This window comes from Prunus persica, chromosome G2, assembly GCF_000346465.2.
Source record: "Prunus persica cultivar Lovell chromosome G2, Prunus_persica_NCBIv2, whole genome shotgun sequence".
Lineage (NCBI taxonomy): Eukaryota > Viridiplantae > Streptophyta > Magnoliopsida > Rosales > Rosaceae > Prunus > Prunus persica.
The window spans coordinates 6,241,662-6,385,840 of record NC_034010.1 but is presented as its reverse complement, the minus strand read 5'-3'; the positions used below and the strand labels follow the sequence as shown (position 1 = coordinate 6,385,840).

Sequence of the window (144,179 nt, the reverse complement as noted above, 5' to 3'; positions counted from 1 at the left end):
CCAGAGGATCAAGAGAAAACTGCCTTCCGCACTCCAAAAGGAATATATTGCTACACTGTGATGCCTTTTGGGTTGAAAAATGCAGGGGCGACTTACCAAAGAGCCATGACGGTAATTTTCAATGACATGCTTCACAATACCATTGAATGCTACGTTGATGATTTGGTTGTCAAAACCAGAAAAAGAGAACATCATTTGAGGGACTTAAAACGAGTTTTTGATAGACTCCGAAAGCACCAGTTGAAAATGAACCCCTTAAAATGTGCATTTGGGGTAAGTTCTGGTAGATTCCTTGGCTTTATCGTCCGACATCGTGGAATTGAAATTGATCCCTCAAAAATCAAGGCAATCCGTGAGATGCCTCCCCCTCGAAATTTAAGGGAGCTGCGGGGGCTGCAAGGAAGACTAGCTTACATACGATGATTCATCTCAAATCTCTCTGGAAGGTGTCAACCATTCTCAAGGCTAATGAAGAAGGATGTTCCGTTTATATGGGATCAAGCATGCCAAAATGCTTTGGAAAGCATTAAACAATACCTGTTAAATCCGCCAGTTCTAATGGCGCCAATCAAAGGGAAGCCTTTAATCCTATACATTGCGGCATTAGAACGCTCATTAGGTGCATTGCTCGCCCAACACAACGAGGATGGAAAGGAAAATGCGTTATATTACTTGAGTAGAACTCTCGTAGGGGCAGAACAAAATTACACCCCGATCGAAAAGGTCTGCCTCGCTTTGGTGTTCGCTGTACAGAAACTACGACACTACATCCTCTCTCATAGAGTCATTTTGATTTCCAAGGCAGATCCACTCCGATATTTAATGTCCAAGCCTGTGCTCTCTGGGCGAATAGCCAAGTGGTCTCTCCTTCTCTCCGAGTTCGAGATAAAGTTTGTGCCACAAAAGGCAATCAAAGGGCAGGCTCTTGCTGATTTCTTGGCTGCTCATCCTACTCCTGACAACATGGAGTTATCTAATGATTTGCCCGACGAAGAGGTGTTCACGACAGAAGCACTTATATGGCAGTTATATTTTGATGGGGCAGCAAGAGGAAAAGGAGCTGGGGCAGGAGTAGTATTCATCACGCCGTCTGGGGGCTTAATCCCATACTCATTCTCTTTACTAGCTTTATGTTCAAATAATGTGGCAGAATACGAGGCACTCATCATTGGCCTTGAAATTGCTCTCGAGATGCATATTGATTATTTGCAAGCATACGGTGATTCACAGTTAGTCGTTAGACAGTTGAATGGCCAATACGCTGTCAGGAATACTACTCTCGTCCCATACCATGAAAGGGCAAAGTATCTCATGTCGCAGTTCCAAGACATCCATGTTAGTCACATCCCGAGGTCGGAAAATGATAAAGCTGATGCACTAGCTAATTTGGCTGCATCGTTAACACTACCTGATGAAAGGGATATCCAAATCACTGTTGGGGAACGTCACTTACTACTCCCAGCTATAGAGAGAATTGAGGAAGTTGTTGATTCAAACGTCATTACGGCTTCCGAATGTGAGGGGGAACCAGATGATCTTGATTGGCGCCATCCCATAATCGAGTATCTCCGACAAGGCAAGTTGCCAAATGACTCAAGGAAAAAGGCTGAAGTCCGACGCAGAGCCACTCAATTTCTGTACCTAAATGACACCTTGTACAAAAGATCATTTGATGGTATGTTGTTAAGGTGTCTGTCGAAACAAGACTCAACTAAGGCCTTTCATGATACTCATGCTGGCACTTGCGGTGCTCATCAAGCTGGTCCAAAACTCTCAAACCAACTGAAGAGATTGGGTTATTACTGGCCAACAATGGTCCAAGACTCAATAAAATTTGCAACCACATGCAAAGATTGCCAGTTACATGGAGACTTTATTCACCAGCCACCCCAACAATTACATCCGACTACTTTGTCTTGGCCATTTGAAGCTTGGGGATTAGATGTTATTGGCATGATAAAGCCTAAGTCATCACGTCAACATCAGTACATCTTGGCCGCGACCGATTACTTCTCTAAATGGGCTGAAGCGATTCCTTTAAAGGAGGTACGAGCAGACGATGTCACAAACTTCATAAGAAATCATATCATCTACCGTTATGGGGTTCCATCGAAGATAATATCCGACAATGCATTATATTTCAAGTGCAAGTCCATGACCAAGTTGTGCGAGAAGTATAGATTTCAACACTCGTTTTCCGCGAGTTACAATCCGTCGTCAAACGGTCAAGCTGAAGCTTTCAATAAGGTACTGTGCAACATCCTAAAGAAGGCGGTCTCAGGAAATAAAAGAGACTGGCATGAGCGCCTCCCTGAAGCATTATGGGCTTATAGGACGACCATACGCAATTCAACAGGATGTACACCCTACAATTTGGTGTTTGGCTCCGAGGCTGTTCTACCGTTAGAAGTCCAATTGCCATCGTTAAGGATGTACACCTGACGAAAACGCATATGTGAGACTGGCAGAGCTGGAAGCCCTCGATGAGAAAAGACTGGCAGCTCAACAAAAGCTCGAAATATATCAAGCTCAGGTTGCAGGGGCATTCAATAGAAAAGTTAAGTTCAGATCTTTCTCAATTGGAGATTTAGTTTTAACTGTCCGAAGACCATTTGTCATTACCAGGAAAATGCACGGTAAGTTTGAACCCAAGTGGGAGGGGCCCTACGTCATTACTAAGGTTTTCTCCAGGGGTGCCTATGAGTTGTCAAACGCCGAAGGCAAGTGCGTATACCCTTGTGTGAATGGGAAATTCGTCAAGAAGTTTTATGCCTGATGGAGAAAAAAAAAAAAAAGGCTCGTTGGACTGAAAACCCAAAAGGGCGGTCCAAGCAAAAGTTAGAGCTAAAAAAAAAAAAAAAAAAAAAAACCTTCGTGGGCTGAAAACCCGAGAGGGCAGTCCAAGGAAAGGAACTACGGCGGCTTGATCCCTCAAAAGGGGTACGTAGGCAGTCTAGTCTTGCCACTAGATGCGGCCACAAAATCCATTTGTCCCTTTCTTCCCCTGAGAATCAAGGGGTGAACTACGTATGGCTTGATCCCTTTATAGGGTACGTAGGCAACTTAGCTTTTTTTTTAAAAGTAAAAAAAGCTGAGTGCAGTCGTAAACCACCAAAAAAACCCTATCATCCAGTCAAGTTTTGTATGCGGCAAATTTGCTAAATGATGTAAGTGCTCAAAAAATTAGCATGAGTATGTATACAAAAAATAAAAAAATAAAAAAATAAAAAAATAAAAAAATAAAAAAATTTTCATTCAATACTAGTTAAGGTGGACGAATGAGTTTACAATAACTAAGAGGTAAGGAAAAAAGAAGAAGAAAAGAAAATGGAAAAAGGAGTCTACTCCACTCTACTGCAAAGGGAAATCAATGAGCTAACTAACTGGCGAATTTCTTTCTCTTGCGTGAAGCCTAAGTTCCGTGCCTCTATGAGTTTTGGGAGCATTGCTTCATTGGCATCAATTCTAGCTTGTCGAAGCCCAATTTCCTTTTCGAATTGTTGGTCTAAAGATTGCTGCAAATCGTTTGCACGTTCTTTAAGGGCACTTGTCTTCGATTCAAACTGTTGTCGCATTTCATGAGCTCGTCTTGCTGCCTCTTCAGCTTCCTTCTCTGCCTTTTCAACATCAACCACTGTGGCATTCACATCAGCAAGCTCACTATTAAGTTCTATTAGATGCACGCTCATGGTTTTTATGGCAGCGAAGCACTGCTCATATTGGGTGATCAAAGCATTGATGCGGTCAACATCTAGATGGGCATGTTCTCCCACAAAGGCAACGTTCTTGGAAAATGAAGTGACCAACTCGAAAATGTGTTGGATAGTCGTTTCAAATTCCTGAAACTCATCCTGGCCTGATTCAAGGGTATTAATCATAGGTCGCAAGAGACCAAGTGCCCCCAAAATATGATCACGGTGAGCTAGTAGGTCTATAGGTGATTTGGAAGAAGAAATTCTATCAAAGATGTCTTGCATTTCCTCAGCAATGAACCTTCGCCTACGTGGAGCCACACTTGGACCAAGAATGCGGTGAATGAAATTCTTCACATAAGGTGAGGAGGGCAAGTATTCTACCAATGGCAAGGGGCAGTCATCTTCAACAATATCGTCTGTCTCATTTGGATCATTACTCACATCAGGAGCAACGACTGTAGCATTCAGTTCATTGCTCACTTCTTGAGCATCATCTGCTTCACTTGGGAAGTTCGTGGTACTACCTTGTTCGGATGGCCCGTCATTCATGGGGAAAACCAAGTCTCTGATAAGAGTAGCAGCATCGGCATGGGAGGAACTGACTCCCTCATCAACTGGATGGTCAAGATTCTGGCTTCGAATTCGTTTTGGACTCTTGTTGTTGTCACTACGCGAAGAATGACGTTTGTTGGAGACCTCTTTTTGACAACTTGTGGGGCCTTGATTCTCCGGCCTAACAATAAAAATATTATCGTGCCTTTCGAGGTGTTTTCTAGAAGGCAAGAAAATTCTAGCTACAGATAATCCCATATATGGTGCTGATGACCCCATCCACCATTTGCAATACCACCAAGTGCAAACTCCAACACGAGTATAGCGTGGGATATAAAATCCAGCTGTGGTATCTCTTCTAAGTAAAGTGATTTGTGCTATGGCCAAATCCTCCATGCCACACTTGCACCTGTCACGAACGCTAAAGGAAAGCTTGTTCGAAGGGACACCTTGGTCAAAACCAAATTGACGCGCGAATCTATTCGGGTAGTATGGTTCCAACCAAAGATTGTTGTTCACCCTCACCGGCAAAAGCGCATAACGTGTGCAAACTAGAAATTCAAATTTTCTGTCTGATAGAGCCTTCTTGTCAACAAAGGAACGGCCTTCATCTTCAGTAAACGTGGTTGGGCGATAGATTAATTCTTTGTCACTACGGAATATAATTCTGGCATGATTAAGCCTAAAACCTTTTGGCTTAACACCCGCGTACCTCACCAAAAAAGGGTAGTCTTTGACAAATTCCTTGTCAGTTTGTGGTAGGTACAATCCTGGAATATGTTCGCCTAACCAACCGATAACATAATGAATTGGGAAGGAAGCACTTGACAAGCTGGGACCTTCTGGGTGAGTGGCAATTTCTCCAAGACCATGGTAAATATACCCCAAAACAGGTGGTGCAAGTGAAACTCTGACCCCTTGTGCCATCAAACATGCCATATGAAAAGTTTCAGGTCTGACGTTGCGATCCACGGAAGGTAACACAAATCTACTCAACCAAAGTGCCAAGAATGCAGCCAACCCCCCTTCCTTTGAAATACGTAAAGTGATTTCGGGAGCCCTTAAAAGTTGATCTTGAGGTTTCCTCTTGCCATTCCCAAAGGCCTTATAAATAATCTTCGCCCGATAAAAGTGCCCAATCCATTGGGCCCAGCTGACGGTAGACTGATTATGATAAATACATAATTGGGAGTGGATCTTCAAAAGTTCAGTGATAGTCGGAGGATATGCTCCATTTTGTTGCAAGTCTTTATTTTGGGGAATAAATTCCTCATACTGGACATCTCCCAAGATTGGCAACCCACAAATGACTTTCATGTCATAGAGAGAAATCCCCATCTCACCATTGCCATGATGAAAGGTGTTGCACAAGGGCCCCCATAATTCACAAAATGCTCTCCATATATTTGGGCAACACTCGTAAGGATATCGGGAAATTGCTACGGCACAATATATTTTTGCCTTATGCAATATGTCTCCAAAGTCACTCATAACGCATTTTGTCCACTCCGCAACGCCAATTTCAAAAGTGGCTCGGCCATAGAACTGATACTGGGGCCCCCACTCCAACTTACTCTTGATCATTCTATGCAAAGCGGGGTAAAAATCATCACGTGTGGGAAGATCTTTGATTTGGAATTTCATGTCTCCATCCACTTCATTATTCACATCCTCCAAACAATGGGCGGTAAACACAGCACGATGCGTTTGGCATACTGAAATCACCTTATCTTCTGCGTGGGGTTTGAATTCAAGATACCCCGAATTTACGGAGGCGGTGGTATACCAGGTTGCACGGCCTTCAGGGGGTACATTAAGCTTCACAGATCTCAAAGGCAGTGATCTCGCATATTGGGGGCCAGAGACAAATTCCCTACCATGCGAATCAAAGACTCGCTCAAACCCGAATCGACCTTGCGCGTCCATTTCCTGAATTTTTCAACCAAAAAAAAAATTAATTAATACAAGAAAAGTCAGGGGATGCGCAGTTCAAAGGAAAAGCTATCAAGCGTTGCACATAAAAAGTCATTTCATGCACAACGCTTGAGAAGGCATCTGTTGAACGGAAAATTTTCACAAAAAATAATTAGCCAAGAGTTTGACTTGGTTTAGGATTGAATTTGTTTTGTCCCTGCAATCTTATCAAGAAAAACAGTTAAAAATAAAATAGATGTATTTCAGTGGTTTTGAAACAACAAGAGATAAGTATCTCAGTTGAGAAGTGGTCATCAGCTGGAATTAAAACTCATCATAAGATAGCCTCTATAAGAGGCATGACACGAGGGGAGGACAAAAAAAAAAAAAGAAAAAACGCAGGGAGGAGAACAGCAGGAGAAAAAAAAAAGAAGGAAGAAAGGGAGGAGAACAGCAGGAGGACAGAAAAAGAGCAGAAAGGAGAACAGTCATAGCAAGAAGAAAAATTAGCAAGCAGCCTTGAGAAAGGAAAGAGCCATTTCAAGGTAAAAAGATTAGTTCCATTGGTCTGCTTTGATTGAAAAAAAGGAGTAAGGAAGAAGAAATAATGGAGTAAAAAAATGGTGGCTGACTTTGTTCTTGTGTTTTGTATGCAAAGAGACAAAACAAGGGACATAAAAAAAGGTGATGGAATAAAAAAAAAAGGGGGGCTGTATCGCACAGCCCCTCCTCCCCCTCTTGAATGTTTCTTTGACTGGAAATTGAGTAAAAGAAATGGATATGAGCAGTGGTAAAAGTACAGCAATAGCAAACAAAAAAAAAGAGGAGCTGGCAAAGCAAGTACCACAAGTTCTTTCTTGGGTTTCTGAAGCAAAATGACAGATGGTTTCCTCCACCAAACTCCAAAGCCTTCAAGCTGGCAGCACAGCCTCTACATACAAAAGAGAAGACAAGAGGTCAGAAACATGGAAACAGACAAAAGAAAAAAGACATTTGTCAAGGGGTGGGTTACCACGTGAAACGCAAGATGATTTCTCTTTCCCTTTGTCTTGGGTTATTGACCTTGGGAAGGTTACAGCACACAAAGGACAATAAGAGAAATTGTCTCTTTTGGTTCCAAGTCAGCCTGGAAGCATCCAATTAATTGGAGGCTCTTCAATTGCTACAGCTATTGCTGCCCATGCCAAAAAAATCCTAGTTAGTTCAATCAATAAATAAAATAAAAGAGAAGAACTAAGGAATGGCATGTGGGTTACCACGTGAAATCCTCTTCTGTTTGATGGTGCAACAGGTGGCTTGAGCAAAGCTATGGGCTGGTCTGGAGAAGCAAACGAAGAATAATGTTAAGACTTTCGTTTTGTGGCTGTTTGCTGGTGCACACATGTTTTCCTTTTTATAAGGAAGACAACCCAATCCTATGTGGACAAGAAGTTTACTTCACTGGATGATCCACCAGCTCCAAATCAATAAGGAGTTTAATCCATACTTCACTTGGAGAAGAATTTCTATCCCTTGGGTGTCTTGATCAAATTAAAAGACATTTACTTTTGGCACCAAGCCGAAAAGAACCAGCTGGATAAGGCACACAAATATCATTTTTTTTGTGATAACAATGATCCACCATCAAGAAAAAGGCTAGTTCCCTTTGCAGACTTGTGGAAGTCAAGAAATGCTGCTCGTCATATGGGGTGGAGGAAAGGCTCAAGACAACCAACTTGTTCAAACCACTGATGTTGCCATACAGACACGTGAACTAAAAAAAAAAAAGTTATTGAAGACAGCCACGTTTTGGCAACTTGGTGTTGTTGCACATAGCAACAACAAACAAACAAAATGAAGAAAAAAGGATAGCCACGTCTTGTTGGCAGCTTGGTGTTGTGCAGCAAACCAAAAACAAAGAAAAAAAAAACAAGTCAAAACCAAAGAAAGACGAAAGAGGGATTGGCTTGGTGCTGCACATGGCAACAACAAATAAACGAAGAGGAAGACTCGCACCGAAATAAGGGAAGAAAAGTCAAATGGCGTCAGCCACTTTGTTTGAGATTTCCTTTGAGTCTCCAATTCCTGAAGTCCGCAAATGATGGATTATGGGCTTAAATTCCAAAAATGCCCATTAATTCTCAAATCGTCAAGTGAAGACTCAACGTCAAGTGAAGACTCAAGTAGTACAAAACCACACCAGATGTCAAGGGGTACAAAACCACTTCAAAAGCCACACTAAGAAATGTGGGAATCAACCATTGTGGCAAAGAAGCGATTCAGAAAAGAGTGCCAAGTGACTCAACCATGCTGTGACGGTGACTCCAGTCCAAATAAATTATTTGTCACACGCGGAGCATTAAGCTCAACTCCCAAAAGATTTTAAAGGAGCATCAATATGGATTAATGGGTTTTGTTGATCAAAAAAGCCCATTAATCTCAAATCCTCCAAATCATGCATGGATACAAATGCAAATGTCAATTGTAGAGAATTAGTGGGTTCATCAAAATTGCTCATTATTTTCCTTGGACATTGACAAAAAGAAAAATGGTATAAAACCATCCAATTTTCTCCATGGGTCATCTACCCATGCAAATTCCAAATGAGATTAAATTCAAATATCTCAAACACAAATTCTTAATTAGTGGGCTACACTTACCCGTTAATTTCCAATTTTTTCCATAGGTCATCTACCTATGAAAATCTCCAAATTGTCCCAAAGACACAAATTCTCAATTAGTGGGCCACAGTTACCCATTAACTTCCTAAATTTGGAACTACGTCGGTTTGATCCCGTCAAGGGTACGTAGGCAGTCTAACATCCCAATAGACGCAACCGCAATCAAGTATAAATCTCTGGCTTATCTTAACCAGATTTCGCCAAAAAAAAACACTTTCCCAAGTGCAATTGTCAATTTTTTAGGGAAAATTAATGGGATAATCAAAATTACTCATTATTTTTCTTGGACATTGACAACCAGAAAAATGGTACAAAACCATTCAATTTTTCATGGGTCATCTACCCATACAAATTTCATTGAGATTAAATTCAAATCTCTCAAATTCAAGTTCTCAATTAGTGGGCTACACTTACCCATTAATTTCTAATATTTCCCATGGGTCATCTACCCATGCAAAATTTCATTGAGATTAATTCTAAATCTCTCAAATACAAATTCTTAATTAGTGGGCCACACTTATCCATTAATTTCCAAATTTTCCCATAGGTCATCTACCTATGGAAATCCCCAAACGCAATTGTCAATGTTTAGGAAAAATTAATGGGATAATTAAAATTACTCATTATTTTTCTTGGACATGGACAACAACGAAAGTGGTACAAAACCATCCAATTTTCCATGGGTCATCTACCCATGAAAACTCTAATGAGATTAAATCCAAGTCTCTTAAACAGAAATTCTCAATTAGTGGGCCACACTTGCCCGTTGATTTCCAAATTCCGAACTACGTTGGTTTGATCCCTTTGAAAGGGTACGTAGGCAATCTAGAGATTCAATCTAGATGCAACCATCCCAAATGCAATCCCATATCGAATCCCTGGTTTATTCAGCTAAATTCACTCAAACACTTCTCAGTACAATTCAAATCAAATTTCCCTCGCAATGAGTCATTTATTCATTGCGATTCTTTGAACTACGAGTGGCTTGATTCCCGCAAGGGATACGTAGGCATCCTGAGGTTGGACTTGGGAGCAGTTGCAAAATCAAACACAAACGTTCTGTTTCTTTATGATGGAATCAAAGGGTGTTCCCTTGAAGCAAGGGATTGTAATTAAGAGACTTGCGTCTCGAATGGGTCGAACCTAAAATAATAAAACCCCGTTATTTAATTAGTGGTGGTGAAATTATATTAGGAGGATCACATTTTCCTTCAACAGATTGTATGGAATTAGGATTTGTGATGGTATGCCGTTTTGTGCAGTGCTTACTCCAGGCTATATATGGTTAGCAATTTCTAAGAGTGACGACCAAGAAGAGGAAACTGGATTTAAGATTCGTTTTGAAGACTACTATTTTCCTTTTTTTGCCACTGCAATTAAAAAATTATTCCAAGAAAAATGTCTCATGCACACCCTATTCAATTTAAATAGATCAAACTTATTTACCAAAAAAAAACAAAAACAAAAAACAAAAAACAAAAAACAAAAAAAAAGATCAAACTTTAACACCCTACAGGAGAAATTAATCTAAAGGACAAGCTATACTGAAAATTTCTCTAAATATTTTTGTCCAGAAAAACAAGATAAACCATTCCATAAAACTGTAATGTTATTAACACAGGAAACTGATATTTTTAATCTAAACAAAGCATAAAAGAAACTCAATCCAAATTCCTCAATCCAAATTCCTCATTGTAATTTGTTACAACAAAAGCGTGTAGTGCTACCATAATGCATTAGAATACTGTTTGATGACAAAGTGAAATTCCTCAAAAGAAAAAATGTAATTGTTTACCAGAGTTGGCCTTGCCATAAGTGATTGTTTAGCAGAAACTGGATATTTGCCGGGATTGAATGATGCAGCCTGACAAAAGAACTCAGATGGGCTGTTCTAGAATTGTCAAGACATGTCATTATCTCTCCTTCCAATCAAAATACTCCATTTCTTGCATTTGCCAACAAGAACTTTGAGAACAGGCTGCAATAAGAAATAGCATCCATTTCACCATCAATCATCCCTGTGGCGACCTCGACCAATTTCCTTACTGGAGCTTTGCTTCTCAACTTCATCACTGACTGAATTGCCAGCTCCGAACATGTTGCCAGTTTTTTACCCCAAAAAAACATGTTCTCAGGTGCAACTTGCAACAACCGGGGCATCAGAGGCTTCAAGATCAGCTCTGATTTCGTCACCACCTATCTCACTTGCAGGTGTTGCAATCTTCAAAATGTTTACAAATCTCTATGTAACTCATGAATTTCCATTGCACTTGATATATCTAGAAAGGTTCATTGACTCAGCAGACACTTGAAGGCTGATTTTCTGTCGGAAATGATGATGACTTGAGCGATGCCACGTGTGAACATATTTGGTCTGTTCCTACAAGTCCAAATTAGAAACAACAAATTAATCGTAATAGGAGTCTAAATGAACCTTAGAAAAAGGCATTTACCACGAATTATACAGCTAACCTAAAATACCTGTTTTCCTCGAACTTGAAGCGCGGCACTCTTTGTTTTAAATAATTGCAGAACACACAGCTTAAGACAAGAAAGCATACCATTTATCATTATCAAATTAGCTCACAGAAAATGGTTGTTGTGTATCACTTGACGCCTCTCTCTCCACTTGCCCAAGATCGACAAACTATAAAAGATGTAAGAATGAGCAATTTAAGGAGATGCAAGCTTTCCCAGTTATTACTGATATTTAAAAATAAAAATAAAAGTTTAAGATAAGTAAAACCTGCTTTCATTAGAGGAAACAAAAACATTACAAAACAGGGGACGAGTTATCTACTGGATAAGCTAGACTACTCAAACTAAACATCAAACATTACAGGAACGAAATATAAAATACAGCAGCACTCCACTAGTAACATAAACGAATTCTAAAAACGGAGTGTGGTTGAAGACTGACTACGACATCAATATATAAAAGCATTCATCTCCTAATAAAAAACCAAGGCTTAACAAAGAAAATGAGAGGGATGACAAACAGAGCTGAAGCAAGCTTAATTCACTAAGAAGATTTTGTAATTCCTCAATGTTCTCTCTCGTCCACATAAGACCACCTGTTGATACTAAGATAATATACATGCAGTACCTATGAAAGTACAGCGTTGGGCTATGTCCAACATGTATTTGGGTTTTTGGAAGAGAAAGAGAATATGTGTTTTGGTTTTTGTATTCAATTAGAAGAAGAGAAGCAGTTTTTTAAAGTAAGAGAAGGCACATACCTCACCTGACTTTGATTTGAGAGTTGAGGGTTGAGCGTGAAATATGGAATAGCTCATATTATATGATCACTTCTTCCCCTATCTCGATGCAAGGAATGTGAGATATCTTTGCCCAATCTTGTCCCGTTTTATTCTTATACCTTTCCTCCAGGGTAGGACAACAGCGGATACTCAGATGAGAAAGAGATGGCGGCAAACCCTCTTCTGGCAGGCATTGAAGACTTGGACAGCTGTAAATTTTTAGAGTTTGAAGAGAAGTGAGGTGTCCAAGACCCTTTCCGTCCAAAGATTTCAGAGTTGATAGATCAGAGATGCAGAGAGTGTGAAGAGTGGTAGGGAGCAGCAACGTCTCCAAGACATGGTCACTTCCATCGATCTGAAGGTAGACAAGTGCTTGCAAACCCACTGAGTCAAGTGCCCTCAGTCTCTTACAATTCCTAATGATAAAAGATCGGAGGTTGGGAGGCAAACCCCCATCTTCTGCAAATGACTCCAGATTCGGAAGATTCCATATATTCAAAGATCGAAGGGCAGTGAGGGTGTGAAGGCGTTCGGGCAATGACTTCAAATTCTCGCAGTCAATGACTACAAAGTGACTCAGGTTGGGAAAGGGCAATTCTCCCTCGTGAAAACACACCATTTTTGGACAGTTAATGACTTGCAAGGAATTGAGATGGCTGAGATTCTCAACAGCTCCTTCTTCTTCAATCAAGGAAAAAGATTCCAGATTCTCACAACCAAGAATTTGAAGCGTCGTCAATTTGGGAAAAATGCCCAACGGTAAGGACCTCATTGAATCACAGCTACTTTGTATGCCCAAATAGTCAAGCGATGTTAATTTGGCCAACATCTCATGAGGTAGGAATTCTAATCTCCTACAATTGAGTATAGTAAGTGATGTCAATGTAGTGGGTAGGCCATCTTTAGGGAATGACGACAGCGTTGGACAATTCAAAAGAGTCAAACGTTGAAGACGATTGCAGTTGGGCAAGCACTGTACGTCAACATTTTCAATCTTAAGTCGGGACAGGAGCTTTGTCTCTAATAATGATAACAGAGTTTGGCATCCACCCCTTATATCCAATTCTTCCAGAGATTTATAGTTAAGACTATTGGTAGTTGCGGTAGCGGCCCTTCCATCATGTAAAACCTTACACCCATACACCGTAAGCTTCTTCAAGCAAGGCAACTCACAAGGCAAACTTCCTCTTAGCTTCGGACACTCGTTTAGAATCAGCTCCTGGAGATGAGGAAAGTCTGGACCATATTCACTACCACTTGCACTTCCACTTGGTACCCATTCCTCCCACTCCGGCATCTCTATAAACTCTAGCTTCTCCAGAGATCGAAATGGCTGAGTCAGATAAGCTCCATCTCTGCCATAGAATTCAACGCCAATCGTCCTCAAAGACTTCATTCTTTTTATACAGAGCTCTTTGAGTGCCGACAGCCGTCCAACTGGTGGGAGCGACCAACAATAACTACAGTCACTGAGATGCATGACTTGTATGTTAGAAAAAGACGAGTCTCCTAACCAATTCGGAAAATTGGTTCCACCATAGAATCCAATGGTTAATTTCTCCAAATTCACGCAAGGCTGGAGCTTGTCAAGTACATCTTTCTCCTTTTGGGAATCATCAGCATCCTGCGCACCCCATGAAAACTCTAACTCCTTGAGATCTGTCTTGAGCTTCATATTGGCGTGCAGTGCATCCCTCGCATCAACTACATTTTGTAGCTTCAAAATTGATAGTTTTCCTTGAAGTTGCGGGAACTCGCTCAGTTCTCTTATGCCTGACCCAGTAGATTTGCCCACAACAAATGCAGTCAATGTTCTCAAATTTTTCAGTCTACCCATTTGCACCGGCATCTCTACTATTTCAGTTCCACTGACATCAAGATGATGCAAATTAGTCAACTCCTTCATGCCTGCAGGCAATTTATTAAGAGAACTACAACCGCCCAATGTCAATTTCTGTAAATTAATCAATTTTCTAATGTCTGCAGGCAATTCATGGAGTGAGGAACAATTTGACAATAGTAATGTCTGCAAGTTGAAGAGATTGCAAAGTACCCCAGGTAACCTTTTAATTGCGGTATGGGAAAGATCCAAGTAGTGCAAGTGAATGAGGTTTGCAATAGAATCAGGTAACACAGTAACATTTTGATAACGTGACAATGATAACACCCGTAAACATCTTAGTGATGGCAACAAATCTTGTAGAACTTTTTTACTTACAAAAAATCTTTCATAAAATCTATATGGATTTAAAGAGGTAGGTAGGAAGGTCCGCAAACATTTAGCCTCATATAATGGTTCAAATCTTGGAGCAGCATCAAATGCTCCCCTAGCATATGACAAATGACGAGCTCTTTTAACTTCATGGGATACCCCATATTCGAGCCTAAGGCAAAACCCCTGAGACATGAACATAGCCAAGTCATTAATGAGATCATGCATAATGAAGCTGAATTTACTTGACTTTTGAAACAACGATCGTGATAACAGCTCATCAAAGTATATTCTAGCCAATGCTTCCATCCTATTTCCATTCTCAGCTTGTGGAATTATACCTTCTGCAATCCATAATTGAACTATATCTTCCTTTTCAAACTCATAATCCTTTGGAAAAATTGAACAATAAGCAAAGCATCGTTTCAACTGAGTAGGAAGATAATGGTAACTCAACCCTAGAGCCGGAAGAATGTTAGTTTTATCATAGGGGTGGTCCCAAAAACTATCATTTAGTATTCTATTCCAGTACTCGAAATTCATATTGCAACGTAACAAACTCCCAAGTGTTTGTGCAGCTAAAGGCAACCCTTTGCACTTGCGTGCAATTTGGTTTCCAATATCTTCCAAGTTTGAATGTGCACTACACTTTACATTTCCAAATGCATGTTTTGCAAGTAATAACCAGCAGTCCTCCTGCGACAATGGTTCTAAGTATTGAATATGAACATTTTGCATGACAGATGCTGCATTTTTGCTCCGTGTTGTTACAATGACTTTACTTCCCATTGTTCCTAAAGTAATAAAAAGAGCTCTAAGGTAGTTCAAATCCTCATTATTCTCATTCCATAGGTCATCCAACACAAATAAAAATTTCCTTCCCTTCAATTGCTCTCTTAGATCTTCTTGAAGCAAATTCAGATTTGCCGTGTTACAAGGCTTTGAAGTGACTGCCTCAAGGAGAGTTTTAGTAATTTTAATATAATCATCGTAGTCTGAAACACAAGCCCAAGCTTTAAGTTTAAAATGCCCTTTCACCTTATCGTCATTGTAAAGCATTCGAGCAAGGGTTGTCTTGCCAACCCCACCCATTCCAACAATGGTGAGGAAAGACACAGGATCCTTGCCTGCTTCATCAGATAGCAAAACTTTTGATAACTTTTCTTTGACTTCATCTCTACCATATACATAAGGTTCAAGAACCAAGGAGGTTGTTTGAGTTCTTTGCGAAACCTTCCTCCCAGCAACTTCTCCCAGACCAAGAGCACTTTTCAGTTGTACAAAGTTTTCTAACCTTGCTAGTAACTCTTTTATCTTATCATTCATGCTCTGATAAAAATGACTACGAGAAGAAAAGAGCAAGTTCCGCACCTTATTGGTAAATTTGTGAGTTTGATCTTCACCTTCTTCCAGCTTGCATCTCAAAGCTTCAGTGTCAATCTCATCCAGTAAGTCCTCCGCATCAAAGACAGCATGTTTGAGCTCGTCAAGCCACTTTTTCACATCTCGGTTCACAAGTTGCTTCTCCTCTGCATCATTGAGCACCAAGTTCAAGGCCAACAGTGTCGTCCTCAGCTTCCTGAGGAGTGGCTCATCGAGTTTCTTGTGCCGAAATAAGTCAACGAACTCGGGTGAAGTAATTCTGTCGCACAACACCTGGACGGAAGCAGAGATAAGAGCCTCTCCAATCAAAGCCATGTCTTTTATCTTCTCTGCAGACTTCAAGGGATTTGGATGAAGTAAAATATTCCAAGATTTGCAAATAGCTAGGCTAGCACAACTTGAAAATACAGGTTTGTAAACAAGTATGGAAGCTTTTTGAGACTGTAAATAACATGAACTTGTAATCTTGGCCTTGGAAAACCCTCTCTTTTCAAGGACTGTTCCTTATTTGATTGTGGCTGAAAACTTTTCTATGGCCTCACATGGGGATGGGGTCGGCAAAGTTGGACGCCAAAGCTTTTGGGAAATTGTCGGTGGACTTCTTCAAATTACTCGCATGGGGTGGGTGGGACCCACACTGGCAGAAATGGTACAAGACAACTTTTCTTATTTTCTGGTCGGACAAAGATTATGGACTATCACCAGCAAACTTTTCTCATCAAACCAACAAATAATGGTCTAATTAATTACTTTCCTCCACTGAAGTTTGTCTTCCACTCAAGCCTTAATCGATTCTTCCACTCAACTATCACAATGCAAATTCCAATTTTGAATACTTACAGATGTCATAGTTTGATTGGGTTGGGATTCTTATCTAAGATTCTGACATGGTATCCCTAGTTAGTACATGGGAAGAAGGGCAGGTGAAGAAACTTGCTAAGCATCCCTGGTCTCTAAGATAAACTTAGCAATAGCACAACAAAGCATGGGATTCTTATCTAAGATTCTGACATGGTATCCCTAGTTAGTACATGGGAAGAAGGGCAGGTGAAGAAACTTGCTAAGCATCCCTGGTCTCTAAGATAAACTTAGCAATAGCACAACAAAGCATCAAATGAAAGGGAAAACAGAAACAAAAAAAGAGAGAGAAACATATCAAATTGAGCCAATTTTATTGTTAGAATATCAGAATATTCTTTAACAAAATAAATCGTATCTTGAAACCTACACTACTGACCCTCAACGAAATGCAATTTTTGGTGAACAACGTTATATTGTCAGTGGTTTTATGTTTAACTCTGTTGATCAAATATTTAGCATCAACTTACATGCTATGTACTTCGTTCTTTTACTTTACAAATATAACTAACTTCTTGTCACACGTTAATGCATGTGCCAACTGGATATTTTTTGCAAGTAGCTAGGCTAGCACAACTTGAAAATACAGGTTTGTAAACAAATATGAAGCTTGTCGTTGTCGAGACTGTAAATAACATCCTTGTAATCTTTAGCCTTGGAAAACTCTCTCTTTCAAGGACTGTTGTTTGGGGTAACTTTTGAAAACTTTTATTTTTCAAAGTTGGATGGTAATAGCTTTTGAGAAATTGTCGGTGGGCTTCTTCAAGTTATGACCCACACTGGAAAAAAATGGTACAAGATGTTGGAAACTTTTTTAGCTGATATCAAGTATGATCAGCAAATTCCAATTTTGAATAATACACAATTTCAAAAGGAGGACACGCTTATGAAACTATGCAGTTAATTCAAAGAGAAATAGAACAAAACACAAAAAGAGATACATATGTCATTATTTGATTGGTTTTGGTTGGGATACTTATCTGAGATGCTGATCTGGCATCCCTTGTCTTTATTTTGGATTGAAGGCCTCCCTTGTTGTCACTACATGGGAAGAAGGGAAGGTGGATAAGTGGCTAGCTGTGGAATTTATTTATTTCTTTTCATTTTTCTTTTCAACAAGAAATAAGAAAACTTAACACCCAGCATAAAATGAAAAGGAAATATATCAAATTTAGCTGTAGGATTTTCTTTTTTCATTCCAATTTTATATCATCACGCAATTTCAAATGGAGGACTTTACTCATGGATGTAAGCAGTGAACAGTATATTATATCATCTTTTTAATTTTTCAATTGGGTTGGATCAATAAAATAAGGATACAAGATAAACTTAGCAATTGTCCGTATTCTTTTTGTGTGTGACTTCATGCTTTTTGGTTGAATGTGACTTTATGCTGGGAGTCATCTCATTTGTGCAAATATTCTAAACTGGAATAACCAAAGAAATAAAGACGTTGCCTCATAAAGGCATAGATTTTAGAGACCTGTACCAAATTAGTAATAGAGCATTCTAAAACAAAGTCTTGAACAAAAATATATGCAAAGGATTGGATCATATATAATGTTATGGTTCACTCCAATTTATTATAATGTTTTAATCCCGTAATTACATTTAAATAGTCATATATATGACAAAACATTCGTTCAGTGACTACAAAGGCCTAGTTTATTATACTTTATTGTTGTTAAAGTAGTATCATAAGGACCATTTTTATAAAGACGGGTTTGGCTCCCTGAGGATCTACAAAACACCAAAGCCTTTATGTTCTAGATAATATGCAATTCGCAAACATAGTGACAATGTTAGCATACTGAATGACAATGTTAGCATATTTTTTTAACAATATTGTAGCCTCACATGGGGATGGGGTCGTATATGCAAAGTTGGATGCAATAATATTGTGGACGTACAGCTTAATAGCTTTTGAGAAATTGTCGGTGAATATCTTCAAAAGTGGCCAAAGTGGTAAAAGATGCTATCAACTTTTTTCTTTTTCTTTTTGTGGAACAGATTATATCAAGAATGACCAGCATATTCCAATTTTGAATAACAACACAATTTTAAAAGGAGGACTTAATCTGAGATGGTGACCTTGCAATGGCATCCCTAGTTGCGAAGAAGGGAAGGTGGAGAAGTTGCTAGCTATAGGAATTCTTATTTTTTATCAATTTTTTTTCAACAAGAAACAAGGATAAAACTTAATAACGGCACCCAGCATAAAATGAAATATATCAAATTAAGCCAATTGTTTTTTTTTATTTATAATACATGCGATAGTCTAAACTTTAAGGGTAAAGAGAATGTCATAGAGTTCAAATATGAAACCAGTAGTTTATAAATAAGGACTTTTTTACTCGGTTAAACCCTGTTGGCCAAATATAGTCAATTTATTTGTTAGAACATCATAATGTAAAAATATAAAATGCTTTCACAAATAAAATGTTATTGTGAAAGCAAATACAAATGACTCTATTCTATACATAGCTTTGTTTTGAAATATCATGTTTCGTTTTGGAAACACTTCTGTAGCCTCACATGGGGATGTGGGGTCGTATGTGCAAAATAATATTGGTTTAGCTTCAAAACACTCACACAATAGCTTTTGAGAAATTGTCGGTGGACTTCTTCAAATTGTCTGGACCCACATTGGCAAAAATGGTAACAAGATGCTTTCAACTTTTTCTTCTTTTTAGGTCGGACCGACAAAAGATGATATCGACTATTATCACCAGCCTTTGTCCAAAGTGGTGTTTTTGCCTATGTGGTCTTCAATTCCAAGTAATTTGAGGATATTTTTTAATTTCTATCAAATTCTTCAAATTATCATTATTTTTTTTGAGGCATTTCAGTCCACAAATAAGTAAAAAATTCATTTATTTTAAAAATTTGTCAAAGACCAAAAGTGACGTTTTGTGCAATTCCAAAAGGAGGACTTTAGTGCTCATAGATCTAAGTAGTGAACATTATATATTTTCATCTTTTTTATTTTACAGTTAGGTCGGATGAATAACGCAAAGATAAACTTAGTAATTGTCCACTTTCTTTGTGTGTGTTTGTATAGTTTTACCCTCGTTGCCCATATTTTTCACATCAAACCAACAAATGGTATAGTCATACTTGGAGTAATCTCATTTGTGCAAATATGCGTGAACTCAAAGATAAACTTAGCAATTGTCCGTGCTCTTTGTGTGTTTTGGGGAACTTTATGGTTTCATCCTCGCTAACCAAACTTTTCTCATCAAACCAACAAATGGTATAGTTACTATGTCAGATATTCATGCTTGAATCACACAAATTGCAAATTGCAGTTTGCTTCGATCTCTTTAAAGAGAGCGAGATATTCAGCTAATGAGCAGCTGAATGTCTTGTAAGATTCCACCTTCGATTAATTACTAGGGAGATGTCCGAGCCAAGGCACCACCTTTCAACCACCGAGGAAACAAAACCAGCATTCCTAATTTGTTGAGATAAAGCCGTTAAACGTGGCATGCTTTCCTTATCTGTACTTTCCTCCACTGAAGTTTGTCTTCCACTCAAGCCTTAATCAATTCTTCCACTCGAGCCTGTCCTCCACTCAAGTATTAATTAATTTGTTACTTTATGTAATCAGCTGTATATAATTGGGTTCACATCTTCTCTTGGCATCTGTCCATTCACTTAACATCAATAACTCTAAGAGAAAAAGAAAAATATGAAAAAAGAAAACAGAGAATTAAAGGAGAACCCAGGACCAAGCAGCCAGCCGAGGTCTCCACCCACCCACACCACCCCGTCGGCAGCAAAGCCTTCGTCCTCTCCTCGCCGCCACCGCCTCTCATCGCAACCATTGAAACTGAGTTTACCATAACTCCCCAATCAATGCTTCTTCTTTTTTAAGAACAAAAAACGAGAAATTTGTGTTATTTGAAATTGTGTTTTTCCTTTTCTGTAAAACTCTTATTCAAAATTTTTAAATATAAATAATACATAAAATAAAGATTTAAAAGTAAAGTAAAAATAAAGTAACGAAGAAATAAGTAAAAAAAAGAAAGCAAAAGCACGTCAAAGACGCTGACTTAAAGCATTTATAGCCTCCCTACATGCAGGTAATAAAGGTCTACAAGGCTCCAAGATACTATCCTCAATACGCAAGCTCAAGGTCCGCTATGAGCATGTTAATAATCGGATAGAAATCTCCAAGTCACAGAACCGTTGCCCAAAAATAATAATCTGGAAAGTAGAAAATATATGAAAGTATGAAAATACAGAAATGAGATGGTGGTTTGTTTCAGATGTGAAGGAGGAGTGACCCTTTATAAACATCCAATACTTGAAATCTCCATACACATTAAACTATAAAAATTAAAACAATAAATAGAAAATAAAAACTGAAAATTAAACGGTTATAACTTCCATAATAAATATAAATATATATATATATATATAAAGTATACTTTAGACGTAGGAAAAAAAAAAAATAACTTCCATCATTCTATTCCATTCACTACTACAAAAAGTGAAAAAGACGACCAGAAAACAACGACGGTCTCAGTGAAAACCGTCGTGGTTTTTAAAAAGACGACGGTTCTAAAAACACCGTCGTGTAATACCACCTTAGACAACTAAAAAATGGAGATTCAAATGGCTGTTCAAAAACAACGACGTACTTAATTAAACAACCGACGTCTATTTGAAACAGATTTCCGCAGTGTAAAATCAAAGCCAACAAAGAACGACAGAAGTTATGAATCAACCGACGTAGAAAGTAAAGACGACGATTTCAATAAAAGCCGCCGTTTTTACTCATAAAATAACACGACGAGGTTTTCGTATAAGACGCTGTATAATTACAAACAAATCCACGACTTTAAAATACAAAATATCGCCGTATTAAATTAATGTACAACGACGAAAAATATAAATATATCGACGTCATTCTGGTATAGTTCTACGACGTTATCTTTAAATCGTACTATAAAATTTAACGTCGTATTTATTCATTTTATACGTCTTACCTTTAATTTAAACCGTCGTCTTAATAAGAATTTTTGTTAACAATTTTTTTCTTTGATTTTCTTATCCTACGTCGGTAGATCTACTTAATGACAAGAATTGAAATAACCACGACGGTTTATATAGAAAATCGCCGACATAATCAGATTTTTCTGAGATCCCAAGGGTTACGAAATCTTACCAAATGGAACTTTGTTCCACATCATAATCTTAACAGATGACACAGATTTGCAATCAGAGAGACAATTTTTTGGAAGTTGATGATGTGTGTGCGTTTGTGTATCTACAAATATTATACCTAACGTCGTTGCAAATTTGCAATCAGAGAGACAATTTTCAACGACGGTTATATTATACCTAAGGACGTTTAAAACACAAATCAACGTCGCTCAACAAATATATTACGTTGTCTTAGTCTTACTTAAGACGACGAAAAACGACGACAGTAATACAAAAACAGTCGTTGTTTTTATATTCTTATTTTATTTAAATCTGTCATCCAAAAAAGAAATTTTACATATTCCAGAACATTAATTTCCTTCATTTTAAATTTCCTCCGGAAAAAAAACTCTATTTATAACGCACTGTAATTGAAAAATAAACTGAAAGGTCACGGGAAAAAAAATGCTATTCATAATTTAAAAATTCAAATCCACGTCGGTTATATTAAACCTAACGACGTTAAATGAAAAGATTCCACGTCGCAAAACAAATATTGCGTCGTGTTAGTTTGGGGTTTCTTTAATAGTTTGGTCCTTTATCTTTCTGCAGGACTTGTATAGTTCAAAGCATTGACTTGTATAGTTCAAAGTATAGTTCAAAGCACTGATTCGATTGCTCATGCTTTAGAGGCCATCTGAAGCCATTTCTATTCTTTATCGCATTCTTGAAACCCATCTTCTTCTTCTGAAGCTCTACGGATAAAGGAAGAGGCTATCACAAATCTGACGGATCTTCTTAGCCAAGAAAATCAAGCAGAGGATCAGGCACATCTGATCTTCAGATTTCCCTGAGAAGCGAACTTTCCTTCGACAGCGAGTGGAGGCCAGGCTTGCATCTCTTTTGATGGAAAGCAAGGAGTATTCAGAAGCACTAAGTGTCCTATCAGGCTTGATCAAGGAAGTGAGAAGGCTAGTTGACAAGCTTCTTCTTGTGGACATAGATTTGATGCGAGTAAGCTCAATTTCTCTTTGAGAAAGACATCCAAATTACTGTCTTTGAGATGTGAGAGATAGTGTCTCTGAGAGAGGAAGAACTTGGAACCCTAAATGTAAACCGAAAATGAATGAAAGCAACAAATTTATAGAATAAATTTTTAAAACCAACGGCGGTCCTTACAAAAAAACCGCCGTTTAAATTGTAAAATCAACGTCGGTATTACCGACGTATATTACATAAATCCACGTCGGTACATTAATAAAACCGACGTGTTAAATGATCTACCATGACGCGAGTTATTACTTATGTACTTTAATTTTGAGTTTACTACGACGGTACCTATAACACTACTGTCGTAATTATTTACCACGTCCGAAGTTAAACGTACTGTCGTATTTTGTAATTTATACGTCGTAGTTATATGTAACCGCCGTATTATTTTTTTGAAATGGTTTTATATATAAGCAACTTTTCGTCTACCTGACTTACACATGCACTTTTTCCAAACCCGATTAAAAATTTCAATCTCCCAGAGAAAACTTTTAGACTTTTTTCCTTGTCAGAGCACTTTCAGAGTATCTCATCGTCTTCCTCTCGTCTTCTTCGTCGTCTCTGAATTTAAACATCGATCGTCTTCCTCTTGCTTTCATTGCACACAAAAGGTAAGCTTTCATTTTCACTATTTTGGTTGCTGTTTTGCATGCTCATACGTTTTTTGTTTGAAAAATCTTTTTACCTTTTTTCTGGCCAAAATCATTTTACTTCTTTCCAAGTTCGATAAAATATACAGACAAAGAGGGAAAGTTTCCAACTTTGAAGACAACTACCTTAACTAAATAAGACGACGGTAGCTTCTTATTTACGTGGTTAAATATGTAGACCACGACGGTTCGTCAGTCGTTCTAGCGTCGTCTGAAAATTGACAAAGTTGTTTTTAAAATTTTAGTCTTTTTTTTATTTGCTTGTTTAATTGCAGGTTTGATTTTTCTGAACAATGGTTTTTGTTTTTCCCTAATTTGATAAAATATAAAGAAAAAGAAATTAGGGTTGGTATCTAATATAGACGACAGTATCTTATTGTTTTACGTCGTGTGAATGTTAATACCACGACGTCATATTAAAATACCGTCGTCTATATAAGATTCCAAAACTTTCTTTCTTGGCCTTGTATTTTATCAAATTAGAAAACAAAAACCATGGTTCAGAAAAATCAAATCTGCAATCAAACATTCACAGAGAAAGAAAGAAGGGTTTTGGATCCTTATATAGACGACGGTATATTACTACTGACGTCGTGTGAACATCAATACCACGACGTTATATAAATATTCCGTCGTTTATAGTTAATTATCTCGTCGTTTGTAGTCAATTATTTCGTCGTTGTTTAATTACCTTCGTTTTAAAAATTTATTACGTCTGATATTATTTCATTGCGTCGTTTAAAATCATATCATACGTCGTATTTTATTAATAACCGTCGTTTGTGTTCTTAATCTTTTCTTGAAATATTTTCACTTGCAGTTTTGTCTGTAAAAATGGTTTCTCAACAAGACTAAAGTAAGGATTCTGGCTCCAAGAAAAATGGAGGTGAGGAGCAAGTACCTCCTCAAGAGAAGTCTTCGAAGATAATGAAGTCTTCGAAGAAGATGAAGTTTGCTTCATCATCTGCTGATACAGAACCAACCAGCGGGACAACAATATCTGATGATTCAAAGGCTGGTCGAGGTATGAGCACAATGCCTCGTGTTGTGAAGAGAAAACTGCAGAAACTGAGGCCAATTGTTGAGTACAATAAAAGGGGGAAAGGAATTGGCCAAGCTCATAGTGAGATGCAGTCCTATATTGGTGTGTTGGCACGCTCCAGAGTTCCACTTGTGGACTTGAAATGGGCTCAAATCCCCAAGGATATAAAGGAGCAGATTTGGGAAGCAGTTGACATTGCTTTTGTAGTAGGTCAAGGGGGCAAGAACTCTGTCTTAGCTTCTGCTGCCAAGAAATGGAAGGATTTCAAGTCTACACTAACGAGGCATTATATCCTTCCATACACCAATGACAGGGAGAGATTAAGCCAACCCCCTGAAACATATAAATTCATAGAGAAAGCACAATGGGATGCCTTTGTAGCTTCAAGGCTATCCAAAGATTTTGAGTCTGTGCATTCTCAACATGCACAGATTAGGGAGAAACTCGAGTACAATCATCGATTGTCTCGAAAAGGATATGCCGGTTTGGAGGATCAATTAGAGGAAACCATGCCTGGGGTAGAAATTGATCGATCTACCTTATGGAAGAGAGCTAGACATGACAAACATGGTAACATCCCTGATCCAAAGGTGGCAGAGAAAGCAAAATTAATTGTAAGCCTACTCACTCTGTTTTAAATTTTTATTAAACTGTGAATAATTCTTATTACGTCTTATGTTATATTTTGCGTCGTGTGAATGATATTACCACGTCGACATTTTTTAAAACACGTCGTTAAAGGTCTAAATAGGAATCAGAACTCTGTTTTCTGTAATTATAGCATAAGATGTCGGTGGTTCAATTTCGCGTCGTCTGTATTAAATTACTACGTCGAAATGTTTTAAACAACGTCGTTAAAGGTGTGAATATTGAATCATCCCTCTGTTACATAAGACGTTGGTGGTTTATTAATTTCGTCGTTTTAAAGAACTAACCACGTCGGTATAACTACCGTCGTGATAAATTATAATAACGTCGATTTATATGTTATTGAGTCGTGTGAAATTATATAATACGTCGTTTGTATATAAATAACCGTCGTGTGTTTTTGTTCTTACTTTTTTATATATCTTTGTTTTAGGATGATTTGCAAAAACAAGTCTCGGAAGGCAAAGTCACCGTCTCTGGCAGCAATGATGTGCTGACCATGGCTTTGGGCCCCGAGCATCCAGGCAGAGTCAGAGGAGTAGGTGCTGGGATCTCACCAAAGCAATATTTCAATTTACCCAAACCACAGAGAGTGAGCTTTGACGACCGTTTGAAGGACAGTTTAAGAGTTCTCCTTCAAGAAGAGACTAAAAAGATGGAGGCTAAGGCAAGGGAAGAGGCTTTAAGAATGGAGGCTAGAACGAAACAATTGGTAGAGGCTGAGAGGGAGCATTTCCTGAGTCAGCTTTCCCAATTAATTCCCAATTTTGATCCAAGCATGCTTAAACCCAGAATTAGCCAAAGTCCCAAAAATCCAATGTCTGACAAAGCAAGCTGCTCTGGAGGTGATGTGAGATCCCAGCATTTTGAGGATGATACTGCCAAAAATGGGAAACATCAGGAAGAAAAGGTAACATATCTGAACTTTGAATTCTCTGTTTTTTTAAAAACCATTAGACGTCGTTATTTTTAATAAAACCGTCGTTTGAAATACATACCACGACGATTTTAAAAATAAACCGTCGTTTGTATTTCAATACCACGTCGTATTTAGTTTACTTGTTTTACACGCCATTAAACGTCGTTATTTTTAAAACTTTGTGGTTTTTAGATGACGGAGTTAATCATTCCCGACGTCATATATGAAGAGAATAAGGAAGAAAAACAAGATGAAAAGGAGAAAGAAGATGACGACCAGGTATGTTCACATAACTTTACCTTTTTTATTTGTTTTCAAAATTCCAGACGTCGATATTTTTCTTTAAACCGTCGTTTGTTTACAACTTAGACGGCGGAATTGTTTTCTAAGACGTAATAAATAATTCACCACGACGGTTTTTTCACCGTCGTTTAAATTGTTTTCAAACGACATTTTATTCCTTAAACCGTCGTTTTTATTGAATTACCACGTCATTTTTTTATTTCTTTAAACAGGTTACTAAAGTTGTTGATTATTCAAATATGGAGGCGCCATCTTCTTTACAAACCCTTTGTCGTTATGTGGAAACGACACTCGTAACTCAAGATAAGACCCTGCACTTTACAATTGATAAGGAGGTGTTTGGTCTAGAGCGCGATACCTTCCTCCTGCCTGAAGATATTACACAATTTGCAGGCATGGAGGAAATAGGAGCTACAGTCATTGCTGTATATATGAGGTTTGTCATTCTAAAATAATACGTCGTTGGTTTATTTATTGCGTCGTCTTAACTAACTAACCACGTCGTTAGTATGTACCGTCGTGATAAATTTATTATAACGTCGTTGTCTATTTCAGTACGTCGTGTGAAACCTTATAATACGTCGTTTTGTTATACATAACCGTCGTGTGTTTTTTTTGCGCTGACTTGTTTATATTATTTTATATATTTAGGTACTTACACGATGTTTTAAAACAAGCAAATATGTGCACAATGGTTGGCTTTATCGACCCTGCTACAGTTAGTGCCAGCTCTGGCACAATAGCTGACAGATCACGGCTTGTAGCATCACGACTTCAGAAGACTGACGGTGAACAGATTTTCCTCATGCCTTACAATCCAGGGTTAGTCTCCTTAACAGGATTTTGTTTTTATGATTTTCAATAAATGACAGCGTATAAACTAACCACGTCGGTGTTTTATTTTATTGAGTCGTTTGAAACGACTAACCACGTCGGTAGTTATTTATCGTCGTTATAAATATATAATGTCGTCGATTGCTACTTTATTTCGTCGTGTGAAATATTATAATACGTCGTTTTTGTAAATAACCGTCGTTTTTATATTAATTTTGTGCAGCCGTCATTGGATCTTGCTGATTGTAAGAGCAAAGAGGGAAACAGTCTATTTTCTGGATCCTCTGCCAGGAAATCGTGTGGTCGATGAAGAGGCCAAAGACATCGTGAACAGTGCCATAAAAATTTATAATTCCCACATAGCCAGATCAGGCCGTAAGGCAGTCATTTGGAAAACCCTGTCAGGCACACCAAAGCAACCCAGCAATGTCGAATGCGGGTATTACGTGATGCGCTTCATGAAGGACATCATCATGGATCCTTCCTTGGGGTTTGAGAAGAAGGTAAGAAGAAATAACCTTCAAACATTTTACGTCGTTTTTTGTATTATCAACGACGGTCATGTAAAATTACCGTCGTTGAATAGATATACTACGTCGGTTATGGTCGTCTGTGATTGAATTTCCTTTTATTTATAAACCCTAATAGTCATTGTTTTTATGCAGTATGCGAAGGGAAAACAGGAAGAGCCATACCCCCAAGAAGCAATTGATGAAGTCCGGAATGAATGGGCAGAGTTTGTTTGCATTCAACTGGAATAGGGGAATTATTGAACACTTGATATTTATGTATAATGTACAAATTTTGTCTATAATATATAATGTAAAAATTTGTTGAGGTTTTCTTAAAGTAAAAACAAAAACAAACATACAAAATGCGTAACCGACGTGTAATAATTTTCCAACGACGTAATAAAGTCAAAAGCCGTCGTTTTTTGTGGTTTCGTTTTAAACAAATCCGGCGTAAAAGGATATTTAGACGACGTTCTTTGAACAATGGAGTCGTTTATGGTTTACAACGTCTTCAATTTCTTAAGGGTTCAGGGTAGTACTTTGTAACGACAGTGGTTAAGTCGAGGAATATATATTTTACGTCGGATAGTTAAATATCCGCCATCGTTTCTCATTTAAACGACGTCATTTTAACAACTTAGTCGTCTATTACAATTTACAACGTCTACAATTTATCAACACCGACGTGGTTTGTTGTTGTGATAAGAATATTTTATTATTTTTATATCAAAATATTCAAAATAAATTTAAAATAAATCAGAAAAATGCAAAGTCAACTCCTATGAAGTCATTGATATATTTTCTTCCCCCTAAACCTTGAAAAAATTCATTTTGAATTACAAAAATTTAAAATGAACATCCAAAACAAAATTGTTTTGATGAGTCATAAAATCACTTCTAGTTTTATGGTTTAGGGTTTAGAGTCTAGGGTTTAGAGATTAGGGTTGTTATTTATTGGGGTTTATTTTTAAAGTATAATTTTTGGGTAGTCTAGGGTATATATTAGGCTGTAAAACCATAAACCCTTTTATAAAGTTAATTTTTAAAATTATATAATTTAGTTTTAAGGGTTTAGGGTATTAATTGTTAACGACGGTGGTTGAGTCGTGGAATACATATGTTACGTCGTGCAGTAAATTATCCGACATAGTTTCTACTTTAAACGACGTCATTTTAATATGTAAGTCGTCTATTATAATTTACAACGTTTTCAATTTCTTAACCCCGACGTGGTTTTTCAGTCGTCTTTATATCAAAATATTGAAAATAAATTTAAAATTAATCCGAAAAATGAAGCGTCAAAATAAACGGCGTTACGTTCAGTGTTTCCGTCGTGGAATATTACATTTATGTCGGTTCTTGTAGAACTTTCGCCATGGTTTTTCTTTCGAAGTTTTAAAGAGCGCGCGCTCTAAAAATTTTCACGCGTCCTAAATTTTTTTATATTTGGCTCTTATTCTTATTCTTCTAACCCTGAACCCTAAAATTTTCAGATTTCGCGCAACATAACATTTCGCTCTCTCACTTCTGCTCTAATTAAAAGTTGCTCTCTCACTTCTGCTCCGTCGAATCTGTGAGCTCGTCCAACCTGTAAGTACAAACCCTATCTTCCCCTTGTAAATTCATTGAATGATATTAGGTTGTTTTGTTAAAGGGTTTTAGGTATATGCTTTGCGATCTGTTAATAATGTGCTTATAAGTATGGGTTCATGGATTTTCTGTTTAATGGGTTCATGGATTACATTATCTGTTATGTTGAATTGGGAATGGATTTAATTTTGTCGGATCTTTTAATCACCCTATGTTATGTTGAATTGGGAATGGATTTATTGTTTTCATGCTTGGTTTCATGTATATGTTGTTTTCTTGCTTGGTTTCATATATATGTTGTGTTCTTAATGGGTTTTGGGTTCTTGAAAATAAACTGAGACACGACGCCTTTTTAGGCATACGCCGACGATTACACGACGGTTTATGAAAAAACCGTCGTTGTATTACTTATACACGACGGTTTTTTCATAAACCGTCGTTTGTATTACTTATATTAGACGACGTCTGTTGAAAATCCGTCGTCTATATATGCCAAATACGTCTGTTTTTGTTTAAAACCCGTCGTCTTTGTTGTGTATTACTTGCTATTAGATCTTTGTATAATCTGCTATAGTGATGGTCATTGCCTGTATTTTCACTTTATTATAGATAATAGGTTATAGTGTCGGAGATGGATAAGTCAATGATGCACTCGGATAGAAGATCGAAGGCATATGAGTTTGGGGTGGAAGCATTTTTGAACTTTGCTGTAGAAAATCTTCTAACTACAACACATATCCGTTGTCCATGTGTTAAATGTGTTAATTTGAAGTTGTTTGGGGTTGGAATTATAAGGGATCACTTATACTTTAATGGAATTGACCAAAGCTATAAGAATTGGACATTTCACGGAGAACCTTGGGAAGCAACTACTAATGCTAGTAGAAATGTTGAAGAAGATGATGGCCATAGTAGGTACAGTTTTGTGTCTGAAGAAATTGATATGGATGATAATGATTTTGGTTCCGATCCGTATGAGTTTGCCAATGTGATTGGGGATGGAGATCAACCAGTGTACCCTGGTTGTAGAAAGTACACGAAGTTATCGGCATTAGTGAAGTTGTATAATTTGAAGGCAAAACATGGGATGAGTGATGTCTGTTTTACAGAATTATTGATACTTCAAGGCGATTTGCTTCCATAAGGAAATACAATACCAACCTCTATGTATGAGGCTAAAAAGACTTTGTGTGCATTGGGGCTGAGTTATGAGAAAATGCACGCATGCCCCAATGATTGCATCTTGTATAGGAAGGAGTATGAGGATTCAACTAATTGTCCTACTTGTGGTATCTCAAGGTGGAAGGAAGGCAAAGATTCAATCTTGAAAGAGGGTGTGCCAGCGAAGGTGGTGTGGTATTTTCCTCCAATTCCAAGGTTTAAAAGGATGTTTCAATCACATGAGACAGCTAAGAGTTTGACTTGGCATGCTCCTAGAAAATCAATTGACGGTCAGATGTCTCATCCGGCGGATTCCCCGTCTTGGAAACTTCTTGATGATAAATGGCCTGAGTTTGGTAATGAGCCGAGAAACTTGAGATTGGCTCTTTCATCTGATGGATTCAATCCCCACAGTTCTCTAAGTAGCAGATATAGTTGTTGGCCGGTTATCTTAGTTACATATAATCTCCCTCCATGGCTGTGCATGAAACGAAAGTTCATGATGTTAACCTTATTGATTTTCGGTCCTAAACAACCCGGAAATGATATAGACGTCTACTTGGAGCCTTTGATTGATGATTTAAAATCTTTGTGGGATGGGATTAGAGGAGTGTATGATGCACATAATGGAGAATACTTTACACTCAGAGCTGCATTAATGTGGACAATTAATGATTTCCCCGCCTATGGAAACTTATCTGGTTGTGTTGTTAAAGGATATAAAGCTTGTCCAATATGCGGCGATGATACACCTAGTCACAGGTTGAAAAATGGCCACAAAATTTGTTACATTGGGCATAGAAAATGGTTACCAATCAATCATCCATATAGGAGGCAACGTGCAGCTTTTAATGGGAAACCTGAATATGGCATACCTCCCGAGCCATTAACCGGAGAAGAAGTGCTGCATATGGTTGAAAATGGTGACAGAGTTTGTTGGAAGAAGAAATCAATATTCTTTGATCTCGAGTATTGGAAATACCTTCCTGTAAGGCATGCCCTAGATGTTATGCACATTGAGAAGAATGTTTGTGATAGTATCATTGGTACATTGCTGGAGATCCCTGGAAAAAATAAAGATGGGATTGCTGCTCGATTAGATTTATTGAACATGGGGGTCAAAACTGATTTGCAACCCGAGTATGGAGAAAGACGTACTCGTTTGCCTCCTGGGCCTTGGAATTTGTCAAGAGTAGAGAAGAGAGAGGTTTGCAATTCTTTCTATGGTATGAAGGTCCCTGAAGGTTATTCTTCAAATATTAAAAATCTTGTATCTTTACAAGATTCAAGACTTCTTGGCCTTAAATCACATGATTGTCATACCTTAATGCAACAATTGCTCCCTGTGGCAATTCGTTCTGTTTTGGAGAAGCCTGCAAGGTATGCAATAACTCGTTTGTGCTTCTTCTTCAATGCTATATGTGCAAAGACTGTTGATGTTTCCAAGCTAGATAAGTTGGAAGAAGATGTAGTAGTTACTCTGTGTTTGCTTGAGAAGTACTTTCCCCCTTCATTCTTTGATATCATGGTTCATCTAGTAGTACATCTTGTCAGAGAAGTTCGTCTATGTGGGCCAGTATATTTTCGGTGGATGTATCCGTTTGAAAGATATATGAAAGTGCTGAAGGGGTATGTTCAGAATCGTACTCGTCCCGAAGGTTGCATTGCTGAGCGGTATATAGCTGAAGAAGCGGTAGAGTGTTGTACTCAGCATTTATCTGATGTTAGTACAGTTGGAGTGCCTTCAAGCCAAAAGATGGGGCTTTCAAAGCCATTATCAGGTTGCACAGTGAGCGTAGTTGATCAGGACCTGTTGAATCAAGCACATCTATATGTCTTGGAGAATACGGAGGAAGTCCTACCTTATATCGAGTACGTATGAGCTTTATTCTTTAAGTTTCCATTTTAAATTATTTCTTATGTTTATCTTCTATATTTAGGATCGTAATGCTTGAATTTTTCGTGTCATGTGGGCAACATATGATCCACATCAAGACTGCTTATCCAAAATTTAGAAAGAGAACAAAGTGGCTGCAGGATAAGCACAATAGCACTTTCATTCAATGGCTACGCTTCAAGGTATATGTTGTTGAATAACATATTTCTCTTTTAATTTTCTTCTTATTTATATGTTAGATTGAATTAAGATATGATTAATTTGCAGGTTCAAAGTGAACTTGAGGAAGACAATCATGGCGTATCAGAAAATTTAAGGTGGCTAGCAGCTGGTCCAAACATGTCAGTGCCATTATATAGGAGCTATCTTATTAAAGGTATTAAATTCAATATCAAGGCACAAGATGATGTGCGGACAACTCAAAATAGTGGAGTTTATTTACTTGCACATACCATGCAAGTTGCTAGTGCCAAGGATAAAAACCCAATTCTCTCAAATATGGGTTTCTATGGTGTCATTCAAGAAATTTGGGACCTTGACTACCAAAAGTTTACAATCCCAGTCTTTAGGTGTGATTGGATAGATAGTTCTGGTCTTGTAGTCGACGAACTTGGATTTACCCTTGTAGATTTGAGTAAAATTGGACATAGGAATGACCAATTTGTTTTGGCTTCTCAAGTCAAACAAATATTTTTTGTTGACGACCCGATGCATCGTGGTTGGTCGGTAGTGTTATCAATGCCTAATAGAGAATATAATGATGTTATTGGTGATGAAGTCTTAGGTGATGTGATAATTGAGTGTGAGCCATTTACTAGAGGGATGCCAAATGTTGACACATTTGATGAACTGGTGGGTGAGTTAGGCGGTCAAAATATTCGAGATGGGTGTGAAGATATATGGATTGAATGATGCTTATGTAATTGGCAGTGTATGACATTAATTTTGTAATATATTGTAATGTGATTTCTTCACTTTCTACGTTCAAATAAAACACGACGTTATTGTGAATCAGTTATTCAGCATATTTACCGACGTCTTAAAGCAACGTAACAATGAAGAACCACGACGCTATTGTGAAGCAATTATTCAGGATATCACGTCGGTGAAGGATTAAGAACCGCCATGTAATTCAAAATAACACGACTCCAATCCCATAATACCGACGTCTAAAAACGAGATATATAATCTGAACGTTAAAAAATACGACGTCATCATACATTTTCCACGTCGCAAGTTCTTTTATAAACGAAGAGGAACGAAATGAATTCCGACGGAAATTCATTATAACCGCCGTCTAATAACAATTAAACGACGTTATTTGTAATACGGCTCTCATCATAATCTACGCCGTCTATATGTTCTGTAATACGGCTCTCATTTATTTGGAACCGACGTTGTTTAGAAGTTCAACGTCGTCTATATTATTAAGTGCGTCGTGAGTAATGAATACATATAAATACAACGTCGACTATATAAATGTGTACGTCGTAAATAATGACACTGACAACTATTTCCACGTCATCTTTTTTAGAAAAATCGAAGTGGAAAATTTATTTCACGACGGTTTTTTGTAAATAAGAGACGTAGTAGATTTCAATAACGTCGTCTTCTCATGTATTTAAAGACGTCATATTTTTTCTTGTCGTGTAAATTATATTTAACGGCGTAGTATTTTAGTTGTCGTCGTTGTATGTATATCTTGCGGCCTTGTTCTTTTAATATGTGTCAGATTTTTCCTTTTTAACGACGGTGATTTTTTTGAGTTGGTTGTCTATTCTCATCCTCGACTATTTTCTAGAACTTTAGCAGACTAAACACGTCTGTTTTTATTTTTCCGACGTTGTTTTGTTTAACAACGTCTAATATTTATCGTCGTTGTTTGTTTCTGAAAATAGGACGTATAAATTTTGTAATACGACTCTCATATATTTGTAACCGACGTTGTTTAGTTTTTCAACGTCTAATCTATAAACACATACGTCGTAAATAATGACACTGACAACTATTTCCACGTCATCTTTTATCGAAAAATCGAAGTGGAAAATTAATTTTACGACGGTTGTTTTTATATATGCGACGTAGTATGTATCAATAACGTCGTCTTCTAATGTATTTAAAGACGTCATATTTTTTATTGTCGTGAAAATTATATTTAACGTCGTCGTATTTTTATTTTCGTCGTTGTATGTCTATCTTGCGGCCTTGTTCTCTTAATATGTGTCATATTTTTTCTTTTTAACGACGGTTTTTTTAGAGAGTTGGTCGTCTATTATCATCCTCGATTGCTTTTTTTAGATCTTTTTGCAGTACAAAGACGTCGTTTTGTATTTGTTGATGACGTTGTATATTTTAACAACGACGGTTATTTAGCGTCGTGGTTTATGAGGGAAAAGATGACGGTGGATTCCACGACCATTGAAAACCCCAATACACGACGGTGATTTACCGTCGTCTTTTTGCTTTTTTGTAGTAGTGATTATTGTTTGATGTAATTTTATGTTTGCATTCGTAAAAGTCATTATATATATATATTTTTAGTATAAGTGATAGTCTAAATTATTGGGGAAGAGAATTTCTTGTGTACGCATACAACAATAATGCAGTGAGGATTCGAATATAAGACCTTTAATATGCAAGTTAAGACTATTTTCTATTAAATTGGACCTCGATCACCAATTATATTTTTTTGTTTTATTGACAATTTGATTTCTAAGTCACATCAACTGTCTATATCTGATATACATGTGAGAAGCATTAAAACATTTTATAAGAAAATTTGTGTACACACCACAAACAATGCTGAAGCACTTAACATGGGAGACTATAATAAGAAACATAACATATTAAAGTGATGGCAATCCAATTTAAAAGAACAAATTGTTACATCACTCAAGTAAATGGTATATTTTTTATTATGTTAAATTAATCACCACAACTTGTTGATCACGTTAGTTGCCCCATTATATGAACAATTATATATTATGTAATGTCATTGACTCGCTCTATACCTCCTAAGTACGAGAAATTATAAAATGGTATTAGAGTATGATAATGTGGTATAATTTGTATATGTATTATAATATAGGAGGATATAATTGTTGATATTTCTTATTTTTGGAAATAATATCAATAAATATTCACTTATATTATAACATGTGGACAAATTATATCATGTGCTTATTCTACCGTACTGCACTATAATAATTCACTAAGTTCAACCTTTCAACGATATTGATGACATATTTTGAGAAGAACTAAGTGGGCCGAAATATTAAAACAAAATTTAAAAATCAAAATGTGTTGTAAAAGTTTGAAGGTGGAGCCCACAGAGGAAGTTTCCTTGCATCTTCCAGGAACTTTCCTTCCCTGTATTTTACCAAAACCTTAGCCTATAAATAGATACCTCCCCCTACTTGTAAAATATACACTGAAGACATTCATCAGAACATATGAATGAGAAAATCAGTCTCTCCTCTCTATTCCAATTCTCTACTTTTTCTCTCCACATTTACAACACGATATCAGCACGAGTCTTTAACCGGCTGAAATCTCTGATTTCTTGATCCCAGAAATTGATCAAGACACCCAGTTCGAAACCAAGCCCAGATTGCCCACCCAAAACCAACCCAGTTTTGTACAGAGCCACACGGATTGCTTGCCAGTAAAATTTCACACAAAACCTCCGATCTAGAGAACCAATTCTCTGCTCCGAGCCCAACAACTTCCATTCGGTGTTGTCCAACCAACCTCAGCATCTCCATTTTTCTCAAAAATTGCCATTTTCTCAACCAAAGTCTCTCTCTTGGATTTCCTTTCTGGGTTCTCTGTTTTCTATATGCAAAAGCATACCAGAACCGAACCCGAAGAAAATTACTCTCCCAGATAACCCAGCAAACAAACACAGAGAGCACAGGTTGAGCTGAGCTGAGCAAACAAACCTACCTCTATTGCCTTGCTTGAGCTGAGGAAGAAAACTCTGTACCAACCACAGACGATCCCTACCTCCCAACCACACCAGTGGAGTAACAAACTCTCTGGTTCGCTCCCTCCCTAGACTGTCAGCTGCTTTCTTCATCTCCAACTACATAATCAACCAGCCTCGTGTCCAAGTCCATTTCTTCATGGAAAAGGCTTTTGCAATGGCCGCCAGCCATGACAAGGCAACTTGGTCGTTGCTGTCTTTGGAGGCTTGCCAGAAAATCGAATACAAAAAAAAAAAAAGAAAAAAAAAAGGCAAGAGAGAGGCAGAAGATGAGAAGTAGTGAAAGAAGAAAAGACAATGAAAGGGTGGAGGAAATTGAGAAAGCAACAGGCAAAAGTAGCCAACTTGATTTTTGCATTGTGGGCGGCATTATTGGTGCTGGCCAACTTGATTTTTGCATTGTGGGCGGCATTATTGGTGCTGGCCAACTTGCTTCAGTGGAAAGCAAAGCAAAGGAAACAAAAGGCAAAGCGGCAGACCCCATAAAGGGAAGAAGCTTAAGATGCAGGTCTATAGTGCAGGTACATAATTATATTATTTTAATATTATATAATTATTAAAGGTGTGCAGGGATACAGCGAAGCCGATCGGCCAATATCATAGCGTTATCCCCACTACTGTGATATCATGTCATTGTCGAAAGACAATCACTTGTCTCTGCTTTTTACGTCATGGATGGGCATGTAAGTAAACTGCTAATTTGAAATTCAATTAAAATTTGAAATGTGTGTGTTTGCTTTATTTAAACTGAATGCCCACCATCCTGCAACAATGAAAGGAATCTTCAGCGTAGGCAGGTACAATTATACTTACAGCTATAGAAAATGCCTGTTTCTGTTTAAGTCCAAATAAAAATAATATATATATATATACATATATATATATACATTTATACAGGTGGATCATGGATGGATATCAATTATTGATGCTGTAAGTGTATGTAAGGCAATATTTATTTAAAGTATGGTGCGAGTTTATCGTCCATACCAGTAATTTATTTACCAGCAATTTATTCTATGGATTAAATGTGCTGTATGATGAGTTTTTACAGTATACAGATCAGGACCAGAAGTTCTTTGATCCTCATCATACAATTACATCAGGACTTGAAGATCCTTGATGATGATGTTAATATGAGAGCTGGCAGTCTCTCCGGTACTATATTTGTAAACATGTGATCGGACTTGAGGGTCCTTGATCCCTGACATGTAAATAAGGACATGGGGTTCCTTAATGATGTAACAGTACCGTATTTGTTCATAATGCCGTACACATGGATGATAACTGTACTGGCAAATGTACTGTATACATAAATAGTGCCGTATACATGAATAGTGATGTATGCATAAGTATTTACCATTTTGGGTAAACCATCACCATTCAAAAGGGAACCTGCAGTTCCTTAAACTCATGGATGAGCAATTAAATGAGATGCCAGAAGTTCCTCAAAATATGGACAATTATGTAAGGGCTTGAAGTCCAGAAATATGTACAGAAAATTGTAAAAATGTCCATACCATGAGAATATGTGATTTTGGCCCGAAGTTCAAAATCTAAGGGGATTGAATGTCCATACCATGAGAATATGTGATTTTGGCCAGAAGTTCAAAATCTAACAGTGTTGAGAACCTGAAGTTCCAACAATTAAATGGACAACCCTTGAGGTATTATTGCAAATTGTGGTATGCCACATATTTCTTTGGCATAAGAAGATGATGAATTTAAAGTTCGATTTTGTTATAATCGACACTTCAAGGAAGAAATATATTTTGTGAATTCCGGTTGTCAAGAATACACCGTGAAATGGATAATATCAGTATGAACCTCAAATGATGAATTGAGGCTCCCCACATATTTTGTTATATCTGGGCCGGAAACCCATGGATCCAAATATATGAGAGATCCTGAACTTGAAGTTGTGGGTATATAGTAGTTAATGCTCTTCACTACTATATTGCGATATTATCATGGCTTTTACTCAATTCATATTTCATGTCCATTTGAAAAGGGCAAATAAATTCTGAATTTGTGCCCAGGCCAAAAGTTTCGGGCTACCATGCGATAAAATATGAAATTTGGGAGAAACAATGTGGTTATTTGAACCTATAAGGCACAAGGTTCCAAACCGTCATTTTGAAAAGGCGTAAAAACCACAGGTGCAAGTTTAAGAAGGTGCGCAATTGTTGCAAAGGCCATATCTATAGGAGGAAATATGGCTACTGTTTTTCAAGACCCCAATATCTTCTCGAATCCCCATATTATCTTTTTCTTTCCTAGAAGTCCAAAACTTCACGTGGCCTCTAATAATGCCTGTCGGCACTTTCGGCGTTTTCAAGTATTATTTTCAAAGCCAATCTTGCTTTACGGATTTCACGGAGCTACTTTTTCAAAAGCATCCCGAGAATCTCGCAATTTTCCTATGGTTAATTTGAAATTCACCGGTTCTACCTATTCCTCTTATTTGTTTTTGACAGAGAAAGGAATTGTGATTTTTGCTCTTGCAGGATATAACAAGATCATCAAGCGATACTTGAGAAAAGTTTCTCCCACCTAAGGATGTAAGCAATACTTGTGTTATTTTATGCTTATATACCTATTTGATATTTTATATTGAAAGGTAACCAAATGGGGAGATAAGTCCGTCCCAAAAGAATGGCTTGTATGTATCCATGTATTATTAATGCAAATTTTACAGATTGCAAGTTGGATACATTGATAATACATTGCACAGATTAAAGTCCCATAAGAACAGAATATGGGTATAGCAGTGATCAATATGATGCACGCCTATTGCGTAGCAAATGATGTGGATTGAAGTCCCGAATGGACAATCCTTTGACATGTCAATATTGAGATTATGCACGCCGAATGCGTAGCAAATTACATGGGTTAAAGTCCCATCATATGGGTTAAAGTCCCATAAACTAATTGACATGTATGTATTAATCTGTGGCATGCCTGCAGCATGACAGATATATGGGTTCTAAATGTTCCAACTCCCTAAATGGAGATTATCCACGCCCTACTGCAAAATAACGCTCCATTGGAGGTTATAATCCACATTCTCACATAATAAAAGCCCCCTGAAGTGGCTTGGGTACCCAAAAGCAAAGAAATGCTTATAATTGATGCATGCGCATGCACATGAGAATGGTGGGATAATGAATTGATGAATGACAATTTTTGGTTTTGGAGTAGCTACTCAAATCATCAATGGGCTGTGTTGATTGGAACCACGTTCAATTATTAGATGTCGACAATATCATTGGCCAAAATGGAAAGAGGTAATTCCATTATAGATGAGAATGAACGTGAAAGAACAAACCCACAGTACGAACCCCAAAAGATGTTAATATTGAAACTTATACTTGGGTGTTCGGAATAAAAGGGAATATACCTACTTTGTATGACACAATGTTTCTGGCAGAAACAATGAATGTTGGGTCTTTTCCATATTTACAGATTCAATTGTGCCTCCCCCCTTACTGCACAATTACGGAGACCAACATGTTATCTTTAAGGGTTATTAAATGCACAGAGCATATCACTTGAAGTGATTCCCTAAAGATGTATAAATAGCTGGGTTAAAGCTATATAATGTGTCATAAAGTTTAATCCCCTTTTAAACAAAATCCGTTGAGAGGATTGACATTGCATAAAGCAAGTCCCTAAAGGACATGTGCTTGAAGCACAAAATTTGTACTCAATATTAATATGCATAAATTACCTCAGTGAGTACATTGTTTATAATGTGTTTGCAACACATTAAAGCTTCTGCAGAAGTCACGAAATATTTGTCTCGACTTAAAGATCGAGCATTATGCCAACGAGATTCTTGCTTATACTAAGAAAGTATTGAAGCATTTTTATGAGGATTATCCGTTGGACACCTTAAATGTTTTTCCGGAAGTATACTAGACCAGATAGAGGTCAGCTCCACACTGTACTCTTTTTCCTTCATCCAGGTTTTTATCCCATTGGGTTTTACCTGGTAAGGTTTTAACGAGGCAGTGTCGCTCAAGGGTTTAGAGTATACTATGAAAATTTCTATGGTCGCATACTGGAAAAGCTAGTCATGAAATTTTTTAGGGGGAGATATTTTTCAGGGGGAGCGTGGTTTTTCATAAAGACCTCCATACACTGTACTCTTTTTCCTTCATCCAGGTTTTTATCCCACTGGGTTTTTCCTGGTAAGGTTTTAACGAGGCAGTGTCGCTCAAGATTGACTCACAGCAGCAGTGTCAACTACGATATTCAGAAAGGTGATCAACAGTATGACTTAAAGATATTTTACCAAGCATCAGGGGGAGCATGCTATCAATAAAGATCTTCAAACACTGTACTCTTTTTCCTTCGTCCAGGTTTTCATCCCACTGGGTTTTTCCTGGCAAGGTTTTAACGAGGCAGTGTCGCACGCGCGTCAATATACACAGAATTTTATGTTACACATCATTATGTACTCTTTTTCCCTTTGACCAGTTTTTGTCCCACTGGGTTTTTACTGGCAAGGTTTTTAACGAGGCATATTCCATATCATTTGTGGTCTCCAAGGGGGAGTGTTGTAAAAGTTTGAAGGTGGAGCCCACAGAGGAAGTTTCCTTGCATCTTCCAGGAACTTTCCTTCCCTGTATTTTACCAAAACCTTAGCCTATAAATAGATACCTCCCCCTACTTGTAAAATATACACTGAAGACATTCATCTGAACATATGAATGAGAAAATCAGTCTCTCCTCTCTATTCCAATTCTCTACTTTTTCTCTCCACATTTACAACAAAATGTTAAAATTTAGAACCTTTCAAATAACAACAATTTGGACGTATATACCTATTGTTTCTGACTTATGTCTGTCTAGTTGATTAACCATAGTGAAGGTGAATTGGACAAATCCACTCCACCCAGATGGCAACGTTGAAGCATCCACAACATTCAAGTATAACCGCAAGAAGTTGTTTCCGTAATACGCCTTAGGATATATGCAGATCCGCCTGAACAAAAGGAGAGAAACAGAGTGGTAGTGTTGTTGGATTCACAAATGGCTTCAACGTTTTTCTTCCACCACATTTATTCTCTGTTCTTTCTGTTTCTGTATTGATTTTTCTTTTTCTTGTCTAATGGTGATGAGTTGTTGAAAATTTTGTTTTGACATGCCTTTCTTTTTCCAGTTGTTTTCAATCCTGGCTGTGTTACTTGTGGGTGTGTATATTTTTGTTTCATTATTTTCTAAGTTTAACCAAATGAGTCTAAGGACGAGTTTGTTCTTTGCATAATCATAAAGCAGGTTGAGTGGGTCTGGTATAGACGTCTTCAAAAGCAAAGTTCATTATTTTTAACTAGCCTCTGAGCACGCGCTTCCGTGTCTGTGAGAGAGATTTTTTTTTTAATTTAAATTTATTTTATAATTAAAAAAGATAATGGGTAGCTGTGTTCCATAAAAATAAGAGTAATTATCTGATATTTCTTTTAATTTTAATTTTTTTAATATGAAAAAGTGTGAATTTACCATATTATCTTCATTTAATTAATAATTTCAATTCTTAATATTTGCATTAATCATGAACATTTTCTGGTATTTTGAATATTTTATCGTTCTAAAAAGGAGGCACACAGAGGAGAGCCACAACAGTAGCCCAAGATTCCACCAGTAGAAGGTTCTTTCTAAAAATCATAAATTTGGTCCATTATTATGCAAGTAGATCCGTGTGGTTTGGACCTGTATTTCTTTTAGGCTTTTTATCACAAATGGTCCTTCAGGTTTACAAAATTATCACAAATCATCCTTTAGGTTTTTTTGTGTCACTAATAGTCCTTTAGTTTAACATCTATCCATCAAAATAGTCCTTCTGTTAGTTTCTGTCAAAACTGACGTTAAAGTCGCGTGCTCAGCCTGCCTTTTGAAATGATAATCGCATCATTCCACTCAACCTTCGACCAAACCCAACTGAAATAACCCTTTCCCTCCATTTCTTCATCGGGCCTTCCATTTTGGCGCTCTAAACCGCATATATAACCTTTTCCCTCCATTTCATCCTCGGGCCCTGCACAATTAAGGTTTTTTGGGTTTTTAATTGATAAAGCTGGTCTGCAAAAGGAATATCTGGGTTCGTAAGAGTCAAATACGCATTATTCTTCTTACAAAAGTGACTAGATGGATGAGTCCGAGGAGTTCTTTCGAAAGGGGGGGAAACAACCAAAGTATACAGGTTAGTTTTTTAATCTTTGTTAAAGTGTAAACTACAGCTTGTCTGCAAATGTGGTTGTTTTGTTTTGTTTTGTGAAACATGTGGTTGTATTTTGATTGTGCAATATTTTTTAACTTTTTATATTTGTCAATGATATCTTTATGTTTTTCAGTTTGGTTTTTCAGTTTGGCTTTATCTTTAGCAAATTATGTTTTTCAATTTGGCTTTACCATATTGATCCATGAGTTTGATCTTTCTCTGCAGTTCTCAATTGTTGGTCTTTCTCTTGAGCTTGGATTGTTTCAATTTCTTCAGAAGTTTAATTTTTAAGATTGGTTATATATTACAGGGGCGCCAAACTGGAAGGACCATGAGGAAATGGAGGGAAAGGGTTCTGACAGTTGAGTTTGGTTGAAGGTTGAGTGGAAAAGATGAGATTATCATTTCAAAAGCAGGCTGAGCACAGGAATTTAACGTCAGTTTTGACAGAAACTGACAGAAGGACCATTTTGATGGGTAAATGATAACCTGAAGGACTATTAGTGTCACAAAAAAACTTGAAGGACGATTTGTGATAATTTTGTAAACCTGAAGGACCATTTGTGATAAAAAGCCTTTCTTTTATAAGAGACAAAACATGGGAAACAAAAAAACAAACATTACAAGTTACAAAACACAAAGGAGACTTGGGAAGCACACTTTAATTATGAAATAGCACAAAAACAATGTTGTGCATTCGATGCCTTTATCTCAAAGGAGACTTGAGACATTCCAAGTAAATCTTTTCCGCTTCTCCTCCTTCTTTGTGACATTTGTTTTGTAGAAAAACCACCCGAAGAGCTGTATACAATGATAAACCCTCCTCTGGAAATTACACGTAAAGAAATGTTGCAAAATGAAAAGCACCCCAAGAGAAGGTACGCTGTCTTGCAAAATCACTGCTGTCATTTCATTGATTTGTGACGAGCACAACCACCAAATCAGAATTTACTCACGAAAATATCAAGTATGTCCAGCAAATTCCAATTTTGAATAATACACAATTTCAAAAGGAGGACATGTTCATGAAACTCAGCAGTTAATTCAAAGAGAAATAGAACCCCAAAAAAAGAATGGCCCGGCCCAAGGCGGGCGAGGCTAGGCGTGGGCTTGGATGTCTGAAGCTCGGTCCGACCTATAGGCCCAGCCCGATTAAGTCCAATAAAGCCCGATTAAGCCCAATAAAGCCCGGCCCTACCCGCCCACAAAAGTCCGGCTCGTTAGGCCCGCATACATATATAATTATGTATAAATAAGAGTTTAGGTTTAGGATTATATCACTTAAATCACATATATAATTTGTTTCATTTCATTTACTTTTCTTTATTCATTCCTAGTTTATAATTGGATGATTAACACATTAATTTGTGTCAATTATTAATTCAACAATTATATATATATATAAGATGAACAACATATCACATCACTAATTATAATCATATCACGAAACATAATCGTACCACCAAATATAATCATCCTTTTCTTGAACACATCACCAAATATTTGCATATTTATTCATACCATCCTTTAAAAAATTATTTTTTTGATACTTATTAATATTATTTTTTAAAATTATTTCTTAAAACATATTACGATCTAATTATGTAATAACCTCAAAAATAGTACTTGGTTTTATTATTTTTGTGGAAAATCTTACAAGCTGTGTGACTTTATTGGGTGTTTTATGAATTTGGTTTGAAGTGAAAATATTGGAATTAAGTGAGTTTAATCTCAAATTTGGACTAAAATGACCTTATGATTAAGTTTATGATTTTTTTTTAACGAAGTAGGGCCTGTTTAGGCCCGGGCCGGCCCGATGGGCTTTCTCAAGCCGGGCTCATGGGTCGGGCTTGGGCTTTGAATTTTCTTAAAAAACTCGGCCTGATATTTTCTCTCTCCTCTTTAAAGCCTGGCCCAGCCTGGCCCAAGCCCATTAAATTTGGGCCGGGCTAGCCTGGCCCGGCCCATTGACGAGCCCTAACACCCAGCATAAAATGAAAAGGAAATATATCAAATTTAGCTGTAGGATTTTCTTTTTTCATTCCAATTTTGTATAATGACGAAATTTCAAATGGAGGACTCTACTCATAGATTTTAAAGCAGTGAACAATATTTTTTATCATCTTTTTTTATTTTTCAATTGGGTCGGATAATAAGGGTACAAGGATAAACTTAGCAATTGTCCGTGTTCTTTTTGTGTGTGACTTCATGCTTTTTGGTCGAATGTGACTTTATGCTTGGAGTCATCTCATTTGTGCAAATATTCTAAACTGGAATAACCAAAGAAATAAAGACGTTGCCTCATAAAGGCCGGCATCGTCAATTTCACATTCTATACATTATTCTTGAACTCTGAACATGTACGTTATGAATGTACTAAGGCGGCTCTGAGATTTTAGGGACCTGTACCAAATTAGTAATAGAGCATTCTAAAACAAAGTCTTGAACAAAAATATATGAAAAGGATTGGATCATAAAATGAAAAGGAAAAGAGAAAAAGAAAATAAAAGAGGGAACATATCAATTTTAGCCAATTTTATTGTTAGAATATCATAATGTATAAGGATTTTTGCAGAAATGTAACTTGAACTTATACCTCAATTTCAATTTGTCACTTTAAAGAAAAATTTAAGAGAAATGTTACCTTAATTTTTCAAAATCCATGATTTGTCATCTGATCTTAACACCATCCAATTTTCCATCCATTTTTAAGGGCATTTTAATCTTTCTATTTTCAAGGGTATTTTAAAAATGGAAAAATTATTATTAAAAAATTGTATATCTTTTAAACAATTAAAATTGAAAAAAAAAAAATCTCTAATTCCCCCATCCCATGAGCTATCGGCAGATCGAGCGGCAAAGGGATGATTTTGCAGGCGCTCGAGCGGATCGCACGTGTTGTGCAATTTCCTAACGAGATCTAGACATATTTTCTCCAATTTTGGGGGTCTTTTATGTTTCCTATTCCTAGTTAACTTGTACTTAAAGTCCTATGAATTATAAATATAACTTTTAGGGTTAGGTTAACAAAGGGGAGAAGAGAAGATGTAACACATGACAGAATTCAAGGGTGAATTCTTGAGTGTTTACAAGGGCATCAAAGGGTTGGAGCAAGGGTGGGAGAAAAGAGATCTAGGGTTCTTATGAAAGCTAAGGGGGTTTAGTTGTAACCAAAGTTGTTCTTACATACTAGTGAATTTCTCGGGTGGATCACCAAAAGGACGTAGGCAGGAGGCCAAACCTTTATAAATCTTTGTGTACTTGTGTATTTGTTTTACTCTCTTCACGGTGTGTGTGTGTTTTATTCTCAAGGACTTTGTGTGAGTGTCATCGCACAGTCCATCAACGACAGTGTAACGACCCGATCCTAAATAAATTTTCAATTATTAATTTAATTAGATAAAAGACCATTCTTCCCCTAGAATATTTTATAGGGTTTAAAGTTGACTTTTGACTGGGATGGAATTTGGGAATTTCAACTATACAATTGCATAAAGCACGGCGAGATGAATCCATAGGCATGTAGTGAGCTTGAATCGGAGTTATAACAAAAAAGATACGATCAAAATACCCTCAGTTGCATAATCGTAATTTTGGCAAAAATGGTTTGATAAAAATCTCTCTCTCTCTCTCCTCTCTCGCGACGGCAATGCCAGTTGGCCACGTTTTAGCCGGCCGTTCTCTCATCCGGCCACCAAAGCTAAAATGAGAGAATGGCCACCAAAGCTGAAATGTTAAATTTATAAGGAAGACACTGCCGCAATTTCGGCAGAAAGCCTCGTACTCTTTTTCCTTAATTTTGGAAAGGAGGATTTAGTTCATAAGTGGGCCCGACATCGGTGTAATGTCGGGAATTCCACAAGATTCGTCTCGGGTTTCGAGGAATTCGAGGCAGGTCCTGTCAGATAGGGTCTTGCCCTCCACACACAAATTCCCACAACCCACCCAAACCAACAATTGGGAAGCCTACGTAACAGATGGTGACCAAGCAAACTTTAGATCCTTCAACATAAACACAGTGGAAAAGTAGGACAAAAAGAAAAAAGAAAAGTGGGGAAAGGGGAGGCAATCCTATGTGGTTTTGGGGGGCGGGTGGGGTTGGGTTGGGTTGGGCAACAAAGTAAGAGAGATGTCTCTTTTTTCATCTCTTTTTTTTCCTTGAAAATGAAAAGACTAAAATCCCCTTAAAATGGATGGAAAATTGGATGATCTTAAAGTCATATAACAAATCATGGATTTTTAAAAATTAAGGTGACATTTCTCTTAAATTTTTCTTCAAGGTAACAAATTGAAACTAAGGTATAAGTTCAAATGACATTTCTACAAAAATCCCTAATGTATAATATTCTTTAACAAAACAAATGGTATTCAACCATACTACTAGTCTTAAATGAAACATGATTTTGAGTGAATACAATACAAGAAAAACACCTTTTGCTGACAACTAAAATGCATCACGATAGCCCTTAATTGACGGCTTGGAAGGCATCATGGATGCCACTATCAGGAAAGGGATACCCCATTTCTTGACGTCAGTCAAAATGTAATATTTTATGATGGTTATTATTGAGACCCAAAAAATTCACAGTTGGGCCCGAATAAATTATCAGCCCAAAACGATGTTCTATTAAGAAGAGGCGTAAGGTGTAGTACACAAAAACCCACCCCATGCGAGTTGTAATTCACGTGCCATGCTAAATAAATAATTCGTCATGCTAGAGTTGAAATAAAGCATACCAGCTCTACAAGCCCATGCCGAAATCAAACATCGCAGCCTTTCCCAAGGATGATAAAATTAAAACATGCCAAGCACGAAATCGTCATTTCGCACCCAACCACACTACAAGCCTAAGTGGGCCCAAGCCACTCAAATGCCCGGGGCTTGCTTGAGTGGGTTGTGGTATGGATGGTAATAAATCAACATGAGGCCCATTGATGGGCCGAGAAATGGAAAGTCTCGGGTCGCTTGGGAGCCTCAGGACTCAAGCTCATTTCTTTGGTCCAAACATGTGGGTGAGTACAAGAAAGGAAAAAATAGCCCAATAGCCCAATCAAAATAGCCTAGTGACTCAACCAAAAAGCCCAATGTTTAATAAAAATAGCTCACTTACTTAATGAACCACCTTAGCCCATACAATTGCCACAATGAGCCACAAAAGCTCCAGCCAGTTAATAAAAAAATAAAAGCCATGAAGAAAAGGTCTGAAAATTCATTGAACAGAGCTGCTGGGAGGTTCCAGTACATGGGGGGAGGGGGGGAGCAAGTTTCAAAGCCAAAACATTCAAGGAACCAAGGGGTATTAGTGTGTAAGATGTCAGGAAGAGAAGCACCCTTCAAACCAGCATATATATCCCAACTCCTTTCCCCACCAGACTAGGCCATGAAAAAAAGAAAGGAAAGCAATAAAGGAGAATGACTGGGAATGGAAGTCTCCCATTGAGACAACTGCAAGAAAATGGGGGCCTTGAGCTTCAAAAAACTTTGATCTGGTGCAAATAGGCAGATGGGATTTCATCAAAAGGGGTAAACTCAAGGAAGGAAATGAGAAAGGAAGGGAAAAGCTTGGCCAAAATAGGTAGAAGCCATTAGGGTTTCTTGGGAAGTGATGGTTTCCAGGGGCTATAAAATGAGGTCTCTTCCACCCAACAAAACTCAACTCAGACCCATAGGGCAAGCTTCCTCTCTTACCTGCAAAAATCTAGCAAATTCGTGCACTATTCACATTTCTTCTCCATCTTCCTTTTTTGGCAGACAGAGCATCTGTCAAGTTGCCAGAAGAGCATTGTTCTATATTTCTCCTTTCTTAGCTAAATCTCCTACAAACTTCTCCTCTCTCACCTTAACACTTCCCTTTTTCCCCCAAGAGAGCCTAAATTTCGCCTCAGTGCTAAACTCATGTTGATTTTGCTTCCATGCCACATGTCACTCATGCCAAGCACAAGAGTTCATCTGTAAGCATTAAGAAATTACCTGTAAGTTGTTGTTGTTTTAGTTGGTGAGGGTAACCAAAATACTTCCTAAGGCTCTGCTGCCCTTTCAAAGTATTTTGGGGCATAATTTTCGAGCTCAGACAAAAAGGGACAATTTCATCAGTCTTGACCTTTACGGCAGCCCAGCCCATTTACAGCTGTCGAAAGAAAAAGCCCCTTACAGTTATGAAACGTCACAAAACCGTCAAGAAACTATCTGTTCTTGATGCTTTTTAAGCATCAACAAATCTTTTTTTTTATAATTTTTTTTTATAACTTAAGAACTATTTCTTGATGGTTTTTAGCAGTCAACAATAGTATGACTGACAAAAAAAATAAAGTTGCAAAGAAATAATTAAATTGCTAAATAATTATATAACGCTACAAAAATGTTATAACATGTCAATTACATATACACATATGGAAATGATCCAAATGATCTAATATCTAGTAAGTGTAGGTCTCAAACTATGTAGAGAACTTGTCACTTGGAAGCTTGACATTGCTTAGCACTTGATGAGCCTAAAATTGCCTTTGTGGTATGAGCCGCACTAATCACATGAATATGCTAAGATGTAAACATATGAACTAAAAGTAAGCAGAATTCAGATAATAGACAATGCCTTAAATAATCTCTAATTTTTAATACTATAATGATGAGATTATAAATCTGTTAAGTCCCCTCTCTAAAGTTATGGTTAAACTTAACAAAGATAATATCAACCAAAGAAGTTCTATGATCAAAAGTATTGAATGATTAGCCTAGTAAATGCACCAGCAAAACTTATGATTAAATCAAATCAACACCTAGTTCAAAAGTATAACATAAAATGCTTACTTTGATTGCATATGCTTTGTCCAAACTGAAATTGACAAACAAAATCTGTAAAATCAAAACCCACAATTGAAATTGAAACCTCAAACTTCAAATATAAATTAGAAAGAGGAGTGTTATTCAACAAGGGGAAGACACTGATTAAAGATGAATCAAAACTTATAACAATTAATTTCAAATAAGGGGTTTAATAGACAGACTTGCTGGAAGAAAATATACGAAATTTGTGTAAGGTGTGCTTATACAAGAAACTCAATCCAAATTCCTCCTTGTAATTTGTTACAACAAAAGCGTGTAGTGCCATCATAATGCATTAGAATACTGTTTGATTAAATTCCTCAAAAAGAAAAAATGTGTACAATTTGAAGGGATCACAAATTCCATTTACAGAGTTGGCCTTGCCATAAGTGATTGTTTAGCAGAAACTGGATTTTTTCTGGGATTAATGATGGGCTGTTCTAGAATTGTCAAGCCATGTCATTATCTCTCCTCCCAATCAAAATACTCCATCTCTTGCATTTGCCAACAAGAACTTTAAGAACAGGCTGCAATAAGAAATAGCATCCATTTCACCATCAATCATCCCTGTCACAACCTTGACCAATTTCCTTACCGGAGCTTTGCTTCTCTAGTTCATCAGGGATTGAATTGTCAGCTCCGAACATGTTGCCAGTTTTTTACCCCAAAGAAGAAAAAAAAACATGTTCTCAGGTGCAACTTGCAACAACAGGGGCATCAGAGGCTTCATCTCTGATTTCGTCACCGCCTATCTCACTTGCAGGTGTTGCAATCTTCAAAATGTTTACAAATCTCTATGTAACTCATGAATTTCCATTGCACTTGATATATCTAGAAAGTTTTATTGACTCAACAGACACTTGAAGGCTGATTTTCAGTCTGAAATGATGATGACTTGAGCGATGCCACGTGTGAACATATTTGGTCTGTTCCTACAAGTCCAAATTAGAAACAACAAATTAATCGTAATATGAGTCTAAATGACCCTTAGAAAAAGGCGTTTACCACTAATTATACAGCTAACCTAATCCTTGTTCAACTCCAAATAAGATTTAATTAAGCATCCAACAGAAATAAAGCAACCCTCTCCTTTCAAATCATCAAGACCCTCCTTTCAAACAATCAAAAAGATCCTTTTTGGTTAATTATTGTGGGTTTCATCCTCACCTTCCAGCTTGCATCGCAAAGCTTCAGTGTCAATCTCATCAAGTAAGTCCTCTGCATCAAAGACAGCATGCTTGAGCTGTTAAGCCACTCTCTCACAGCAGGGTTCACAATTTGCTTCTCCTCTGAATCATTGAGCACCGCAAACAAAATCAACAGTGTCGTCTTCAGGTTCATGAGGAGTGTTTCATCAAGTTTCTTCTGCTGAAATAAGTCTATGAACTCGGCTGAAGTAACTCTGTCACACAACAACTCGATAGAAGCAGAGATGAGAGCCTCTCCAATCAAAGCTGCTGCCATTTTTCCTGCTTTGGAAGGGGATTTGGATGAAGTGATATTCCAAGGTTTGCAGAACTTGGAAATACAGGTTTGTAAGCAAGTATGAAAGCTTTTTGATATTGTAAATAACATGAACTTGTAACTAAGCTTTGAAAACTCTCTTTCACTTTGAACGACTGTTCTTTGTGGGACAACTTTTGAAACCTTTCTGTGCACTCAAATCATGGAACTGTGGCCACTGATGTTAATATGCAAAGTTGGATGCAATAATATTGCGTACACTGGCCAAAATGGTACAATATGCTATCAACTTTTTTTTTTTTTCTTTTTGGTCGGACAAGGATGCTATCATATATCACCAGCAATTCCAATTTTGAATGTCAGCAGAATTTGAAAAGGACTTAATGCTCATGGAGCTATTATAATTGTGGCTGAAAAAATGGTGTAATAGTGGGGCTGAAGTGGAAGAACAAGGGATGAGCAAAGCAGGGGAGAGGAAGATGCTCTCAATTTTATTTTATTTTTCATCTTTATTTGATCATAGGTAGATGACTACATAAATTTCCAACCAGGAGCAAGCACCATATTAACTCATTAAGAGCATATACAATATAATATATATATATATAAATTTTTTTTTCTCTCATTTACATGTTCAAGTTTCTACATAAATCAAATTTCTCCAGAATAAAATACTAAAATACCTGATTTTCTCGAACTTGAAGTGCGGCATCCTTTGTTTCAAATAATTGCAGAACACACCGCTTAAGACAAGAAAGCATACCATTTCTCTTTATCAAATCAGCTCACAGAAAATGGTTGTTGTGTATCACTTGACGCCTCTCTCTCCACTTGCCCAAGATCAACAAACTATAAAAGATGTAAGAATGAGCAATTTAAGGAAATGCAAACTTTCCCAGTTATTACTGATATTTAAAAATAAAATTAAAAAGTTTGAAGAGCAAAGTTACTTGATGATGACTTTCTTACCTCTTTGCAGAGTCTTTGATCCTACAAAATAATTGCAACACAGTCATTTATTTGAAGCATTTCTAGCCTCCAGTAGAAAATGTTTAAAAATCCTTTGTAACTCATCAATTTCCACTACACTTGAGATATCTAGAAAGGTTCATTGACTCAGCAGACATTTGAAGGCTTATTCTCTGTCCCGAATGATGATGACTTGAGCAATGCCACGTATGAACATGTTTGGTCTGTTCCTACAAGTCCAAATTAGAATCAACAAATTAATTGTAATAGAAGTATACTTTATAATTTTGGTGATAATACATTCTAAATGAACCTTAGAATAATGCTGGTTTTAATCAATGTAGACAGTTGTGTATATAAAACCGCAAATTATACAGCTAACCTAACCCTTGTTCAAGTCCAGGACAGAATCCAAACAGAAATGAAGCAATGGACATGAAATGAAAATAAATAACCCAGACAAAACATTCATCAACAGAAATAAAGCAAAGGACAGGAGATGAAGCTACTAGGGAGTGAAGCAGCAGATGGACCAGACGATTAGTATACATTCCTCTATTGTTGAAAAAGAAACGGATGAATGATCACTTTTGAAAAATTGTATGAAATAAGAGGCCTCCTTTTTTATTTTGTGGCTAACTCCTTTTAACAGTACCAAAACAATAAGAGAAATAATTAATTACATAATACAGTCATACAGGTCCCAGCTGATATATGCAAACTACTATTGATTATCAGAAATTTTAAATTCTGTATTGTTGTCCTCCCCCCAATGAAAACAAATGTTAGAAAGTAAACCTCCCGATCACCTGAAAGATCTGATTGTGACTTTCCATTTGTCAAGTGATGTTTGTGATCAGAATTACAAGAGCATAACATGTCTACACAAGCTTCAAGCTGGTAACAGAATACAAAAGATGAGACAGCATGCCAATGGGGAAGGAAATGCGGATGCGAGTTTGTGCCATGCCACCTATGTCAAAAAGTAGGCTTCTGCAGTTCAAGATAAGTAAAACCTGCTTTCATTAGAGGAAACAAAAACATTACAAAACAGGGAACAAGTTATCTACTGGATAAGCTAGACTGCTCAAGCTAAACATCCAAACATTACAGGAACGAAATATAAAATACAGCAGCACTCAACTAGTAACATAAATGAATTCTAAAAACAGAGTGTGGTTGAAGACTGACTACGACATCAACATATAAAAGCATTCATCTCCTGTCTTATAAAAGCATTTTTTCTTATGTCTAATAAAAAATCAAGGCTTAACAAAGAAAATGTGAGGGATGACAAACAGAGCTGAAACAACATTAATTCACTAAGAAGATTTTGTAATTCCTCAAATGTTCTCTCTTGTCCACATAAGACCAAGTGTTGATACTAAGATTATATACATGCAGTACCTAGGAAAGTACAACTTAAGCTCACCTGTTGAACAGTTGAACCCTAAACCCTAATAATATACTGTGAGTTTTATCTTACAACTTAAGCTCACAGGTTATCCATAGACATTGAATACAATTTAAACTAGCTCAAATGAGACTCAAGTACATTTTTATTACAAAAATAGTACCTCAAAATGTTGTGCATTCAATGCCTGTATTTGGGAATGTGTCAGTTGAGATATTCCAGGTGAACCTTTCTATTAAATAGTAAACCCTCCTCTGGAAATGACCCATAAAGAAACCTTGCAAATGAATAGCTCTCCAAGAGAAGATATGTTGTCCTGCGAAAAGACTGCTCATTATTCAGCATTTGAGATTTAAATAGGATATAAGTTGTGATCAGCAGAACAAGTGCAATGAGAAATAAAGCAAATTTAAACAAAATTTACTGAGCAAAATAATAATAGAAATCAGATTGAGTGTTTGTGTTAAGTACATTGTATGTGAGCGAGAGGGAGAGAGAGCTCATATCTTATGATCACTTCTTCGCCTATCTTGACGCAAGGAATGTGAGATACCTTTTCTACATGGCAAAACAATGGTTGATGCACAGATAAGAAAGAGATGGCAGCAAACACTCTTCTGGCAGGAATTGGATATTGTCACACCCACAAATATGTAGCCTTTGCAGCGAAGAGAGGCGTTCAAGTTCCTCTCCTGGCAGGAATTATAGACTGACAGGCCATAATATATAGAGTGTGAAGAGTGGTATTGAGCAGCTGTTCCTTGAGAAACGTCTACAAGATATTGCCACCAAGTCCTTGCAAACCCCAGTAATCTCCCACCAAAGGGCTCAGTCTGTCACAATTTAAAATATGAAAATATTGCAGGTTGGGAGGCAAATGACACAAGATTTTGAAGATCATATATCCCAAAATGTCGAAGGCTGTGAGGGTGCCAATGTGTTTAGGCAATGACTTCATTCTGGCATCTACTGACTCTGACAAAAGTAGGCTTCTGCAGTTCAAAATAAGCAATGAATATCAATGAAATATTTTTTATTTATTTATAAGAAACGTGCTTTCATTACCAGAGAAATAAAAACAATACAAAACAGGGGACAAGTTATCATTGGATTAGCTAGACTACTCAACTACCACCACAGATAAGAGATTAAACATCCTAGCATTACATGAACGAAATCTAAAATACAGCAGCAGTCGAATCACAACATAAATGAAACTAAACAGAGTGGAATAACATAGAGTTGCTGTGAAATGCGGGGACAAGGGTTTAACCTAGAACAACCAAACTTAACAAACAAAAGGAGAGAGATGATAAACAAGCTAAATTCACTAACAATTTTGTAATTGCTGATCGATCTCTCTCCTCAACGTAAGACAACCTATTGATACGACGAATATCAGGCCACAACATTAATAACAAACCTGCAGTACCTGGGAAAGTCCAAAGATTAATTCATGGCATGAACCTATTAACAGACTATAATTTGTGACCAGCAACCATAATTTACTAAGCAACAAAATAACAAAAAGCGTGAAATAATTAGGAATTTGGAGATCAAATTTGGCAATGTTCAACATGTATTTGGGTTTTTGGAAGAGAAAGAGAATATGTGTTTTGGTTTTTGTATTCAATTAGAAGAAGAGAAGCAGTTTTTTAAAGTAAGAGAAGGCACATACCTCACCTGACTTTGATTTGAGAGTTGAGGGTTGAGAGTGAAATATGGAATAGCTCATATTATATGATCAGTTCGTATCCTATCTTGATGCAAGGAATGTGAGATATCTTTGCCCAATCTTGTCCCGTCTTATTCTTATACCTTTTCTCCAGGGCAGGACACCGCGAGATACTCAGATGAGAAAGAGATGACGGCAAATCCTCTTCTTTGTAACAGATTTTCTTTGACTTCATCTCTACCATAGACACAAGGTTCATGAACCAAGGAAGTTGTTCTTCTTTGTGAAACCTTCCTCCCAGCACCTTCTCTCAAACCAAGAGCACTTTTCTCTTGTACAAATTGTTCTAATCTTTCTAATAAATCTTTCATCTCAACATTCATGCGTTGATAAAAATCACGTACCTTCTTGGTTAAATTGTGGGTTTGACCTTCACCTTCTTCCAGCTTGCATCGCAAAGCTTCAGTGTCGATCTCATCCAGTAAGTCCTCCGCAGCCAAGACATTATGTCTGAGATTGTCAAGCCAGTCTCTCACTAAAGGTTCCTTAATTTGCTTCTCCTCTGCATCATTAAGCACTACGGACAAGGTCAACAGCGTCGTCTTCAGCTTGTTGAGGAGTTGTTCATCGAGCTTTTTCTGCCGAAATAAGTCGGTGAACTCAGGCGAAGCAATTTTGTCACAAAACGTCTGGATGGTAGCGGAGATGAGGGCTTCTCCGATCAAAGCCATATCTTGCTCTTCTCTGCAAGGGATTTGGATGAAGTAATATTCCAAGGTTTGCAAATAGCTAGCACAACTTGGAAACACAGGGTAAACGAAGTATGAAAGCTGTTGTTAGAGATAAAATATCCAGTTTCGTTTTCAAAATTTTTCTGTAGCCTCACATGGGGATGGATGCAATAATATTGTGGATGTACAGCTTAATAGCTTTTGAGAAATTGTCGGTGAACATCTTCAAAAGTGGCCAAAGTGGTACAGGATTATATTCCAATTCTGAATAACGACACAATTTTAAAAGGAGGACTTAATCTGAGATGGTGACCTTGCAATGGCATCCCTAGTTGCGAAGAAGGGAAGGTGGAGAAGTTGCTAGCTGTAGGAATTATTATTTTTTTTCAATTTTCTTTTCAACAAAAAATAAGGATAAAACTTAATAACGGCACCCAGTATAAAATGAAAAAGGAAAAAAAGGAAATATATCAAATTAAGCCAATTGTTTTTTTTTTTTTAAATACATGCGATAGTCTAAACTTTAAATTTGAAACCACTAGTCTATAAATAAGGACTTTTCTATTCGGCTAAATCCTGTTGGCCAAATTTAGTCAATTTATTTGTTAGAATATCAGAATGTATAAATATAAAATGCTTTCACAAATCAAATGTTATTGTGAAAGCAAATACAAATGACTCTATACATAGCTTCGTTTTGAAATATCATATTTCGTTTTGGAAACACTTTTGTAGCCTCACATCACATGGGGATGTGGAGTCGTATATGCAAAATAATATTGGTTTAGCTTCACACTCACACAATAGCTTTTGAGAAATTGCCGGTGGACTTCTTCAAATTGTTTGGGCCCACATTGGCAAAAATGGTACAAGATGCCATCAACTTTTTCTTCTTTTTAGGTCGGACCGACAAAAGATGATAGACTATTATCACCAGCAAATCGACAAAAGATGGTAGACTATTATCACCAGCAAATTCCAATTATGTATAAGGCAAAACGTCATTTTTGTCTTTGTAGTTTACCATTTTTATCATTAAAGTGAGGTTGCAATTTGGTGTTTTTGCCTATGTGGTCTTCAATTCCAAGTAATTTGAGGATATTTTTTTATTTCTATCAAATTCTTCAAACTATCATTATTTTTTTAGAGGCATTTCAGTTCACAAATAAGTAAAAAATTCATTTATTTTAAAAATTTACCAAAGACCAAAAGTGATGTTTTGTGCAATTTCAAAAGGAGGACTTTAGTGCTCATAGATCTAAGTAGTGAACATTATATATTTTTATCTTTTTTATTTTACAGTTAGGTCGGATCAATAACGCAAAGATAAACTTAGTATATTGTCCACGTTCTTTGTGTGTGTTTGTATGGTTTTATCCTCGTTGCCCGTACTTTTCATATCAAACCAACAAATGGTATAGTCATGCTTGGAGTAATCTCATTTGTACAAATATGTGTGAACTCAAGAATAAACTTAGCAATTGTTCGTGTTTTTTGTGTGTTTTGGAGAACTTTATGGTTTCATCCTCGCTAACCAAACTTTTCTTATCAAACCAACAAATGGTATAGTTACTATATCAGATATTCATGCTTGAATCACACAAATTGCAAATTGCAGTTTGCTTCGATCTCTTTAAAGAGAGCGAGATATTCAGCTAATGAGCAGCTGTATGTCTTGTAAGATTCCACCTTCGATTAATTACTAGGGAGATGTCCGAGCCAACGCACCACCTTTCAAGTCCACCAAGGAAACAAAACCAGCATTCCTAAGAAACTCCAAGTGCCAACAACTAATCTTTATTAGATAAAGCCGTTAAACGAGGCATGCTTTCCTTATCTATACTTTCCTCCACTGAAGTTGGTCTTCCACTCAAGCCTTAATCAATTCTTCCACTCAAGCCTGTCCTCCACTCAAGTATTAATTAATTTGTTACTTTATGTAATCAGCTGTATATAATTGGGTTCACATCTTCTGTCTAGGGGTGGGCACGGTCCGGATTGGTTCGGTTTTACTCTCAAACCACAGCTGAACCAATAAGAAAATAACGGTCCGGTTTGGTTCGGATTAGCCTAAAATCATAATGGAAACCGAACCAATCCAAACCACTTGTAATCGGTTTGGTTCGGATTGGTTCGGCCGGTTTGTGCCTAACACAAAACCATGCATTTTTCAACCTGCTCTTACATTATAATGCTAACATTTTGCCATTATATCATTTCATTTCATTCCATCAAAGGCTAATACAACATCATTCCATTTATTCAAAGGTTGTCCAATGTCTAGCATGCATCTAAGTTCACAATTTCCATCAAAACAAACATATACAAAATTTGCATTAACCAAGTAGCATTAAATTTACTCATTGCATTCATCACAAGTAGCATTAAAAGAAAGAAAGACAGTGAGTGAGTCAAAAAGCCAAAGAGAAATACAAACAAATGAAAAGCTTTTATCACAAAGAGGTAAATGTTTTTATCACAGAGGTGGAGTTTGAATGCGTATGAAATTATGAAATGGACCCATTAATTAAGATAGATAGAGTAAGAAGAGCCACACAACACAAAGAGCAAACACACATAGTAGAGATAGAAAGAGAGGGAAATACAAGCACACACAAATAACTGGGATATGCAAATTAGAAGATCAAAACGTGCACCAACATTCAGATACGCGGACTCACAAAACGCACACAAACCTTGCCACATGTAAACTAAATTAAATAAATAATAAATTGATTTATAATCGGTCCGGTTCGGTTTAGGACAGTTTTTAAAACTCTCAAACCACAGCTGAACCAAACCAAACCGGTTCGGTTCGGTTTTTCAAAATGTTGACTTTTTCTTTGGTCAAAACCAAACCAAACCAATCCAATATAATCGGTTCGGCCGGATTGACCGGATCGGCCGGATTGATGCCCACCCCTACTTCTGTCCCTATTTTGGCATCTGTCCATTCACTTAACATCAATAACTCTAAGAGAAAAAGAAAAAGAAAAAAGAAAACAGAGAATTAAAGGAGAACCCAGGACCAAGCAGCCAGCCGAGGTCTCCACCCACCCACACCACCCCGTCGGCAGCAAAGCCTTCGTCCTCTCCTCGCCGCCACCGCCTCTCATCGCAACCATTGAAATTGAGTTTACCATAACTCCCCAATCAATGCTTCTTCTTTTTTAAGAACAAAAAACGAGAAATTTGTGTTATTTGAAATTGTATTTTTCCTTTTCTGTAAAACTCTTATTCAAACTTTTAAATATAAATAATACATAAAATAAAGATTTAAAAGTAAAGCAAAAATAAAGAAACGAAGAAATAAGAAAGCAAAAGTACGTCGAAGACGCTGACCTAAAGCATTTGTACCCTCCCTACATGCAGGTAATAAAGGTCTACAAGGCTCCAAGATACGATCCCTAATACGCAAGCTCAAGGTCCGCTATGAGCATGTTAACAATCGGATAGAAATCTCCAAGTCACAGAACCGTTGCCCAAAAATAATAATCTGGACAGTAGAAAATATATGAAAGTATGAAAATACAGAAATGAGATGGTAGTTTGTTTCAGATGTGAAGGAGGAGTGGCCCTTTATAGACATCCAATATTTGTAATCTCCATACACATTAAACCATAAAAATTAAAACAATAAATAGAAAATAAAAACTGAAAACTAAACAGTTATAACTCCCATAATAAATAAATATATATATATATATATATAAAGTATCAGTCCTGATCTCTTGGACCCCTGTAGTCCAAGAGATTTATGGTCACCCACCGTTGAATGTAAATTCAACGGTTGACTTGGATCGGGTAATAATCATTTATGTCATATTGCATTTATATATATCATTTTGAACCATTGGATTAATATCCAACGGTGGGTGACCACAATCTCTTGGACTCCTGTGGTCCAAGAGATCGGGACTGTATAAAGTATACTTTAGACGTAGGAAAAAAAAAAAAAACTTCCATCTTTCTATTCCATTATTGTTTGGTGTAATTTTATGTTTGCATTCGTAAAAGTCATTATATATATATTTTAGTATAAGTGATAGTCTAAATTATTAGGAAAGAGGATTTCTCATGTACGCATACAATAATAATGCAGTGAGGATTCGAATATGAGACCTCTAATATACAAGTTAAGACTATTTTCTATTAAATTGGACCTCGATCACCAATTATATTTTTTTGCTTTATTGACAATTTGATTTCTAAGTCACATCAACTGTCTATATCTGATATACATGTGAGAAGCATTAAAACATTTTATAAGAAAATTTGTGTACACACCACAAACAATGCTGAAACACTTAACATGGGACACTATAATAAGAAACATATCATATTAAAGTACTTAAAGATGATATCGACTATTATCACCAGCCTTTGTCCAAAATGGTGTTTTTGCCTATGTGGTCTTCAATTCCAAGTAATTTGAGGATATTTTTTAATTTCTATCAAATTCTTCAAACTATCATTATTTTTTTAGAGGCATTTCAGTTCACAAATAAGTAAAAAATTCATTTATTTTAAGAACCAAAAACGAGAAATTTGTGTTATTTGAAATTGTGTTTTTCCTTTTCTGTAAAACTCTTATTCAAAACTTTTAAATATAAATAATACATAAAATAAAAATTTAAAAGTAAAGTAAAAATAAAGAAACGAAGAAATAAGTAAAAAAAAAAAGAAAGCAAAAGCACGTCAAAGATGCTGACCTAAAGCATTTATAACCTCCCTACATGCAGGTAATAAAGGTCTATAAGGCTCCAAGATACGATCCCCAATACGCAAGCTCAAGGTCCGCTATGAGCATGTTAACAATCGGATAGAAATCTGCAAGTCACAGAACCGTTGCCCAAAAATAATAATCTGGAAAGTAGAAAATATATGAAAGTATGAAAATACAGAAATGAGATGGTGGTTTGTTTCAGATGTGAAGGAGGAGTGGTAGACATCCAATACTTGTAATCTTCATACACATTAAACCATAAAAATTAAAACAATAAATAGAAAATAAAAACTGAAAATTAAACGGTTATAACACCCATAATAAATATATATATAAAGTATACTTTAGATGTAAAAAAAAAAAAAATAACTTGCATCTTTCTATTCCATTATTGTTTGGTGTAATTTTATGTTTGCATCCGTAAAAGTCATTATATATATATATTTTTTTAGTATAAGTGATAGTCTAAATTATTGGAGAAGAGGATTTCTCGTGTACGTATACAACAATAATGCAGTGAGGATTCGAATCTGAAACCTCTAATATACAAGTTAAGACTATTTTCTATTAAATTGGACCTCAATCACCAATTATATTTTTTTGCTTTATTGACAATTTGATTTCTAAGTCACATCAACTGTCTATATCTGATATACATGTGAGAAGCATTAAAACATTTTATAAGAAAATTTGTGTACACACCACAAACAATGCTGAAGCACTTAACATGGGACACTATAATAAGAAACATATCATATTAAAGTGATGGCAATCCAATTTAAAAGAACAAATTGTTACATCACTCAAGTAAATGGTATATTTTTTATTATGTTAAATTAATCACCACAACTTGTTGATCACGTTAGTTGCCCCATTATATGAACAATTATATATTATGTAATGTCATTGACTCGCTCTAAGTACGAGAAATTATAAAATGGTATTAGAGTATGATAATGTGGTATAATTTGTATATGTATTATAATATGGGAGGATATAATGGTTGATATTTCTTATTTTTAGAAATAATATCAATAAATATTTACTTATATTATAACATGTGGACAAATTATATCATGTGTCTATTCTACAGTACTGCACTATAATAATTCACTAAGTTCAACCTTTCAACGATATTGATGACATATTTTGAGAAGAACTAAGTGGGCCGAAATATTTAAACAAAATTTAAAAATCAAAATGTTAAAATTTAGAAGCCTTTCAAATAACAACAATTTGGACGTATATACCATAGTGAAGGTGAATTGGACAAATCCACTCCACCCAGATGGCAACGTTGAAGCATCCACAACATTCAAGTATAACGGCAAGAAGTTGTTTCCGTAATACGCCTTAGGATATATGCAGATCCGCCTGAACAAAAGGAGAGAAACAGAGTGGTAGTGTTGTTGGATTCACAAATGGCTTCAACGTTTTTCTTCCACCACATTTATTCTCTGTTCTTTCTGTTTTTGTATTGATTTTTCTTTTTCTTGTCTAATGGTGATGAGTTGTTGAAAATTCTGTTTTAACATGCCTTTCTTTGTCCAGTTGTTTTCAATCCTGGCTGTGTTACTTGTGGGAGTGCATATTTTTGTTTCATTATTTTCTAAGTTTAACCAAATGAGTCTAAGGACGAGTTTGTTCTTTGTATAATCATAAAGCAGGTTGAGTGGGTCTGGTATAGACGTCTTCAGAAGCAAAGTTCATTATTTTTAACTAGCCTCTGAGCACGCGCTTCCGTGCCTGTGAGAGGGGTTTTTTTCTTTAATTTAAATTTATTTTAGAATTAAAAAAGATAATGAGTAGCTGTGTTCCATAAAAATAATATCAATTATCTGATTTTTCTTTTAATTTTAATTTTTTTAATATAAAAAAGTGTGAATTTACCATATTATCCTCATTTAATTAATAATTTCAATTCTTAATATTTATATTAATCACGAACATTTTCTAGTATTTTGAATATTTTACCGTTCTAAAAAGGAGGCACACAGAGGAGAGCCACAACAGTAGCCCAAGATTCCACCGGCAGAAGGTTCTTTCTAAAAATCATAAATTTGGTCCATTATTATGCAAGTAGATCCGTGTGGTTTGGACCTGTATTTCTTTTATAAGAGGGAAAACAGGGGAAACAAAAAAACAAACATTACAAGTTACAAAACACAAAGGAGACTTGGGAAGCACACTTTAATTATGAAATAGCACAAAAGCAATGTTGTGCATTCGATGCCTTTATCTCAAAGGAGACTTGAGACATTCCAAGTAAATCTTTTCCGTTTCTCCTCCTTCTTTGTGACATTTGTTTTGTAGACAAACCACCCGAAAAGCTATATACAATGATAAACCCTCCTCTGGAAATTACACGTAAAGAAATGTTGCAAAATGAAAAGCACCCCAAGAGAAGGTATGCTGTCTTGCAACATGTCCTCCTTTTGAAATTGTGTATTATTCAAAATTGAAATTTGCTAGACATACTTGATATTTTCGTGAGTAAATTCTGATTTGGTGGTTGTGCTCGTCACAAATCAATGAAATGACAGCAGTGATTCGGGCTTGGGCTTTGAATTTTCTTAAAAAACTCGGCCGGATATTTTCTCTCTCCTCTTTAAAGCTTGGCTCGGCCTGGCCCAAGCTCATTAAATTTGGGCCGGGCTAGACAGCAGTGATTCGGGCTTGGGCTTTGAATTTTCTTAAAAAACTCGGCCGGATATTTTCTCTCTCCTCTTTAAAGCTTGGCCCGGCCTAGCCCAAGCCCATTAAATTTGAGCCGGGCTAGCCTAGCCCGGCCCATTGACAAGCCCTAACACCCAGCATAAAATGAAAAGGAAATATATCAAATTTAGCTGTAGGATTTTCTTTTTTCATTCCAATTTTGTATAATGACGAAATTTCAAATGGAGGACTCTACTCATAGATTTTAAAGTAGTGAACAATATTTTTTATCATCTTTTTTTAATTTTCAATTGGGTCGGATCAATAAAATAAGGGTACAAGGATAAACTTAGCAATTGTCCGTGTTCTTTTTGTGTGTGACTTCATGCTTTTTGGTCGAATGTGACTTTATGCTTGGAATCATCTCATTTGTGCAAATATTCTAAACTGTAATAACCAAAGAAATAAAGACGTTGCCTCATAAAGGCCGGCATCGTCAATTTCACATTCTATACATTATTCTTGAACTCTGAACATGTACATTATGAATGTACTAAGGCGGCTCCGAGATTTTAGGGACCTGTACCAAATTAGTAATAGAGCATTCTAAAACAAAGTCTTGAACAAAAATATATGAAAAGGATTGGATCATAAAATGAAAAGGAAAAGAGAAAAAGAAAATAAAGAGGGAACATATCAATTTTAGCCAATTTTATTGTTAGAATATCATAATGTATAAGGATTTTTGCATAAATGTAACTTGAACTTATACCTCAATTTTAATTTGTCACTTTAAAGAAAAATTTAAGAGAAATGTTACCTTAATTTTTCAAAATCCATGATTTGTCAACTGACCTTAACGCAATCCAATTTTCCATCCATTTTTAAGGGCATTTTAATCTTTCTATTTTCAAGGGTATTTTAAAAATGGAAAAATTATTATTAAAAAATTGTATATCTTTTAAACAATTAAAATTGAAAAAAAAAAAAATCTCTAATTCCCCCATCCCATGAGCTATCGGCAGCTTGAGCGACAAAGGGATCATTTTGCAGGCGCTCGAGCGGATCGCACGTGTTGTGCAATTTCCTAACGAGATCTAAACATATTTTCTCCAATTTTTGAGGTCTATTATGTTTCCTATTCCTAGTTAACTTGTACTTAAAGTCCTATGAATTATAAATATAACTTTTAGGGTTAGGTTAACAAAGGGGAGAAGAGAAGATGTAACACATGACAGAATTCAAGGGTGAATTCTTGAGTGTTTACAAGGGCATCAAAGGGTTGGAGCAAGGGTGGGAGAAAAGAGATCTAGGGTTCTTATGAAAGCTAAGGGGGTTTAGTTGTAACCAAAGTTGTTCTTACGTACTAGTGAATTTCTCGGGTGGATCACCAAGAGGACGTAGGCAGAAGGCCAAACCTTTATAAATCTTTGTGTACTTGTGTATTTGTTTTACTCTCTTCATGGTGTGTGTGTGTTTTATTCTCAAGGACTTTGTGTGAGTGTCATCGCACAGTCCATCAACGACAGTGTAACAACCCGGTCCTAAATAAATTTTCAATTATTAATTTAATTAGATAAAAGACCATTTTGCCCCTATAATATTTTGTAGGGTTTAAAGTTGAATTTTTGACTGGGGTGGAATTTGGGAATTTCAACTATACAATTGCATAGAGCACGGCGAGATGAGTCCGTAAACACGTAGTGGGCTTGAATCAGAGTTATAATGAAAAAGATACGATCAAAATACCCTCAGTTGCATAATCGTAATTTTGGCAAAAATGATTTGATAAAAATCTCTCTCTCTCTCTCTCTCTCTCTCTCTCGCGACGGCAGTGCCAGCTGGCCACGTTTTAGCCGACCGTTCTCTCATCCGGCCACCAAAGCTGAAATGAGAGAACGGCCACCAAAGCTGAAATGTTAAATTTATAGGGAATACTCTGTCGAAATTTCGGCAGAAAGCCTCGTACTCTTTTTCCTTAATTTTGGAAAAGAGAATTTAGTTCAGAAGTGGGCCCGGCATCGGTGTGATGTCGGGAATTCCACAAGATTCGTCTCGGGTTTCGAGCACACAAATTCCCACAACCCACCCAAACTAACAATTGGGAAGCCTACGTAACAGATGGTGACCAAGCAAACTTTAGATCCTTCAACATAAACATAGTGGAAAAGTAGGACAAAAAGAAAAAAGAAAAGTGGGGAAGGGGGAGGCAATCCTATGTGATGTGTTTTGGGGGGCGGGTGGGGTTGGGTTGAGGGACAAAGTAAGAGAGAGGTCTCTTTTTTCATCTCTTTTTTTTCCTTCAAAATGAAAAGACTAAAATACCCTTAAAATGGATGGAAAATTGGATGATTTTAAAGTCATATGACAAATCATGGATTTTTAAAAATTAAGGTGACATTTCTCTTAAATTTTTCTTCAAGGTGACAAATTGAAACTAAGGTATAAGTTCAAATGACATTTCTACAAAAATCCCTAATGTATAATATTCTTTAACAAAACAAATGGTATTCAACCATACTACTAATCTTAAATGAAACACGACTTTGAGTGAATACAGTACAAGAAAAACACCTTTTGCTGACAACTAAAATGCATCACGATAGCCCTTAATTGACTGCTTGGAAGGCATCATGGATGCCACTATCAGGAAAGGGATACCCCATTTCTTGACGTCAGTCAAAATGTAATGTTTCATGATGGTTATTATTGAGACCCAAAAAATTCACGGTTTGGCCCGAATAAATTATCAGCCCAAAACGATGTTCTATTAAGAAGAGGCGTAAGGTGTAGTACACAAAAACCCACCACATGCGAGTTGTAATTCACGTGCCATGCTAAATAAATAATTCGTCATGCTAGGAGTTGAAATAAAGCATACCAGCTCTACAAGCCCATGCCGAAATCAAACATCGCAGCCTTTCCCAAGGATGATAAAATTAAAACATGCCAAGCACGAAATCGTTATTTCGCACCCAACCACACTACAAGCCTAAGTGCGCCCAAGTCATTCAAATGCCCGGAGCCTGCTTGAGTGGGTTGTGGTATGGATGGTAATAAATCAACATGAGGCCCATTGATGGGCCAGAAATGGAAAGTCTCGGGTCGCTTGGGAGCCTCAGGACTCAAGCTCATTTCTTTGGTCCAAACATGTGGGTGAGCACAAGAGAGGAAAAAAATAGCCCAATAGCCCAATCAAAATAGCCTAGTGACTCAACCAAAAAGCCTAATGTTTAATAAAAATAGCCCACTTACTTAATGAACCACCTTAGCCCATACAATTGCCACAATGAGCCACAAAAGCCCCAGCCCGTTGATAAAAAATAAAAGCCACGAAGAGAAGGTCTGAAGATTCATTGAATAGAGCTGCTGGTAGGTTCCAGTACATGGGGGGGGGGGGGGGGGGGGGGAGAGCAAGTTTCAAAGCCAAAACATTCAAGGAACCAAGGGGTATTAGTGTGTAAGATGCCAGGAAGAGAAGCACCCTTCAAACCAGCATATATATCCCAACTCCTTTCCCCACCAAACTTGGCCATGAAAAAAAGAAAGGAAAGCAATAAAGGAGATGACTGGGAATGGAAGTCTCCCATTGAGACAACTGCGGGAAAAAGGGGCCTTGAGCTTCAAAAAACTCTGATATGGTGCAAATAGGCAGAGGGGATTTCATCAAGAGGGGTAAAGTCAAGGAAGGAAATGAGAAAGGAAGGGAAAAGCTTGGCCAAAATGGGTAGAAGCCATTAGGGTTTCTTGGGAAGTGATGGTTTCCAAGGGCTATAAAATGAGGTCTCTTCCACACAAAAAAACTCAACTCAGACCCAGAGAGCAAGCTTCCTCTCTTACCTGCAAAAATCTAGCAAACTCTTGCACTATTCACATTTCTTCTCCATCTTCCTTTTCTGGCAAACAGAGCATCTGTCAAGCTGCCAAAAGAGCATTGTTCTATATTTCTCCTTTCTTAGCTAAATCTCCTACAAACTTCTCCTCTCTCACCTTAACACTTCCCTTTTTCCCCCAAGAGAGCCTAAATTTCCCCTCAGTGCTAAACTCATGTTGATTTTGCTTCCATGCCATATGTCTCTCATGCCAAGCTCAAGAGTTCATCCATAAGCATTAAGTAATTACCTGTAAGTTGTTGTTGTTTTAGTTGGTGAGGGTAACCAAAATACTTCCTAAGGCTCTGCTGCCCTTTCAAAGTATTTTGGGGCTTAATTTTTGAGCTCATACAAAAGGGGACAATTTCATCAGTCTGCCCTTTACGGCAGCCCAGCCCATTTACAGCTGTCGGAAGAAAAAGCCCCCTACAGTTATGAAATGTCACAAAACCGTCAAGAAACTATCTGTTCTTGATGCTTTTTAAGCATCAACAAATCTTTTTTAAAATTTTTTTTTTTTTATAACTTGAGAACTATTTCTTGATGGTTTTTAGCAGTCAACAATAGTATGATTGACAAAAAAAATTAAGTTGCAAAGAAATAATTAAATTGCTAAATAATTATATAACGCTACAAAAATGTTATAACATGTCAATTACATATAAACATATGGAAATGATCGAAATGATCTAATATCTAGTAAGTGTAGGTCTCAAACTATGTAGAGAACTTGTCATTTGGAAGCTTGACATTGCTTAGCACTTGATGAGCCTAAAATTGCCTTTGTGGTATGAGCCGCACTAATCACATGAATATGCTAAGATGTAAACATATGAACTAAAAGTAAGCAGAATTCAGATAATAGACAATGCCTTAAATAATCTCTAATTTTTAATACTATAATGATGAGATTATAAATCTGTTGAAGTCCCCTCTCTAAAGTTATGGTTAAACTTAACAAAGATAATATCAACCAAAGAAGTTCTATGATCAAAAGTATTGAATGATTAGCCTAGTAAATGCACCAGCAAAACTTATGATTAAATCAAATCAACACCTAGTTCAAAAGTATAACATAAAATGCTTACTTTGTTTGCATATATGCTTTGTCCAAACTGAAATTGACAAACAAAATCTGAAAAATCAAAGCCCACAATTGAAATTGAAAGCTCAAACTTCAAATATAAATTAGAAAGAGGAGTGTTATTCAACAAGGGTAAGACACTGATTAAAGATGAATCAAAACTTTTAACAATTAATTTCAGATAAGGGGGTTAATAAACAGACTTGCTGGAAGAAAATATACGAAATTTGTGTAAGGTGTGCTTATACAAGAAACTCAATCCAAATTCCTCCTTGTAATTTGTTACAACAAAAGCGTGTAGTGCTATCATAATGCATTAGAATACTGTTTGATTAAATTCCTCAAAAAGAAAAAATGTGTACAATTTGAAGGGATCACAAATTCCATTTACAGAGTTGGCCTTGCCATAAGTGATTGTTTAGCAGAAACGGGATTTTTTCTGGGATTAATGATGGGCTGTTCTAGAATTGTCAAGCCATGTCATTATCTCTCCTCCCAATCAAAATACTCCATCAATTGCATTTGCCAACAAGAACTTTGAGAACAGGCTGCAATAAGAAATAGCATCCATTTCACCATCAATCATCCCTGTCACAACCTTGACCAATTTCCTTACCGGAGCTTTGCTTCTCTAGTTCATCAGGGATTGAATTGTCAGCTCCGAACATGTTGCCAGTTTTTTACCCCAAAGAAAAAAAAAACTTGTTCTCAGGTGCAACTTGCAACAACAGGGGCATCAGAGGCTTCAAAATCAGCTCTGATTTCGTCACCGCCTATCTCACTTGCAGGTGTTGCAATCTTCAAAATGTTTAAAAATCTCTATGTAACTCATGAATTTCCATTGCACTTGATATATCTAGAAAGGTTTATTGACTCAACAGACACTCGAAGGCTGATTTTCAGTCTGAAATGATGATGACTTGAGCGATGCCACGTGTGAACATATTTGGTCTGTTCCTACAAGTCCAAATTAGAAACAACAAATTAATCGTAATAGGAGTCTAAATGACCCTTAGAAAAAGGCGTTTACCACTAATTATACAGCTAACCTAATCCTTGTTCAACTCCAAATAAGATTTAATTAAGCATCCAACAGAAATAAAGCAACCCTCTCCTTTCAAATCATCAAGACCCTCCTTTCAAACAATCAAAAAGATCCTTTTTGGTTAATTATTGTGGGTTTGATCCTCACCTTCCAGCTTGCATCGCAAAGCTTCAGGGTTCACAATTTGCTTCTCCTCTGAATCATTGAGCACCGCAAACAAAATCAACAGTGTCGTCTTCAGGTTCATGAGGAGTGTTTCATCAAGTTTCTTCTGCTGAAATAAGTCTATGAACTCGGCTGAAGTAACTCTGTCACACAACACCACGATAGAAGCAGAGATGAGAGCCTCTCCAATCAAAGCTGCTGCCATTTTTTCCTGCTTTGGAAGGGGATTTGGATGAAGTGATATTCCAAGGTTTGCAGAACTTGGAAATACAGGTTTGTAAGCAAGTATGAAAGCTTTTTGATATTGTAAATAACATGAACTTGTAATTAAGCTTTGAAATCTCTCTTTCACTTTGAACGACTGTTCTTTGTGGGACAACTTTTGAAACTTTTCTGTGCACTCAAATCATGGAACTGTGGCCACTGATGTTAATATGCAAAGTTGGATGCAATAATATTGCGTACACTGGCCAAAATGGTACAATATGCTATCAACTTTTTTTTTTTCTCTTTTTGGTCGGACAAAGATGCTATCATATATCACCAGCAAATTCCAATTTTGAATGTCAGCAGAATTTGAAAAGGACTTAATGCTCATGGAGCTATTATAATTGTGGCTGAAAAAATGGTGTAATAGTGGGGCTGAAGTGGAAGAACAAGGGATGAGCAAAGCAGGGGAGAGGAAGATGCTCTCAATTATATTTTATTCTTCATCTTTATTTGATCATAGGTAGATGACTACATAAATTTCCAACTAGAAGCAAGCACCATATTAACTCATTAACAGCATATAATATATTTTATTTATTTTATTTACATGTTCAAGTTTCTACATAAATCAAATTTCTCAAGAATAAAATACTAAAATACCTGATTTTCTCGAACTTGAAGTGCGGCATCCTTTGTTTCAAATAATTGCAGAACACACCGCTTAAGACAAGAAAGCATACCATTTCTCTTTATCAAATCAGCTCACAGAAAATGGTTGTTGCGTATCACTTGACGCCTCTCTCTCCACTTGCCCAAGATCAACAAACTATAAAAGATGTAAGAATGAGCAATTTAAGGAGATGCAAGCTTTCCCAGTTATTACTGATATTTAAAAATAAAAATAAAAAGTTTGAAGAGCAAAGTTACTTGATGATGACTTTCTTACCTCTTTGCAGAGTCTTTGATCCTACAAAATAATTGCAACACGGTCATTTATTTGAAGCATTTCTAGCCTCCAGTAGAAAATGTTTACAAATCCTTTGTAACTCATCAATTTCCATTACACTTGAGATATCTAGAAAGGTTCATTGACTCAGCAGACACTTGAAGGCTTATTCTCTGTCTCGAATGATGATGACTTGAGCAATGCCACGCATGAACATGTTTGGTCTGTTCCTACAAGTCCAAATTAGAATCAACAAATTAATTGTAATAGAAGTATTCTTTATAATTTTGGTGATAATACATTCTAAATGAACCTTAGAATAATGCTGGTTTTAATCAATGTAGACAGTTGTGTATATAAAACCGCAAATTATACAGCTAACCTAACCCTTGTTCAAGTCCAGGACAGATTTAATTAAGAATCCAAACAGAAATAAAGCAATGGACATGAAATGAAAATAAATAACCCAGACAAAACATTCATCAACAGAAATAAAGCAAAGGACAGGAGATGAAGCTACTAGGGAGTGAAGCAGCAGATGGACCAGACGATTAGTATACATTCCTCTATTGTTGAAAAAGAAACGGATTAATGATCACATTTGAAAAATTGTATGAAATAAGAGACCTCCTTTTTTATGTTGTGTGGCTAACTCCTTTTAACAGTACCCAAACAATAAGAGAAATAATTAATTACATAATACAGTCATACAGGTCCCAGCTGATATATGCAAACTACTATTGATTATCAGAAATTTTAAATTCTGTATTGTTGTCTCCCCCCCACGAAAACAAATGTTAGAAAGTAAACCTCCAGATCACCTGAAAGATCTGATTGTGACTTTCCATTTGTCAAGTGATGTTTGTGATCAGAATTACAAGAGCATAACATGTCCACACAAGCTTCAAGCTGGTAACAGAATAGAAAAGATGAGACAGCATGCCAATGGGGATGGAAATGCGGATGCGAGTTTGTGCCATGCCACCTATGTCAAAAAGTAGGCTTCTGCAGTTCAAGATAAGTAAAACCTGCTTTCATTAGAGGAAACAAAAACATTACAAAACAGGGGACAAGTTATCTACTGGATAAGCTAGACTGCTCAAGCTAAACATCCAAACATTACAGGAACGAAATATAAAATACAGCAGCTCTCAACTAGTAACATAAATGAATTCTAAAAACAGAGTGTGGTTGAAGACTGACTACGACATCAACATATAAAAGCATTCATCTCCTGTCTTATAAAAGCATTTTTTCGTATGTCTAATAAAAAATCAAGGCTTAACAAAGAAAATGTGAGGGATGACAAACAGAGCTGAAACAAGCTTAATTCACTAAGAAGATTTTGTAATTCCTCAAATGTTCTCTCTCGTCCACATAAGACCAAGTGTTGATACTAAGATAATATACATGCAGTACCTAGGAAAGTACAACTTAAGCTCACCTGTTGAACCCTAAACCCTAATAATATACTGTGAGTTTTATCTTACAACTTAAGCTCACAGGTTATCCATAGACATTGAATACAATTTAAACTAGCTCAAATGAGACTCAAGTACATTTTTATTACAAAAATAGTACCTCAAAATGTTGTGCATTCAATGCCTGTATTTGGGAATGTGTCATTTGAGATATTCCAGGTGAACCTTTCTATTAAATAGTAAACCCTCCTCTGGAAATGACACATAAAGAAACCTTGCAAATGAATAGCTCTCCAAGAGAAGATATGCTGTCCTGCGAAAAGACTGCTAACTATTCAGCATTTGAGATTTAAATAGGATATAAGTTGTGATAAGCAGAACAAGCGCAATGAGAAACAAAGCAAATTTAAACAAAATTTACTGAGCAAAATAATAATAGAAATCAGATTGAGTGTTTTAAGTACTTTGTATGTGAGCGAGAGGGAGAGAGAGCTCATATCTTATGATCACTTCTTCACCTATCTTGACGCAAGGAATGTGAGATACCTTTTCTACATGGCAAAACAATGGTCGATGCACAGATAAGAAAGAGATTGCAGCAAACGCTCTTCTGGCAGGAATTGGATATTGTCACACCCACAAATATGTAGCCTTTGCAGTGAAGAGAGGCGTTCAAGTTCCTCTCCTGGCAGGAATTTTAGACTGACAGGCCATAATATATAGAGTGCGAAGAGTGTTATTGAGCAGCAGTTTTTTAAAGTAAGAGAAGGCACATACCTCACCTGACTTTGATTTGAGAGTTGAGGGTTGAGCGTGAAATATGGAATAGCTCATATTATATGATCACTTCGTTGCCTATCTCGATGCAAGGAATGTGAGATATCTTGGCCCAATCTCGTCCCGTTTTATTCTTATACCTTTCCTCCAGGGTAGGACACCGGCGGATACTCAGATGAGAAAGAGATGATGGAAAACCCTCTTCTGGCAAGCATTGAAGACTGGGACAGTTCCAAATGTATAGATTTTGAAGAGAAGTGAGGTGTTGAAGTTCCTCTCCTGGCAGGAATTCCAGACTTGGACACCTGTTAATATCTAGCTCTTGAAGAGAAGTGAGGTGTCCAAGACCCTTTCCGTCCAAAGATTTCAGAGTTGATAGAGAATAGATGTGAAGAGTGTGATAGAGAATACATGGTCACTTCCACTGATCTCAAGGGAGTCAAGTGCTTGCAAACCCACTGATGAAGCCCTCAGTCTCTCACAATTCCTAATACTTACTTGTCGGAGGTTGGGAGGCAAACCCCCATCTTCTGCAAATGACTCCAGATTCGGAAGATTACATATCGACAAAGATCGAAGGGCAGTGAGGGTGTGAAGGCTTTTGGGCAATGACTTCAAATTCTCGCAACCACCGACTACAAAGTGACTCAGGTTGGGAGTGGGCAATTCTCCCTCGTGAAAACACACCATTTTTGGACAGTTATAGACTTGCAAGTAATTGAGATGGCTGAGATTCTCAACAGCTCCTTCTTCTTCAATCAAGGAAAGGGATTCCAGATTCTCACAACCACGAATTTCAAGCCTCGTCAATTTGGGAAAAATGCCCAACGGGAAGGACCTCATTGAATCACAGCTATTTTGTATGCACAAATAGTCAAGCGATGTTAATTTGGCCAACATCTCATGAGGTAGGAATTCTAATTTCCTACAATTGTTTATATAAAGTGATGTCAATGTAGTGGGTAGGCCATCTTTGGGAAATGATGACAGCGTTGGACAATTCGAAAGAGTCAAATGTTGAAGACGACTGCAGTTGGGCAAGCACTGTATGTCAACAACATTTCGAATCTCAAGTCCGGACAGGAGCTTTGTCTCTAATAATGATAACAGAGTTTGGCATCCACCACTTATATTCAATTCTTCCAGAGATTTATAGTTAAGACTATTGGTAGTTGCGGTAATGGCCCTTCCATCATGTAAAACCTTACACCCATACACCGTAAGCTTCTTCAAGCAAGGCAACTCACAAGGCAAACTTCCTCTTAGCTTCGGACACTCGTATAGAATCAGCTCCTGGAGACGAGGAAAGTCTGGACCATATTCACCTCCACTTGCACTTCCACTTGGTACCCATTCCTCCCACTCTGGCATCTCCCTAAACTCTAGCTTCTCCAGAGATCGAAATGGCTGAGTCAGATAAGCTCCATTTCTGCCATAGAATTCAACGCCAATCGTCTTCACAAACTTCATTCTTCTTATACAGAGCTGTTTGAGTGCCGGTAGCGGTCCAACTGGTGGGAGCGACCAACAATAACTACAGTCACTGAGATGCATGACTTGTATGTTAGAAAAAGACGAGTCTCCTAACCAATTCGGAAAATTAGTTCCACCATAGAATTTGATGGTTAATTTCTCCAAATTCACGCAAGGCTGGAGCTTGTCGAGTACATCTTTCTCCTTTTGGGAATCATCAGCATCCTCCGCACCCCATGAAAGCTCTAACTCCTTGAGATCTTTCTTGTGCTTCATATTGGCGTGCAGTGCATCCCTCGCATCAACTACATTTTGTAGCTTCAAAATTGATAGTTTTCCTCGAAGTTGCGGGAACTGCCTCAGTTCTCTTATGCCTGATCCAGTAGATTTGCCCACAACAAATGGTAGGTAGGAAGGTCCGCAAACATTTAGCCTCATATAATGGTTCAAATCTTGGAGCAGCATCAAATTCTCCCCTAGCATATGACAAATGACGAGCTCTTTTAACTTCACGGGATACCCCATCTTCGAGCCTAAGGCAAAACCCCTGAGACATGAACATAGCCAAGTCATTAATGAGATCATGCATAATGAAGCTGAATTTACTTGACTTTTGAAACAACGATCGTGATAACAGCTCATCAAAGTATATTCTAGCCAATGCTTCCATCCTTTTTCCATTCTCAGCTTGTGGAATTATACCTTCTGCAATCCATAATTGAACTATATCTTCCTTTTCAAACTCATAATCCTTTGGAAAAATTGAACAATAAGCAAAGCATCGTTTCAACTGAGTAGGAAGATAATGGTAACTCAACCCTAGAGCCGGAAGAATGTTAGTTTTATCATAGGGTTGGTCCCAAAAACTATCATTTAGTATTCTATTCCAGTACTCGAAATCCATATTGCAACGTAACAAACTCCCAAGTGTTTGTGCAGCTAAAGGCAACCCTTTGCACTTGAGTGCAATTTGCTTTCCAATGTCTTCCAAGTTTGAATGTGCACTACACTTTTCATTTCCAAATGCATGTTTTGCAAGTAATAACCAGCAGTCCTCCTACGACAATGGTTCTAAGTATTGAATATGAACATTTTGCATGACAGATGCTGCATTTTTGTTCCGTGTTGTTACAATGACTTTACTTCCCATTGTTCCTAAAGTAATAAAAAGAGCTCTAAGGTAGTTCAAATCCTCATTATTCTCATTCCATAGGTCAACACAAATAAAAATTTCCTTCCCCTCAATTGCTCTCTTAGATCTTTTTGAAGCAAATTCAGATTTGCCGTGTTACAAGGCTTTGAAGTGACTGCCTCAAGGAGAGTTTTAGTAATTTTAATATAATCATCGTAGTCTGAAACACAAGCCCAAGCTTTAAGTTTAAAATGCCCTTTCACCTTATCGTCATTGTAAAGCATTCGAGCAAGGGTTGTCTTGCCAACCCCACCCATTCCAACAATGGTGAGGAAAGACACAGGATCCTTGCCTGCTTCATCAGATAGCAACACTTTTGATAACTTTTCTTTGACTTCATCTCTACCATATACATAAGGTTCAAGAACCAAGGAGGTTGTTTGAGTTCTTTGCGAAACCTTCCTCCCAGCAACTTCTCCCAGACCAAGAGCACTTTTCAGTTGTACAAAGTTTTCTAACCTTGCTAGTAACTCTTTTATCTTATCATTCATGCTCTGATAAAAATGACTACGAGGAGAAAAGAGCAAGTTCCGCACCTTATTGGTAAATTTGTGAGTTTGATCTTCACCTTCTTCCAGCTTGCATCGCAAAGCTTCAGTGTCAATCTCATCCAGTAAGTCCTCCGCATCAAAGACAGCATGTCTGAGCTCGTCAAGCCACTTTTTCACATCTCGGTTCACAAGTTGCTTCCCCTCTGCATCATTGAGCACCAAGTTCAAGGCCAACAGTGTCGTCCTCAGCTTCCTGAGGAGTGGCTCATCGAGTTTCTTGTGCCAAAATAAGTCAACGAACTCGGGTGAAGTAATTCTGTCGCACAACACCTGGACGGAAGCAGAGATAAGAGCCTCTCCAATCAAAGCCATGTCTTTTATCTTCTCTGCAGACTGCAAGGGATTTGGATGAAGTAAAATATTCCAAGATTTGCAAATAGCTAGGCTAGCACAACTTGAAAATACAGGTTTGTAAACAAGTATGGAAGCTTTTTGAGACTGTAAATAACATGAACTTGTAATCTTGGCCTTGGAAAACCCTCTCTTTTCAAGGACTGTTCCCTTCTTTGATTGTGGCTGAAAACTTTTCTATGGCCTCACATGGGGATGGGGTCGGCAAAGTTGGACGCCAAAGCTTTTGGGAAATTGTCGGTGGACTTCTTCAAATTACTCGTATGGGGTGGGTGGGACCCACACTGGCAGAAATGGTACAAGACAACTTTTCTTATTTTCTGGTCGGACAAAGATTATGGTCTAATTACTAGTGTCAGATATGCTTGAATCGCACAAATTGCAAAACGCAGTTTGCTTCTTCTAAATTATAATTTCACCAAGTAGAAAGAAATCTCCAAAGCAATGTGGCCTCGCCTCAAGGCCAGGACTACACACTCAAGAAAAATGAGCCAACTGATGGGCTATGTCTTGTGAGATTAATTACTTTCCTCCACTGAAGTTTGTCTTCCACTCAAGCCTTAATCGATTCTTCCACTCAACTATCACAATGCAAATTCCAATTTTGAATACTTACAGATGTCATAGTTTGATTGGGTTGGGATTCTTATCTAAGATTCTGACATGGTATCCCTAGTTAGTACATGGGAAGAAGGGCAGGTGAAGAAACTTGCTAAGCATCCCTGGTCTCTAGGATAAACTTAGCAATAGCACAACAAAGCATAAAATGAAAGGGAAAACAAAAACAAAAAAAAAAAGAAACATATCAAATTGAGCCAATTTTATTGTTAGAATATCAGAATATTCTTTAACAAAATAAATCGTATCTTGAAACCTACACTACTGACCCTCAACGAAACACAATTTTTGGTGAACAACGTTATATTGTCGTGGTTTTATGTTTAGCTCTGTTGATCAAATATTTGGCATCAACTTACATGTTATGTACTTCGTTCTTTTACTTTATAAATATAACTAACTTCTTGTCACACGTTAATGCATGTGCCAATAACATCCTTGTAATCTTTAGCCTTGGAAAACTCTCTTTCAAGGGCTGTTGTTTGGGGTAACTTTTGAAACTTTTATTTTTCAAAGTTGGATGGTAATAGCTTTTGAGAAATTGTCGGTGGGCTTCTTCAAGTTATGACCCACACTGGAAAAAAATGGTACAAGATGTTGGAAACTGTTTTAGCTTATATCAAGTATGACCAGCAAATTCCAATTTTGAATAATACACAATTTCAAAAGGAGGACACGCTTATGAAACTTCGCAGTTAATTCAAAGAGAAATAGAACAAAACACAAAAAGAGATACATATGTCATTATTTGATTGGTTTTGGTTGGGATACTTATCTGAGATGCTGACCTGGCATCCCTTGTCTTTATTTTGGATTGAAGGCCTCCCTTGTTGTCAGTACATGGGAAGAAGGGAAGGTGGAGAAGTTGCTAGCTGTGTAATTTATTTATTTCTTTTCATTTTTCTTTTCAACAAGAAACAAGAAAACTTAACATCCAACATAAAATGAAAAGGAATATATCAAATTTAGTTGTAGGATTTTCTTTTTTCATTCCAATTTTGTATAATCACGCAATTTCAAATGGAGGACTTTACTCATGGATGTAAGCAGTGAACAATATATTATATCATCTTTTTTATTTTTCAATTGGGTTGGATCAATAAAATAAGGATACAAGATAAACTTAGCAATTGTCCGTGTTCTTTTTGTGTGTGACTTCATGCTTTTTGGTTGAATGTGACTTTATGTTGGGAGTCATCTCATTTGTACAAATATATTCTAAACTGGAATAACCAAAGAAATAAAGACGTTGCCTCATAAAGGCGTAGATTTTAGGGACCTGTACCAAATTAGTAAAAGAGCATTCTAAAACAAAGTCTTGAACAAAAATATATGAAAAGGATTGGATCATATATAATGTTATGGTTCACTCCAATTTATTATAATGTTTTAATCCCGTAATTACATTTAAATAGTCATATCTATGAGAAAACATTCGTTCAGTGACTACAAAGGCCTAGTTTATTATATTTTTTTGTTGTTAAAGTAGTATCATAAGGACCATTTTTATAAAGACAGGTTTGGCACCCCGAGGATATACAAAACACCAAAGCCTTTATGTTCTAGATAATATGCAATTGGCAAACATAGTGACAATGTTAGCATACTGAATGGCAATTGTGGTCTTGTTACAGTGACAAAAATTGAAACCTCACCAAAAAAGAAGTTTTAATTATAAATGTGTTGACATGATGGACAAACTAGAATGTAAGCTATCCTTGGTTCTTAAAAAAAAAAATGATGATTGTCCTTGGTTGCTAAAAAAATATGTTGGATCTACTAAGTACACCATATTTTACATGAATTGGTGCCCTCTTTTCCAATTTTAGGTTTGCATTAAAATCTTTAATTTCGTAACCTTTAGATACTTTAATGCCAATTACCAAACATTTATGTGCCAAAGGATGATTAATATGGGGTTTCTTTCAATTAAAGAATCTGTAGTTTTTTTTTTTTTTTTGAGGTCCTTTCCTATTGGAAGGGGTGATAGCATATTAAACTCACACACACAACATGAATGCTAGGACTCGAACCCAAGACCTTGCCTGAGGGAGTAAATACTCCAAACCACTACACTAATGGGTCCTTTGCAAGAATCCGTAGTTAGTTTGGCATGAAATAGTTTTTTAATTTTCTCCTGGATGGTGTAAATACAGAAAACTATCTCTCAAACTTGGCTCCTTGTGCAAAGTGGACTGGATACAAAGGTGGAAAAGTCAAGGAAGCAACTCCATCAAAATTCCAATTTTGCATATTAGCATAATTTGAAAAGGACTTAATGCTCTCAATTTTATTTTATTTTTTGGCTTTTTTTGGGACAAGGATGCTTTCAACTATCACAATGCAAATTCCAATTTTGAATATTTACAGATGTCATTGTTTGATTGAGTTAGGATTCTTACCGAAGATGCTGACCTGGTGTCCCTGGTTAGTACATGGAAATAAGGGGAGCTGAAGAAGTTACTAAGCATCGTAGTCACTAACAAATGAATGGTGGAGAAGTTGCTATATTTGTAGGATAAACATAGCAATAGCAACAAAGCATAAAATGAAAAGGAAAAGAGAAAAAGAAAAGAAAAGAGGGAACATATCAATTTTAGCCAATTTTATTGTTATAATATTGTAATGTATAGGGATTTTTGTAGAAATGTCGCCTGAACTTATACCTCAGTTTCAATTTGTCACTTTTAAAAGAAAAATTTCAGAGAAATGTCACCTTAATTTTTCAAAATCCATGATTTGTCATCTGACTTTAACACCATCCAATTTTCCATCTATTTTTAAGGGCATTTTAAGCTTTCTATTTTCAAGTGTATTTTAAAAATGGAAAAATTATTATAATAAAAAATTGTATATCTTTTAAACAATTAAAATTGAAAAGAAAATCTCCAATTCCCCCATCCCATGAGCGCCACCGGCAGCTCGAGCGGCAGAAGGATGATTTTGCAGGCTAGATTTGGACAGATTTTCTCCAATTTTTGGGGTATTTTATGTTTCCTATTCCAAGTTAACTTGTAACTTAAGTCCTATGCATTATAAATAGGACTTTTAGGGTTAGGTTAACAAAAGGGAGAAGAGAAGATGTAACACAAGATAGAATTCAAGGGTGAATTCTTGAGTGTCTACAAGGGCATCAAAGGGTTTGAGCAAGGGTGAGAGAAAAGAGATCTAAGGTTCTTGTGAGGGCTAAGGGGGTTCAGTTGTAACCAAAGTTATTTTTACATACTAGTGAATTTCTCGAGTGAATCACCAAAAAGACGTAGGCAGGAGGCCGAACCTCTATAAATCTTTGTGTCCTTGTGTGTTTGTTTTACTCTCTTGGTGGTATGTTTGTTTTATTCTCAACGAGTTTGTGTGTGTGCCGTCACATAGTTCATCAACGATAAGGTCTTGGTGCACACAACATGAACACCTGCCCTCCACACACAAATTCCCTCAACCCACCCAAACCAACAAGTCGGTAGCCTACGTAATAGATGGTGACCAAGAAAACTTTAGATCCTTCAACATAAACATAGTGGAAAAGTAGGCCAAAAAGAAAAAAGAAATGTGGGGAAGGGGGAGGCGGTCCTATGCGATGTGTTTTGGGGGGCGGGTGGGGTTGGGTTGGGGGAGAAAGTAAGAGAGAGGTCTTTTTCTTCCTCTCTTTTTTTCCCTTGAAAATGAAAAGACTAAAATACCCTTAAAATAGATGGAAAATTGGATGATGTTAAAGTGAGATGACAAATCGTGGATTTTGAAAAATTAAGGTGACATTTCTCTTAAATTTTTCTTTAAGGTGACAAATTGAAACTGAGGTATAATTTCAAGCGACATTTCTACAAAAATCCATAATGTATAATATTCATTAACAAAACAAATGGCATTCAACCACACTAGCAACCCTAAATGAAAAACGATTTTGAGTGAATACAGTACAAGAAAAACACCTTTTGCTGACAACTAAAAAGCATCACGATAGCCCTTAATTGATGGCTCGGAAAGCGTCACGGATGCCACTATCAGAAAGACGTTCGTCAAAATGTAATGTTTCATGACGGTTATGAAACGTCACAAAACCGTCAAGAAACTATCTTTTCTTGATGCTTTTTAAGCATCAACAAATCTTTATTTATTTATTTATTTTTTAAAAAACTTAAGAGTTGTTTCTTGATGGTTTTTAGCCGTCAACAATAGTATGACTGATAAAAAAAATTAAATTGCAAAGAAATAATTATATAAAGCAACAAACTGAGATCTCACATCCACTAAAATAAAATTATTATATATATATATTCAACACTACGAAAATGTTATAACATGTCAACTACATAGGCAAATGATATTAAAAACATATAAACATATGGAAATGATCCAAATAATAGATAATGCCTTACTTTGTTTGCATATGCTTTGTCCAAATTGAAATTGACAAACAAAATCTGTAAAATCAAAGCCCACAATTGAAATTGAAACCTCAAACTTCGAATATAAATTAGAATGAGGAGTGTTATTCAACAAGGGTAAGACAATGATTAAAGATGAATCAGAACTTTTAACAATTAATTTCAGATAAGGGGGGTTAATAGACAGACTTGCTGGAAGAAAATATATGAACTTTGTGCAAGGTGTGCTTATCTAGTTTCAAATTCTCAGAAATTTCAGCGACAAACTTTCGAATTACATATGAAATATGTGTACTCTTAAATGCACAATGGAACTAAAAGTTCATAATTAGTATATGAAACGATCAATAAAATGTATTACCCATACAAGTAAGCATAGGATCCTCAAATGCCAAGCATAACTAAACCAACAACAAAACTGGTAATTCTAAGCCAAATCTTTTTGGTGAACCAACCACAACAATGATAATTAAACCAAGTCTAAACCAAATCACACTACTACGATTTACTATTTGCGCGACGGACGTTTGCGCGACGAATATATTTTCGTCGCGCAAAAATCACTATTGCGACGAAAAAAAAATACCGTAGCGCAAACAGCAGAACACTAGCGCGACGAACAATCTTCGTTGCGCAAACAATCTATGCGCGACCAAAACTAATTTCGTCGAGCAAAGGTCGGGGAAAAATCCCCAGTTTATGTTTTTGGCGCCAGAATCTTGCGCGACGAACATTTTCGTCGCAAAAGACGCCTTAGCGCGACGGAAATATGTACCGTCGCGTAAGAAAACGAGGGTTACTTAATTTTGGCGGCAAAATGCAGGGTGGAAAAAACTTTTTTGCGCGACGGAATTACCTTCGTCGCGTAAAGTGTAATTTCTTGCGCGACGAAATAAGTGTTATTTGCGCGACGTAATATAAACCTTGCGCGACGAATAATGTTATTTGCGCGACGGATGTTTGTGCGACGGATAATTGTATTCGTCGCGCAAAAAACCTGATGTCGGCAGGTAATTGCGCGACGGAAATGTTTTTTTGTGCGACGGAAAAGTGGGTTTTCGCGACGGCATTTTGCGCGACGGATTGGATTGTTAGTCGCGCAAAGTCCTTCTTCTTCATTTTAGCCAGTTCCATTGCAGAGGCAGAATGCAGTTTCTGCATTCTGCCTCTCTCTCACTCTCCCACTGCATTCTACCTCTCTCTCACTCTCTCTGCCGTTGCTCTACTGTGAATTCAGTACGTTCATTGGGTATGTATTTTTTGTCGTTAGTTTAAATGTATTAATGTAAATTCGTAGTAACGCTATTAATTTTGTTATCGTTAGGGATATTTGTGATTGGTGGAGAACGATTGAGAAGGTATGTTATTGTAAAAGTTTGTTTGTTATGTTTGTAATTTTTTTGTGAAGTTATATGTGTATAATGTTGTGAAATTGTGCGTGACATAGCACAATGTGTTGTGATGTACGAAGTTAATTGAAATTAACTTCGTACTTTTATTTTTATGTTTAGTAACACGTAGTTTCCCGTTCGAGATTAGTTGAATTTCGTGCATGGATGCGTAATGCATGACTGCGGTCCAATTAATTCTTGAATTGTCCCATTATTTGGACAGTTTGGTAATGCATAGTGTTGTCACATAATCTTCGGCTACAGGATTAGGTTTCGATTGTGGAGATTTCGGTGTCATCTCGGTACGTTCTTCGGGTGGTACGTAGGTATTTATACCTATGCCCACTTCAAGAACTGTGTCGAGATGCTGCTGAAATTAATCCACGTCGAAATCTAATCTCATGTAGCCGTAGGTTACGTGACAGGACTATGCATTCCCGAATGGGATAGGGCCCTTACCGGAGGCATAAGGTGACATTATAACTTCGTATGAAGTTGTTGTGATTGTTGTGTCGTGATTGTGGTTTCAGGAATTATGAGCAGAAGGTGGATACAGAACCCGAATAGATGCGCAGACGAATACTTGGATGGAATCGAGGATTTTATTGAGTTTGCACGTAGACACAACCCGGGTGCAACTAGAATCCGTTGTCCTTGTAGGAGGTGTAACAACACGTTGTGGGAGACAATTGAAAATGTTGGATTTCATTTAGTAAGGAATGGAATGATTGAAACATATAGCATTTGGAACCTTCACGGCGAACAAGTAGACCATGCTTCGTCTTCAAATGCCCCGAGAGTGGACAATGTTGAACCTATTGTGGATCCTAATGATCAAGTCATGGGTATTATACAGGATGCTTTTCCATTCGCATCGACCAACATCAATCAGGAAGGGGAAGATGACGTGCCTACACCAATAGACAGTGCGGAGTTTGAACAGTATGAAAAACTGTTAAAAAATGCCAACCAAGAGTTATACCCGGGGTGCGAGAGGTTTTCCGTTCTCACTGCCATTGTGGAGCTAATGCACGGAAAAATAAAGTATCGTATGTCGAACTTGTGTTTTGATTACTTTTTGGGGGTTTTCAAGAGAATGCTTCCGACGGACAATTGTTTGCCGAAAGACCATAAACATGCACAGAAGGTGTTGCACGGTCTTGGATTGGGTTATGAAAAAATCCACGCTTGCAAAAACAATTGCATGTTATTCTACAAAGAGCATGAAACGTTGGATACATGCCCTATATGCAATGAGTCGAGGTTCAAACTGACATCCCAGAATAGAACGACTAAGATACCACAAAAAGTCATGCGTTATCTGCCCCTTAAACCTAGGTTGCAGCGATTGTATATGTCAACGCATACTGCCACAGACATGAGATGGCATAAGGAAAAACGGGTAGACGATGATGTGATGCGGCATCCTGCAGATGGGGAGGCATGGAAAGAGTTCGATCGAACGTTCCCCGAATTTGCTGCTGATCCCCGAAATGTTAGATTGGGACTTGCCACTGACGGATTCAATCCGTATGGGGTTCTAAACCAACACCACAGCACTTGGCCGATTTTCGCATTCCCATATAATTTGCCGCCTTGGAAATGCATGAAAAAAGAATACATGATGATGACTGTTTTGATAACTGAGGATCCTGGCAGGTCAATTGATGTGTACTTAAGGCCTCTGGTTGATGAGCTGAAGGATTTATGGACAAACGGTGTTCGCACGTACGATAAATCAACTGGGAGGATGTTCACTTTGCGAGCAGCAGTTATGTGGACTGTGAATGATTTTCCAGCATATGCAATGGTTTCTGGGTGGAGCACAAAGGGTTATATGGCATGTCCTGTATGCAAGGAAGATGTAACTTCTGGTTGGCACGCGGGAAAAGTTTGTTACCTTGGTCATCGGAGATGGTTGCCATGGGACCACGAGTGGCGAGAAAAAGATAAAGAGTTCGACGGGAACACAGAGCGTCGCCTCAGACCTAGAGAATGGTCCGGTGATGAGATCTTGGAACAGCTGAACCGTTTGGATTTTGCTCCGTTCGGGAAAACAGTTAGTCGGACCCGACCTTCTACACATTTGAACTGGACGCACAAGTCTATGTTTTTTGAGCGCCCATATTGGTCGAAACTGAAATTGAGGCACAATCTAGATGTGATGCATGTTGAGAAAAATGTTTTCGACACATTGGTGGGCACGATTCTAGATATCGAGGGGAAGACGAAGGACACGATCAAAGCTCGTCTTGATTTGGAAAGAATGGGCATACGAAGGGGTTTATGGATGAATAGGGACAGTGATAAAGCTAGAAGGGATCTTGCATTCTTTTCTATGAAACCGAATGACAAAAAGGAGTTTCTAAAGTTTGTATCGTCTGTCAAATTTCCCGATGGGTATGCTTCTAATATCGCACGTTGCGTGAATGTCGATGGGGGTAAATTTACTGGACTTAAGAGCCATGACTGCCATGTGTTCATGCAACGCCTACTTCCTGTGGGTATTCGACACTTACTGCCGGAAGATGTGGTGAAGCCAATCATGTTGTTATCCAGATTTTTTTCCCAACTGACGGCAAAAACATTGCGAAGGACAGACATGTTTCAGTTGCGCCATGACATTGTCCAAGTCCTATGCAAGTTTGAGATGATATTTCCTCCAGCTTTCTTTATAAGTATGATGCACGTGATGGTTCACTTGCCAGAAGAGGCATTGCTTGCTGGTCCTGTCAACTATCGCTGGATGTATCCAATAGAAAGGTATATAATCTTTATCATTTGTGTATGCATCATTATCGACACTTTGCTAATTTGTATCATATCGTTTTATTTTGGCAGGCTTCTCGGAGAGCTGAAAAAAAGTGTACGCAACAGGGCAAAGCCCGAAGGATCAATTATAGAGGCTTGGGTTCAATATGAGTCGCTTACTTTCTGTGGAATGTATTTAAAAGATGTGGAGACGGTTTTCAATCGTCCTCACCGCAATAATGACGGAGGTATGAGAAATGAAAAACTTTCTGTTTTTGCCCAAAGCGCACGACCATTTGGAGATCCTGGACGAGGAGAGTCGTTTTCTAGAAATGACATGGAGGTAGCGCATTGGTTCGTACTGAACAATTGTGATGAGATAATGGCCTACTTAGATGAGCATGAACAGATGATGAAGCGAGAACATCCATCACATTTGGTTGCCCGGAAACACCGTGAATTATTTCCACAATGGTTTTTGGATTCTGTAAGTTATAAGTGTTTTGTAATTGACAAATATAAATTTTAGTATTTAATTTTGTCAGACTAACATGTAAATGGTTTTGTATACTATTAGGTGAATAAATTGAAATCATCGAATTCCCCCACTTACAGTGATGAGTTATATAACTTGGCGTTCGGCCCAATTCGCGCTGAATTGTTCTCGGGTTGTAATGTTAACGGCGTCAAATTTTTAGGGGCCGCACGAGATGACAAGTTGTGTACGCAAAATAGCGGTGTTCATGTCCCAGGTGGAGGCGAAAGTACAGACATTGATTTCTATGGCAAACTGACAACTGTCGTGCAATTGCTTTACAAAGATCGATACCAAGTCATCATGTTTAAGTGTCGATGGTTCGATACCAACCCAAATAGGGCGGGAAGTGTTAAAATCGACCATGGAGTACTGTCTGTGAATATTAACAGAACTTGGTATGATGACGACCCGTACATTTTGGCAAACATGGCGTCCCAAATTGTGTATCTAGATGACCCTAAAGCCGGGAACGGGTGGAAAGTTGTGCAGAAGATGGATCATAGGAACGTGTATAATATACCAGAACTAGACCCAAGTGACAACGACGTCGACAATGTGGCTGACCATCGTTTAGAATCTTCAATGGAAAATGATGCGGAAACACTTCGAGATACAAATGTTATACAAGAACCGTTTCAAATAGAAGGAGTGTCTTCAGTCGAAATACCGATTCAGTCAATTACAATTGACCTCGGTGATCTTCCCCGATACGATGTTGCAGTGGGCCCTAGCAACGCCGATGATGCAGTTATAGAGGAGGAGGAGGAAGAAGATTGGGAGACCGAGAGTGATGATAGCGACGATACGAAAGTTATTATAGTTCAGATGATGAATAATGAATTTATTTGTAATTTATTATGTAGTGTATTAATTTTGTGTAATACAAATCTTTGAATATGTGTAGTTGTCTATATGTAGTTGTGTATTCATTCTCCAGATTTCATCACAAACTTCATTGGAATTTTCTGCGGAACAGAACAAGTTAAAGCTAGCGACGATAACGAAAGTTATTATAGTTCAGATGATGAATAATGAATTTATTTGTAAATTTATTATGTTAGTGTATTAATTTTGTGTAATACAAATCTTTGAATATGTGTAGTTGTCCATATGTAGTTGTGTATTCATTCTCCATATTTCATCACAAACTTCATTGGAATTTTCTGCGGAACAGAACAAGTTAAAGCTTCAATAAAAATAACAAAAGAAATGAATATTTCAAAGCCTTTCCACAAAATACAAAGCATAAAAAATGATGAATACAAAACCTTTCTAAAAAATACAAAGCATACACAATTTGAAATCAATGAGGATTTATGGCGCCAAATCCATGCGCGACGAAGGGCTCCATATCGTCGCGCAAACATACCATACGCGACGCATACATAAGCGTCGCGTAATGTTTGCGCAACGAATACAACTGGTCGCGCATAGTTTCCGCGACGCATATATACATGCGTCGCGTATGGCATTTTTGCGCGACGATAAGCAAACTTTCGTCGCGCAAATATATATTAGGTAACGTTATAGTATAATATATACACACATATATATTTAAAATTGGCGATCGAAGTAGTTCATTGTATTCATATGGAGTGTAGGACTGTAGCTGCAAAAAATCATCAACATCGGAGTTAAATTAACCGTTCAATCATCACTTTTTATTTAGAACCGTCGAAAAGTTTTACCCCGTTGCTTAATCTCTGAATGTTTTTTTTGTCCGATTTTTGCTGTCTATGATCTCGAAGTCTAAAAAAACAAGTTTGACGGCTGGATGACTGAAACTTGTTTCGTAGACTGCATGTGCTATCAAAATCATATATTCACCAAAAACCCTAAAATTTGTTTATACATTTGTGCAAATGTAACTTCACGTTTATGTGGTATCCCCTAGTGTAAAAATCTGAAATTGAAGATCAAATTCAGTCATTGTATTCATATAGGGTCAACAAATGCTGCTGTCAAAATTGATCAAAATCGGAGTTACAATAACCGTTAAATCATGACTTTTCATTTATAACCGTCGAAATATTTAGTCCCGTTCCCTGATATCTGAATGTTTGGTCTTCTTGATTTTTGGCGTATATGATCTCCAAGTTTCAAACAATAAGTTTGCCGGTTGGATCATTGAAACTATTTTAGGGTTTAGGGTTTATGGCTTAGGGTTCAGGGTTTAGGGTTTACAAGGGGGTTTAGGGTCTACATTTTGCGCGACGAACAATTTAACCGTCGCGCAAAGTGAAAGTGAATTAGATTGTGCGACGGAAATATGTACTCTTCGTCGCGCAATCTGGGCGCCAGTTTTCACACCTCCATCCCCTTTGAACACTTAGTGAAAATTTCAATGAAAATCTTGAAGATTGCGCGACGAACCAACATATCCGTCGCGCAAAGTGAAAGTGAAATAGATTGCGCGAAGGAAATATGTACTCTTCGTCGCGCAATCTGGGCGCCAGTTTTCACACTAAACCCTAAACCCCAAATTGTTGGCGGAACGACAACGTTTTGCGCGACGTTTATTGTCTTCGTCGCGCAAAAGCAGAAACCATTCATTTCAGCAGACAGCCTTTTGTGCGACGTTTAGTGTCTTCGTCGCGCAAAAGCGCAAACCCTTCAGCCTCCCGCTAAACCCTGAATCCCAAAATTTGGGCGGAAAGATAGCCTTTTGCGCGACGAATATAATACGTTCCGTCGCGCAAGGTTACCATTGCGCGACGTTTACCGTCTTCGTCGCGCAAAAGCGCAAACCCTTCAGTTTCAGCCTCCCGCTAAACCCTAAATCCCAAAATTTTGGCGGAAAGACAGCCTTTTGCGCGACGAAGTATGTCTATTTCGTCGCGCAAAACTTACAGACCCTAATCCACTTTCAGAATTTGGCGTTCTGACAGATCTTGCGCGACGGATATAGCGTCGCGCAAGATTCATTAATAGCATTTTGCGCGACGAATGATGTGATTCGTCGCGCAAAGTCGTAAAAATTTGCAGAAACGTCGCGATGCCTCCTTCTTCCCCATTTCTGGTTTTTTCCTCCGTTTGCCTCTCTCTCCGCCGTCACCTCAGCCCTCTCTCTCCGCCGTCACCTCAGCCACCGCCGCTCCTGCCATAGCCTCCCCTGCCTTCGCCGTCGAGCCTGCCGTCGCACATCGTCGGTTTTTCACCGATTCCTCGCCGGCCGTTTTCTCTCTCCTCCGGCCACCATTTCCGACGCCTGAGGTATGATTTCTCGACTATTTTTTGTGCTCTAGCTGATGGGTATAGGAAATAGGAATTAAAACCCTAGGTTTTGGCCGGTTTGGCAATTTCAAATCCGGCCACTTCCGGCCATTTTTCGGGGTAGGTCCGAGAACAAAAGTGGCGCCAAATATTGTTTTCAACCTAGGGTAGGAACCTTGGCCGTTAGTTTTTAGAATTTTCCGGCGAATGTTATCGCTTTGGACACCCACGCGCTGCCGGCGCGTGGGATGCTGTGGCAGTGGGGCATTGTGTCCCAGAGCGATCCCCTGTTTGTCACGAGCGCGTAGGTTTGCTCGGATTTGAATTTGGTTACCGTTTGAGTCTTGATCGAATTTCGCCTATTGTGCGATTTCCAGGTTTGATATGTTCGGACCGTTGGATCGAACTGAAACTCGCGTAGTTGTACCTTTGTGTTTCTAGGATCGTTTAGGATTCGACCGATCGTTGATCGGAGTCCCGGATACTCCGAAATTCCAAACCCTAGGTCAGGCTATGCTTTTAATTAATTAGTTTACATTCTGAATGAAATTATATGTGCAGATGTCAGACTTGATTAGACGTGGTAGGTCGATGACGACTGCACCGAGTTCGGATCCCCTGGCTCAGTCGGCATCTGCTGCCACTGCTCCTGCTTTGTTGGACCACGTGGTGGTTGGTCCCGGGGCGCCCCAGGCGCCTGTGTCATCTGCGTCATCCGTGGCGCAACCAGCTAGTGCTAGGCGGCGGCACCGGCCCACCGACACCATCGACACGACATCGACCGACGGTACTGGTGCCTCGGGATCACAGCCAGGTATAACTACACTTTTGTATTGTTAATTTTATATTGAAATTTGACAATGTTTTTTTATTTAACATTAATACCTTATTTCTTTGCAGCGAAGAGGAACACCCGAGGACCGTGTCGTCAGCTGAAGACGGCGAAGGTCACCCGGGTGACCAACAGTCGTATCAGCATCGGATACGACGAGCGCCATCGTGCTGCACCGACGGCGAAGTTGCATAGCTCCTTGGCCCACGACATTGGCCACGTCGTGCGGACCCATTGCCCGATGCAATGGAAGTCTTGGAGGGTCATGCCTGACGAGATCCAGGCGGAGATTCACGGCCAGTTGTCGGTATGTACCTTACATTTTCATTATTTTTCTTTAAAATTGTGTATATTTCTATTACTTAACGTATCTAATTAATTGATTGCAGACGAACTATAACTTGGAGGATCTCGACGAAGAGTCGTTGACGTACGTCAACCGACTCTTCGCTGAGAGGTACAAGCAGTGGAAGAGCGACTTGCACCACCATTTTCAGGCCTATGATGATCCGCAAGTCGCTCTTCAGGAGGGTTGCCCGAAGGAGCTTGAGGGGCGGGAGGATAGTTGGGAGTGGCTCTGCGCTCATTTTCAAGCGCCCGAATTTGCGGTATTTTTTTAATTATATTTGTTTAATTATTACTTATTACTTATTAATGTTTATTTTATTTTTTTATTTCATTATTATTTAATTTTTTATATTTTAACTAATACGTTTCATTTTTTGTATAACAGAATAAAGCCCAAGTGAATAAGGGTAATAGGAAGAAGAAGACCCTTCTCCACCATTCCGGCTCCAGACCCTTTTCTTATAGGATGGATGCACGGCGTCGGGTAATAATCACAAAATTTTTATTTCATTTTTAATGTCATTTTTATTAATTTATTTTTTTCATACTAATATTTTTCTTCTCTTGTTCAATTTAGGAGGGGTCCAAGTTCCCAGAGATCGACGTCTTTGGTGACGTTTATGTTCGACCCGGGAATGAGTTGGCCGAGTCCCTTCATGTAAGTATTATTTAATTTTAATTCTTATGTTACGCATTCAATTTATATGCATGTTTTAATTTATATTTTATGTTATGTTCAACAGACGACGATGGTGGAGAGGAGCCAGCTTGTTCTTCAGGAGTCCGCCTCCCAGCTTCCTCCCGAGACTCCGATCGAGTCTGTGGCTCCTCCACAGGATGCTGGATTTCAGATATTGACGGAGACGTTGGATCAGACTCTCGGGAGGAGGCCGGGGACATATTGTCGAGGGATGGGGAATGCCCGGCGGAGGGAACCTCGACCTCGTTCATCGGCGCAGTCAAACAGTCAGGTCACTGCTTTGACAGCACAGGTGGCCACTCTTCAGAGCCAGATGTCGGTCATTCTGCAGTCCCTCGCACAGTCCGGCATTCCAGTCCCGCATTTTGATGCGCCGACCTCTGAGCCCGTCCATCCCGGGCATCCCCACCAGACCACTGCCCCGGTGAACGCCCCGCCCTCCGAGCCGCATACTGGCGACGACTCGGTTGATTTTGATTCATTATTTGATTAGTGTATTTATTTTATTTGTAATACATTTATTTTATTTTATTTTATAACAAAATTTTATTCTAATTTATTTTTATTGCAATTTCATTGTTTAATCAATAAAAAGAAACCAATTTTATATCAAATAAAAAATATAAATAAAAAAAAAATTGTAATATTATTTTTGCGCGACGGAAAATCTTTCGTCGCGCAAACCAACATGTAACAAAAAAAAATCAAATATTTTTTTATCACTTTTAATTCATGCGCGACGAACACATAACACGTTTTGCGCGACGAAATGTTTCGTCGCGCAAAATATTTGGCCGACGACATAATTTTTCGTCGCGCAATTATATGTGCGACGAAAACTTTCTCATCGCGCGAATTGTTCTGCGACGAACATATACGTCTCCCATACATATTTTGCGCGACGAATAATGTTTTGTCGCGCAATTCCCGTCGTCTCGCAAATATACGTGCGCCGCATAATTTATCGTCGCGCAAATATTTTTGCGACGAAGGGTTGTTTCGTCTCCACACCGTTGGTGCAACGATGGTTTACCCGTCGCACACTTTTGCGCGACGAAGGGTTGTACCTCGTCGTGCAAAGGCTTTCTTCACGATCTTCGCGCGACGGAATATGCGCGACGACGTTTTTGTCGCGCTGAAATTGGGGCGACTAAATGCGACTTTGCGCGACGTTTTGTTCTTCGTCGCGCAAAGTGTAAAATGTAGTAGTGTCAACAGCTAGTCCAAGAGTAATATGACATGCTGAATCAACAACCACGGTGACTAGAAGCCCATGGATATTCTATAAATGCAACCATTATCCGCACATAATTTAGAAGCCCATGTCTAAAATCAATTTTTACTGGGTGAAAACAGAAAGTAGAATATGAATTGTTAAAAAAGAAAAAGAAGAAATAGAGGACAGAGAGACTTGTTATTCATCTGCACGAAGCCAACAAATCTTTAGGAAACAAAATGAAGAAACAAAGTTCTTGTAGTGTCTATATGTGCATGCTTGTGCTATCGACAAACCTATCAGAATTTGATGGACAATTCTTGTGAAATGAAAATAAATTCCTACTCATATTACGAATACTTAGAGAGCATTATATATGTGGGAAGAGAATCAGTCTATTGAAAAAAAGAAGAAGTCATGATTGCATCTGCATGCTTAAAAGTTAAATGAAGTAAGAAAAACAATTTAAATGAAATTAGCAGCTAGTAGAAAACTAATATGAAAAGAAAACCAAAACAATGGAAATATATATTTAAAATTACTTACTTATTTAAAATTTTCTTGTGTTTTTTTTAATTTAAAATTTAAACAGATTGTGAATGTATTATTTCATCTTACTTATTGACACTACTACAAAAAGTGAAAAAGACGATCAGAAAACAACGACGATAGATTAAAAAATCATCGTTGTGTTTGAAAAGATGACGGTATTATAAAACCGTTGTGGATGAATAACTTAAACACCTAAAAAATGGAGATTCTCATGAATGTTTTTAAAAAACAACGCACCAAATTATAATAATTGAAAATATGAAGAAACTAAAATAATGAAATTGGCCAAATTAGAGCTATACCCAGTGTATGAACCTAGATCATTTTCATTACACTAACAACAAAAACAAAATAATAATAATAAAATTCCTCATTGTAAATCATTCCATCCAAAGGGACCAAAATTTGTTACATAACCAATTTCCTTACTAGAGCCTTGCTTCTCAAAGAAAACATGTGTACAATTTGAAGGAATTGCCCCAAGACCCAGGAAGCTTGTACACTGGAATGGTAGACCCCAAGGCCGAGCCAATACGCGTAGCCATTGATCGGACTAAGATCGTACACATTCGGACTAAGATTGTTACCCCAAGTTATATATGGTTAGCAATTTCCAAGTGTGACGACCAAGAAGAGGAAACTGGACTTAAGATTGGTTTTGAAAAATACAATTTTCCTTTTTTCGCTACTGCAATTAAAAAATTATTAAAAAATTATTCCAAGAAATTAATCTAAATATTTTTGTCCAGAAAAAGAAGATAAACCATTCCATGAAAGTATAATGTTATTAACACAAGAAACTCAATCCAAATTCCTCATTGTAACTTGGGACAACAAATGCATTAGAAAACTGTTTGATGAAAAAATGAAAAAATGTGTAATGTTAAATTCCTCGAAAAGAAAAAATGTGTACAATTTGATTGTTTAGCAAAAACTGGATTTTTGCTGGGATTAAATGATGCAGCCTGACAAAAGAACTCAGATGGGCTGTTCTAGAATTGTCAACACATGTCATTATCTCTCCTCCCAATCAAAATACTCCATCTCTTGCTTTTGCCAACAAGAACTTTGAGAACAGGCTGCAATAAGAAATAGCATCCATTTCACCATCAATTATCCCTGTCGTGACCTCGACCAATTTCCTTACTGGAGCTTTGCTTCTCAAGTTCATCAGGGATTGAATTGCCAGCCCCGAACATGTTGCTGGTTTTTTACCCAAAAAAAAACCATGTTCTCAGGTGCAACTTGCAACGACAGGGGCATCAGAGGCTTCAAGATCAGCTCTGATTTCGTCACCACCTATCTCACTTGCAGGTGTTGCAATCTTCAAAATGTTTACAAATCTCTATGTAACTCTTGAATTTCCATTGCACTTGATATATCTAGAAAGGTTCATTGAGTCAGCAGACACTTGAAGGCTGATTTTGTCTGAAATGATGATGACTTGAACGATGCCACGTGTGAACATATTTGGTCTGTTCCTACAAGTCCAAATTAGAAACAACAAATTAATCGTAATAGGAGTCTAAATGAACCTTAGAAAAAGGTGTTTACCACGAATTATACAGCTAACCTAATCCTTGTTCAAGTCCAGATAAGATTTAATTAAGCATCCAACAGAAATGAAGCAACCCTCTCCTTTCAAATCATCAAAGACCCTCCTTTCAAACAATCAAAAAGATCCTTGTTGGTTAATTATTGTGGGTTTGATCCTCACCTTCCAGCTTGCATCGCAAAGCTTCAGTGTCAATCTCATCAAGTAAGTCCTCTGCATCAAAGACAGCATGCTTGAGCTGTTAAGCCACTCTATCACAGCAGGGTTCACAATTTGCTTCTCCTCTGCATCATTGAGCGCCGCAAACAAAATCAACAGTGTCGTCTTCAGGTTCATGAGGAGTGTTTCATCAAGTTTCTTCTGCTGAAATAAGTCTATGAACTCGGCTGAAGTAACTCTGTCACACAACACCTCGATAGAAGCAGAGATGAGAGCCTCTCCAATCAAAGCTGCTGCCATTTTTTCCTGCTTTGGAAGGGGATTTGGATGAAGTGATATTCCAAGGTTTGCAGAACTTGGAAATACAGGTTTGTAAGCAAGTATGAAAGCTTTTTGAGGTTGTAAACAACATGAACTTGTAATTAAGCTTTCAAAACTCTCTCACTTTGAACGACTGTTCTCTGTGGGACAACTTTTGAAACCTTTCTGTGCACTCAAATCGTGTAACTGTGGCCACTGATGTTAATATGCAAAGTTGGATGCAATAATATTGCGTACACTGGCCAAAATGGTACAATATGTTAACGCTATCATATATCACCAGCAGATTCCAATTTTGAATGTCAGCAGAATTTGAAAGGGACTTAATGCTCATGGAGCTATTATAATTGTGGCTGAAAAAAATGGTGTAATAGTGGGGCTGAAGTGGAAGAACAAGGGATGAGCAAAGCAGGGGAGAGGAAGATGCTCTCAATTTTATTTTATTTTTCATCTTTATTTGATCATAGGTAGATGACTACATAAATTTCCAACTAGGAGCAAGCACCATATTAACTCATTAACAGCATATACAATATATAATATATATATATATTTATTTTTTTTTCTCTCATTTACATGTTCAAGTTTCTACATAAATCAAATTTCTCAAGAATAAAATACTAAAATACCTGATTTTCTCGAACTTGAAGTGCGGCATCCTTTGTTTCAAATAATTGCAGAACACACCGCTTAAGACAAGAAAGCATACCATTTCTCTTTATCAAATCAGCTCACAGAAAATGGTTGTTGCGTATCACTTGACGCCTCTCTCTCCACTTGCCCAAGATCAACAAACTATAAAAGATGTAAGAATGAGCAATTTAAGGAGATGCAAGCTTTCCCAGTTATTACTGATATTTAAAAATAAAAATAAAAAATAGGGGTGGGCACGGTCCGGTTTGGACCGGTTTTTGCATCAATTTAAAACCGGAACCGGTACTGTTCACCGGTCCGGTCCGGTTCGGATTTTTACTAAAATGCTTGAGAAAACCGGACCAACCCGAACCCATTTGAATCCGGTTCGGTTCCGGTTTTTACGGTTTGGGCCGACACACAGCTTAATTGATTTTTTTTTTGTTCTTAAATTTTTTTGTAAGTTTCAGCCCAATTGATATTTAAAACCTTTTGGGCCTAATTATTACCGATTGGCCCAATTCACATCCACGCACTGCAAATTGAATGAATCCATCAAGCATTAATACAATTTTTTGACAAAACAACAAATATCAAACATTAAAATAAAACTTACAACCTAAAAACAAAACAAAATAAACAAATTTAATTACAAACAAATTACAGAAATAGAACATATTCAATCTTCTGCAACATCTTCAGTCTTTCTTTTTATCCATGCTACTTCAGTACCTATTTCAAAGAGCAACAAATTGTCAGTTGTTGTAACTTTATTTTCTTTTTTTGAATTATGAATGAGCTTCTTTCCCGTCTAAAATTTACAACAACGCTCAAAGATTTTGCCACTGAGGAATGATATCAGGAATAGAGAACATGTCTATCAAAACACAACAGGAAAAAATTGAAAGAAAAAAAAAGAATCAGACCTCAAATCAGCCCAAAATCATAGAAAATATCAATACCATATAAAAACACCAAAATGGATTGTTGACAACAAAAAAAATACATATCTTCACAAGGGATTGGGGAGATAAGAGACGCTGACCTGCTTTGAATTGGCTCTTTACCTAGATCTACAAGAACTTAACGCAGATCTCCAAGAACTTCACCTAGATCTACAAGAATTTCACCCAGATCTACAAGATGAACACATATATGTACAGAGAAACAAAAAATGAAGAGAGAAAAAAAAGGAGAAATTGAAAAACAGAGTTGCAAAGAAAGAGATATAGAGGGAGAGAGAGAAACATAAAACCAAGAAGAAAAAAATCAGAGTAACAGAAAATCAGAGAAAGAGAGGGAAAAAAAATGGAGACGAATTGAGAGGAGAAAGAATAAGAGAGAAAGAAGAAGAAAAAACTGAGGAAAAGAGGCAGAAGAGTGAAGAAAGAAAGAAGTAAAAAGAAGTTAAAGAACCTAGAGGAAAAGAGGCGGAAGAGAGAAGAAAGAAAGAAAAAGAGAGTAAAAAAAATCTGAGAGGAAAAGAGAGAGTGCGTCAGAGAGAGAGAGTGAAGTGAGATTTGATGTGATTAGGATATTAAAATATGGCTTGTTGGACTTGGGCAATGGACTTGGGAGATTTGGGCTTTTTGTTGGTATAATGAAATAGTTGGGTTTGGGCCTACAAAATTTGATATTTTAAATATAAATATAAATATAATATAAAAATTAATTATATTGGACCGGTTCGGATTGGACCGGTTCCTTAAGGTGGAAAATCGGAACCGGAACCGGTCTGAACCGGTTCGGTTTGGATTTGTCTCGGTTTTTGACTTTTTCGGTCAACACGGTTTTTTTCGGTTTTTTTCGGATTGGGTTGGTTCGGTTTTGCGGTTTTGCGGTTCCAATGCCCACCCCTAATAAAAAGTATGAAGAGCGAAGTTACTTGATGATGACTTTCTTACCTCTTTGCAGAGTCTTTGATCCTACAAAATAATTGCAACAGAGTCATTTATTTGAAGCATTTCTAGCCTCCAGTAGAAAATGTTTACAAATCCTTTGTAACTCATCAATTTCCATTACACTTGAGATATCTAGAAAGGTTCATTGACTCAGCAGACATTTGAAGGCTTATTCTCTGTCCCGAATGATGATGACTTGAGCAATGCCACGTATGAACATGTTTGGTCTGTTCCTACAAGTCCAAATTAGAATCAACAAATTAATTGTAATGGAAGTATACTTTATAATTTTGGTGATAGAATCAACATGTTTGGTCTGTTCCTATAAATCTAAAATACAGCAGCAGTCGAATCACAACATAAATTATATATATACTAAAACCCAATGCAACTAAACACTGTAGCTAAGCACAGTGTAATGACGGAAATGCCCCTCATTTTTCTGCTGTTTTCGTTTTTTTTCCTGCAGCACAGTTAAATGACGAAACTGCCCTTGACTAAACAGTTTCTTTTGTTCCCGTTTTTGCCCCTCCCCCTTCGTTGAGATGGTTTCGTCCGCTGAGAGAAACCATTTTCTCCCGTTCGTTTCCAACCAGCTGGTTGGGGGGCAGCCATGGAAGAGTTGTGTTCGTTGCTGGAGATGCGTTGAAGGCCGTCGATTTTTGTTTGGGAGGTGAGCTGCAAATCCAGCCGTGCTTTCAGTCTTCGTGTCACAGATTTGGGATCGGGAGATTTCGTCTTTTCTACAACCTTCGACTCAGGCTTCCATCTTTCTTGCTTCGACTCAGGCTTCCATCGTTCTTGCTTCGACTCAGGCTTCCATCTTTGTTGCATCCTTTGTTTTCAGGTATGCATCTCATCAATTTTTTAACAGATCTTTTGGTATTTATTTCATGAATTTGATTGTTGGCTGGGAGATTTTTCGTGCTATGTAGAGTTGTGTTCATTTTTTTGGTTCTTTTGATTTCAGGTTCTTGAGCCCTAAACCCTATTTATTTGATTCCTTTGATTTTAGGTTTTTAGATAAAACATTGGAAAGCAAAGACTGAGTATGTTTTTTTTTTTTTTAATTGAAAAAATTTCCTTTTTTTATCTGCTATTGGTGATAAAATAGATGAAATTGATGATAAAATACAAGCAAAAAAGAAGTGAAGCTTAATTAGGTTTTGACAAAATAGAAATTAGGAATGATTGGGTTCATTTATTTAGTTACTTTGATTTTCAGGTTTTTGGATAAAACATTGGAAAGCAAAGACTAAACATGTTTTTTCCTTTTTTTTTTTTTTTTTTGAAAAAATTCCCTTTTTTTATCTGTTGTTGGCGATAAAATTGATGATAAAATACAGATATGGTTTGCTTTGTCAGTTTGGTATGCTTGGTAGATAAGTTCTTAAAATTTTCTGGCCAATTTAGAACTTGGCCAGTAGCCAGGTGATGGTGGCCAATTAGTATTGCTTGCAGGGACCAAAAGAATTAGGAGGAAGAGCAAGAAAGCCATAAAATATGAATGGGAAGATGAGGAAAATGTAAAGTGAAGATGGAATAATTGGCTCTGTATAAATGCAGGTCACAGAGAGAGAGAGAAAGAGAGAGAGAGACAGAGAGAGAGAGAGAGAGAGAGAGAGAGAGAGAGGTAGTTGAACCCAACATTTGGCTGATTAGGCAACCTCACCACCAGATATGATGAATAGGATCAAAGAAACCAATCACTATTGAGACAAAGAATGAAGGGCTTCTTTGTCAGTGTCTGTTTCTACTTCAACGAAGTAGTAAAACAAAGCACCTCCAGGCATAAATATCCACATCAACAAACCCAGCATACCTTACCACACAAACCCAACTATTGGTTAAGAAGGCAGTCTAATTCTAATTATAAAATCCTCAAAAGGGAATCCCTCCTCAATGGGGAACTCATAAATATGCATGCCTAGATATATGTGTGTGTGTGTGTGTGTGTGTATATATATATTTATAGAGAGAGAGAGAGAGAGAGAGAGAGAGAGAGATTACATAAGGAAGTGCAGAGCAAAGTTGCAGAATACTGCTGGGATAGTAATTCTGGTTTACTTTGTAATCCTGCTGAGAGAGGCCTTGGGATGTAGTACGCATAGTAATAACAATATGCACTTGGCGGCAACAGTCAATACCATAGGGGCTTTTCTCCCTCTTATTCATGCAAGCAAGAATCTGTGTCACCAACATAGCCCTCTTCTTTCATTATTGCTGTCCAATACTTTAAAGTTGCCATGATTTCATAGCATTTGGATGAGACTTTTCCCCTGCAACAAATAAATTTGTTCTCTGTCCCACTACAATCCAACTACATCCGTGAACCTTTGCCACAACTTTTTCTTTTATTTCTCTTCCTCAAAGAGCAAGCCTCATTCCAGTTTCCTGATACAGAATGTATATTAGAAGGCAAGATATATGATGAAGAATTTTGCAGTTCTAAACAACAGTTTTGAAAATTTATAAAACAAGAAACTCACAACACATGACCGCTTCAAAATGAAAAGAGGATGTGATGTAGAATGAGAAGATAGGTCTCTCTTAAATGTGCCCCTTTTTTTATTTATGTTTTTTCCTTTTTTTTTTTTTTGAAAAAATTCCCTTTTTTTATCTGTTGTTGGTGATAAAATTGATGAAATTGATGATAAAATACAGATATGGTTTGCTTTGTCAGTTTGGTATGCTTGGTAGATAAGTTCTTAAAATTTTCTGGCCTCATTAAACCCAGATTGTTAATGCATGTTGGTCTAAGCTTTGATGCTGAGGACCCCAGAGAGTTTTAAATCCTTTATAAAAGCTCATAGACCTGAATTTAGAACTTGGCCAGTAGCCAGGTGATGGTGGCCAATTAGTATTGCTTGCAGGGACCAAAAGAATTAGGAGGAAGAACAAGAGAGCCATAAAATATGAATGGGAAGATGAGGAAAATGTATAGTGAAGATGGAATAATTGGTTCTGTATAAATGCAGGTCACAGAGAGAGAGAGAGAGAGAGAGAGAGAGAGAGAGAGAGAGAGAGAGAGAGAGAGGTAGTTGACGACCAAGTGTATATATAGGAAGAATATGGTAGTACAGTTTGATATCTATATATATATAGAATTATAAGAACATTATTACTAGAATTACCCATCAAAACTTTTTCCCTGTTTTTTTTTTGAACGAAACCATCAAAACTTTGCATGATATAAACTATACTTACTATTTATATATATACTTTGATTTCTCTTTTCTCTCTCTCTCTTTGTCTCTCTGTCTCTGTCTCTGTCTCTGTCTCTCTCATCCCAATTCACACAACCACTTTCTTTCCTACCCTTTATCAGGAAAGATGTTTGCTTTGGTTGCAAGGTTGGAAAGCTAGGAAAAGAGGATGTGATGTAGAATGAGAAGATAGGTGTCTCTTAAATGTGCCTTTTTTTTTTTTTCCCTTCCCTGTGCTGTGCGTATGTAGTTTTGTGATTCCACAGAAACGAAGTTGGGATAAAAATCGGAAAGCTACATGCAATTTCTGTGCTGTGCATATACACTAAAAGCTTATTTTTGTTTCCGTTTTTCCTTAACAACTATCATTTATATAAAAGACTTCACTAAGTAAGTTGGAAATTGGTTTAGTACCATGCTTATTTGAAATTTTTAGAATTAATTTTGGGTTTGTGATGATTAGGGTTAGGGAAATGAGCAATTAGGAAATTGATAATCATTGTTGTAGAATAAATCACGTTCACATGGAGTTAGATGTATGTCATGTGGTTAGAGAGGTTTTGCCTTATAAAACAGGGCCAAATCTTCTCTCTGAAGTTGTTTGTTGTAGCTAAAACTATTTTTAAATTGAAGAGTGGTAAGGGATGTAAATTTAGATCAACACTTATAGAAAATTAAAGTTATATATTGAAGTTATATATTGGATTCTCTTCATGTTTTGCTTCAATGTACTTATACACTAAAAGCTTATTTTCGTTTCCCTTTTTCTTCAACAACTATCATTTATAGAAAAGACTTCGCTAAGTAAGTTAGAAATTGGTTTAGAACCATGCTTATTTGAAATTTTTAGAGTTAATTTTGGGTTTGTGATGATTAGGGTTAGGAAAATGAGCAATTAGAAAATTGATAATCATTGTTGTAGAATAAATCATGTTCACATGGGGTTAGATGTATATCATGGGGTTAGATGTACGTTTGCACATTCATCTTTCTAACTATGTACTCCACAACTATGATTGTCTTGCCTTCGCCAATCGGTATTCAGTACTAATTAGTTTACAGGTGAATTTTTTGGCAAAATGTCCATTTTTCAGGGTAGATTCTACCCGTTTTTTAACAGAAATGTCAAGCCCTTAAATAATTTTTGCTCTAAATAACAGCAAAAAAGTCATATATTCCTAATACATAAAAACCTAAACATTATATTGACATCCTTTTCTCCATATATTCAACCATAATTATTTTGCCTCTCTTCAACTTTTCTTTTAGACAAACACAAAATTTAAAATATGTTTACTTTGTATTACTTCAATTAGAAAACCATCTACAACTTGCTCATTAGTTCTCTTAATTTTGTAACTTTGTATTTCCTAGATTGAAAAACTATTTATAACTTTCTTATTAAATCAATAAATTATATTATTCCTGTTTATACATAATTAAATGTTTATGATTATTGTCCTAACTCAATTTCCCCCATTCATCAATATTAACATTTACTATTTTCTCACTTTTTTTTATAACAGGATCAAGACTTCCATGAAAGAGAAGAAAAATCATGAAGCAAGTGCAAAACAAAGCTTGCCCAATTAAATAACATTCTGTACAAAACTATCCAACTTTTGCTATTTTGATGCCTACTTCCTACTATAAACATCTCAATGTATATACAAACAAGTATAGTATTTTACCATAACAAGTAGCCTGTAAAATATGTTATTATATACTTTTTTGCAACTTACACTCCTGTAGTTAAACATAATGTTATAAATTAAATCTCATTGTATATATAAACAATCTAATTTTGTCTACACAATTTCAAAACCCGCAGCATCGCGCGGGCTCTCCTGCTAGTGAAATCTAAACAGAGTGGAAAAACACAGAGTTGCTGTGAAATGCGGGGACAAGGGTTTAACCTAGAACAACAAAACTTAACAAACAAAAGGAGAGAGATGATAAACAAGCTAAATTCACTAACAATTTTGTAATTGCTGATCGATCTCTCTCCTCAACGTATTGATACGACGAATATCAGGCCACAACATTAATAACAAACCTGCAGTACCTGGGAAAGTCCAAAGATTAATTCATGGCATGAACCTATTAACAAACTATCCATAGGCATTAAATTTGATTTAAACTAGGAATTTGGAGACAAATTTGGGCAATGTCCAACATGTATTTGGGTTTTTGGAAGAGAAAGAGAATATGTGTTTTGGTTTTTGTATTCAATTAGAAGAAGAGAAGCAGTTTTTTAAAGTAAGAGAAGGCACATACCTCACCTGACTTTGATTTGAGAGTTGAGGGTTGAGCGTGAAATATGGAATAGCTCATATTATATGATCACTTCTTCCCCTATCTCGATGCAAGGAATGTGAGATATCTTTGCCCAATCTTGTCCCGTTTTATTCTTATACCTTTCCTCCAGGGTAGGACAACAGCGGATACTCAGATGAGAAAGAGATGGCGGCAAACCCTCTTCTGGCAGGCATTGAAGACTTGGACAGCTGTAAATTTTTAGAGTTTGAAGAGAAGTGAGGTGTCCAAGACCCTTTCCGTCCAAAGATTTCAGAGTTGATAGATCAGAGATGCAGAGAGTGTGAAGAGTGGTAGGGAGCAGCAACGTCTCCAAGACATGGTCACTTCCATCGATCTGAAGGTAGACAAGTGCTTGCAAACCCACTGAGTCAAGTGCCCTCAGTCTCTTACAATTCCTAATGATAAAAGATCGGAGGTTGGGAGGCAAACCCCCATCTTCTGCAAATGACTCCAGATTCGGAAGATTCCATATATTCAAAGATCGAAGGGCAGTGAGGGTGTGAAGGCGTTCGGGCAATGACTTCAAATTCTCGCAACCAATGACTACAAAGTGACTCAGGTTGGGAGTGGGCAATTCTCCCTCGTGAAAACACACCATTTTTGGACAGTTATAGACACGCAAGGAATTGAGATGGCTGAGATTGTCAACAGCTCCTTCTTCTTCAATCAAGGAAAAAGATTCCAGATTCTCACAACCACGAATTTGAAGCGTCGTCAATTTGGGAAAAATGCCCAACGGGAAGGACCTCATTGAATCACAGCTATTTTGTACGCACAAATAGTCAAGCGATGTTAATTTGGCCAACATCTCATGAGGTAGGAATTCTAATTTCCTACAATTGTTTATATAAAGTGATGTCAATGTAGTGGGTAGGCCATCTTTGGGAAACGATGACAGCGTTAGGCAAAGAGTCAAACGTTGAAGACGATTGCAGTTGGGCAAGCACTGTATGTCAACAACATTTCGAATCCGAAGTCGGGACAGGAGCTTTGTCTCTAATAATGATAACAGAGTTTGGCATCCACCACTTATATCCAATTCTTCCAGAGATTTATAGTTAACACTATTGGTAGTTGCGGTAGCGGTCCTTCCATCATGTAAAACCTTACACCCATACACCGTAAGCTTCTTCAAGCAAGGCAACTCACAAGGCAAACTTCCTCTTAGCTTCGGACACTCGTTTAGAATCAGCTTTTGGAGACGAGGAAAGTCTGGACCATATTCACCTCCACTTGCACTTCCACTTGGTACCCATTCCTCCCACTCCGGCATCCCCCTAAACTCTAGCTTCTCCAGAGATCGAAATGGCTGAGTCAGATAAGCTCCATTTCTGCCATAGAATTCAACGCCAATCGTCCTCAAAGACTTCATTCTTTTTATACAGAGCTCTTTGAGTGCCGGTAGCCGTCCAACTGGTGGGAGCAACCAACAATAACTACAGTCACTGAGATGCATGACTTGTATGTTAGAAAAAGACGAGTCTCCTAACCAATTCGGAAAATTGGTTCCACCATAGAATTTGATGGATAATTTCTCCAAATTCACGCAAGGCTGGAGCTTGTCGAGTACATCTTTCTCCTTTTGGGAATCATCAGCATCCTCCGCACCCCATGAAAACTTTAACTCCTTGAGATCTTTCTTGTGCTTCATATTGGCGTGCAGTGCATCCCTCGCATCAACTACATTTTGTAGCTTCAAAATTGATAGTTTTCCTCGAAGTTGCGGGAACTGCCTCAGTTCTCTTATGCCTAACCCAGTAGATTTGCCCACAACAAATGCAGTCAATGTTCTCAAACTTTTCAATCTACCCATTTGCACCGGCATCTCTTCAATTTTAGTTCCACTGACATCAAGATGATGCAAATTAGTCAACTCCTTCATGCCTGCAGGCAATTTATTAAGAGAACTACAACCGAGCAATGTCAATTTCTGTAAATTAGTCAATTTTCTAATGTCTGCAGGCAATTCAAGGAGTGAGAAACATTTTGACAATAGTAATGTCTGCAAGTTGTAGAGATTGCAAAGTACCCCAGGTAACCTTTCAATTGCGGTACCGGAAAGATCCAAGTAGCGCAAGTGAATGAGGTTTGCAATAGAATCAGGTAACACAGTAACATTTTGATAATGTGACAATGATAACACCCGTAAACATCTTAGTGACGGCAACAAATCTTGTAGAACCTTTTTAGTTACATAAGAAGTGGAAACAAAATTTAATGATATGGGTAGAAAGGTCCGCATAAACTTAGCCCTATGTAATGGCTCAAATTTTGGAGCTGCATCAAATCTTTCCATAGCATATGAAAAATGCCGAACTTTTTCTACGACATGTGATTCCCCCCCTTCCAACCTAAGGCAAAATGCCTTACACATGAACATGGCCAAGTCATTAATGAGATCATGCATTGTGAAACCGGATTTGCTTGACTTTTGAAATAGCGATCGTGCCAACAGCTCATCAAAGTATTTTCTAGCTACCGCTTCTATGCTCTTTCCATTCTCAGCTTTTGGAATTAAACCTTCTGCCATCCAAAATTGAACTATATCTTCCTTTTTAAACTCATAATCCTTTGGAAAAATTGAACAATAAACAAAGCATCGTTTTAACTGGGAGGAGAGATAATGGTAACTCAACCCAAGAGCCGGAAGAATGTCACATTTATCATAGGGTAGCTCCCAAATACTGCTATTTAGTATTGTATTCCATTCCTCTGAATCTATATTGCAACGTAACAAACCCCCAAGTGTTTCTGCAGCTAAAGGCAACCCATTGAACTTGTGTGCAATTTTCTTGCCAATTTCTTCCAAGTTTGGATCACTGCAATTTTCATTTCCAAATGCATGTTTTGCAAGTAAGAACCAGCAATCTTCGTGCGACAAGGGTTCCAAGTGATGAACATGAACACTTTGCAGGACAGATACTACATGTTGGCTCCGTGTTGTTACAATGACTTTACTTCCCCTTGCCCCAGAAGTAAAAGGAGTTTGGAGGCGTTTCCAATCACCATATTTCTCATTCCATAGGTCATCCAAAACAAATAAGAATTTCTTTCCCTTGAGTTGTTCTTTTAGTTCAACTTGAAGTAAATTTAGATCTGTCATATTAGAAGACTTTGAGGTGACTGACTCTAGAAGAGTTTTAGTTATCCTATTAGAATCATAGTCTTCCGTAACACAAACCCAAGCGTGAAGTGGAAAATGTTCTTTCACCTCATCGTCATTATAAAGCAGTCGGGCAAGGGTTGTCTTGCCAATCCCACCCATTCCAACAATGGTGAGGACAGACACATCATCCTTACTTGCATCATCAGATAACAAAATTGGCAACAGATTTTCTTTGACTTCATCTCTACCATAGACACAAGGTTCATGAACCAAGGAAGTTGTTGTTCTTCGTGAAACCTTCCTCCCAGCACCTTCTCTCAAACCAAGAGCACTTTTCTCTTGTACAAATTGTTCTAATCTTTCTAATAAATCTTTCATCTCAACATTCATGCGTTGATAAAAATCACGTACCTTCTTGGTTAAATTGTGGGTTTGACCTTCACCTTCTTCCAGTTTGCATCGCAAAGCTTCAGTGTCGATTTCATCCAGTAAGTCCTCCGCAGCCAAGACATTATGTCTGAGATTGTCAAGCCAGTCTCTCACTAAAGGTTCCTCAATTTGCTTCTCCTCTGCATCATTAAGCACTACGGACAAGGTCAACAGCGTCGTCTTCAGCTTGTTGAGGAGTTGTTCATCGAGCTTTTTCTGCCGAAATAAGTCGGTGAACTCAGGCGAAGCAATTTTGTCACACAACGTCTGGATGGTAGCAGAGATGAGGGCCTCTCCGATCAAAGCCATATCTTTCTTTTCTCTGCAAGGGATTTGGATGAAGTAATATTCCAAGGTTTGCAAATAGCTAGCACAACTTGGAAACACAGGGTAAACGAAGTATGAAAGCTGTCGTTAGAGATAAAATATCCAGTTTCGTTTTCAAAAATTTTCTGTAGCCTCACATGAGGATAAAACAAAAAATATTATTTTTTGTAGGTGGAGAAGTTGCTAGCTGTAGGAATTATTATTATTTTTTTCAATTTTCTTTTCAACAAAAAATAAGGATAAAACTTAATAACGGCAACCAGCATAAAATGCAAAAAGGAAAAAAAGGAAATATATCAAATTAAGCCAATTGTTTAGTTTTTTTTAAATACATGCGATAGTCTAAATTTTAAATTTAAAATTACTAGTCCATAAATAAGAACTTTTCTATTCGGCTAAATCCTGTTGGCCAAATTTAGTCAATTTATTTGTTAAAATATCAGAATGTATAAATATAAAATCAAATGTTATTGTGAAAGCAAATACAAATGACTCTATACATAGCTACGTTTTGAAATATCATATTTCGTTTTGGAAACACCTCTGTAGCCTCACATCACATGGGGATGTGGGGTCGGATATGCAAAATAATATTGGTTTAGCTTCACACTCACACAATAGCTTTTGAGAAATTGCCGGTGGACTTCTTCAAATTGTTTGGGCCCACATTGGCAAAAATTGGTACAAGATGCTTTTAACTTTTTCTTCTTTTTAGGTCGGACCGACAAAAGATGATATCGACTATTATCACCAGCAAATTCCAATTATTTATAAGGCAAGACGTCATTTTTGTCTTTGTAGTTTACCATTTTTATCATTAAAGTGAGGTTTCAATTTCGTGTTTTTGCCTATGTGGTCTTCAATTCCAAGTAATTTGAGGATATTTTTTAATTTCTATCAAATTCTTCGAACTATCATTATTTTTTTAGAGGCATTTCAGTTCACAAATAAGTAAAAAATTCATTTATTTTAAAAATTTACCAAAGACCAAAAGTGATGTTTTGTGCAAGTGCTCATAGATCTAAGTACTGAACATTATATATTTTCATCTTTTTTATTTTACAGTTAGGTCGGATCAATAACGTAAAGATAAATTTAGTATTGTCCACGTTCTTCGTGTGTGTTTGTATGGTTTTACCCCTCGTTGCCCATACTTTTCACATCAAACCAACAAATGGTATAATCATGCTTGGAATAATCTCATTTGTGCAAATATGTGTGAACTCAAGAATAAACTTAGCAATTGTCCGTGTTCTTTGTGTGTTTTGGGAACTTTATGGTTTCATCCTCGCTAACCAAACTTTTCTTATCAAACCAACAAATGGTATAGTTACTATATCAGATATTCATGCTTGAATCACACAAATTGCAAATTGTGTTTGCTTCGATCTCTTTAAAGAGAGCGAGATATTCAGCTAATGAGCAGTTGTATGTCTTGGGAGATGTCCGAGCCAAGGCACCACCTTTCAAGTCCACCAAGGAAACAAAACCAGCATTCCTAAGAAACTCCAAGTGCCAACAAGTAATCTTTATTAGATAAAGCCGTTAAACGAGGCATGCTTTCCTTATCTATACTTTCCTCCACTGAAGTTTGTCTTCCACTCAAGCCTTAATCAATTCTTCCACTCAAGCCTGTCCTCCACTCAAGCATTAATTAATTTGTTACTTTATGTAATCAGCTATAGCAGCAGCTGTATATAATTGGGTTCACATCTTCTGTCCCTATTTTGGCATCTGTCCATTCACTTAACATCAATAACTCTAAGAGAAAAAGAAAATGAAAAAAGAAAACAGAGAATTAAAGGAGAACCCAGGACCAAGCAGCCAGCCACACCACCCCGTCGGCAGCAAAGCCTTCGTCCTCTCCTCGCCGCCACCGCCTCTCATCGCAACCATTGAAACTGAGTTTACCATAACTCCCCAATCAATGCTTCTTCTTTTTTAAGAACAAAAAACGAGAAATTTGTGTTATTTGAAATTGTGTTTTTCCTTTTCTGTAAAACTCTTATTCAAAACTTTTAAATATAAATAATACATAAAATAAAGATTTAAAAGTAAAGTAAAAATAAAGAAACGAAGAAATAAGTAAAAAAAGAAAGCAAAAGTACGTCAAAGACGCTGACCTAAAGCATTTGTAGCCTCCCTACATGCACGTAATAAAGGTCTACAAGGCTCCAAGATACGATCCCCAATACGCAAGCTCAAGGTCCGTTATGAGCATGTTAACAATCGGATAGAAATCTCCAAGTCACAAAACCGTTGCCCAAAAATAATAATCTGGAAAGTAGAAAATATATGAAAGTATGAAAATACAGAAATGAGATGGTGGTTTGTTTCAGATGTGAAGGAGGAGTGGCCCTTTATAGACATCCAATACTTGTAATCTCCATACATATTAAACCATAAAAATTAACACAATAAATAGAAAATAAAAACTGAAAATTAAACGGTTATAACTCCCATAATAAATATATATATAAAGTATACTTTAGATGTAGGAAAAAAAAAAAACTTCCATCTTTCTATTCCATTATTGTTTGGTGTAATTTTATGTTTGCATTCGTAAAACTTATTATATATATTTTTTTTAGTATAAGTGATAATCTAAATTATTGGGAAATAGAATTTCTCGTGTACGCATACAACAATAATGCAGTGAGGATTCGAATCTGAAACCTTTAATATACAAATTAAGACTATTTTCTATTAAATTGGACCTCGATCACCAATTATATTTTTTTTCTTTATTGACAATTTGATTTCTAAGTCACATCAACTGTCTATATCTGATATACATGTGAGAAGCATTAAAACATTTTATAAGAAAATTTGTGTACACACCACAAACAATGCTGAAGCACTTAACATGGGAGACTAGAATAAGAAACATAACATATTAAAGTGATGACAATCCAATTTAAAAGAACAAATTGTTACATAGTAAATGGTATGTTTTTTATTATGTTAAATTAATCACCACAACTTGTTGATCACGTTAGTTGCCCCATTATATGAACAATTATATATTATGTAATGTCATTGACTCGCTCTATACCTCCTAAGTACGAGAAATTATAAAATGGTATTAGAGTATGATAATGTGGTATAATTTGTATATGTATTATAATATGGGAGGATGTAATGGTTGATATTTTTTATTTTTGAAAATAATATCAATAAATATTCACTTATATTAGAACATGTGGACAAATTATATCATGTGCCTATTTTACCGTACTGCACTATAATAATTCACTAAGTTCAACCTTTCAACGATATTGATGACATATTTTGAGAAGAACTAAGTGGGCCGAAATATTAAAACAAAATTTAGAAATCAAAATGTTAAAATTTAGAAGCCTTTCAAATAACAACAATTTGGACCTATATACCTATTGTTTCTGACTTATGTCTGTCTAGTTGATTAACCATAGTGAAGGTGAATTGGACAAATCCACTCCACCCAGATGGCAACGTTGAAGCATCCACAACATTCAAGTATAACGGCAAGAAGTTGTTTCCGTAATACGCCTTAGGATATATGCAGATCCGCCTGAACAAAAGGAGAGAAACAGAGTGGTAGTGTTGTTGGATTCACAAATGGCTTCAACGTTTTTCTTCCACCACATTTATTCTCTGTTCTTTCTGTTTCTGTATTGATTTTTCTTTTTCTTGTCTAATGGTGATGAGTTGTTGAAAATTCTGTTTTAACATGCCTTTCTTTGTCCAGTTGTTTTCAATCCTGGCTGTGTTACTTGTGGGTGTGTATATTTTTGTTTCATTATTTTCTAAGTTTAACCAAATGAGTCTAAGGACGAGTTTGTTCTTTGTATAATCATAAAGCAGGTTGAGTGGGTCTGGTATAGACATCAGAAGCAAAGTTCATTATTTTTAACTAGCCTCTGAGCACGCGCTTCCGTGCATGTGAGAGGATTTTTTTTTTATAATTTAAATTTATTTTATAATTAAAAAAGATAATGGGTAGCTGTGTTCCATAAAAATAAGAGTAATTATCTGATATTTCTTTTAATTTTAATTTTTTTAATATGAAAAAGTGTGAATTTACCATATTATCTTCATTTAATTAATAATTTCAATTCTTAATATTTGCATTAATCATGAACATTTTCTGGTATTTTGAATATTTTACCATTCTAAAAAGGAGGCACACAGAGGAGAGCCACAACAGTAGCCCAAGATTCCACCAGTAGAAGGTTCTTTCTAAAAATCATAAATTTGGTCCATTATTATGCAAGTAGATCCGTGTGGTTCAGACCTGTATTTCTTTTATGGGGAGTGCTAACAACCTTCTCTCTAACCTTCTCTTTTGGACCTTCTCCCTTCTTCTCATGACAAGTGTCACTTTCCTTAAACTAAAAACAATGTCATTAATGCATCACACAAACTAGTTTTTGTTTTCCAAATTTACCCTTATTAAATGTATTAATTTTTTTTTAATAACAAGCTAATTTTTTTTTATAACTTTCTTACTAGCTTGTTAAAAATTAAATAAGAAAATAAAAACTGAATTGTTTTTTAATTTTTAATTTTTCCAAAGAGAATGCGTGTTTTGTTAAAAACAAAATAAAAATGATAACAATGTCATGAAACAAACTTTATTTTTATTTTTAAAAAATATGACTTTTTTTAAATTAAAAAAAATAATGTGCTAAACAAGTTATAACAAAATGTGAATAATTGAAGGAAATATAAAAGCCAATACATTTTAAAATGGTAAACTTGGAAAACAAAAACTAAATTGTGTGATGCATTAATGTCATTGTTTTAAGTGTATGGAAAATGACACTTGTCAAAAAGAAAAGGGAGAAGGTCCAAAAGAGAAGATTAGAGAGAAGGTTGCTAGCATTCCTCTTTCTTTTATAAAAGACAAAACAGGGGAAACAAAAAAACAAACATTACAAGTTACAAAACGCAAAGGAGACTTGGGAAGCACACTTTAATTATGAAATAGCACAAAAACAATGTTGTGCATTCGATGCCTTTATCTCAAAGGAGACTTGAGACATTCCAAGTAAATCTTTTCCGTTTCTCCTCCTTCCTTGTGACATTTGTTTTGCAGAAAAAACCACCCGAAGAGCTATATACAATGATAAACCCTCCTCTGGAAATTACACGTAAAGAAATGTTGCAAAATGAAAAGCACCCCAAGAGAAGGTATGCTGTCTTGCAAAATCACTGCTGTCATTTCATTGATTTGTGACGAGCACAACCACCAAATCAGATTTTATTAATTATCATTTTTCTTTTCAACAAGAAACAAGAAAAATTGAACACCCAGTAGGCCTCATCATTTGGCCCGCGGGCTCATGGGTCGAGGGGGCCCGCCCGGCCAATCGAAAAAAGCCCGATCCGGCTCGTTATGGGCTTTGAGATGGCCCGGCCCAAGGCGGGCTAGGCTAGGCTCGTGTTGGGGTGTTTGAAGCCCGGCCTGACCCATAGGTCCAGCCTGATTAAGCCCAAGAAAGCCCGGCCCGACACGCCCACAAAAGTCCGGCCCGTTAGGCCCGCATACATATATAATTATGTATAAATAAGAGTTTAGGTTTAGGATTATATCACTTAAATCACACATATAATTTGTTTCATTTCATTTACTTTTCTTTATTCACTCCTAGTTTATAATTGGATGATTAACACATTAATTTGTGTCAATTATTAGTTCAACAATTATATATATATATATATATAAGATGAACAACATATCACATCACTAAATATAATCGTATCACGAAACATAATCGTACCACCAAATATAATCATCCTTTTCTTGAACACATCACCAAATATTTGCATATTTATTCATACCATCCTTTAAAAAAATATTTTTTTGATACTTATTAATATTATTTTTAAAAATTATTTTTTAAAACGTATTACGATCTAATTATGTAATAACCTCAAAAATAATACTTGGTTTTATTATTTTTGTGGAAAATCTTACAAGTTGTGTGACTTTATTGGGTGTTTTATGAATTTGGTTTGAAGTAAAAATATTAGAATTAAGTGAGTTTAATCTCAAATTTGGACTAAAATGACCTTATGATTAAGTTAATGATTTTTTTTGAATGAAGTAGGGCCCGTTTAGGCCCGGCCCGGCCCGATGGGCTTTCTCAAGCCCGGCTCATGGGTCAGGCTTGGGCTTTGAATTTTCTTAAAAAACTCGACCTGATATTTTCTCTCTCCTCTTTAAAGCCTGGGCCGGCCTGGCCCAAGCCCATTAAATTCGGGCCGGGCTAGCCAGGCCCGGCCCATTGACGAGCCCTAACACCCAGCAAAAAATGAAAATGAAATATATCAAATATAGCTTTAGGATTTTCTTTTTTCATTCCAATTTTGTATAATGACCAAATTTCAAATGGAGGACTCTACTCATAGATTTTAAAGCAGTGAACAATATTTTTTATCATCTTTTTTTATTTTTCAATTGGGTCGGATCAATAAAATAAGGGTACAAGGATAAACTTAGCAATTGTCCGTGTTCTTTTTGTGTGTGACTTTATGCTTTTTGGTCGAATGTGACTTTATGCTTGGAGTCATCTCATTTGTGCAAATATTCTAAACTGGAATAACCAAAGAAATAAAGATGTTGCCTCATAAAGGCCGGCATCGTCAATTTCACATTCTATACATTATTCTTGAACTCTGAACATGTACGTTATGAATGTACTAAGGCGGCTCCGAGATTTTAGGGACCTGTACCAAATTAGTAATAGAGCATTATAAAACAAAGTCTTGAACAAAAATATATGAAAAGGATTGGATCATAAAATGAAAAGGAAAAGAGAAAAAGAAAATAAAAGAGGGAACATATCAATTTTAGCCAATTATTGTTAGAATATCATAATGTATAAGAATTTTTGCAGAAATGTAACTTGAACTTATACCTCAATTTCAATTTGTCACTGTAAAGAAAAATTTAAGAGAAACGTTACCTTAATTTTTCAAAATCCATGATTTGTCATCTGACCTTAACACCATCCAATTTTCCATCCATTTTTAAGGGCATTTTAATCTTTCTATTTTCAAGGGTATTTTAAAAATGGAAAAATTATTATTAATAAATTGTATATCTTTTAAACAATTAAAATTGAAAAAAAAAAATTTCTAATTCCCCCATCCCATGAGCTATCGGCAGCTCGAGCGGCAAAGGGATGATTTTGCAGGCGCTCGAGAGGATCGCACGTGTTGTGCAATTTCCTAATGAGATCTAGACATATTTTCTCCAATTTTTGGGGTCTTTTATGTTTCCTATTCCTAGTTAACTTGTACTTAAAGTCCAATGAATTTTAAATATAACTTGTAGGGTTAGGTTGGCAAAGGGGAGAAGAGAAGATGTAACACATGATAGAATTCAAGGATGAATTCTTGAGTGTTTACAAGGGCATCAAAGGGTTGGAGCAAGGGTGGGAGAAAAGAGATCTAGGGTTCTTATGAAAGCTAAGGGGGTTTAGTTGTAACCAAAGTTGTTCTTACGTACAAGTGAATTTCTCGGGTGGATCACCAAGAGGATGTAGGCAGGAGGCCAAACCTTTATAAATCTTTGTGCATTTGTTTTACTCTCTTCATGGTGTGTGTGTGTTTTATTCTTAAGGACTTTGTGTGAGTGCCATCGCACAGTCCATCAACGACAGTGTAACGACCCGGTCCTAAATAAATTTTCAATTATTAATTTAATTAGATAAAAGACCATTTTGCCCTTAGAATATTTTATAAGGTTTAAAGTTGACTTTTTGACTGGGATGGAATTTGGGAATTTCAACTATACAATTGCATAGAGCACGGCGAGATGAGTCCGTAGATATGTAGTGGGCTTGAATCGGAGTTATAACGAAAAAGATACGATCAAAATACCCTCAGTTGCATAATCGTAATTTTGGCAAAAATGGTTTGATAAACATCTCTCTCTCTCTCTCTCTCTCTCTCTCTCTCTCTCTCTCTCTCTCTCTCTCTCTCTCTCTCTCTCTCTCTCTCGTGACGGCAGTGCCAGCTGGCCACGTTTTAGCCGGCCGTTCTCTCATCCGGCCACCAAAGCAGAAATGAAAGAACGGCCTCCAAAGCTGAAACGTTAAATTTATAGGGAAGACTGCCGAAATTTTGGCAGAAAGCCTCGTACTATTTTTCCTTAATTTTGGAAAAGAGGATTTAGTTCAGAAGTGGACCCGGCATCGGTGTGATGTCGGAAATTCTACAAGATTCGTCTCGGGTTTCGAGGAATTCGAGGTGGGTCCTGTCAGATAGAGCCTTGCCCTCCACACACAAATTCCCACAACCCACCCAAACCAACAATTAGGAAGCCTACGTAAAAGATGGTGACCAAGCAAACTTTAGATCCTTCAACATAAACACAGTGGAAAAGTATGACAAAAAGAAAAAAGAAAAGTGGGGAAGGGGGAGGCAATCCTATGTGATGTGTTTTTGGGGGCGGGTGGGGTTGGGTTGGGGGACAAAGTAAGAGAGAGGTCTCTTTTTTCATCTCTTTTTTTTCCTTGAAAATGAAAAGTCTAAAATACCCTTAAAATGGATGGAAAATTGGATGATCTTAAAGTCATATGACAAATCATGGATTTTAAAAAATTAAGGTGATATTTCTCTTAAATTTTTCTTCAAGGTGACAAATTGAAACTAAGGTATAAGTTCAAATGACATTTCTACAAAAATCCCTAATGTATAATATTCTTTAACAAAACAAATGGTATTCAACCATACTACTAATCTTAAATGAAACACGATTTTGAGTGAATATAGTACAAGAAAAACACCTTTTGCTGACAACTAAAATGCATCGCGATAGCCCTTAATTGACGGCTTGGAAGGCATCATGGATGCCACTATCAAGAAAGGGATACCCCATTTCTTGATGTCAGTCAAAATGTAATGTTTCATGATGGTTATTATTGAGATCCAAAAAATTCACGGTTGGGCCCAAATAAATTATCAGAAACGATGTTCTATTAAGAAGAGGCGTAAGGTGTAGTACACAAAAACCCACCACATGCGAGTTGTAATTCACGTGCCATGCTAAATAAATAATTCGTCATGCTAGGAGTTGAAATAAAGCATACCAGCTCTACAAGCCCATGCCGAAATCAAACATCGCAGCCTTTCCCATGGATGATAAAATTAAAACATGCCAAGCACGAAATCGTTATTTTGCACCCAACCACACTACAAGCCTAAGTGGGCCCAAGCCACTCAAATGCCCGGGGCTTGCTTGAGTGGGGTGTGGTATGGATGGTAATAAATCAACATGAGGCCCATTGATGGACCGATAAATGGAAAGTCTCGGGTCGCTTGGGAGCCTCAGGACTCAAGCTCATTTCTTTGGTCCAAACATGTGGGTGAGCACAAGAGAGGAAACAATAGCCCAATAGCCCAATCAAAATAGCCTAGTGACTCAACCAAAAAGCTCAATGTTTAATAAAAATAGCCCACTTACTTAATGAACCACCTTAGCCCATACAATTGCCCCAATGAGCCACAAAAGCCCTAGCCAGTTGATAAAAAAATAAAAGCCACGAAGAGAAGGTCTGAAGATTCATTGACCAGGGCTGCTGGGAGGTTCCAATACATGGAGGGGAGCAAGTTTCAAAGCCAAAACATTCAAGGAACCAAGGGGTATTAGTGTGTAAGATGCCAAGAAGAGAAGCACCCTTCAAACTAGCATATTTATCCCAACTCCTTTCCCCACCAGACTTGGCCATGAAAAAAAGAAAGGAAAGCAATAAAGGAAATGACTAGGAATGAAAGTCTCCCATTGAGACAACTGCGGGAAAAGGGGGCCTTAAGCTTCAAAAAACTCTGATCTGGTGCAAATAGGTAGAGAGGATTTCATCAAGAGGGGTAAAGTCAAGGAAGGAAATGAGAAAGGAATGGAAAAGCTTGGCCAAAATGGGTAGAAGCCATTAGGGTTTCTTGGGAAGTGATGGTTTCCAGGAGCTATAAAATGAGGTCTCTTCCACCTAACAAAACTCAACTCAGACCCAGAGAGCAAGCTTCCTCTCTTACCTGCAAAAATCTAGCAAACTCGTGCACTATTCACATTTCTTCTCCATCTTCCTTTTCTGGCAGACAGAGCATCTGTCAAGCTGCCAGAAGAGCATTGTTCTATATTTCTCCTTTCTTAGCTAAATCTCCTACAAACTTCTCCTCTCTCACCTTAACACTTCCCTTTTTCCCCCAAGAGAGCCTAAATTTCCCCTCAGTGCTAAACTCATGTTGATTTTGCTTCCATGCCACATGTCTCTCATGCCAAGCTCAAGAGTTCATCTGTAAGCATTAAGAAATTACCTGTAAGTTGTTGTTGTTTTAGTTGGTGAGGGTAACCAAAATACTTCCTAAGGCTCTGCTGCCCTTTCGAAGTATTTTGGGGCTTAATTTTCTAGCTCAGACAAAAGGGGACAATTTCATCAGTCTGCCCTTTACGGCAACCCAGCCCATTTACAGCTGTCGGAAGAAAAAGCCTCCTACAGTTATGAAACGTCACTAAACCGTCAAGAAACTACCTGTTCTTGATGCTTTTTAAGCATCAACAAATCTTTTTTTTTAAATCTTTTTTTTTTTTTTTAATAACTTAAGAACTATTTCTTGATGCAAAGAAATAATTAAATTGCTAAATAATTATATAACGCTACAAAAATTGTTATAACATGTCAATTACATATAAACATATGGAAATGATCGAAATGATCTAATATCTAGTAAGTGTAGGTCTCAAACTATGTAGAGAACTTGTCACTTGGAAGCTTGACATTGCTTAGCACTTGATGAGCCTAAAGTTGCCTTTGTGGTATGAGCCGCACTAATCGCATGAATATGCTAAGATGTAAACATATGAACTAAAAGTAAGCAGAATTCAGATAATAGACAATGCCTTAATCTCTAATTTTTAATACTATAATGATGAGATTATAAATCTGTTGAAGTCCCCTCTCTAAATTTATGGTTAAACTTAACAAAGATAATATCGACCAAAGAAGTTCTATGATCAAAAGTATTGAATGATAGCCTAGTAAATGCACCAGCAAAACTTATGATTAAATCAAATCAACACCTATTTCAAAAGTATAACATAAAATGCTTATTTTGTTTGCATATGCTTTGTCCAAACTGAAATTGACAAACAAAATCTGTAAAATCAAAGCCCACAATTGAAATTGAAACCTCAAACTTCAAATATAAATTAGAAAGAGGAGTGTTATTCAACAAGGGTTAGACACTGATTAAAGATGAATCAAAACTTTTAACAATTAATTTCAGATAAGGGGGTTAATAAACAGACTTGCTGGAAGAAAATATACCAAATTTGTGTAAGGTGTGCTTATACAAGAAACTCAATCCAAATTCCTCCTTGTAATTTGTTACAACAAAAGCGTGTAGTGCTATCATAATACATTAGAATACTGTTTGATTAAATTCCTCAAAAAGAAAAAATGTGTACAATTTCAAGGGATCACAAATTCCATTTACAGAGTTGGCCTTGCCATAAGTGATTGTTTAGCAGAAACTGGATTTTTTCTGGGATTAATGATGGGCTGTTCTAGAATTGTCAAGCCATGTCATTATATCTCCTCCCAATCAAAATACTCCATCTCTTGCATTTGCCAACAAGAACTTTGAGAACAGGCTGCAATAAGAAATAGCATCCATTTCACCATCAATCATCCCTGTCACAACCTTGACCAATTCCTTACCGGAGCTTCGCTTCTCTAGTTCATCAGGGATTGAATTGTCAGCTCCGAACATGTTGCCAGTTTTTTTACCCCAAAGAAAAAAAAAACATGTTCTCAGGTGCAACTTGCAACAACAGGGGCATCAGAGGCTTCAAAATCAGCTCTGATTTCGTCACCGCCTATCTCACTTGCAGGTGTTGCAATCTTCAAAATGTTTACAAATCTCTATGTAACTCATGAATTTCCATTGCACTTGATATATCTAGAAAGGTTTATTGGCTCAACAGACACTTGAAGGCTGATTTTCAGTCTGAAATGATGATGACTTGAGCGATGCCACGTGTGAACATATTTGGTCTGTTCCTATAAGTCCAAATTAGAAACAACAAATTAATCGTAATAGGAGTCTAAATGACCCTTAGAAAAAGGCGTTTACCACTAATTATACAGCTAATCTAATCCTTGTTCAACTCCAAATAAGATTTAATTACGCATCCAACAGAAATAAAGCAACCCTCTCCTTTCAAATCATCAAAGACTCTTCTTTCAAACAATCAAAAAGATCCTTGTTGGTTAACTATTGTGGGTTTGATCCTCACCTTCCAGCTTGCATCGCAAAGCTTCAGTGTCAATCTCATCAAATAAGTCCTCTGCATCAAAGACAGCATGCTTGAGCTGTTAAGCCACTCTCTCACAGCAGGGTTCACAATTTGCTTCTCCTCTGCATCATTGAGCACCGCAAACAAAATCAACAGTGTTGTCTTCAGGTTCATGAGGAGTGTTTCATCAAGTTCTTCTGCTGAAATAAGTCTATGAACTCGGCTGAAGTAACTCTGTCACACAACACCTCGATAGAAGCAGAGATGAGAGCCTCTCCAATCAAAGCTGCTGCCATTTTTTCCTGCTTTGGAAGGGGATTTGGATGAAGTGAAATTCCAAGGTTTACAGAACTTGGAAATACAAGTTTGTAAGCAAGAATGAAAGCTTTTTGCTATTGTAAATAACATGAACTTGTAATTAAGCTTTGAAAACTCTCTTTCACTTTGAACGACTGTACTTTTGGGACAATTTTTGAAACCTTTCTGTGCACTCAAATCATGGAACTGTGGCCACTGATGTTAATATGCTCATGGAGCTATTATAATTGTGGCTGAAAAAATGGTGTAATAGTGGGGCTGAAGTGGAAGAACAAGGGATGAGCAAAGCAGGGGAGAGGAAGATGCTCTCAATTTTATTTTATTTTTCATCTTTATTTGATCATAGGTAGATGACTACATAAATTTCCAACTAGGAGCAAGCACCATATTAACTCATTAACAGCATATACAATATATAATATATATATATATATATTTCTCTCATTTACATGTTCAAGTTTCTACATAAATCAAATTTCTCAAGAATAAAATACTAAAATACCTGATTTTCTCGAACTTGAAGTGCGGCATCCTTTGTTTCAAATAATTGCAGAACACACCGCTTAAGACAAGAAAGCATACCATTTCTCTTTATCAAATCAGCTCACAGAAAATGGTTGTTGTGTATCACTTGACGCCTCTCTCTCCACTTGCCCAAGATCAACAAACTATAAAAGATGTAAGAATGAGCAATTTAAGGAGATGCAAGCTTTCCCAGTTATTACTGATATTTAAAAATAAAAATAAAAAGTTTGAAGAGCAAAGTTATTTGATGATGACTTTCTTACCTCTTTGCAGAGTCTTTGATCCTACAAAATAATTGCAACACAGTCATTTATTTGAAGCATTTCTAGCCTCCAGTAGAAAATGTTTACAAATCCTTTGTAACTCATCAATTTCCATTACACTTGAGATATCTAGAAAGGTTCATTGACTCAGCAGACATTTGAAGGCTTATTCTCTGTCCCGAATGATGATGACTTGAGCAATGCCACATATGAACATGTTTGGTCTGTTCCTACAAGTCCAAATTAGAATCAACAAATTAATTGTAATAGAAGTATACTTTATAATTTTGGTGATAATACATTCTAAATGAACCTTAGAATAATGCTGGTTTTAATCAATGTAGACAGTTGTGTATATAAAACCGCAAATTATACAGCTAACCTAACCCTTGTTCAAGTCCAGGACAGATTTAATTAAGAATCCAAACAGAAATGAAGCAATGGACATGAAATCAAAATAAATAACAGAAATAAAGCAAAGGACAGGAGATGAAGCTACTAGGGAGTGAAGCAGCAGATGGACCAGACGATTAGTATGAAATAAGAGGCCTCCTTTTTTATTTTGTGTGGCTAACTCCTTTTAACAGTACCAAAACAATAAGAGAATAATTAATTACATAATACAGTCATACAGGTCCCAGCTGATATATGCAAACTACTATTGATTATCAGAAATTTTAAATTCTGTATTGTTGTCCTCCCCCCCCCCCCCCACGAAAACAAATGTTAGAAAGTAAACCTCCAGATCACCTGAAAGATCTGATTGTGACTTTCCATTTGTCAAGTGATGTTTGTGATCAGAATTACAAGAGCATAACATGTCTACACAAGCTTCAAGCTGGTAACAGAATAGAAAAGATGAGACAGCATGCCAATGGGGAAGGAAATGCGGATGCGAGTTTGTGCCATGCCACCTATGTCAAAAAGTAGGCTTCTGCAATTCAAGATAAGTAAAACCTGCTTTCATTAGAGGAAACAAAAACATTACAAAACAGGGGACAAGTTATCTACTGGATAAGCTAGACTACTCAAGCTAAACATCCAAACATTACAGGAACGAAATATAAAATACAGCAGCACTCCACTTGTAACATAAATGAATTCTAAAAACAGAGTGTGGTTGAAGACTGACTATGACATCAACATATAAAAGCATTCATCTCCTGTCTTATAAAAGCATTTTTTCTTATGTCTAATAAAAAATCAAGGCTTAACAAAGAAAATGTGAGGGATGACAAACAGAGCTGAAACAAGCTAAGAAGATTTTGTAATTCCTCAATGTTCTCGCTCGTCCACATAAGACCACCTGTTGATACGAAGATAATATACATGCAGTACCTAGGAAAGTACAACTAAAGCTCACCTGTTGAACCCTAAACCCTAATAATATACTGTGAGTTTTATCTTACTACTTAAGCTCACAGGTTATCCATAGACATTGAATACAATTTAAACTAGCTCAAATGAGACTCAAGTACATTTTTATTACAAAAATAGTACCTCAAAATGTTGTGCATTCAATGCTTGTATTTGGGAATGTGTCAGTTGAGATATTCCAGGTGAACCTTTCTATTAAATAGTAAACCCTCCTCTGGAAATGACACATAAAGAAACCTTGCAAATGAATATCTCTCCAAGAGAAGATATGTTGTCCTGCGAAAAGCCTGCTAATTATTCAGCATTTGAGATTTAAATAGGATATAAGTTGTGATAAGCAGAACAAGCGCAATGAGAAATAAAGCAAATTTAAACAAAATTTACTGAGCAAAATAATAATAGAAATCAGATTGAGTGTTTAAGTACTTTGTATGTGAGCGAGAGGGAGAGAGAGCTCATACCTTATGATCACTTCTTCACCTATCTTGACGCAAGGAATGTGAGATACCTTTTCTACATGGCAAAACAATGGTCGATGCACAGATAAGAAAGAGATGGCAGCAAACGCTCTTCTGGCAGGAATTGGGTATTGTCACACCCACAAATATGTAGCCTTTGCAGTGAAGAGAGGCGTTCAAGTTCCTCTCCTGGCAGGAATTTTAGACTGACAGGCCATAATATATAGAGTGCGAAGAGTGGCATTGAGCAGCTGTTCCTTGAGAAACGTCTACAAGATATTGCCACCAAGTCCTTGCAAACCCCAGTAATCTCCCACCAAAGGGCTCAGTCTGTCACAATTTAAAATATGAAAATATTGCAGGTTGGGAGGCAAATGACACAAGATTTTGAAGATCATATATCCCAAAATGTCGAAGGCTGTGAGGGTGCCAATGTGTTTAGGCAATGACTTCATTCTGGCATCTACTGACTCTGACAAAAGTAGGCTTCTGCAGTTCAAAATAAGCAATGAATATCAATGAAATATTTTTTATTTATTTATAAGAAACGTGCTTTCATTACCAGAGAAATAAAAACAATACAAAACAGGGGACAAGTTATCTACTGGATTAACTAGACTACTCAACTACTCAACTACCACCACAGATCAGAGATTAAACATCCTAACATTACATGAACGAAATCTAAAATACAGCAGCAGTCGAATCACAACATAAATGAAATCTAAACAGAGTGGAATAACACAGAGTTGCTGTGAAATGCGGGGACAAGGGTTTAACCTAGAACAACAAAACTTAACAAACAAAAGGAGAGAGATGATAAACAAACTAAATTCGCTAACAATTTTGTAATTGCTGATCGATCTCTCTCCTCAACGTAAGACAACCTAGCCACAACATTAATAACAAACCTGCAGTACCTGGGAAAGTCCAAAGATTAATTCATGGCATGAACCTATTAATAGACTATCCATAGGCATTAAATTTGATTTAAACTAGTGCAAATGAGACTCAAATACAATTTTTTTCATATAAAAGTACCTAAAAATGGTGTACATTTGATGCCTACATGCAGGAATGTATGAGATATTCCAGGTAAACCTTTTCTGTTTCTCCGCCCTGTGACCCTCCTCTGGAAATGCCACATAAAGAAACCTTGCAAATTTTGAAAAGCTCCCCAAGGGCCAAGAGAAGGTATGTCGTCCTGCAAAAAGACTGCTAATTATTCAGCATTTGATACTCCAAGTAGGATATAATTTGTGACCAGCAACCATAAAATAACAAAAAGCGTGAAATAATTAGGAATTTGGAGATCAAATTTGGGCAATGTCCAACATGTATTTGGGTTTTTGGAAGAGAAAGAGAATATGTGTTTTGGTTTTTGTATTCAATTAGAAGAAGAGAAGCAGTTTTTTAAAGTAAGAGAAGGCACACACCTCACCTGACTTTGATTTGAGAGTTGAGGGTTGAGCATGAAATATGGAATAGCTCATATTATATGATCAGTTCGTATCCTATCTTGATGCAAGGAATGTGAGATATCTTTGCCCAATCTTGTCCCGTCTTATTCTTATACCTTTTCTCCAGGGGAGGACACCGCCAGATACTCAGATGAGAAAGAGATGACGGCAAATCCTCTTCTGGCAGGCATTGGAGACTGCCACACGAACTAATAATTAGAGTTTGAAGAGAAGTGAGGTGTTGAAGTTCCTCTCCTGGCAGTAATTCCAGACTTGGACAGCTGTCAATTTCTAGCTTTTGAAGAGAAGTGAGGTGTCCAAGACCCTTTCCGTCCAAAGATTTCAGAGTTGATAGATCAGAGATGCGGAGAGTGTGAAGAGTGGCAGGGAACAGCAACGTCTCCAAGACATGGTCACTTCCATCGATCTCAAGGGAGTCAAGTGCTTGCAAACCCCAGTACTCTCCCACTGATGAAGCCCTCAGTCTCTTACAATTCCAAATGCTAAAAGATCGGAGGTTGGGAGGCAAACCCCCATCTTCTGCAAATGACTCCAGATTCGGAAGATTCCATATCGACAAATATCGAAGGGCTGTGAGGGTGTGAAGGCGTTCGGGCAATGACTTCAAATTCTCGCAATCACTGACTACAAAGTGACTCAGGTTGGGAGTGGGCAATTCTCCCTCGTGAAAACACACCATTTTTGGACATTTAGAGACTTGCAAGTCATTGAGATGGCTAAGATTCTCAACAGCTCCTTCTTCTTCAATCAAGGAAAAAGATTCCAGATTCTCACAACCACGAATTTGAAGCGTCGTCAATTTGGGAAAAATGCCCAACGGGAAGGACCTCATTGAATCACAGCTATTTTGTACGCACAAATAGTCAAGCGATGTTAATTTGGCCAACATCTCATGAGGTAGGAATTCTAATTTCCTACAATTGTTTATATCAAGTGATGTCAACGTACTGGGTAGGCCATCTTTAGGAAACGACGACAGCGTTGGACAATTCGAAAGAGTCAAACTTTGAAGACGATTGCAGTTGGGCAAGCACTGTCTGTCAAGTCGGGACAGGAGCTTTGTCTCTAATAATGATAACAGAGTTTGGCATCCACCATGTATATCCAATTCTTCCAGAGATTTATAGTTAAGACTATTGGTAGTTGCGGTAGCCGCCCTTCCATCATGTAAAACCTCACACCCATACACCGTAAGCTTCTTCAAGCAAGGCAACTCACAAGGCAAACTTCCTCTTAGCTTCGGACACTCGTTTAGAATCAGCTCCTGGAGACGAGGAAAGTCTGGACCATATTCACCTCCACTTGCACTTCCACTTGGTACCCATTCCTCCCACTCCGGCATCTCCCTAAACTCTAGCTTCTCCAGAGATCGAAATGGCTGAGTCAGATAAGCTCCATCTCTGTCATAGAATTCAACGCCAATCGTCCTCAAAGACTTCATTCTTTCTATACAGAGCTCTTTGAGTGCCGGTAGCCGTCCAACTGGTGGGAGCAACCAACAATAACTACAGTCACTGAGATGCATGACTCGTATGTTAGAAAAAGACGAGTCTCCTAACCAATTCGGAAAATTGGTTCCACCATAAAATCCGATGGTTAATTTCTCCAAATTCATGCAAGGCTGGAGCTTGTCGAGTACATCTTTCTCCTTTTGGGAATCATCAGCATCCTCCGTACCCCATGAAAACTCTAACTCCTTGAGATCTTTCTTGTGCTTCATATTGGCGTGCAGTGCATCCCTCGCATCAACTACATTTTGTAGCTTCAAAATTGATAGTTTTCCTTGAAGTTGCGGGAACTCCCTCAGTTCTCTTATGCCTGACCCAGTAGATTTGCCCACAACAAATGCAGTCAATGTTCTCAAACTTTTCAATCTACCCATTTGCACCGGCATCTCTTCAATTTTAGTTCCACTGACATCAAGATGATGCAAATTAGTCAACTCCTTCATGCCTGCAGGCAATTTATTAAGAGACGTACAACCTCTCAACGTCAGTTTCTGTAAATTAATCAATTTTCTAATGTCTGTAGGCAATTCAAGGAGAGAGAAACAATAGCGGTATGGGAAAGATCCAAGTAGCGCAAGTGAATGAGGTTTGCAATAGAATCAGGTAACACAGTAACATTTTGATAACGTGACAATGATAACACCCGTAAACATCTTAGTGATGGCAACAAATCTTGTAGAAAGGTCCGCATAAACTTAGCCCCATGTAATGGCTTAAATTTTGGAGCTGCATCAAATCTTTCTATAGCATATGAAAAATGCCGAACTTTTTCTACGTCATGTGATTCCCCCCCTTCTAGCCTAAGGCAAAATGCCTTACACATGAACATGGCCAAGTCATTAATGAGATCATGCATTGTGAAACCGGATTTGCTTGACTTTTGAAATAGCGATCGTGCCAACAGCTCATCAAAGTATTTTCTAGCTACCGCTTCTATGCTCTTTCCATTCTCAGCTTTTGGAATTAAACCTTCTGCGATCCAAAATTGAACTATATCTTCCTTTTTAAACTCATAATCCTTTGGAAAAATTGAACAATAAACAAAGCATCGTTTTAACTGGGAGGAGAGATAATGGTAACTCAACCCAAGAGCCGGAAGAATGTCACATTTATCATAGGGTAGCTCCCAAATACTGCTATTTAGTATTGTATTCCATTCCTCTGAATCTATATTGCAACGTAACAAACCCCCAAGTGTTTCTGCAGCTAAAGGCAACCCATTGAACTTGTGTGCAATTTTCTTGCCAATTTCTTCCAAGTTTGGATCACTGCAATTTTCATTTCCAAATGCATGTTTTGCAAGTAAGAACCAGCAATCTTCGTGCGACAAGGGTTCCAAGTGATGAACATGAACACTTTGCAGGACAGATACTACATGTTGGCTCCGTGTTGTTACAATGACTTTACTTCCCCTTGCCCCAGAAGTAAAAGGAGTTTGGAGGCGTTTCCAATCACCATATTTCTCATTCCATAGGTCATCCAACACAAATAAGAATTTCTTTCCCTGGAGTTTTTCTCTTAATTCAACTTGAAGCAAATTTAGATCTGTCTTATCAGAAGACTTTGAAGTGACTGACTCTAGAAGAGTTTTAGTTATCCTATTAGAATCATAGTCTTCCGAAACACAAACCCAAGCTTGAAGTGGAAAATGTTCTTTCACCTTATCGTCATTGTAAAGCAGTCGGGCAAGGGTTGTCTTGCCTACCCCGCCCATTCCAACAATGGTGAGGACAGACACATCATCCTTGCTTGCATCATCAGATAACAAAATTTGCAACAGATTTTCCTTGACTTCATCTCTACCATAGACACAAGGTTCATGAACCAAGGAAGTTGTTGTTCTTTGTGAAACCTTCCTCCCAGCACCTTCTCTCAAACCAAGAGCACTTTTCTCTTGTACAAATTGTTCTAATCTTTCTAATAAATCTTTCATCTCAACATTCATGCGTTGATAAAAATCACGTACCTTCTTGGTTAAATTGTGGGTTTGACCTTCACCTTCTTCCAGTTTGCATCGCAAAGCTTCAGTGTCGATTTCATCCAGTAAGTCCTCCGCAGCCAAGACATTATGTCTGAGATTGTCAAGCCAGTCTCTCACTAAAGGTTCCTCAATTTGCTTCTCCTCTGCATCATTAAGCACTACGGACAAGGTCAACAGCGTCGTCTTCAGCTTGTTGAGGAGTTGTTCATCGAGCTTTTTCTGCCGAAATAAGTCGGTGAACTCAGGCGAAGCAATTTTGTCACACAACGTCTGGATGGTAGCAGAGATGAGGGCCTCTCCGATCAAAGCCATATCTTTCTCTTCTCTGCAAGGGATTTGGATGAAGTAATATTCCAAGGTTTGCAAATAGCTAGCACAACTTGGAAACACAGGGTGAACGAAGTATGAAAGCTGTTAGAGATAAAATATCCAGTTTCGTTTTCAAAACTTTTCTGTAGCCTCACATGCAAAGTTGGATGCAATAATATTGTGGACGTACAGCTTAATAGCTTTTGAGAAATTGTCGGTGAACATGTTCAAAAGTGGCCAAAGTGGTAAAAGATGCTATCAACTTTTTTCTTTTTCTTTTTGTGGAACAGATTATATCAAGAATGACCAGCATATTGCAATTTTGAATAACAGCACAATTTTAAAAGGAGGACTTAATCTGAGATGGTGACCTTGCAATGGCATCCCTAGTTGCGAAGAAGGGAAGGTGGAGAAGTTGCTAGCTATAGGAATTATTATTTTTTATCAATTTTTTTTCAACAAGAAACAAGGATAAAACTTAATAACGGCACCCAGCATGTGATAGTCTAAATTTTAAGGGTAAAAAGGGTTTCACACTCTACAAGAGTGTCATCGAGTTCAAATATGAAACCACTAGTTTATAAATAAGAACTTTTCCATTCGGCTAAATCCTGTTGGCCAAGTTTAGTCAATTTATTTGTTAGAATATCAGAATGTATAAATATAAAATGCTTTCACAAATCAAATGTTATTGTGAAAGCAAATACAAATGACTCTATTCTATACATAGCTTCGTTTTGAAATATCATGTTTCGTTTTGGAAACACTTCTGTAGCCTCACATGGGGATGTGGGGTCGTATGTGCAAAATAATATTGGTTTAGCTCACTACTACAAAAAAGCACAAAGACGACGGTAAATCACCGTCGTGTATTGGGTTTTTCAATGGTCGTGGAATCCACCGTCATCTTTTCCCTCATAAACCACGACGCTAAATAACCGTCGTTGTTAAACTATACAACGTCATCAACAAATACAAAACGACGTCTTTGTACTGCAAAAAGATCTAAAAAAAGCAATCGAGGATGATAATAGACGACCAACTCTCTTAAAAAACCGTCGTTAAAAAGGAAAAATATGACACATATTAAGAGAACAAGGCCGCAAGATAGACATACAACGACGAAAATAAAAATACGACGACGTTAAATATAATTTTCACGACAATAAAAAATATGACGTCTTTAAATACATTAGAAGACGACGTTATTGATACCTACTACGTCGCATATATAAAAACAACCGTCGTAAAATTAATTTTCCACTTCGATTTTTCGATAAAAGATGACGTGGAAATAGTTGTCAGTGTCATTATTTACGACGTATGTGTTTATAGAGTAGACGTTGAAAAACTAAACAACGTCGGTTACAAATATATGAGAGTCGTATTACAAAATTTATACGTCCTATTTTCAGAAACAAACAACGACGATAAATATTAGACGTTGTTAAATAAAACAACGTCGGAAAAAAATAAAAACAGACGTGTTTAGTCTGCTAAAGTTCTAGAAAATAGTCGAGGATGAGAATAGACGACCAACTCAAAAAAATCACCGTCGTTAAAAAGGAAAAATATGACACATATTAAAAGAACAAGGCCGCAAGATATACATACAACGACGACAACTAAAATACTACGCCGTTAAATATAATTTACACGACAAGAAAAAATATGACGTCTTTAAATACATGAGAAGACGACGTTATTGAAATCTACTACGTCTCTTATTTACAAAAAACCGTCGTGAAATAAATTTTCCACTTCGATTTTTCTACAAAAGATGACGTGGAAATAGTTGTCAGTGTCATTATTTACGACGTATACATTTATATAGTCGACGTTGTATTTATATGTATTCATTACTCACGACGCACTTAATAATATAGACGCCGTTGAACTTCTAAACAACGTCGGTTCCAAATAAATGAGAGCCGTATTACAGAACATATAGACGGCGTAGATTATGATGGGAGCCGTATTACAAATAACGTCGTTTAATTGTTATTAGACAGCGGTTATAATGAATTTCCGTCGGAATTCATTTCGTTCCTCTTCGTTTATAAAAGAACTTGCGACGTGGAAAATGTATGATGACGTCGTATTTTTTAACGTTCAGATTATATATCTCGTTTTTTAGACGTCGGTATTATGGGATTGGAGTCGTGTTATTTTGAATTACATGGCAGTTCTTAATCCTTCACCGACGTGATATCCTGAATAATTGCTTCACAATAGCGTCGTGGTTCTTCATTGTTACGTTGCTTTAAGACGTCGGTAAATATGCTGAATAACTGATTCACAATAACGTCGTGTTTTATTTGAACGTAGAAAGTGAAGAAATCACATTACAATATATTACAAAATTAATGTCATACACTGCCAATTACATAAGCATCATTAAATCCATATATCTTCACACCCATCTCGAATATTTTGACCGCCTAACTCACCTACCAGTTCATCAAATGTGTCAACATTTGGCATCCCTCTAGTAAATGGCTCACACTCAATTATCACATCACCTAAGACTTCATCACCAATAACATCATTATATTCTCTATTAGGCATTGATAACACTACCGACCAACCACGATGCATCGGGTCGTCAACAAAAAATATTTGTTTGACTTGAGAAGCCAAAACAAATTGGTCATTCCTATGTCCAATTTTACTCAAATCTACAAGGGTAAATCCAAGTTCGTCGACTACAAGACCAGAACTATCTATCCAATCACACCTAAAGACTGGGATTGTAAACTTTTGGTAGTCAAGGTCCCAAATTTCTTGAATGACACCATAGAAACCCATATTTGAGAGAATTGGGTTTTTATCCTTGGCACTAGCAACTTGCATGGTATGTGCAAGTAAATAAACTCCACTATTTTGAGTTGTCCGCACATCATCTTGTGCCTTGATATTGAATTTAATACCTTTAATAAGATAGCTCCTATATAATGGCACTGACATGTTTGGACCAGCTACTAGCCACCTTAAATTTTCTGATACGCCATGATTGTCTTCCTCAAGTTCACTTTGAACCTGCAAATTAATCATATCTTAATTCAATCTAACATATAAATAAGAAGAAAATTAAAAGAGAAATATGTTATTCAACAACATATACCTTGAAGCGTAGCCATTGAATGAAAGTGCTATTGTGCTTATCCTGCAGCCACTTTGTTCTCTTTCTAAATTTTGGATAAGCAGTCTTGATGTGGATCATATGTTGCCTACATGACACGAAAAATTCAAGCATTACGGTCCCAAATATATAAGATAAACATAAGAAATAATTTTAAATGGAAACTTAAAGAATAAAACTCATACGTACTCGATATAAGGTAGGACTTCCTCCGTATTCTCCAAGACATATAGATGTGCTTGATTCAACAGGTCCTGATCAACTACGCTCACTGTGCAACCTGATAATGGCTTTGAAACTCCCATCTTTTGGCTTGAAGGCACTCCAACTGTACTAACATCAGATAAATGCTGAGTACAAAACTCTACCGCTTCTTCAGCTATATACCGCTCAGCAATGCAACCTTCGGGACGAGTACGATTCTGAACATACCCCTTCAGCACTTTCATATATCTTTCAAACGGATACATCCACCTAAAATATACTGGCCCACATAGACGAACTTCTCTGACAAGATGTACTACTAGATGAACCATGATATCAAAGAATGAAGGGGGAAAGTACTTCTCAAGCAAACACAGAGTAACTACTACATCTTCTTCCAACTTATCTAACTTGGAAACATCAACAGTCTTTGCACATATAGCATTGAAGAAGAAGCACAAACGAGTTATTGCATACCTTGCAGGCTTCTCCAAAACAGAACGAATTGCCACAGGGAGCAATTGTTGCATTAAGGTATGACAATCATGTGATTTAAGGCCAAGAAGTCTTGAATCTTGTAAAGATACAAGATTTTTAATATTTGAAGAATAACCTTCAGGGACCTTCATACCATAGAAAGAATTGCAAACCTCTCTCTTCTCTGCTCTTGACAAATTCCAAGGCCCAGGAGGCAAACGAGTACGTCTTTCTCCATACTCGGGTTGCAAATCAGTTTTGACCCCCATGTTCAATAAATCTAATCGAGCAGCAATCCCATCTTTATTTTTTCCAGGGATCTCCAGCAATGTACCAATGATACTATCGCAAACATTCTTCTCAATGTGCATAACATCTAGGGCATGCCTCACAGGAAGGTATTTCCAATACTCGAGATCAAAGAATATTGATTTCTTCTTCCAACAAACTCTGTCACCATTTTCAACCATATGCAGCACTTCTTCTCCGGTTAATGGCTCTGGAGGTATGCCATATTCAGGTTTCCCATTAAAAGCTGCACGTTGCCTCCTATATGGATGATTGATTGGTAACCATTTTCTATGCCCAATGTAACAAATTTTGTGGCCATTTTTCAACCTGTGACTAGGTGTATCATCGCCGCATATTGGACAAGCTTTATATCCTTTAACAACACAACCAGATAAGTTTCCATAGGAGGGGAAATCATTAATTGTCCACATTAATGCAGCTCTGAGTGTAAAGTATTCTCCATTATGTGCATCATACACTCCTCTAATCCCAACCCACAAGGATTTTAAGTCATCAATCAAAGGCTCCAAGTAGACGTCTATATCATTTCCGGGTTGTTTAGGACCGGAAATCAGTAAGGTTAACATCATGAACTTTCGTTTCATGCACAGCCATGGAGGGAGATTATATGTAACTAAGATAACCGGCCAACAACTATATCTGCTACTTAGAGAACTGTGGGGATTGAATCCATCAGATGAAAGAGCCAATCTCAAGTTTCTCGGCTCATTACCAAACTCAGGCCATTTATCATCAAGAAGTTTCCAAGACGGGGAATCCGCCGGATGAGACATCTGACCGTCAATTGATTTTCTAGCAGCATGCCACCAAGTCAAACTCTTAGCTGTCTCATGTGATTGAAACATCCTTTTAAACCTTGGAATTGGGGGAAAATACCACACCACCTTCGCTGGCACACCCTCTTTCAAGATTGCATCTTTGCCTTCCTTCCACCTTGAGATACCACAAGTAGGACAATTAGTTGAATCTTCATACTCCTTCCTATACAAGATGCAATCATTGGGGCATGCGTGCATTTTCTCATAACTCAGCCCCAATGCACACAAAGTCTTTTTAGCCTCATACATGGAGGTTGGTATTGTATTTCCTTCTGGAAGCAAATCGCCTTGAAGTATCAATAATTCTATAAAACAGACATCACTCATCCCATGTTTTGCCTTCAAATTATACAACTTCACTAATGCCGATAACTTCGTGTACTTTCTACAACCAGGGTACACTGGTTGATCTCCATCCCCAATCACATTGGCAAACTCATACGGATCCGAACCAAAATCACCAAAATCATTATCATCCATATCAATTTCTTCAGACACAAAACTGTACCTACTATGGCCATCATCTTCTTCAACATTTCTACTAGCATTAGTAGTTGCTTCCCAAGGTTCTCCGTGAAATGTCCAATTCTTATAGCTTTGGTCAATTCCATTAAAGTATAAGTGATCCCTTATAATTCCAACCCCAAACAACTTCAAATTAACACATTTAACACATGGACAACGGATATGTGTTGTAGTTAGAAGATTTTCTACAGCAAAGTTCAAAAATGCTTCCACCCCAAATTCATATGCCTTCGATCTTCTATCCGAGTGCATCCATGACTTATCCATCTCCGACACTATAACCTATTATCTATAATAAAGTGAAAATACAGGCAATGACCATCACTATAGCAGATTATACAATGATCTAATCGCAAGTAATACACAACAGAGACGACGGGTTTTAAACAAAAACAGACGTATTTGGCATATATAGACGACGAATTTTCAACAGACGTCGTCTATTATAAGTAATACAAACGACGGTTTATGAAAAAACCGTCGTGCATAAGTAATACAACGACGGTAGTTTAAAAAAACCGTCGTGTAATCGTCGTCGTATGCCTTAAAATTCGTCGTGTCTCAGTTTATTTTCAAGAACACAAAACCCATTAAGAACACAACATATATATGAAACCAAGCAAGAAACCAACATATACATGAAACCAAGCATGAAAACAATAAATCCATTCCCAATTCAACATAACATAGGGTGATTAAAAGATACGACAAAATTAAATCCATTCCCAATTCAACATAACATAGGGTGATTAAAAGATACGACAAAATTAAATCCATTCCCAATTCAACATAACAGATAATGTAATCCATGAACCCATTAAACTGAAAATCCATGAACCCATACCTATAAGCACATTATTAACAGATCGCAAAGCATACACATAAAACCCTTTAACAAAACAACCTAATATCATTCAATGAATTTACAAGGGGAAGATAGGGTTTGTACTTACAGGTTGGACGAGCTCACAGATTCGACGGAGCCTGGAGAGTGCAACTTTTAATTAGAGCAGAAGTGAGAGAGCGAAATGTTATGTCGCGCGAAATCTGAAATTTTAGGTTTCAGGGATCGAAGTATAAGAATAAGAGCCAAATCTAAAAAAATTTAGGTCGCGCGAAAATTTTTAGAGCGCGCGCGTTTTAAAACGTCGAAAGAAAAACCAAGGCGAAAGTTCTACAAGTACCGACGTAAATTTAATATTCCACGACGGAAACTTCATTTTTCGGATTAAGAACGTAAGGCCGTTCATTTTTCGGATTAATTTTAAATTTATTTTGAATTTTTTATATAACGACGACTGAAAAACCACGTCGGTGTTAAGAAATTAAAGACGTTGTAAATTATATAAACCGACTTACATATTAAAATGACGTCGTTTAAAGCGTAAACCATGTCGTATGTTTTACTGTACGACGTAAAATATGTATTCCACGACCCAACCACCGTCGTTAAAAATTAATACCCTAAACCCATAAAACTAAATTATACAATTTAAAAAATTAAGTTTATAAAAGGTTTTATGGTTTTAAAGCCTAACATATACCCTAGACTACCCAAAAATTATACTTTAAAAATAAACCCCAATAAATAACAACCCTAATCTCTAAACCCTAGACTCTAAACCTTAAACCATAAAACTAGAAGTGATTTTATGACTCATCAAAACAATTTTGTTTTGGATGGTCATTTTAAATTTTTATTATTCAAAATGAATTTTTTCAAGGTTTATGTGGAAGAAAATATATCAATGACTTCATAGGAGTTGACTTTTCAATTTTCTGATTTATTTTATATTTATTTTGAATATTTTGATATAAAAATAATAAAATATTCTTACCACAACAACAAACCACGTCGGTGTTAATAAATTGTAGACGTTGTAAATTGTAATAGACTACTAAGTCGTTAAAATGACGTCGTTAAAATGAGAAACCATGGCGGCTATTTAACTATACGACGTAAAATATATATTCCACGACTTAACCGCTGTCGTTACATAAACGTCGTCGATGATACCCTGAACCCTTAAGAAATTGAAGATGTTGTAAACCACAAACGACTCAATTGTTCAAAGAACGTCGTCTAACTATATTTTTACGTCGTATTTGTTTAAAACACGAAACAACAAAATACGACGGTTTTTGACTTTATTAGGTCGTTGGAAAAGTATTACACGTCGGTTAAGCAATTTGTATGTTTGTTTTTTTTTTAATTTAAGAAAACCTCAACAAATTTTTACATTACATATTATAGAGAAAATTTGTACATTCTACATAAATATCAAGTGTTCAATAATTGCCCTGTTTAATAATTTGGAAAACAAACTCTGCCCATTCATTCCGGACTTCATCAATGGCTTCTTGGGGGTATGAAGCTTCCTGGTTTCCCTTGGCATACTGCATAAACAATGACTATTAGGGTTTATAAATAAAAAGAAATTCAATCACAGACGACGATATTTTTCATAACCGACGTAGTATATCCATTCAACGACGTTAATTTTACATGACCGTCGTTGATAATACAAAAAACGACGTGAAATGTATGAAGGTAATTTCTTCTTACCTTATTCTCAAACCCCAAGGAAGGATCCATGATGATGTCCCTCATGAAGCGCATCACATAATACCCGCATTCGACATTGCTGGGTTGCTTTGGTGTGCCTGAGAGAGTTTTCCAAATTACATTTTTACGTCCTGCTCGGGCAATGTGGGTATTATATATTTTTAAAGCACTGTTCACGATGTTTTTCGCCTCTTCGTCGACCACACGATGACCTGGCAGAGGATCCAGAAAATAGACGGTCTCCTTCTTTGCACTTACAATCAGCAAGATCCAATGACGGCTGCACAAAATTAATATAAAAACGACGGTTATTTACAAAAACGACGTATTATAGTATTTCACACGACGAAATAAAGTAGATAACGACGACATTATATATTTATCACGACGATAAATAAATACCGACGTGGTTAGTAGTTTCAAACGACTAAATAAAATAAAACACCGACGTGGTTAGTTTATAAGCTGTCATTTATTGAAAATCATAAAAACAAAATCCTAAGGAGACTAACCCTGGATTGTAAGGCTTCATGAAAATCTGTTCACCGTCTGTCTTCTGAAGTCGAGCTGCTACCAGTCGTGATCTTTCAGTTATTGTGCCAGAGTTGGCACTAACTGAAGCAGGGTCGATAAAGCCAACCATGCTGCACATATTGGCTTGTTTCAAAACATCGTGTAAGTACCTAAATACATAAAATAATATAAACAAGTCAGCACAAAAAAACACGACGGTTATGTATAAAAAAAACGACGTATTATAATATTTCACACGACGTACTGAAATAGATGAGGACGTTATAATATATTTATCACGACGGTAGTTAGTTAAGACGACGTGGTTAGTTAGTTAAGACGACGCAATATATAAACCAACGAGGTATTATTTTAGAAGTACAAACCTCATATATACAGCCAATACAGTAGCTCCAATTTCTTCCATGCCTGCAAATTGTGTAATATCTTCAGGCAGGAGGAAGGTATTGCGCTCACCACCAAACACCTCCATATCAATTGTAAATTGGAGTGTCTTATCCTCAGGCAGGAGTGTCATTTCCACAAAACGACAAAGGGTTTTTAAAGAAGATGGCGCCTCCATATTTGAATAATCACCAACTTCAATAACCTGTTTAAAGAAATAAAAAAAATGACGTGGTAATTCAATAAAGACGACGGTTTAAGGAATAAAACGTCGTCTTAAAAGTATTTAAACGACGGTGAAAAAACTGTCGTGGTAATTCAATAAAGACGACGGTTTTATGAATAAAGCGTCGTCTGAAACCATTTAGACGACGGTGAAAAAACCGTCGTTTAAATATTTTATTACGTCTTAAAAAAATTCCGCCGTCTAAGTTGTAAACAAACGACGGATTAAATAAAAATATCGACGTCTGAAATTTTGAAAAACAAATAAAAAAGGCAAAGTTATGTGAACATACCTTGTCGTCATGCTTTTCTTCATCTTCTTTCTCCTTTTCTTATTCCTTCTATTCATCTCTTTTTTCTTCTTCCTTCTCTTCATCTGGCTAATGTTTCCCCATTTTGGCAGTATCATCCTCCAAATGTAGGGATCTCACATCACCTCCAGAGCAGCTAGCTTTGTCAGACATTGGATTTTTGGGGCTTTGGCTAATTCTTGGTTTAAGCATGCTTGGATCAAAATTGGGAATTAATTGGGAAAGCTGACTCAGGAAATGCTCCCTCTCAGCCTCTACCAATTGTTTTGTCCTAGCCTCCATCCTTAAGGCCTCTTCCCTTGCCTTAGCCTCCATCTTTTTAGTCTCTTCTTGAAGGAGAACTCTTAAACTGTCCTTCAAACGGTCGTCAAAGCTCACCCTCTGTGGTTTGGGCAAATTGAAATATTGCCTTGGGGAAACACCAGCACCAACTCCCCTCACTCTGCCTGGATGCTCGGGGCCCAAAGCCATGGTCAGCACATCATTGCTGCCATCTACTCTGACTTTGCCTTCCGAGACTTGTTTCTGCAATTCATCCTAAAAAAAGATAAACAAAAAAACACACGACGGTTATTTATGTACAAACGACGTATTATATAATTTCACACGACGCAATAACGTATAAACCGACGTTATTATAACTTATCACGACGGTAGTTATACCGACGTGGTTATTTATTTAAAACGACGAAATGAATAAACAACCGACGTCTTATGCTATAATTAAAGATAACAGAGTAGTGATTCCTATTTAGACCGTTAACGACGTTTTTAAAAAAGTTTCGACGTGGTAATATCATTCACACGACGCGAAAATGAACCACCGACGTCTTATGCTATAATTACAAAAAACATAGTAGTGATTCCTATTTAGACCTTTAACGACGTTTTTAAAAACTTGTCGACGTGGTAATATCATTCACACGACGAAAAATATAACATACGACGTAATAAGAATAATTCACAGTTTAATAAAAATTTAAAACAGAGTGATAGTAGGCTTACAATTAATTTTGTTTTCTCTGCCACCTTTGGATCAGGGATGTTACCATGTTTGTCCTGTCTAGCTCTCTTCCATAAGGTAGATCGATCAATTTCTACCCCAGGCATGGTTTCCTCCAATTGATCCTCCAATCCAGCATATCCTTTTCGAGACAATCGATGATTGTACTCGAGTTTCTCCCTAATCTGTGCATGTTGAGAATGCACAGACTCAAAATCTTTGGATAGCCTTGAAGCTACAAAGGCATCCCATTGTGCTTTCTCTATGAATTTATATGTTTCAGGGGGTTGGCTTAATTTCTCCCTGTCATTGGTGTATGGAAGGATATAATGCCTCGTTAGTGTAGACTTGAAATCCTTCCATTTCTTGGAAGCAGAAGCTAAAACAGAGGTCTTGCCCCCTTGGCCTACGACAAAAGCCATGTCAACTGCTTCCCAAATCTGCTCCTTTATATCCTTGGGGATTTGGGACCATTTCTTGTCCACAAGTGGGATCCTGGAGCGTGCCAAGACACCAATATACGACTGCATCTCAATATGTGCTTGGCCAACACCTTTCCCCCTTTTATTGTACTCAACAATTGGCCTCAGTTTCTGAAGCTTTCTCTTCACAACACGAGGCATTGTGCTCATACCTCAACCAGTCTTTGAATCATCAGAGATTGTTGTCTGGCTGGTTTGTTCTGTCTCAGCAGATGATGAAGCAAACTTCATCTTCTTCGAAGACTTCATCTCCTTCGAAGACTTGTCTTGAGGAGCTACCATTCCAAGCTTCTTGGAGCCAGAATCCTTAGTTTGTTGTTGAGAAACCATTTTAACAGACAAAACTGCAAGTGAAAATATTTCAGGAAAACATTAAGAACACAAACGACGGTATTAAAAAAATACGACGTATGATATGATTTTAGACGACGCAATGAAATAATCTCAGACGTAATAAATGTTTAAAACCATTATTTATATAACGTCGTGGTATATATGTTCACACGACGTCAATAGTAATACACCGTCGTGGTAAACTATTAATTATATAACGTCGTGGTATTTATGTTCATACGATGTCAATAGTAATACACCGTCGTGGTATTAACATTCACACGACGTAAAACAATAAGATATTTTTCGTCTATATTAGATACCAACCCTAGTTTCTTTTTCTTTATATTTTATCAAATAAGGGAAAAACAAAAACCATTGTTCAGAGAAATCAAACCTGCAATTAAACAAGCATATAAAAAAAGACTATTATTTTAAAAACAACTTTGTCAATTTTCAGACGACGCTAGAACAACTGACGAACCGTCGTGGTCTACCGTCGTCTTATTTAGTTGAGGTAGTTGTCTTCAAAGTTGGAAACTTTCCCTCTTTGTCTGTATATTTTATCAAACTTGGAAAGAAGTAAAATGATTTTGGCCAGAAAAAAGGTAAAAAGATTTTTCAAACAAAAAACGTATGAGCATGCAAAACAGTAACCAAAATAGTGAAAATGAAAGCTTACCTTTTGCGTGCAATGAAAGCAAGAGGAAGATGATCGATGTTTAAATTCAGAGACGACGAAGAAGACGAGAGGAAGACGATGAGAAACTCTGACAATGCTTTGACAAGGAAAAAAGACGAAAAGGTTTCTCTGGGAGATTGAAATTTTTAATCGGGTTTGGAAACAGTGCATGTGTAAGTCGAAAAGTTGCTTACATATAAAACCATTTCAAAAAAATAATACGGCGGTTACATTTAACTACGTCGTTTTTAACTAACACGACGCAATATTTTTCGTTCGACGTGGAATCATTTCATTTAACGTCGTTAGGTTTAATATAACCGACGTGGATTTTAATTTTTAAATTATGAATAGAAATTTTTTTCCCGTGACCTTTCAGTTTATTTTTCAATTACAGTGCGTTATAAATAGAGTTTTTTTTCCGGAGGAAATTTAAAACGAAGGAAATTAATATTCTGGAATATGTAAAGTTTCTTTTTTGGATGACAGATTTAAATAAAATAAGAATATAAAAACAACGAATGTGTAAGTCAAGTAGACGAAAAGTTGCTTACATATAAAACCATTTCAAAAAAATAATACGGCGGTTACATATAACTACGACGTATAAAGTACAAAATACGACAGTAAATTTAACTTCGGACGTGGTAAAATAATATGACAGTAGTGTTGTAGGTACCGTCGTAGTAAACTCAAAAATTAAAGTACATAAGTAATAACTCGCGTCATGGTAGATTATTTAAGACGTCGGGATTATTAATGTACCGACGTGGAGTTCTGTAATATACGTCGGTAATACCGACGTTGATTTTACAATTTAAACGGCGGTTTTTTGGTAAGGACCGCCGTTGGTTTTAAAAATTTATTCTATAAATTTGTCGCTTTCATTCATTTTCGCGGTTTACATTTAGGGTTCCAAGTTCTTCCTCTCTCAGAGACACTGTCTCTCACATCTCAAAGACAATAATTTGGATGTCTTTCTCAAAGAGAAATTGAGCTTACATTTAGGCTAGTTGACAAGAAGAAGCTTGTCAACTAGCCTTCTCACTTCCTTGATCAAGCCTGATAGGACACTTAGTGCTTTTGAATACTCCTTGCTTTCCATCAAAAGAGATGCAAGCCTGGCCTCCACTCGCTGTCGAAGGAAAGTTCGCTTCTCAGGGAAATCTGAAGATCAGATGTGCCTGATCCTCTGCTTGATTTTTTTGACTAAGAAGATCCGTCAGATTTGTGATAGCCTCTTCCTTTATCCGTAGAGCTTCAGAAGAAGAAGATGGGTTTCAAGAATGCGATAAAGAATAGAAATGGCTTCAGATGGCCTCTAAAGCATGAGCAATCGAATCAGTAGTTGCTGGGAGATATGATGAAGACATTGTCAATGCTTTTCTCGTCGTCTATATTAAGGTAAGATGGCGGTAGATTTATAATTACTGACGTAGATTATTTTGTTAAACGTCGTTAAGTGTAATACAACCGACGTGGATTTTATTTTTAAATTATAAATAGAGTTTTTTTTCCATAATTCTTTCAGTTTTAGTTTTCAATTACAAAGCGTGATAAATAGATTTTTCTTTCCCGAGGAAATTTAAAATGAGGGAAATTAATGTTCTAGAATTTGTAAACTAACACGACGCAATATTACTAACCCGAGGAAATTATAAATAGATTTTGCTTTCCTGAAGAAATTTTAAATTAATTCAGTTTGAAACAAAACGACGGTTTTTTGTTATGCCGTCGTTTTTAACTAACACGACAGATTTAAATAAAATAAGAATATAAAAACAACGACTGTTTTTGTACTACTGTCGTCGTTTTTCGTCGTCTTAAGTAAGACTAAGACGACGTAATATATTTGTTGAGCGACGTTGATTTGTTTTTAAACGTCGTTAGGTATAATATAACCGTTGTTGAAAATTGTCTCTCTGATTGCAAATTTGCAACGACGTTGATCAACTTCCAAAAAATTGTCTCTCTGATTGCAAATCTGTGTCATCTGTTAAGATTATTTTGTATTTTAAAGCCGTGGATTTGTTTGTAATTATACGGCGTCTTATACGAAAACCTCGTCGTGTTATTTTATGAGTAAAAACGGCGGCTTTTATTGAAATCGTCGTCTTTACTTTCTACGTCGGTCTATTCATAACTTCTGCCGTTATTTGTTTGCTTTGATTTTACACTGCGGAAATTTGTTTCAAATAGACGTCGGTTGTTTAATTAGGTACGTCGTTGTTTTTGAACAGCCATTTGAATCTCCATTTTTAGTTGTCTAAGGTGGTATTACACGACGGTGTTTTTAGAACCGTCGTCTTTTTAAAAACCACGACGGTTTTCACTTAGACCGTCGTTGTTTTCTGGTCGTCTTTTTCGCTTTTTGTAGTAGTGGCTTCACAACACTCACACAATAGCTTTTGAGAAATTGTCGGTGGACTTCTTCAAATTGTTTGGACCCACATTGGCAAAAATGGTACAAGATGCTTTCAACTTTTTCTTCTTTTTAGGTCGGACCGACAAAAGATGATATCGACTATTATCACCAGCAAATTCCAATTATGCATAAGGCAAGACGTCATTTTTGTCTTTGTAGTTTACAATTTTTATCATTAAAGTGAGGTTTCAATTTGGTGTTTTTGCCTATGTGGTCTTCAATTCCAAGTAATTTGAGGATATTTTTTAATTTCTATCAAATTCTTTGAACTATCATTATTTTTTTAGAGGCATTTCAGTTCACAAATAAGTAAAAAATTCATTTATTTTAAAAATTTACCAAAGACCAAAAGTGATGTTTTGTGCAATTTGAAAAGGAGGACTTTAGTGCTCATAGATCTAAGTAATGAACATTATATATTTTCATCTTTTTTATTTTACAGTTAGGTCGGATAAATAACGCAAAGATAAACTTAGCAATTGTTCATGTTCTTTGTGTGTGTTTGTATGATTTTACCCTCGTTGTCCATACTTTTCACATTAAACCAACAAATGGTATAGTCATGCTTGGAGTAATCTCATTTGTGCAAATATGTGTGAATTCAAGGATAAACTTAACAATTGTCCGTGTTCTTTGTGTGTTTTGGGGAACTTTATGGTTTCATCCTCGCTAACCAAACTGTATATAATTGGGTTCACATCTTTTGTCCCATTTTCTCTGTATCCTCGTTGTCCCTTACCTAAAATCTTGACATTTGTACTCTCAAAAAAAAATTATATTGATATCTGTCTATTCACTTAACATCAATATTTCATTTGGATGAAAAAATTAAAAATTACATAAAATTCTAAAATAACAGAATTCAGATTTTCATCATTTCAATTTATGGCAATTGAAGGTTTTAGTGTTTGAATTTATGTATGTCGAATTTTGTAAATGATAGATTTTTGTAAATGACACTATGAAAATTATGAAATGACTCATATTTTGGTAGAAATTAAACTCGGAAACTTGATGCTTTAATTTCCACGATTTTTTCCTCGTGTCATTTAATAAATTCTGCACTTAAGTTGTCAAACGAAGGAATTATCAATTTCTCTTCTTAAATTCCCAATTTGTAGCTAAATTTTGAGTTAGTTTCGATTTCACTTGATGTAAGTAGTAGACTTCTTCTATCCTATTTGCAAATTTACGTATTTGGTTTGTACAAATTTTCCAATTTCAATTGTAAGCCTCCCTCTTGTAGAAATTCATTCTTCGATTTTGGGTTAATTCTAGTTTTTTTTTCTTTGTCAGATCTAAAATCTTGATTAAATAACAACATAGAGGATAATTGTGGGTTTGTGTATACGACGTCTTTAACTTTGAGAAAGTTGATTCCTTGCATTCTTCGAAATTATATAAATTCCTTATGTATATAGATAAAAAAAGTGTGAATTTATCATATTATCCTCATTTAATTAATAATTTTAATTCTTAATGTTTGCATTAATCAATTCCTTTTGCTTTATATATATAGAAAAACTATCACCAACAAATTCAAATTTTGAATAATAACTTAATTTAAAAAGGAGGACTTTAATGCTCATGGATCTAACTAGTGAACACAAGGATAAACTTAGCAAATTGTCCGTGTTTTTTGTGTATTTTGGGTGCTAACAAATAACGGTATACAAAATTCCTCAGCAACTCGAAGTGCCAACAAGTAGTCTTCCATGCATAACACCCAAAAAGGTCCATCAACCCTGCCAAGCCCCCTTTTGCCAACCACAAATTTCACATGAATGCATGCACAATGCACCATGGACATTGAGCTCGAGTAAAGACAATATTATACGGAGCCCGTATAGGCCCACTGGGTGCACGTTTCCCCACTCACCCACATGCAATCATTCACCCAAACCCATTTAAACTGATAAAAACATTCCTTTTACACTCCCCAAACCCACTCAAATTTTTTTATTCAGCTTTCCTTTCCTTTTAATATTATTTTTTTTGGTCAAAAAGCATTACAATTTACAAAATGCTTATTATCATAAAACATCTCTAAGGTTTGCGAAACTATCACATTTTGTCATTTATATTTTTTTTTTGTCATTTATGGTCTTTAAGATTAATAAGTGTCTTCATAAATAGTCTTTACCGTCAGATTCCGTTAAAAAGTCTGTTAAGTCAATGATGTGGCACATATATGAGTCCTACATATCCAATAATACGACGCCATGTGGATTAAATAATGTTGACGCTCAAAAATGGTTCGGCAGTTTGTGAGGTCAACTTAGTGATGTTGGGCTTTCGGTATGCTTTTGAGCCTCGGCAGAGCACGTGATCTGTAAAATAACACACGCTCGATAAGACCCTTAGGTATCGGTGTGGTACCGGCCGAAGGCTCTCCGATGCTTAAGTAAGTACGGATTTAGTAAACTTGAATTGACATATCAATAGGCAGTATGCCGTAAGTCCTGATTACCTCTATTTTGGGACAAGGGTTCTCGTTTATAGGCCTTGGGAGGTGTGCATGTTGTTTAGATTTTGATGTGGGACTGTGGACATCAATTGTGGACCTGCCATGTGTCCAGGAAAGGGTGTTGTCCTAATTGATGAATCGGTAGGCATGGTGCCAAAGACAACCATGGTCAGGTTCAGTTTCGTCCACGTGTCTGGTCTTCATAGACTGTTCATTTTGGTATAAACAAATAAAATAAAC

At 37.0% G+C, this 144,179-nt stretch overlaps 7 protein-coding genes and 2 long non-coding RNA genes across 51 annotated transcripts; 3 read left to right on the top strand and 6 right to left on the bottom strand.

The window, feature by feature from the left end:
• LOC109947251 lies at positions 559 to 2,442 on the top strand. Its single transcript, XM_020557178.1, has one exon. It carries the CDS (start codon positions 559 to 561, stop codon positions 2,440 to 2,442), a length of 1,884 nt encoding a protein of 627 aa, XP_020412767.1.
• LOC18786420 (putative disease resistance RPP13-like protein 1) lies at positions 10,385 to 16,625 on the bottom strand. Of its 4 annotated transcripts, none has more exons than XM_020556220.1 (3): positions 12,061 to 16,625; positions 11,303 to 11,468; positions 10,385 to 11,201 (listed from the first exon to the last, which is right to left on the bottom strand). In XM_020556220.1, the coding sequence occupies exon 1, from the start codon at positions 15,989 to 15,991 to the stop codon at positions 12,119 to 12,121; it is 3,873 nt and encodes a 1,290-aa protein (XP_020411809.1). In that variant the 5' UTR covers positions 15,992 to 16,625; the 3' UTR covers positions 10,385 to 11,201; positions 11,303 to 11,468; positions 12,061 to 12,118. The 4 variants fall into 4 exon arrangements, with proteins under 4 accessions (XP_020411809.1, XP_020411811.1, XP_020411812.1 ...); XM_020556222.1 differs by having other exon boundaries at positions 10,385 to 11,195; XM_020556223.1 differs by having other exon boundaries at positions 11,383 to 11,468.
• Positions 35,450 to 37,260, top strand: LOC109947007. Of its 2 annotated transcripts, XR_002270016.1 has the most exons (3): positions 35,451 to 36,959; positions 37,055 to 37,073; positions 37,174 to 37,260. It is a non-coding gene; the product is annotated as an uncharacterized LOC109947007 (long non-coding RNA). The 2 variants fall into 2 exon arrangements; XR_002270015.1 differs by having other exon boundaries at positions 35,450 to 37,073.
• LOC18785867 (putative disease resistance protein At3g14460) lies at positions 49,446 to 77,057 on the bottom strand. Of its 6 annotated transcripts, none has more exons than XM_020556259.1 (9): positions 72,474 to 77,056; positions 54,502 to 54,598; positions 53,638 to 54,158; positions 53,330 to 53,493; positions 52,562 to 52,768; positions 51,753 to 51,982; positions 51,467 to 51,632; positions 50,487 to 50,788; positions 49,446 to 50,251 (listed from the first exon to the last, which is right to left on the bottom strand). In XM_020556259.1, the coding sequence occupies exon 1, from the start codon at positions 74,625 to 74,627 to the stop codon at positions 72,840 to 72,842; it is 1,788 nt and encodes a 595-aa protein (XP_020411848.1). In that variant the 5' UTR covers positions 74,628 to 77,056; the 3' UTR covers positions 49,446 to 50,251; positions 50,487 to 50,788; positions 51,467 to 51,632; positions 51,753 to 51,982; positions 52,562 to 52,768; positions 53,330 to 53,493; positions 53,638 to 54,158; positions 54,502 to 54,598; positions 72,474 to 72,839. The 6 variants fall into 6 exon arrangements, with proteins under 6 accessions (XP_020411848.1, XP_020411850.1, XP_020411849.1 ...); XM_020556261.1 differs by having other exon boundaries at positions 50,487 to 50,721; XM_020556260.1 differs by having other exon boundaries at positions 49,485 to 50,251; positions 50,487 to 51,043.
• LOC18787209 (putative disease resistance RPP13-like protein 1) lies at positions 68,158 to 107,393 on the bottom strand. 9 transcript variants are annotated; one of them, XM_020556228.1, is made up of 8 exons: positions 102,637 to 107,393; positions 102,338 to 102,424; positions 99,164 to 99,547; positions 97,157 to 97,380; positions 95,249 to 95,414; positions 94,302 to 94,604; positions 94,051 to 94,065; positions 68,158 to 68,866 (listed from the first exon to the last, which is right to left on the bottom strand). In XM_020556228.1, exon 1 carries the CDS (start codon positions 106,520 to 106,522, stop codon positions 102,695 to 102,697), a length of 3,828 nt encoding a protein of 1,275 aa, XP_020411817.1. In that variant the 5' UTR covers positions 106,523 to 107,393; the 3' UTR covers positions 68,158 to 68,866; positions 94,051 to 94,065; positions 94,302 to 94,604; positions 95,249 to 95,414; positions 97,157 to 97,380; positions 99,164 to 99,547; positions 102,338 to 102,424; positions 102,637 to 102,694. The 9 variants fall into 9 exon arrangements, with proteins under 9 accessions (XP_020411817.1, XP_020411818.1, XP_020411813.1 ...); XM_020556229.1 differs by lacking the exon at positions 94,051 to 94,065; XM_020556224.1 differs by lacking the exon at positions 68,158 to 68,866 and having other exon boundaries at positions 93,351 to 94,065.
• LOC18787404 (putative disease resistance protein At3g14460) lies at positions 68,158 to 125,220 on the bottom strand. Of its 26 annotated transcripts, XM_020556256.1 has the most exons (10): positions 123,380 to 125,220; positions 123,212 to 123,342; positions 122,812 to 122,985; positions 121,739 to 122,259; positions 121,436 to 121,599; positions 120,686 to 120,892; positions 119,936 to 120,165; positions 119,650 to 119,815; positions 118,830 to 119,131; positions 117,949 to 118,593 (listed from the first exon to the last, which is right to left on the bottom strand). In XM_020556256.1, the coding sequence occupies exons 1-2, from the start codon at positions 125,200 to 125,202 to the stop codon at positions 123,285 to 123,287; spliced, it is 1,881 nt and encodes a 626-aa protein (XP_020411845.1). In that variant the 5' UTR covers positions 125,203 to 125,220; the 3' UTR covers positions 117,949 to 118,593; positions 118,830 to 119,131; positions 119,650 to 119,815; positions 119,936 to 120,165; positions 120,686 to 120,892; positions 121,436 to 121,599; positions 121,739 to 122,259; positions 122,812 to 122,985; positions 123,212 to 123,284. The 26 variants fall into 26 exon arrangements, 25 of the variants coding, with proteins under 25 accessions (XP_020411843.1, XP_020411842.1, XP_020411841.1 ...); XM_020556254.1 differs by lacking the exons at positions 117,949 to 118,593; positions 118,830 to 119,131; positions 119,650 to 119,815; positions 119,936 to 120,165; positions 120,686 to 120,892 and adding exons at positions 68,158 to 68,860; positions 69,102 to 69,330; positions 69,990 to 70,155; positions 70,276 to 70,505; positions 71,097 to 71,303 and having other exon boundaries at positions 123,207 to 125,220; XM_020556253.1 differs by having other exon boundaries at positions 117,933 to 118,593; positions 118,830 to 119,134; positions 119,730 to 119,815; positions 123,207 to 125,220.
• LOC109947250 lies at positions 68,618 to 69,324 on the bottom strand. Its single transcript, XM_020557177.1, has 3 exons — positions 69,102 to 69,324; positions 68,793 to 68,866; positions 68,618 to 68,707 (listed from the first exon to the last, which is right to left on the bottom strand). The coding sequence occupies exons 1-3, from the start codon at positions 69,322 to 69,324 to the stop codon at positions 68,618 to 68,620; spliced, it is 387 nt and encodes a 128-aa protein (XP_020412766.1).
• Positions 97,572 to 102,168, top strand: LOC109947006. Its single transcript, XR_002270014.1, has 2 exons — positions 97,572 to 98,000; positions 101,886 to 102,168. It is a non-coding gene; the product is annotated as an uncharacterized LOC109947006 (long non-coding RNA).
• On the bottom strand, positions 125,243 to 127,191 carry LOC109947005 (putative disease resistance RPP13-like protein 1). Its single transcript, XM_020556257.1, has one exon. It carries the CDS (start codon positions 127,050 to 127,052, stop codon positions 125,262 to 125,264), a length of 1,791 nt encoding a protein of 596 aa, XP_020411846.1. The 5' UTR covers positions 127,053 to 127,191; the 3' UTR covers positions 125,243 to 125,261.

What these genes read in the sequence shown, in the direction of transcription:
- LOC109947251 (XM_020557178.1), top strand. Translation starts at nt 559, where the DNA reads ATGGCGCCAATCAAAGGGAAGCCTTTAATCCTATACATTGCGGCATTA.
- LOC18786420 (XM_020556220.1), bottom strand. Translation starts at nt 15,991, where the DNA reads ATGGCTTTGATTGGAGAGGCTCTTATCTCTGCTTCCGTCCAGGTGTTG.
- LOC109947250 (XM_020557177.1), bottom strand. Translation starts at nt 69,324, where the DNA reads ATGGCAGCAGCTTTGATTGGAGAGGCTCTCATCTCTGCTTCTATCGTG. An exon ending in TTTGCGATGCAAGCTGGAAG is followed by an intron (nt 68,867 to 69,101) that starts GTGAGGATCAAA and finishes TTGGACTTGTAG; the next exon opens with GAACAGACCAAATATGTTCA. An exon ending in CTGAAAATCAGCCTTCGAGT is followed by an intron (nt 68,708 to 68,792) that starts GTCTGTTGAGTC and finishes AACATTTTGAAG; the next exon opens with ATTGCAACACCTGCAAGTGA.
- LOC18785867 (XM_020556259.1), bottom strand. Translation starts at nt 74,627, where the DNA reads ATGGAAAAAGGATGGAAGCATTGGCTAGAATATACTTTGATGAGCTGT.
- LOC18787209 (XM_020556228.1), bottom strand. Translation starts at nt 106,522, where the DNA reads ATGGCTTTGATCGGAGAGGCCCTCATCTCTGCTACCATCCAGACGTTG.
- LOC18787404 (XM_020556254.1), bottom strand. Translation starts at nt 125,202, where the DNA reads ATGAAGGAGTTGACTAATTTGCATCATCTTGATGTCAGTGGAACTAAA.
- LOC109947005 (XM_020556257.1), bottom strand. Translation starts at nt 127,052, where the DNA reads ATGGCTTTGATCGGAGAGGCCCTCATCTCTGCTACCATCCAGACGTTG.